Here is a 112,037-nt window from a genome sequence, read left to right as displayed (position 1 = left end):
ACAGGTCAACGGCAGATACCATCTCTCTGGCCCTACATTCCTCCTTAGAACACCTGAAGAATAAAGATGCATGTGTAAGGCTCCTTTTCATTGACTACAGCTCTGCCTTTAATACCATCATTCCAAATAAACTGATTCCTAAGCTCCGGAACCTGGGCCTTAGCACTCAGATCTGCAGCTGGATCTTCAACTTCCTCACAGACAGGACCCAGGCTGTAAAAGTAGGGGACAAGCTCTCCTCTACAATCACTCTGAGCACCGGTGCCCCACAAGGCTGTATACTCAGCCCCCTGCTGTACTCACTGTACACCCATGAATGTGTAGCCAAGTTTCCATCAATCTCAATATACAAGTTTGCTGATGACACAACAATTGTAGGCCGTATCTCGGGTAATGATGAGTTTGAATACAGAGAGGAAATTAAGAACCTGGTGGCATGGTGCGAAGACAATAACCTATCCCTCAACGTCAGCAAGACAAAGGAATTGGTTGTTGACTTCAGAAGGGGTAGCGGACCACACGACCCAACTTACATCGGTGGTGCGCAAGTGGAACAGGTCAAAAGCTTTAAGTTCCTCGGGGTCAATATCACAAATGACCTGACTTGGTCCAATCAAGCAGAGTCCACTGCCAAGAAGGCCCACCAGTGCCTTTACTTCCTGAGAAAACTAAAGAAATTTGGCCTGTCCCCTAAGATCCTCACTAATTTTTATAGATGAACTGTAGAAAGCATTCTTCTAGGGTGCAACACAGCCTGGTATGGAAGTTGTCCTGTCCAAGACCGGAAGAAGCTGCAGAAGATCGTGAACACGGCGCAGCACATCACACAAACCAATCTTCCGCCCGTGGACTCACTTTACACTGCACGCTGTCGGAGCAGTGCTGCCAGGATAATCAAGGACACGGCCCACCCAGCCAACACACCTTTCATCCCTCTTCCCTCTGGGAGAAGACTCAGGAGCTTGAAGACTCGCACGGGCAGATTTGGGAACAGCTGCTTTCCAATTGTGATAAGACTGCTGAATGGATCCTGACCCAGATCTGGGCCGTACCCTCCAAATATCCGGACCTGCATCTCGGTTTTTTTGCAATACCTTACTTTCCATTTTTCTATTTATGATTTATAATTTAAATTTTTAATATTTACTATTGATTTGTAATCCAGGGAGCGGGAAGCGCAGAATCAAATATCGCTGTGATGATTGTACATTCTAGTATCAATTGCTTGGTGACAATAAAGTATAAAGTAAGTAGGGAAAAGGTGGGACCACTCAAGGAAGAAGGGGGGAACATGTGTTTGGTTGTGGAGAAAGTGAGTGAGGTACTTAGTGAGTACTTTGCTTCAGTGTTTACCAAGGAAAAGGATATAGTGGACCAGGAGATTAGTGTTGAGTGTATAGTTATGTTAGGGCATCTAGAGGTCAGGGAGGAGGAAGTGTTGAGCCTCCTAATGAGTATTAGGGTGGATAAATCCCCAGCACCTGATGGGATTTACCTCAGGTTATTGAAGGAGGCGAGAGATGAGATTGGTAGCCCCTTGACCAGTATCTTCATGTCCTCTCTAGTCACAGGCGAGGTCACTGAGGACTGGCAAGTGGCTAATGTTGTACCTCTTTTTAAGAAGGGAACAAGGGAACAAAGGAAAATCCTGGGAACTGTAGATCATCGAGTCTCACCTCAGTTGTGGGGAAACTGCAGGAGAAAATTCTTGGGGATAGGATATATGAACATCTGGAAACCCATGGAATAATTAGGGAGAGCCAGCATGGCTTTGTGCGTGGCAGGTCGTGCCTTACCAACTTGATTGAGCTTTTTGAAAAGGTGAGAGAGATTGATGAGGGTAGGGCAGTGGATCCTGTCTATGTGGATTTTAGTGAGGCATTTGAAAAACCCCTCATGAGAGGCTCATCCAGAAGGTTAAGGTGCACGGGGTCCATGGGGATTCAGAACTGGCTTGCACATAGAAGACAGAGGGTAGTGGTTGAAGTGACTTATTTGAGCTGGAGGCCTGTAATTAATAGTTTTGCACAAGGGTCTGTACTGGAACCACTGATGTTTCCAATGCATGTAAAAGGCCTGGATGAAAATGTAGATGAGAGGGTTACTAAGTTTGCAGATGATACCGAGATTGGTGGAGTTGTGGATAGTGTAGAAGACTGGCAAAGAATACAGCACGATATAGATCAGTTGCAGATATGGGCAGTGAAATGGCAGATGGAGTTTAACCCAGATAAATGCCAGTTGTTGCATCTTGGTGGGGCAAATGCAAAGAGACTGTACACGGTCAAGGACAAGGTCTTTAGCAGTGTTGCTGAGCAGAGAGATCTTGAGATCCAAGTTCATAGCTCCTTGAAAGTGGCTACACGGGTCAATAGGGTGGTTAAGAAGGTTTATGGAATGCTTGCTTTTATTAGTTGAGGCATTGAGTTCAAAAGTCAAGAGGTATCATTGCGACTTTAAAGAACTCTGATTAGGCCACATCTGGAGTATTGCATACAGTTCTGATCTCTCCCCTATAGGAAGGATGTTGAGGCTTTAGAGATGCTGCAGAAGAGATTTACCAGGATGCTGCCTGGTTTAGAGTGCATGTGCTATCATTAGAGGCTGGATAAACTCGGATTGTTTTCTCTGGAGCGCCAGAGGCTGAGGGGAGATCTTTTAGGGGTTTAAGATTAAGAGAGGCATAGACAGGGTGGATAGAGAGTGTCTGTTTCCCAGAGCTGAAATTTGTAATACCAGGGGACATGCATTGAAGGTGAGAGGGGGCAGGTTCAAGAGGAATGTAAGGGGTAAGTCTTTTACTCAGAGAGTGGTGGGTGCCTGGAATGGGCTGCCTGGTGTGGTGGTAGAGGCAAGTACATTAGAGGCCTTTAAGAGACATTTGGATAGGGACATGAAGGAGGGATGTGGAAATGGTGTAGGAGGAGGAATTAGGTTTGGCTGTTTTTGATTTGTTGTTTAGCTGGTTTACCACAACATTGTGGGCTGAATGTCCTATTCCTGTACTGTTCTATGTTCTATATAATAAGTTAAGTGAAGTTATCCCCACTGGTTCAAGAGCCTGATGGTTGAGTGATATTAACAGTCCCTGAATCTGGTGGTGGGAGTCTTGAGGCTCCTGTACCTTCCTCCTGATCGTCACACCATGGAAAGAGCATGTCCTGGCTGGTGTGGGTCCCTGATGATAGATGCTGCTTTCCTGTGACAGTGCTCCTTTATTTTTTATAGGAATTTTTACTATCGTATTTCTTCATTTCCCTGTCAATGCCTGCAAGGAAATGAATGTAGGGGCTCTGATAAAAAAATGTATTTTTACTTTGACAGATCTGAGACCCAGGTGAGGTGGGAGATCTAGACTCCAGCATTCTAATTTTCTTCTGCTGGGAGCTGATATCTCAACCATCGGAGTCCTTGCAAACCCCATCATGTCCTTGAATATTAAAATTTGAACTACACCTTGTGCTATCTTGTGCATGTTGATTGTTCTAACTGTTTGGGGTGGCAAGGTAGCATAGTGGTCAGCCTAACACTTCACAGTGCCAGTGACCTGGGTTCAACTCCCGTCGCTGTCTGGAAGAAGTTTGTACGTTCTCTCTGTGACTGCGTGGGTTTCCTCCGGGTGCTCCACTTTCCTCCCACATTCCAAATTCGTAAGGGGTCAGCAGGTTAATTGGTCACATGGGTGTAATTGGGCAGCGAGGGCTCGTTGGGTTGGAGGGGTCTGTTGTCGAGCTGTATCTCCGAATAAATAAAGTCGAGCTTAAGGTAATGCAAAACTTGCTGCTCTAAATCTCCGAGCTAACAGCGGGGGAATTAAGTTTGAAATAAAAACCAAAAATGCCACAAAGTCTCAGCAGGTCAGGCAGCCTCCACGGAGAGTAAAATCAATGACTGGTTCAACTCTGTGACTTTGGATTGTATACTTGGTCGATTGTGAACTGTGCTTCACAAGCTGGTCCCAGATCAAGACTGCTGGGCATTTAATGGTTCGGATTGCAGCCTTCCCCAATAGGGGTTCGGATTCCTGTGCTCCCATACTGTGAGATACATTCTACAGACAAGCGATGGCACAGAACATCGGACAGTACAGCATAGAATCAGCCCTTCAGCCTAAAACGTTTTGCTAACCTGCATAAACCTAGACCACAATCTATCTTCCCTCCCACACAGTCCATGACCCTCCACGTGCCTAATGAAGAGTGTTCCTTTTTCTATCAGCTTTACCACCCCCAGCCTGGCATTCAGAGCATCCACCTGAAATGGATGTCCTGTGTTATTGGCAATTGCTGCCCTGGTGAAACTGTTCTGGCTGACCACTCTCTCATAATATTATACCCCTCTATAAAATTGCCTCTCATCCTCCTTTGTCCCTAAGAAAGAAAGCCCTAGCTCACGCAAACTTTCCTCAGATGACACGCTCTCTAATCAGGCAGCATTCGGGTAAACCTCCCCGGCACCCTCTAAAGCTTCCACATTCTTCCTATAATGAGGTGACCAGAACTGAACACAATACTCCAAATATGGCCTAACCAGAGTTTTGTAGAGCTTCAACATTAATAACAGTCATTAGCGGCAAGCCCTAAGAGTAACAGTCTTGAGTTATACTCAGATCTGGGTGAATTCTGCAGAACCTAATAGCCAGAAGAGAACACCAGTAGTTCCCACTCACTCTTGGGACAGATCAACCCACATTTTTAACTCCCTCCTCACCATACAATGGCCGGTCCGGGGCCGCATTGACTTAATACGGGTCTGCTTCAGCCCACCCGATCGCAACACAATTGTCTAATACTTGGTTTTCTTTGTTTGAGACAGCTGTTAGTAAAACACGATGACATTGCCAGTTCAATTCCGCTGTTGTCTGTAAGAAGTTTGCACGTTCTTCCCGTTACCGTATGATTTCCTCCCATTCTCCAAAGACACACGGGTTAGTAGTTTAATCAGTCTCCTGAGTGTAAATGGGTGGTGCTGACTCATTGGGCGGAAAGAGCCTGTCACTGTGCAGTATCTCTATACAAAAGTAAATGTAAAAACCCATGAACTGTTCACTAAAAATAATCATCACTTCTGGTCACCATACATGTAGGATACTCACGAGTGGTGGAGAGGAGGCTGCTGCTTACATTACACAAGGGTGAGACCTCTCATCGTCTCGTCTATGGTCTCACCAACCCGCTGAACCATCCGAGTTCATAGCATGCTGCGTTCCTCATACGACATGACCCTAGGGAGGTGTGCGTAGTCCAGGGGAGGGGAAATGAACACAGGGCAGGGGGACAGAAACAAGGGTAAGGAGTGAATGGCTCCCAGGGAAGGGGAGAGTGACCATTACAGGGGAGAGGGACAAGGACTTCTCGTGGTCCCTCCTGGATTTCCTAATTCCCTTATGGAGTTCTTTTCTGGCTTCTCCCTATTCCTCAGGGGCTCTGTTTGATCCTAACGTCCTAAGCTTTACATACTTTTCCTTTTTCTTCTTGACTAAATTTATCACCTCTGTCGACATCCAAGGTTCTCTAACCTTGCCATCTTGTCCTTCTTTCTGACCGGAACATACCTGGACTGTACTCTGTGCAGTTGGTCTTTAAACTCCCTCCACATGTCAGATGTGGACTCGCCCAAAAACTGCTGTTCTCAATTAACGCTCCATAGTTCCTGTATAATGCTCTTGTAATTTTTCCTGCTCCAGATTAAGGGTCTGTCATACTTGTCCTTATATACATCTATTTTAAAACTTAAGGAGAGGTGGTCACTGTTCCCTAACTGCTCACCCACTGAAAGGTTGGTCACCTGGCCAGGCTCTTTACCCAACATCAGATCCATATAGCCCTTCCCCTTGTTGGACTACCTACATATTGATTTAAGGAACCTTCCTGGATGCACCAAACAAATTCTTTCCCACCTAAGCCTCTTACACACAGAAGGTCCCAGTTTATATTAGGGAAGTTGAAGTCCCCCATGACAACAACTCTATTGTTTTTACCCTTTTCCTTAGTCTGTTCCCCAATGTCCAACTGGCTATTGGGGGGGGGGGGGGGAGTGAATCCGTCATCAGAATGATTGTACTCTTCTACCTCCCTGTCTATCTCTTCTAAAACATCGAAATCCTGGGACATTAAGCACCCATTCCTGTCCCTCTCTCAGCCAAGTCTCTGTAATGGCCATAACATCATAGTTTCATGTTCTAAGTTCATTACCTTTACTCTTAGCATTAAAATACGCACACTTCAGACTATCCATCCCATCTATTACTTTGCTCCTGCCTGTTCTTACTGACCCAGACATCTACCTTCCTCTCCATCCCTCCACTTTCTGACTTGGTGCTCTGGTTCCCATCTCCCTGGCAAACAACTTTACACCCTTCTGAGTAGCACTAGCAAACCACCCAACCAGGAAATTGGTTCATCTCCAGTTTAGATGTACCCCGTCCCTCTTGTACAGGTCACCCCTGCCCCAGAATAGGCTCAAATTATCCAAGAACCTGAACCCCTGCCCCCTGTACCAGTCCCCCTGCCACTCATTCATCGGTACCATCACCCTATTCCCACCCCGACTAGCACACGGCACTGGGAGTAATCCAGAGGTAACTCCATTGAGGGTCCTGCTCTTCAGCCTCTTCCCTAACTCCCCTACTGAGGATACAGGACCCTATTTTCCATTTCTACCAATGTCATTCGTGCCAGTGTGTACCACAACCTCCGGCTGCTCACCCTCCCTCTTGGGACCGCTCTGACACATCCTGTATCCTAGTGCCTGGGAATTAACACACATTACCCTGGCAGCTCTCTCACAGCCACTGAACCTCTGTCCTGCCCCCCTAATTATGGTGTCTCCTATCATTATTGCTCTGCCTGACTTTACTCGCCCTCTCAGAGCCTCAGAGCCAGCCACAGTGTCACTGGCCTGGCTGCTGCCGTGCCCTGGTAGGTCATCCCCACAACAGTATTCAAAGGAGTGTACTTGTTGCTGAGGAGAACCCTGCACTGGCTTTTTACTCCCTTTACTTCTCCTGGTGTGAGGCACGTGGCCAAGTGGTTAAGGTATTGGACTGGCGATCTGAAGGTTGTGAGTTCGAGCCCCAGCCAAGGCTATGTGTTGTGTCCTTGAGCAAGGCACTTAACCACACACTGCTCTAGTCCACCCAGCTGAAAATGGATACTGGCAAAATGCTGGGGGTTAACCTCGCGATAGACTGGCGTCCTATCTGGGGGGAGCAGGGGCGGAATCTTGTACTCTCAGTCACTTCATGCCACGGAAATCAGCATAAGCACTGGCCTGATGAGTCTATAAGGCTTGGGACAGACTTTAACTTTAACTTCTCCTGGTAGTCACCCAGCTACTATCCAAAGGCTGTACTCTAGTGTGACCACCTCTGTAGAAGTTTTACCTGTGAGGTTTTCAGCCTCCTGGATAATCCTGAGTACATCCAACTCCAGTCCCATGACCTGGTCAGTCAGGAGCTGAAGTTGGATGCAGGTCCTGCAGATGCAGCATCAGGTACTCCGAAGTCCCACATCTCACAGATGGAACATTCCACTGCCTTAACTATCCTGCCTACGCTGAACTGAGGACCAAAGATTCAGAGATAATAAAAAAGCATACCTGTTTGTACCTGTGCCTTCCCTCGAGTTTTTCACTTATCTAGATCACTCACTCAGCCACGCCCATTATTCCTTTGGTTTCCTCTCCTCAAACTCAAGTTCCACCATCAAAAACAAGTGATAACAAACAACACACAGCAGGCCAGGCAGTATCCATAGGAAGAAGCACAGTCGACGTTTCAGGCTGAGACCCTTCGTCAGGGCAAACAACTCAGCTTGTTCTTGCTGAAGCCTATTGAGTGAAAGCCTAACCACTCCAATCTGGCCCACTCACAGAATGGCCACTCCATTTGCAAACGGCTTCTTTTTATTGGCTCAAACAAAACTCACTCCTGATGAGACTTGTTCCTTTCAAATGGCTCCCACCCTGCAACAACCCTGCTGTCTCACTCGGTACTGCAAAGTTACCATATATAACTTTGAGATTCATTTCCTTGCAGGCACTTACAGGAAAATAAAGAAATACAATAGAATTTTGTGAAAATCTATACTGACAAAAACCAGTGTGCTAAAGAAGACAAGTTGTGACATTAAAATAAATAATACTAAGCACATAAGTTGTAGAATCCTTGAAAGTGTGTCTGTAGATTGTGGGATCAGTTGAGCGCTGTGAATGAAGTTATCCACCCCGGTTCAGAAGCCTGATGGTTGAAGGGTAATAACTGTTCCTGAACCTGGTGACATAGGACCTAAAGTTCCTGTACCTTCTGACTGATGGTAGTAGACTGAATTTGGTTAGGACGTTGATGAGGCCAAATTTGGAGTGTTGTACAATTCTGGTCACCTACCTGTTGGGAAAAAATCAATAAGCTCAAAAGAGTGCAGAGAAAATTTACAGGGCTGTTGTCGGTACTTGAGGGGCTGAATCATAGGGAAAGGTTGAATAGGTTGGAACTTTATTTCCTGGCGTGTAGGAGAATGAGGGGAGATTTGAAAGAGGAATATAAAATAATGAGGGGTATAGACTGAGTAAATGCAGCAGGCTTTTCCCACTGAGGTTGGGAGAGACTAGAACTAGAGGTCATGGATTAAGGGTTAAATGTGAAATATTTAAGGGTGACCTGAGGGGGAACTTCTTCACTTGGTGGGGCTGAGTGTGTGGAATGAGCTGCTAGCGGAAGTGGTAGATGTGGAGTCGATTGCAACATTTAATTTAGATAAGTACATGGATGGGAGGGGTATGGAGGACTATGGTCCAGACACAAGTAGATGGGACTAGGCAGAAGATTGGGTCAGCATGGACTAGATGGTTTAAAGGGCCTGTTTCTCTGCTGTAGTGAACCATGACTCTATAACCCAAGTGTGGCTCACTATCGCCACCTGGTGTGGTACAGTGGGATGGCAGACCTTCCAGACCTCGAATCGCTGCTCCATATCCCTCTTGCGTATAATTTATGTTTTCCTCGTGAATGCTGCTTATCCGATGCTCTGTGCCTGAGATGCTGCTGCAAGTACGTTTTTTATTGCACCTGGGAACACGTACACTTAGTGGCCACTTTATTTGCTACCATCAAGAAATTCCTCAAGGAGGAAGTAGAGGAGCTTGAAGTTCATTTCAGAAACAGCTTCTTCCCCTCCACCATCAGTTTTTGCACAATTTTTAAATATCTGCTTCTTATTGCAATTTATATTTTTTTATTACTGTGTATTGCAACGTACTGCTGCTGCATATGCCGGTGATATTAAACCTGATTCTGATTAAAATACTTTGCTTCCATAACCAGCTAATAAAGCAGTTAGTCCTGACGAAGGGTCTCGGCCCGAAACGTCAACAGTACCTCTTCCTGTTGATGCTGCCTGGCCTGCTGCGTTCACCAGCAACTTTTATGTGTGTTGCTTAATAAAGAAAAGTCTTTGTTTTGGGAATAACTGGAGTTTCAGCACCAATTCCTGCATCATCATGGGACACAGCCTCCTAGCCAAAAATCAACTTATTTATTTTGGCTATTTTTCCTTCAGAAATTAGTCGTCTATCCACCCAGTATCTTACATCATGCACGTGTACTCAGTGGCCACTTTATAAGGTACATCTGTAAAGCTGCTTGTTAGTGAAAGTATCGAATCAGCCAATCATGTGTCAGCAACTCAATGCATAAAAACATGCAGACATGGTCAAGAGGTTCAGTTGTTGTTCAGACCAAACATCAGAATGAGGAGGAAATGTGATCTAAGTGACTGTGACCATGGAATGATTGTTGGTGCCCCACAAAGTGGTTTGAGTATCTCAGAAACTGCTGATCTCCTGGGATTTTCACTCACAGCAGTCTATACAGTTTACAGGGATTGGTGTGAGAAACAGAAATAAAATGCAGTGAGTTGCAGTTCTGTGGGTGAAATGTCTTATTAATAAGAGAGGGCAGAGAGGAATGGCCAGATTGTTCAGAAGACCATAAGACATAGCAGCAGAATTAGGCTATTTGGCCTATTGAGTCTGCTCCACCATTAAATCATGGCTGATCCATTTTTTTCTCCTCCTCAACCCCATTTCCCGGCTCCCCGCAACCTTTGATACCATGTCCAATCAATAGCCTATCAATCTCTGCCTTAAATACACCCAACGACCTAGCCTCCACAGTTGCATGTGGCAACAAATTCCACAAATTTATCACCCTCTGGCTAAAGAAATTTCTCCACATCTCTGTTTTAAATGGACACCCTTCTATCCTGAGGCTGTGCCCTCTTGTCCTAGACTCTCCCACCATGGGAAACATCCTTTCCACATCTACTCTCTCTAGGCCTTTTCAACATTCGAAAGGTTTCAATGAGATCCCCCCTCATTCTTTTAAATTCTTTTCAAGCTGACAGAAAGACAACGGTGATTCGAATGGCCATGTGGTGTGCAGAAGAGCATCTCTGAACACACAGCACGTCAAAGCTTGGAGTGGCTGTGCTGCGGCAGCAGGCGGCCACTGACGTACACACAGTACAAGAGGTACATCAGAAAGTGGTCACCGAGTGCAGGACGATAAACTTGACTTTGAATCCCCATTCTCCAACGTTGAGGTGATCGCACAGGATCCACGATCAACTTCAAGTTCGAGTTTATTACCAGCGGACCACATACATGTACACAGTACCGCCAAACAAAACAGCTTCCTCCACAGCATGGTGCACAGCTCAGTAGGTACAACTCACACATGACACACCAAGTAATAGTACCACAGATAAATTAACAAATAATAAGATGCAACACAAGTTAAAAAGTAAGCAGGCATTTCATATGTAGTGATACCTGGGTTGTGGCGGGGAGTTCAGTAGTCTCACAGCTTGGGGCAGCATTTACCATCCTAACAGCTCTTGTCATGATGTTATGGCACTGGCTGCCTGATGGTAGGGTTCAAAGAGACTGTTAGACAGATGGGAAGGGTCATTAACAATGCTAAGGGCCCTGCATACGCTGGGACCCTGGAAATTATCTCGGAGGGGTGGAAGATGACACCAATAATCTTCTCAGCTGTCCTCACAATCCTTCGTAGTGTCTTGCAGTCAGATGCCTTGCAATTCCCGCACGAGATGGTGATGCCGCCGGTAAAAGCACTCTGAAAGGAGCTCCTGTAGAAACTGGTTAGAACGTGCGTAGAGGGAGGCTGGGAGAGACTCAGACAGCTGCATCTCCTCAGGAAGTGGAGACGCCGCTGTGCTTTATTGACAAAAGAGGCGGTGTTGAGGGATCAATTGAGATTGTCCATTATGTGCACTCCCAGTAGCTTTCTGCTCCTAATTTTCCCCAGCGGGAGCCGTTTATGTAGAATGAGGAGTGGTCAGCTCGCACCTTCCAGTGCACAGAAACATAAGGGAAGTGCTGCTCCACCTCCATGCCAAAGTCTCTTTGCTCTTGGCTAGTTTACTTGCATCTTCCTGATAGCAGTGTGAACAAAGCAGTACATAATACTCCAATCACAGCCTCACCAATGTCTTATATACAGTGACATCACATCCTGACTCCTGTACTCAAAAATTGCTGTTTCTTCATTTTTCACATTCTTAGCAAAATGCCGCACCTCAGCCACACCAAATTCCTGTTGGGTGTGGAGCTGAGGTACAGGGTAAATGAGGAATTGTTCATCCAGTGTCTATAACCCCACTGAACACTGGATCCGTGTCCCACCACTGCTCAGCGTGGCGAAGTAACGTTGAGGCTGGGGTCAGTGATCAGGAGATCACCGAGACCCTATGTGAGTGGTGGAAGAAGTGCATCACCTCACAGACTACCAGTCCCACCCCCTCACACCCCTCCTGCCCCATACGTCTGCACCCACAAAACCAGAGCAAGTGAGGGACGGCCCTCAAAGGCAGGGGACTGCCTGGGATCGAGGTTGAGAGTTCAATAAACAAGCCATACAGGTCCCGCTGCTCTCTGCATCGCATCATGTTTCTCTGCATTCCTTAGGTTTGAGGTAAGGAACACGTACATACACACGTTAACAACTTTGTCCCCGGGTCAAAGAGGAAACCTCCTCTCTAAGTAGGACCAGGGATTTTTTGTGTCGGTCTCCAAGGGCAGATAGTGTTTGGCTTAACGTCTTATAGATTGCTTGATTCCAACAACAGCACATTTCATAACCACCTTACGCTCATTGAAAATATGCGGATTTAATCCTGAATGCTGTTTTTGTTTGAATGTTTCATTGTGGCTCACCTGCCCTTCCTTTCAACCATCCCACAACATGAGGTGGTTTGCACACCTGGAATCTGTGCACATGAGATTCTGCAGGTGCTGGAAATCTTGAGCAACTCACACACAAAATACTGGAGGAACTCAGCAGGTCAGGCAGCATCGAAATTTTGGGCCAAGACCCTTCATCACCACTGAGTCAGTGCACCAGAGGCAAAGAGGAACTGCTAAAGTCTGTCGCTTTCAGCTGGCTAACCTGAGAGGGAGAGTGTTATGTTCTGCAGCTTCAAAACATTAAATTAATTCAAATCAAAAACACAGGAGTTAAGGAATGCAGGTTTGGCTTTGTGTTTACTTTAAGCGAGGTGTGCACGTGTCACATGTTAGCATGATAATATATGCAATTAATATATTTGTATATATAATCTGTAATGAATTACTAAATGAACAAGAATACTTAATCAAACAATGTTTATACAAGCTTACTGAAATATTACTGAAATATTAAATACACAACATTCCTCCGTACTCAGTTATAAACTCCAACTCTATACAGAGTGCATCTGAACTATATACACAGTATATTATATCGTACAACTACTATATACAGGCATCCACAGCACAGTAAATTTTGAATTGTTCCATTCAGGCCTAAAGGGTTAATTGCAGTGGAGGATTTCTAACTGTTGTGGGATAACACCTTTCCTGATGAGGCTGATCACTGCTTGGCAGGTGAGACTTGTGGCTGTGAAAACAATCTCAGGCTCTGGGGCTCCTCCATGGTGGTGTATGGGGTGTCAGGGAGGAGTAGCACCTCTGGTGGGGGAACATGTCGTATCCTTTTCAAGGCAGCTAGTCCACCTTTGGTCCCCACCTGGCACTCAGCTCTCACCTGTGGCTCCCTGTAGCTGTTTGCATGCGACAGCGGCCACACCCCGGGCAACGGCTTCGACAAGCCAGCTAAACCGGGTGAGGGCAGCCGACAGGTCTCAAACCCTCGGTGAGATAGGGAGTTGTCTATCCCAGCACATGAAGACAGACTCCGGCGGATTGAGCGCACGAGACCAATGGAAGGTCCAACGGTCAAGAAGGCGGTCTCTGCATGCGTCGTGGAACGTGTGAGTAGGACAAGACACAGAAGACGTCCCGGTCATCCACTGCGCCTAGTCCCATCTCCAGCCGTCTAGACTCTGTCTTGCCACTGGATCCAGATGAGAATTGGGAAGAGAGAGTGAGGTTGACGCCACACAACTCTCCCTCACTTAAATCCAAATCACGCGCTAGTCTCAACACCATCATCATCAGAATGGTGTCGAGGTCTTCATCGACGACAACGATGGACAAACAACAAGGAGCTGACTCTGGGACTGCAGGAAGTAGTTCTGACAGTGAAGGCCTCCTTTCTTCTTCCTTTTCTCTCTCTCCCAATCTAGTTTGATCCCTTTCTTTTTCTTTCTCATGTTCCTTCTCTCTTTTACACCTTTCTCTTTCTCATTAACATTCTTTCTCTCCATCTCTTCCCTCCTTTTTTTCTAGTTTGTGCATCTTGATCCTGCGATGATCCATTTAGTTCACTGGAGTATTCTCTTATTAATCCTTCCGTTGCTTCCTTTACAATCTCCTCTCAGTTTCATCTGAAAAATCCTCTGTTTTCATATCTCCAATGACCCCTTTGTTATTGGCCTTACATTCACCCAGCTGGGATTTGGTCTTTGCATCTACTTTTCCAAGCAGCTTTTTGACTCCCACTTGAAATTCATGCAATAACCTTAATGCACGCAGAGTAGATTCTGGTTCTTTATACTCACAAAAGCTGAATGCTTTCAACTTCCCTCAAGCTCCTTGAACTCTCTTTCCAGCTTAAAACAAAACCGTATTTTTCGAGTAACTGCTTTCTCAGATATGTTTCCTACAAGAACTGTTGTAGTTGGACCACTTTCACACTTTCTCTGAGCAGCATGGTCTTTCCTTGGTCCAATATGCTTTCCAGCCAGAAGCACAGAGGTTGGAACCAACACCTGTTTGTCCTCTGTTGGGCAACTGTTCATGGTTTTTGGCATGGAGACAGTTGCAGCATCATCCAGAACCTTTCTGAATTCACTTTCAGCTGGCTTCATTTGCAGGGGATGTGGCATGCCAACGATGGATGGTACTCTAATCAAGTTGTAGCTGCCTCATCCAGTCATATCTCCACAATGTTGATCTTTCAAGCTCAATATGGTTTTATGGTTGTTATATTTCACTGCTAAGGATGTCATTCCCACAGGAGTTTATACAAAATTACCCTAATATTATTGAAATATTAAATACACAACAGAGAGGTCTCCACATCTCCCCCACTCAGCCCAACTCTGATGCATTCAGAAACAACTTGGGAGTGAGGTGTAGTCAAGGGAATGAAGAGGAACTGACACTGCTTGGGTATCAAGGGGTTAAACTGGAATGCATTCAGGAGCAAATTCACAAGGGTTGGAAAGAGCAAAGTCAGGTAGTGTAAGGGTGCACGACAGCGTAATGGTTAGTGCATTGATTTACAGTGCCAGCGCTCTGGGTTCAATTCCTGCCACTGACGGTAAGGAGTTTGTACATTCTCCCCGAGACTGCACGGGGTTCCTCTGGGTGCTCCAGTTCCCTCCCTCATTCCAGAGATGTACGGGTTAGAGTCAGTGAATGCTATTTTGGCACCAGAAGCATGGAGACATTTTAGGCTGCTCCTGGCACATGTTAGTTGCTTTTTTACATGCAAAAGTTTACTGCAAAACAGTACAAAATGCTGTATAATTTAAGTTTCTCCATTATTACACTTTAAGATAAAATACAAATTTGATTGTCAATTATAGACTCAATTCCCTGAAGGGCCCGCTGTTCCCAAAGCATCCCCATTGTACCCACGTGCTCCCTCTCCAAGGACACCCAGGCACGGACATAACCCCAAAGGACCGGTTTGCATTTGGGTTGGGCAGAGCCCTCGTCTGCCCACCACCTAGACCCGAAAATGGCCAGCCTGACCTGGCCCAGGAGCAGACCGACCGGGAGATTTCCTGACGCAAACATCGCACTTCATTGTAGGTTTTGATGTTTAAACCAACGTGTGACACATAAAGCTAATTTGTAAGGTCAAAAATCCAGTATAAACACTGAGGTTTCTGGCAGATAATATCTGCAGTACGCTCACTTCACTGCAGTCTGCTGAGGCATTGGCCCCGTGTCAGAATTGCATCGATTGTGAAGCTGCAGGCAGCTGATGAAGGTGCAGGGGACTCTGTCAGAGAGAGAGAACATTACGGCTCAGGCCGGTGAGGACTCTGACCGCCAGGGAGGTGAAGACTGGAGGAAGAGACTTGGCTGGGTAAACACTGGGATTGGTTCAAAGTTCAAAGTAAATTTATTATCAAAGTATGTATATGTTACTTGAGATTAATCTTCTTGTAGTCATATTGTAGTAAAAATAAAGGATTACAAAGAATTTATGAGAAACCATACACAAAGACTGACAAACAACCAATGTGCAAAAAAAGACAAATTATTCAAATCAAAAAACGTTGTGCGCATGAGTTGTAGAATCCTTGAAAAGCAAGTCTGTAGGTCATAGCAAAGCACACAAAATGTAGCAGGAGCTCAGTATCTATGGAAAAGAGTAAACAGTCAACGTGTCAGGCCGTAGGTTGTAGAATCAGTTCAGTGTCATGGTGCATGAAGTTGCCACACCTGTTCACGAGCCTGATGGTTGAAGGGTAATAACTGTTCCTAGACCTGGTGGTGTGGGACCTAGGGGTCCTGTACCTCCTTCCTGATGGTGATAGGAAGAAGAGAGTATGCCCTGGATGGTGGTGGGTGTGGGGGGTACTTCCTACAAAGGGAAACCCAACAGCATGAATGGCAGCGATGCTCCACTACCAGATAATCTCAACACCTTCTATAGCCGCTTTGAAAGGGAGAATGTAACTACAACTGTGAAGATCCCTGCTGCATCTGGTGACCCTGAGATCTCTGTCTCAGAGGCCGATGTTAGGCTGTCTTCAGAGAGGGTGAACCCTTGCAAAGCGGAAGGACACGATGAAGTACCTGGTAAGGCCCTGAAAACCCGTGCCAGCCAACTGGCGGGAGTATTTAAGGACATTTTCAACCTCTCACTGCTATGGGCAGGAATTCCCACTTGCTTCAAAAAAGCAACAATTATACCAGTGCCTAAGTAGAATAACGTGAGCTGCCTTAATGACTATCGCCCGGGAGCACTCACATCCACAGTGATGAAATGCTTTGAGAGGTTGGTCATGACTAGACTGAACTCCTGCCTCAGCAAGGACCTGGACCCATTGCAATTTGCCTATCGTGACGATGTAATCTCAATGGCTCTTCACATGGCTTTAGACCACCTGGACAATACAAGCACCTATGTCAGGATGCTGTTCATCGACTGTAGCTCAGCATTTAATACCATCATTCTCACAATCCTGAATGAGAAGTTAGAGAACCTGGGCATCTGTTCCTCCCTCTGCAATTGGTTCCTCAACTTCCTAACCGGAAGACCACAATCTGTGCGGATTGGTGATAACATACCCTCCTCGCTGCCGGTCAACACTGGTGCACCTCAGGGGTGTGTGTTTAGCCTACTGCTCTACTCTGTCTATACTCATGACTGTGTGGCTAGGCATAGCTCAAATACCATCTATAAACTTGCTGATGATACAACCATTGTTGGTAGAATCTCAGGTGGTGACGGGAGGGTGTACAGGAGTGAGATATGCCAACTAGTGGAGTGGTGCCGCAGCAACAACCTGGCACTCAACATCAGTGAGATGAAAGAGCTGATTGTGGACTTCAGGAAGGGTAAGATGAAGGAACACATACCAATCCTCATAGAGGGATCAGAAGTGGAGAGAGTGAGCAGCTTCAAGTTCCTGGGTGTCAACATATCGTTGCAGTTATAAAGAAGGCAAGACAGCAACTATACTTCTTTAGGAGTTTGAAGCGATTTGGCATGTCAACTAATACACTCAAAAACTTCTATAGTTGTACGGTGGACAGCATTCTGACAGGCTGCATCACTGTCTGGTATGGAGGGGCTACTGCACAGGACCGAAAGAGTCTGCAGTGGGTTGTAAATCTAGTCAGCTCCATTTTGGGTACTAATCTACAAAGTACGCAGGACATCTTCAAGGAGCGGTGTCTCAGAAAGGCAGCGTCCATTATTAAGGACCTCCAGCACCCAGGGGATGCCCTTTTCTCACTGTTACCATCAGGTAGGAGATACAGAAGCCTGAAGGCACACACTCAGCGATTCAGGAACAGCTTCTTCCCCTCTGCTATCTGATTCCTGGATGGACATTGAACCCTTGAACACTACCTCACTTATTTTATATATATTATTCCTGTTTTTTGCACGATTTTTAATCTATTCAATATACATATACTGTAATTGATTTACTTATTTATTTATGTTTACTCTTTTTTTCTTCTATATTATGCATTGCATCGAACTGCTGCTGCTAAGTTAGCAAGTTTCACGACACATGCTGGTGATAATAAACCTGATTCCGATTCTGATCCTGATTCTGATGAGGGAGGCTGCTTTCTCGTGTCAGCGCTCTATGTAAATGTGCTCAATGGTGCGGAGGGCTTTGTCCGTGATGGACTGGGCTGTATCCATCACTTCCTGTAGATTTTCCGATCCTGGGCATTGATCCTTTCACACCAGGTCATGACGTAAACAGATTGGATACTCTCCACGATGTAAATTTGTCAAAGTTTTTGGTGACGTGCTGAAACGACAAATGCAGTGCCACTGCTGCAATTCTATGATACAACACTTACGTGCTGGTCCCAGGACAGAACGTCAGATATAATGCCAGGAATTTTAAGTTACTGAACCTCTGCACCTCTGACCCCTGGACTGGCTCATGGACCTCAGATTTCTTCCTCTTGAAGTCAATGAACAACCCGTTGTTTTGCTGATGTTGAGTGAGAGGTTGTTGGAGTGACACCATTCGATCAGATTTTCAATCTCCCTCAGAACAACGATAATAAACAATATCTGGACAGTAATAAATCTCACAGGGATTTCCGGAGAAATGTCTTTATCTGTTGAGCGGAGACGTTGGAACATGATCCCTCGGGGAGTGATGGAAGGGAAGATGGAGAAACACCAGGCCATTCAGCCCTTTGAACCTGTCCTATCATTCACTATGATCACGTCTGATATTCTGTCTCGATATAATATACCTGGTTTCTCCCTCAGCCCTTTCATATGCAGAGTTGTGGACACAGTGCAGCACATCACAGAAACCAGTCTCCCCTCCATAGATTCTGTCTACACTCCTCACTGCCTCAATAATGCAGCCAACATAATCTACCCACGCTGGACAATTTCTCTTCTCCCCTCTCTCCTCAGATAGGATACAAAAGCCTGAAAGCACATATCACCAGGTTCCAGAACAGCTTCTACCCTGCAGTTATCAGACTATTGACCAGTTGCATAGAACATTACAGCACAGCACAGGCCATTCGGCCCACAATGTTGTGCCACCTTTTAACCTACCATAAGATCAATCTAACCTTTCCCACTCACTTAGCCCTTCATTTTTCTCTCATCCACATGCCTGACGGTTTCTTAAATGTTGCTAATGCCCCTTGGGTTCCTTTATATGTTAGGATGGACCCTTGACCTCAAAATCAACCCTCTTATGACCTTGCACCTTATGATCTATCTACACCACACTTTCTCTGTAGCTGTTACACTTTATTCTGCATTCTGTTATCGTTTCACCTTGTTCTACCTCAATGCACTGAGTGATGATCTGATCTGTATGGACAGTTTGCAAGACAAGATTGGCACTGCATCTTGGTAGATGTGACGATATTAAAGCAACACCAATTCCAGTTTATTCCTGGTTTGATTCCTGTCTGTGAAGCTGAGTCCATTTGAGGCTGGAGGCCAAAGATGGCCTGTACTGGGGTTGGAGGGCTGTGTATGTTCATGGGTGGGTGGGAGGGAGGGAGGAACGGGCTTTGTTTTGCTGTTGTTGCTTTGTTGCTTGTCATGTCTGTTCGGCTGTGCTCTGCGTTGTTCTGCCCAGCACTGTGGGCATGCTGTTTTGGTGCCAGAATGGGTGGGGTCATGTGAGTCCGGGGCCAGGGACTGGAGGTTGGAGGTCGGCAGATGGCCTGTCCTGAGGTTGGAGGCCTGTTTGTGCGTGTGACAGGGGGGTGGTTGTGAAAGGGGCTTGTCCACCTGCCAATGACCCAGTAAGAGTCTGGAACATTTCACCCAGCTGATCCTAGCGGAGGACGCAGCCGAGAAAAACTTCCTGTCACTGCGCATCCTCCGCAGGTCACTGGGATCTGTCACCATCTGGAGCATGTCGTCGGCGTAGGCCAAGAGGACAACCTCCATTTCTGGTTCATGCAAAACCAGATCCATCAGCCTCCGCCGAAGAAAGCACAAAAGTAGGTCTACACAGATGGTATGAACTGGCTGGACATGGGGCACCCCTGATGTACTGTAATGTTGAATGAGGTTTGTGAGTCTGGCAAGTGAGACAGGGAATGCTCTGACTTCAAAAATGTTTATTAATCATTTATTTACAAACAGTAAAAAATTGACCAAATATCCATGTTCCCAGAGTTACAGACACTACAATGCTGAATACTCAACAAACATACCTAGTTAGGAGTTTATGCAGAGCATACCTTCCCAATGATCATGTGCATCCTTGCCTTAAACAAAGCAAGAAGAGAGTAGGCCCCTTCCACATGCTATTTTATATACCCAGGACATTTGAAACTGTACATCAGGCATCTATCCAATGAGAAAAGCAGCTGCAGCTTCTAAACTAACCAATCACAATGGAAGTAGCTTTCGACAATCAGAATAAGGCACACCCCCACAGGAAATGTCCTCCACTTCTGAAGGGAATGGATACTGTCAATGACCCGTTGACCTTAACAAGGCACTCTGTGGTAGAGTACAGGAGCTGAACCCGAGCTACAAAGTGTGGTATGAGCCCAAATGCCAGCAGAATGCCCACTGTGGTCTCCCCAGTCAGCTGCCTGCTCCTGATAAAGAGAGAGAAATGCTGCCAGGTTCCCATTTTCCCAGAACAGGTGGATCAGGTCCCAGACTGGATGGACATTATCCTGAATGGACTGGGCAGGGATTGTGTAAGATTGGTCAGGATGGATCACTTGTCCCAACACCAAGCCAGGCCAGTTGGTCAGTGCCCGGGTGAAGATCTTATTGTATGTGCATGAGGGAGAGAGACCGATCGCCAGTTCTCTAGCAGGCAGAGGTCTCCCTTCTTGGGCAGCAGGACCACGAAGCTCTCCACCCTGAAAGGGGCATTTCCCCGGTGGCTAGGTTATCCCCCAGGACATCCCAGAAAGCCTGAAAGAACTCCACACTCAGGCCATCCAAGCCAGGGGACCTACCCCTCCAGAGTTGCTGAAGGGCTGTAGACAGCTCCACTGGAGTCAGGGGAGCATCCAGTCGCCCTATGTCCTCTGGGCTGACCATAGGCAGATCTTTCCAGACCTTACGGCACATGTTTGCATTTGACAGTGTTACGTACCCCGTCACTGGGTTGCCAAACCAGCAGAAATGGACCACTTAGTTGGAGTCTGGATTACTGGAACTAAGAAAGTTTTTTTAAAGACATAAGTAACACAGTACTCTAATTGTAAGGATATAAATGCAACAGGTTAGCAATGAATAAACACACATGTACACAGAACTAGGATAATAGGATCAATCAAGCTCTATCGCAGTCTAGGGGTAAAATGATCAGTCTCAAGTGACGCAGAGTTCAGTTCAGCTGAGTACAGTTCACAGCAATCGCTGTTGTGCCGTTGGAGAGAGAGAGAGAGAGCAAATGCAAATTTCGATTCACAGACCTTTGATGTTCCCCCCAGTTAGCTTTCGGGCAAGCCCTTTTAATGTCTTCGGAGGTCACCGACTGTGACCCCTCCATTCCGGATACGATGGTTCTTTCGCAGTGAACCCGGCACCCAGGCAAGGATGGACACACACACCAGGTTCCCGCCGATCGTACCTTTTCACCCTATGCATCTATGGTCGGTCCTGCGACCAGACCTCCAAACTCCCACCAACTTGTGGGGGCACACCGCACTTCCAGGGTCTCATTATCTCATGATCTTGTGGTGTCTGTCTTGCCTTAGCGAACCTGTTCCTTTTATCCCCCTGCTGGGGTATCGCCTGTCCATCAAACTTCAAACAGTTCAGGTTCAAAGCAACCGGTCTGACAATACTCGGAACTGTGTCTCTTTTCGTTAATCTCTCTCGCCTCTCATTAACATTTTGAATGCTTCTCCCTTTTGTCTCTCTTATCTCTCTCATCAGCATCAATCTTCTGATAACTTGGTTTTTCGTCACAACAGGCCTGATAAGAATAAGGACGTAGAGAAGGAGCAGACTTCTATGTTGATTTCATCAGACTGGCAGTGTAGTGGCATCAACACTGGACTTCAAGGCAGATGGTGCTGAGTTCAAACCCAGCCGGGTCCCAACCTGGGCAGCAGCAGTACCTGTGAGGAAGAAAGGCCTGGCAATCTACATCCATACCTTGCCATGGAAACCTTATGGGTCCTATGGTCCATGAGGTCACAAAGAGTCAGATTCGATTAAACAACCGAACAACAAATGCCTCCAGGTGTGAGGTATTGAGACACACCTATTCCATCAGCTGTCCACTCTGCTGAGCTCCATTGACCCTGGCAACTGTGGCATCCTCGGGGGAGACTTCAACCGTGTCCTCAAGGTGGATGACTGCTCTGGTCTCGAGCACAACCCGGCATCAGCAAAGAAGTTAAGGGAGCTAATTAGCTCCTTTGACTTGGTGGAGTCTTCACCCTGACTCTTGAGCCTTATCGAGAAGGTTTAGAGGGGCAGGGTCCACATAGATTGCCTCTACATCTCTCGGGCATACATTTCCCATGTGTCAGCGTCCTCCATGCATTGGGTGTCGTGCTCAGACCATCACTTTGTGTGGATGAGTTTGCGCCTCTGCACTGTCAGGTAGGATCCGGATCCAGGCACTGACTTTAACAACCAGCTGCTGGAAGACAGTCGATTCCGGGATTCGTTCCGAACATTCAAGGTCATCTGGAGGGAGAGATGGGAGGATTTCTGCTCCCTATGGCTTTGGTTTCTATGTCGGGACTATGTTTGGTTCCTATGGGGTCAACAAAGAGGCAGAGCTCTGAGACTGAGTGGCTTGAGAGAGAGTTGATTGACTTAAGAGTCCTACTTTTGTCCAACTACAGGGGACCAACAGATGTTGCCCCTGATCTGGCTACTGAGACAGGCCCTGGAGCCCACCATCCAGGACTTATTAGTTAATGCCTCCCCAGAGGCAAGAGCACTAGATAATGTTGGCAAAGTAGCGTCCAGTCGCTCTCACTCTCAGAATCAGGCTCCCGGTGGACCCCTAGAACTGGAGTTATTGGAGTACTGCGCATGCTGATCCCATCAACACTTGGTTCACGGGGAGATCAAGGGGGGGATCCCTCCGTTGCTGTTCCTGGGGGTAGGGCTGATGCAAAGGTGGAGTCAGCAGGTATGAACAAGAGTCCTGCTGTGCAGTGTGGGTAAGAAATGCTCCCAACTGCTAGTACACACAGGGAGGAAGATGGGGGCTTTATGTGTAGTGAGGGGGTGAAAGCAGACACATTTGATAGTGAGACGATGGACATCTTCACCCCTTGAGCACATAGAGAAAAGAGCGTTCTTGCTTTTTCTCCTGGAACGTATAGTTGAGGGCTCCTCCACTCTCACTGGGAAGGGGGCTGGTGCAGAATCCTAGTGTACTTCTGGTGAGAAGCTCACCATAGCTAGTCCAAACATGAATGGTAGCAGGGGTTCTCTCCTCAGATTTAACAATCTCTCAGTCCTCAGGGATGGGAGATATGTGGCAAATTTCCTTCAGGAAATCCCTACCATCCCAGAAGATGATTCCACTTTCTCCTGGAGTGGCAAGGAGAAGTCTACATGGGTCACCTCAGTTCCAACTCTGGTGATCCTGTTCGCTCCACCTTCCAACCGGAAATCATAAAAGTACAAGATATCGTTGCCGGGTGTGCGCCTAGGTGGTGTACCACTGCACTTTATTGGCATGAACACCTCTGCTGAGAGCAATTCATCATTCCCCAGATAAAACAGTGCCTTCCCAAACTCCTTCTCAGAGGCCAAAATACCACCTTCCCCAACCAAGTCCTCCACTGTTCTAGAGTTATTCCAGGGCACAAAATACGTTGCACCTCGCGTTCATCCTCTTCTGACCAAAACAGCGCATTAAGAAGATAAGAAATTGGAGCAGGAGTCGGCCATTTGGCCTGTTGAGCCTACTCCACCATTCAATAAGATCATGGCTGACCTGGCCATGGACTCACCTCCAACTACTTGCCTTTTCCCCTTAAATCTTAATTCCCCTACTATGCAAAAATCTATCCAACCTTGTCTTAAATGTATTTACTGAGGTAGCCTCCACTGCTTCATTGGGTCAAGAATTCCACAGATTCACCACTCTCTGGGAAAAGCAGTACCTCTTCATCTCCGTCCTAAATCTGCTCCGCTGAATCTTGAGGTTATGTCCCCTACTTCTCGCCTCACCTACCAGCGGAAACAACTTTCCTTCCTTTATCTTATCTATCCCTTTCATAATTTTATATGTTTCTATAAGATTTCCTCTCACTCTTCTGAATTCCAGTGAGTACAGTCCCAGGTGACTCAATCTCTCCTCTTAGACTAATCTCTGTGGTGATATCATGTGTAAGAGCATGATTGGAGAGAGTTCTGAGCATGCGCAGAAATCATAGAAAGATCTGGAAGCATGGCGCTGTAAGACACATGTGGTTGTTGCTGTTAAGTAAAAGTTCAATTCTTCCAGAATATTGTTCTTTATTAGAAACCCACAGTACGTATTAATATAAAGAACACAACATGGTATCAGAAGTCGGTCTGGAAGAATAATACGTTGCCTAACATGGGAGAATTGAAGTAAAAGAGTTTGAACTGTTTTGGTGTGCTAACAGTTTTGCAAATGGAAGGCCTGCAAATTCCACCGACACTTTAATTGTCCGGGAACGTAGCTGAGAACTGGAGAAAATTCAAGTAACATTTTGAATTATATTTATCGGCGATCAGAGCGGATAGAAAATCAGAAAAAATGAAAGCTGCGCTTCTACTCCACGTAATAGGTGACGACGCAATTGAGGTATATAACCATTTTACTTTTGAAAATGGAGATAATTTAAATCTAAAATCAATAATGGAGAAATTTGAAGCATTTTGTATACCGAAGTGTAACGTGACGTAAGAGCAATACAAATTTTTTACATGCAGGCAGAGAGCTGGTGATACTATTGATCAATATGTTACTGAGTTGAGACACCGTAGTAAAGCATGCGAGTTTGGAGAACTGACAGACTCTCTCATTAAAGACAGAATTGTTTGTGGCATTCTGGATAATGGTCTGAGAGAAAGACTGTTAAGAGAACAAGATTTAGACTTGGAAAAAGCTTTGACGCTCTGCAAAGCTTTGGAAACCATGATGTTGCAGGCTAAAGAACTTTTCATTGAGAGCTGCAACGTAGACACTGTAAAAAAGTGCGACCATATTAGAAAAAATAATAAAACGACAACAAAACCGACAGAGAGCAAGACTTCATCTGAGAGAAAAAAGCTATGTGGTCGCTGTGGGTGGCGGCATTGGCCAAAACAGTGTCCAGCATATGGGAAAATCTGCAACGACTGTGGTAAGAGCAAACATTTTTCACACTGTTGCAGAAGTAGGAAGAAGATAAAACAAGCAAATACAGTGGTTGAAAATAAACTTAAGGAGTTTCATATAGATGTGCTTTGTCAAAACAAACAAAGTAAGAATGACTGGACTATGCCATTGCAAGTGAACCAAAACAATATTCTGTTTAAACTTGATACTGGAGCACAAGTAAATATTCTTGCAGAATCTGAGTTTAATGCATTAAAGCCAAGACCAAAGTTACATAAGACAAATATAAAAGTGACTGGGTATTCAGGGGCAGACATTCCAGTTAAAGGAACATGTGTGGCAAAAGTATTACAAAAAAGTATTGTGCACACGCTTTCAGTTGTGGTAGTGCTAAGGAATGTACAGTCAATACTGGGTTTATCTGCCTGTGAGAGACTGAATTTGGTGAGAAGACTATAAATCCTGGACAGTGACACAGAGTCAGAATACAGTGACTTGATGAAAGAGTATGAGGACTTGTTCAAAGGGCTTGGTTGTTGTCCAGGATAGCACACAATTAAGATTGGCAACACAGTGCCACCCATAGTACATCCATGTAGAAAAGTGCCTCTTGCATTATGTCATCAACTGAAAACAGAGCTTGACAGAATGGAATGGTTAGAAGTCATAAAGAAAGCTCCTAGACCCATCCCTTTGTTACCAGAATCTGACAAAGCATTGGCACCAAAACCAGGAGTTGCAATTTTGCCCTCTGGAAGTAATGCACATGCATTCCATCACAATCTCACCTCTGCAGGAGGACAGAGGTCAAACTTGCCGGTACAGTACAATACTGATCTGAAGCCAAAGAGTGACAAGAGTCAGGATCCAATTGAAGAAATGAAAGCACAAGTGAAGGAATTGAGAAGTTTAATTGAAATGATGAAGTCTCAGCATAAAAAAGAGATTACACAGTTAATGAATGAATTAGATGAAGAAAAGAAGATTCGTGTTTCATTACAAATGGAAGTGGAAGGAAGTAAGAAAGCTAAAGCACTCGAATTAGTACAACCCAGATCACACATGGTCCAAACAGAAGAAGAAGCAATGTTAAGAGGAAATTGCAAAGATCTTAAGAAAGAGTCAAATTCAGAGTTTCAGTTGTAGATGCAGACCAGATATAACATGGAAGTAACAACGAAACACAAGAACTGTGTGATCTACTTAGAAGGTCTACTCATGTTCGTAAACCCCCAGAGAGACTGATAGAGACATGTTAAGTTATGCATTTGCTTTGGTCAATGTTGTGAATTGTTTTTCTTTTTAGCGCAGATCAACACGTGGCTGAAGACATGGTGCAGGAGGGAAGGCTTCAGATTTATAGATAATTGGGCAGTTTTCCTGGGAAGGTGGGACCTGTTCCGGCAGGACGGTCTACATCTGAACTGGAGGGGGACAAATATTCTTGCAGGTAGGTTTTCTAGAGAGGCTCCGGTGGATTTAAACTAGATATGAAGGGGGAGGGAACCGAAGTGTAGGAACAGATGTAGGGAAGAAGGAAGAAAAAGGAAATAGTAAAGTTGTTTGCACCGTTAGTGATAAACAGAGAGAAAGAGGTGGAAATTTTCTTAAATGCATTTATTTTAATGCTAGGAGCATTATAAGAAAGGTGGATGAGCTTAAAGCATGGATTGATACCTGTAAATATGAAGTGGTAGCTATTAGTGAAACATGGTTACAGGAGGGGTGTGATTGGCAACTAAATATTCCTGGATTTAATTGCTTCAGGTGCGATAGAATTGGAGGGACGAGAGGGGGAGGTGTTGCATTGCTTGTCGGAGAAAATATTACAGCAGTGCTCTGCCAGGATAGATTTGAGGGCTCATCTAGGGAGGCTATTTGGGTGGAATTGAGGAATGGGAAAGGTGTAGTAACTCTTATGGGGGCGTATTATAGACCACCAAATGGGGAGCAAGAATTTTGCAAATTTGTAAGGAGATAGCAGATATTTGTAGTAAACATAAGGTTATGATTGTGGGAGATTTTAATTTTCCACACATAGACTGGGAAAGGGCTGGACGGTTTGGAGTTTGTAAAATGTGTGCAGGATAGTTTTTGCAGCAATACATAGAGGTACAAACTGGAGAAGGGGCAGTGTTGGATTTCCTGTTAGGGAATGAGATAGGGCAGGTGACAGAGGTTTGTGTTGGGGAGAACTTCGGGTCCAGTGATCACAATGCTATTGGTTTCAAAATAATTATGGAGAAGGATAGGTCTGGACCAGGGTTGAGATTTTTGATTGGAGAATGGCTAACTTTGAGGAGATGCAAAAGGATTTAGGAGGAGTGGATTGGGATAATTTGTTTTATGGGAAGAATGTAATAGAGAAATGGAGGTCATTTAAAGGTGAAATTTTGAGAGTACAGAATCTTTATGTTCCTGTTAGGTTGAAAGGAAAGGTTAAAAGTTTGAGAGAGCCATGGTTTTCAAGGGATATTGTAAAATTGGTTCAGAAAAAAGAGAGATATCTACAATAAATATAGGCAGCTTGGAGTAAATGAGATGCTTGAGGAATATAAAGAATGTAAAAAGAATCTTAAGAAAGAAATTAGAAAAGGTAAAAGAAGATATGAGGTTGCTTTGGCAAGTAAGGTGAAAATAAATCCCAAGGGTTTCTACAGTTATATTAATAGCAAAAGGATTGTAAGGGATAAAATTGGTCCCTTAGAGAATCAGAGTGAACAGCCATGTGTGGAGCCAAAAGAGATGGGGGAAATTCTGAACAATTTCTTTTCTTCGGTATTCACTAAGGAGAAGGATATTGAATTGTGTAAGATAAGGGAAACAGGTAGGGAAGTTATGGAAACTATGATGATTAAAGAAGAGGAAGTACTGGCGCTTTTAAGGAATATAAAAGTGGATAAGTCTCCAGGTCCAGACAACATATTCCCTAGGACCTTGAGGAAAGTTAGTGTGGAAATAGTAGGGGCTCTGGCAGAGATATTTCAAATGTCATTAGAAACGGGGATGGTGCCGGAGGATTGGCGTATTGCTCATGTTGTTCCATTGTTTAAAAAGGGTTCTAAGAGTAAACCTAGTAATTATTGGCCCGTGAGTTTGATGTCAGTGGTGGGTAAATTGATGGAAAGTATTCTAAGAGATAGTGTATATAATTATCTGGGTCTGATTAGGAACAGTCACCATGGATTTGTGCGTGGAGGGTCATGTTTGACAAATCTTATTGAAGTTTTTGAAGAGGTTACTAGGAAAGTTGCAAGGGTAAGGTGGTGGATGTTGTCTATATGGACTTCAGTAAGGCCTTTGACAAGGTCCCACATGGAAGGTTGGTTAGCAAGGTTCAATCGTTAGGTATTAATATTGAAGTAGCAAAATGGATTCAACAGTGGCTGGATGGGAGATGCCAGATAGTGGTGGTGGATAATTGTTTATCAGATTGGAGGCCGGTGACTAGTGGTGTGCCTCAGGGATCTGTACTGGGTCCAATGTTGTTTGTCATATACATTAATGATCTGGATGATGGGGTGGTAAATTGGATGAGTAAGTATGCAGATGATACTAAGATAGGTGGTGTTGTGGATAATGAAGTAGGTTTTCAAAGCTTGCAGAGAGATTTAGGGCAGTTTAGAAGAGTGGGCTGAAAGATGGCAGATGGAGTTTAATGCTGATAAATGTGAGTTGCTACATTTTGGTAGGACTAATCAAAATAGGACATACATGGTAAATGGTAGGCCATTGAAGAATGCAGTAGAACAAAGGGATCTAGGAATAATGGTGCATAGTTCCCTGAAGGTGGAAACTCATGTGGATAGGGTGGTGAAGAAAGCTTTTGGTATGCTGGCCTTTATAAATCAGAGCATTGAGTATAGGAGTTGGGATATAATGTTGAAATTGTATAAGGCATTGGTGAGGCCAAATTTGGAGTATTGTGTACAGTTTTGGTCACCGAGTTATAGGAAAGATGTCAACAAGATAGAGAGAGTACAGAGAAGATTTACTAGAATGTTACCTGGGTTTCATCACCTAAGTTACAGAGAAAGGTTGAACAAGTTGGGCCTTTATTCTTTGGAGTATAGAAGGTTGAGGGGGGACTTGATAGAGGTATTTAAAATTATGAGGGGGATTGATAGAGTTGACGTGGATAGGCTTTTTCCATTGAGAGTGGGGGAGATTCAAACAAGAGGACATGAATTGAGAGTTAAAGGGCAAAAATTTAGGGGTAACATGAGGGGGAACTTCTTTACTCAGAGAGTGGTTGCTGTGTGGAACGAGCTTCCAGCAGAAGAGTGGTTGAGGTAGGTTCAATGTTGTCGTTTAAAGTTAAATTGAACAGCTATATGGACAAGAAAGGAATGGAGGGTTATGAGCTAAGTGCAGGTCAGTGGGACTAGGTGAGAATAAGAGTTCGGCACGGACTAGAAGGGCCGAGATGGCCTGTTTCCGTGCTGTAATTGTTATATGGCTATATGGTTATAAGGAAAGGAAGATGTGGTGATATCACATGTAAGAACGTGATTGGAGAGAGTTCTGAGCATGCGCAGAAGTGATAGAAAGATCTGGAAGCATGTGTTGTAAGAATCCTGGTGTGGTTGTTGCTGTAAATAGAAGTTCTATGTCTTCCAGAAGGTGTTTCTTATTAGTAACTCATGGTACATATAAATATAAAGAACACAACAATCTCCTCATCTCTGGAATCAACCTGGTGAACTTCCTCTGCACCACCTCCAAAGCCAGTATATCCTTCCTCAAGTAAGGAGGCCAAAACTGCACATAATACTGAAGGTGAAGCCTCACCAGTACCCTGTACAGTTGCAGCATAACCTCCCTGCTCTCAATCCCTCTAGCAATGAAGGTCAAAGTTCCATTTGTCTTCTTGATCGCCTGTTGCACCTGCAAGCGAACCTTTTGTGATTCCTGCACAAGCACTCCCAACACCTTCTGCACAGCAGCATGCTGAAATTTTTTACCATTTAAATAATAATCTGCTCTTTCAGTTTTCCTTCCAAAGTGGATGACCTTGCATTTACCAACATTGTACTCCATCTGCCAGACCCTGCCCACTCACTTAATGCATCTATATCTCTTTCTCTACAGACTCTCTGTATCTTCTTCACAATTTGCTTTTCCATTCAATTTAGTATCATCAGCAAACTTAGATACACTACGCTCGATCTCCTCTTCCAGATCGTTAATGTATATTATGAATAGCTGTGGGCCCAGCACCAACTCCAACGGCACACCGCTCACCACTGATTGCCAACCAGAGAAACATCCGTGTATCGCAACTCTCTGCTTTCTATTGGGATACCAATCCTCTATCCATGCTAATACATCAGCCCTAACTCTATGCATCCTTATCTTATGGATAAGTCTTTTATGCAGCGCCTTATCAAACACCTTCTGGAAATCCAAGTAAATAATGTCCATCTGCTTCCCTTTATCCACTGCGCTCATTGTCCAAGAGTGGAGAAGCAGCTGCCTTTGCATAACTCCCTGGAGACTGATACGGCATAGTGGCACTATGTCCAGAGCAAGAAATATATGCAGTGGTGTCGGCAATAAAGTTCTGGAGCGAGTAGATGGAAACATTTGGAACTTCCCGCAGTTCACTTGCTCCTATAACATCAGCAAATCCCGTCAATCTGGCCGGCCTGACATTCTGGGTCCCAAGAAGGTGGATCATGTTACAGACAGTTCAAACTCTGATTAAACAAATGGAACGGAGAGCAATCTTCTGTTGCTGGGGCAATAGGAAGATACCCAGCACTCTCAAGTACCTTTCTGGCATGGCGCCTGAAATCTCAACACCAGGAAAGGCTCCATCAGTCACAAAGAACTCCCAGGCCATGAAAGGTCGCGATGTCTAAAATGCTCCGGCACCCACACCGAGCCAGAAACACGACAGCACAGGTGGAAGAGTTAATGCCCCTACTTTAGTGGGGGAAACAATGGTGTTTCTCTCTCTGCTTTCGAAGTGAAACTGTTTCCTTGTGAGACGTCAGAGGCCGCACAGGATACTACATAGTTAGCAGCCACCAACAAATGCAGTTCCAATTGGCAGAAAATCTCTGAAAGGAGCCTACGCACTAAAGCAACCACTCACTCAGATGTCCAAGTGACCCTCACCATTTCCTCCAAAGTATCTCACGAACTTTATGCAGCAGCATTTGATGGGACAGTGTAGAGGGAGCTTCACACTGTGTCTGACCCTGGGAGTGAGTGATGGGATGGTGTAGAGGGAGCTTCACTCTGTGTCTGACCCTGGGAGTGTGTGATGGGACGGTGTAGAGGGAGCTTCCCTCTGTGTCTGACCCTGGGAGTGTGTGATGGGACGGTGTAGAGGGAGCTACCCTCTGTGTCTGACCCTGGGAGTGTGTGATGGGACGGTGTAGAGGGAGCTTCCCTCTGTGTCTGACCCTGGGAGTGTGTGATGGGACGGTGTAGAGGGAGCTTCACTCTGTGTCTGACCCTGGGAGTGTGTGATGGGACGGTGTAGAGGGAGCTTCATTCTGTGTCTGACCCTGGGAGTGTGTGATGGGACGGTGTAGAGGGAGCTTCACTCTGTGTCTGACCCTGGGAGTGTGTGATGGGACGGTGTAGAGGGAGCTTCATTCTGTGTCTGACTCCGGGAGTGTGTGATGGGATGGTGTAGAGGGAGCTTCACTCTGTGTCTGACCCTGGGAGTGTGTGATGGGACAGTACAGAGGGAGCTTCACTCTGTGTCTGACCCTGGGAGTGTGTGATGGGATGGTGTAGAGGGAGCTTCACTCTGTGTCTGACCCTGGGAGTGTGTGATGGGACAGTGTAGAGGGAGCTTCACTCTGTGTCTGACCCTGGGAGTGTGTGATGGGACGGTGTAGAGGGAGCTTCGCTCTGTGTCTGACCCTGGGAGTGTGATGGGACAGTGTATAGGGAGCTTCACTCTGTGTCTGACCCTGGGAGTGTGTGATGGGATGGTGTAGAGGGAGCTTCACTCTGTGTCTGACCCTGGGAGTGTGTGATGGGACAGTGTAGAGAGAGCTTCACTCTGTGTCTGACCCTGGGAGTGTGTGATGGGATGGTGTAGAGGGAGCTTCACTCTGTGTCTGACCCTGGGAGTATGTGATGGGACGGTGTAGAGGGAGCTTCACTCTGTGTCTGACCCTGGGAGTGTGTGATGGGACAGTGTAGAGGGAGCTTCACTCTGTGTCTGATCCTGGGAGTGTGTGATGGGACAGTGTAGAGGGAGCTTCACTCTGTGTCTGACCCTGGGAGTGTGTGATGGGACGGTGTAGAGGGAGCTTCGCTCTGTGTCTGACTCCGGGAGTGTGTGATGGGACGGTGTAGAGGGAGCTTCACTCTGTGTCTGACCCTGGGAGTGTGTGATGGGTTTGTGTAGAGCAGGGGTGTCAAACTACTGGCCCGCGAAGGGGTCCACTCCCTGGCATGCAGGATGATTTTGGGAAACAAAAGTATATTCACGACCATTTATTATGTATCTATACGGCAGCCGCTCTCTCTCCCACCACTGTCTGTGCCGGCAGCTTGTTGTGTGTTAGAAAACAACAGGCGGCAGTTAACCACCCACTGTGCATAAGCACCTACCACCCTGCACTGAAGACCACTGGGGCCCCACTTCCGTCATCAGACACAGTATAAACACACAGAGTACTCAGGTAAGTAACACCTGTAACAAGGCTGAGACTGTTTGCTGCTGTGGTTCAAAATGCTTTCCAAGAAAAGAAAAGTTGACACCGAAGGTCAGATATTCAACAATAATTGGAAAGATCGCTTTTTCTTCTGTGAGGTCAACGGCAAACCTGTGTGTCTGATATGCTCGCAACAAGTGGCTGTGGTAAAAGAGTACAATATCAAACGACACTATGAGACGTCACACAGAGAAAAATATAGAAAAAGATATTTTTTAAAATATTTTTAAAAATTACACCACAACAGACAGGATCTCCCTGTTGCCACTCACTTCAACTCTGCTTCCCACTCCCATTCAGGTATGTCCATACATGGCCTCCTCTACTGCCATGTTGAGGCTAAGCTCAGGTTGGAGGAGCAACACCTCATATACCGTCTAGGTAGTCTCCAGCCCCTTGGTATGAACATAGAATTCTCCAACTTCTGGTAATTCCCTCCACCTCCCTTCCTCTATCCCTATCTCACTCTACTCCCTCCCCCAGCTCCCTCATGGTTCCGCCTCCTTCTTCTACTACCCATTGTTTTCCTGCCTATGATGTCGTTGCTTCCCCTCCCCCACCCCTTTGTCTCTCAAATTACTGGTCTCTCAACCGAACCTACAAGCATTCTTCAAATTCTCCCCCCTCCTTCATTCTTCAGTCCTGACGAAGGGTTCCGGCCCGAAACGTTGACTCATCGTTTCCACTGATGCTGCCCGACCTGCTGAGTTCCTCCAGTGTACTGTAAGTGTTGCTTTGATCCCAGCATCTGCAGATTATTTTGTGTTTACAGAGAAAAACATGACAAGTACGCAGGACGACTGAGAACGCAAAAGGTAAACGAGCTTGAAGCAGCTCTGAAGAAACAGCAATCAGTGTTCACCAAAAGTCGAGAGACTTATGATGGAGCGGTCAAGGCCAACAAAATAGCAGTTGCGTCGAAACCATACTCAGAGGGGGATTTCATCAAAGCACGCATGCTGACGGCAGCTGAGCTGGTGTGCCCTGAGAAGAGGCAGGCTTTTGGTAATATCAGCTTGTCAAGAAATACTGTGGCAGACAGAATTGGGGACCTTGCAGGAGATTTGAACAGTCAACTAAAAGACAAGGTGAAGTCACTTATTGCCTTCTCTGTTGCAGTTGATGAGAGCACTGTGACTGATGTAGCTCAATTGGGAATATTTATTCGTGGTCTTGATGCATCTTTGACCGTCACTGAGGAGTTTGTGGAGATGGTGCCCATGACAAACACCACAACGGCGAACGACGTTTTCTCCAGCCTTGTCGAGGCCTTGGACAGACTGGGGGTTGACTGGAGTCACGCTGTCAGCGTGGCAACTGATGGCGCACCGTCCGTGGTCGGGGAAAAGGCAGGTGTTGTTGTGAAACTCAGGGAGACAGTTCAGACAGAGAATCCAGAGCAGGAATTCCGGAATTTTCATTGTATTACACACCAAGCGGCGTTAAGTAGCAGGAGCCTGAAAATGGGCAATGTCATGGATGTAGTAATCAAACGGTTAATTTTATTAGAGCCAAGGGACTCAACCATCGGCAATTTGACACTCTTTTGTCGGAAAGTAATACTGAACACGGCCTACCCTACCACACTGAAGTCCGCTGGTTGAGCAGAGGGGTTGTGCTCAAACGTTTTTATCAATTACGTGAGGAAATTGGACTACTCATGTTCGAGAAAGGGAAGCCAGTGGCAGAATGGGATGACCCAGACTGGCTTCATGATCTTGCATTTTTGGTGGATATAACAGAGCACTTAATTGTGCTTAATGTTAACATGCAAGGCTGCAACAAACTTGTTTACAGAATACTACGACAGGATTCGTGCCTTTCAAATTAAATTAGGCCTGTGGGAGAGGCAACTATCCCGGAGCAACCCAGCTCATTTCCCCTCTTTGCAGTCTGTGCGTGCTGCTCATGGGAATAATGACAACATGGACAGGTACAAGGACAAAATATCACGGCTGAAAAGTGAGTTTCAGAATCGTTTCCAAGTCTTCACTCAGCCCGAGAAGGAATTCTCACTATTTTGCTCGCCGTTTGCCATCAACGCAGCATCAGATGTGCCAAAGGAACTCCAAATGAAACTAATTGAAACTCAGTGTAACTTGGCTTTGAAATATAAATTTGAGACTGTGGGTCTGGACTCGTTTTATCAATACCTGGGACCGATGTACCCCAAGATGACAGACTTTGTCTCAAAGATCCTTTGCATGTTCGGGACAACATATCTCTGTGAGCAGACGTTCTCAATAATGAACATTAACAAATCCAAACTGCGCTCGCAGCTGACAACACAGACATCTAAATGACATTATGAAAATCACAACTGCCCAGAAACTGGTTCCTCATGTTGACAGACTGGTTAAAGCCAAGAGATGTCAGGTGTCTGGAAGCAGCAAGAGAAAAATGAGTGACATTGTTTTGATGCACTGCAAAATGCGTTATGAAATATTGAGTGTCATAATATTGTGATTCATTCATTTTCTGACTATTCTATTATTGTAAATGTGGTCACTTCAATAAAAATTAGAGGCTAACTGTGTTCATTGTCTGAATTCAATTGCTGGAAGCAGGCTAATAAAAATTAGGTGCAGTTTTGTAGCCGACATTTACAACTTGTTTCGTTAGGTCTACATTTGTGCTCTGCTAATGTTCGATTTCAGATGGTTTATTAATGGAAAGAGTGTGGCTCCCAAAACAATCTTAGCCAAAATAGCATCGTTTCTTCTCTCTCTCACCACAACTTTCTTGTAGCCTATGACTGTAAGTTAATACCAATCATAAAAAAAATGCTTGCTAGGCAATTTTCTTCATAAGAAATGAAATTCATAAAGTGAAACACTGTTGTTATAGCAGAGACTGAGACACATGAGAGCAGGTTGAAAAATACGAAGGCAACGAAAGCTGTGGGAGCACGCGTGTGTGCGTTCATGCGTGCACAACAGATCCGGTCTGCATGAAGTCGCATTTTGCCCAATCCGGCCCGTGACATAAAATGAGTTTGACACCCCTGGTGGAGAGGGAACTTCACTCTGTGTCTGACCCTGAAAGTGTTTGATGTGAGGGAGGTTCACTCTATGTTTGACCTCGGGAATGTTTGATGGGATGGTGTAGAGGGAGGTTCACTCTGGGTCAGACCCTGGAAATGTTTGATGTGAGGGAGGTTCACTCTATGTTTGACCTCAGGAATGTTTGATGGGATGGTATAGAGTGAGGTTCATTCGGTGTCTGACCTCAGGAGTGTTTGATGGGATGGTGTAGAGGGAGGTTCACTCTGTGAACCTAGTGGTGTTTGATGGGGTGATGTAGAGGGAGGTTCACTGTGTGTTTGACCCTGGAAGTGTTTGATGGGACAATATAAAGGAAGTCCACTCTGTCTTTGACCTTGGGAATGTCTGATGGGATGGTGTAAAGGGAGGTTCACTCTGTGTTTGACCTTGGGAGTGTCTGATGGGATGGTGTAGAGGGAGGTTCACTCTGTGTTTGACCTTGGGAGTGTCTGATGGGATGGTGTAGAGGGAGGTTCACTCTGTGTTTGACCTTGGGAGTGTCTGATGGGATGGTGTAGAGGGAGCTTCACTGTTCATTCGTCTCTGCAGTATTTTATTGTTTACAAACTGGGAGTATTACAGACATTTGCATCTTGCTGAAAACTGCTCTGCAGAGAGGAATGGCTGTGGGCTGGAAAGAGTTAAGAAACCAATGATTCACTGTAGACACACTCTCCCAGCTCAAAGTTGTAAAGTGGATCACTTCCTCTGCCTGCAAGGGAACTTCTGCAAAAACGGCAAACGCCATGAGAAGCAGCCAGTGGGAATGGCATTGCCAGGAGTCTGACGGTGAACCATAGCCCCCTCCTGATTCAGGCAGGGTCGGGATCCCGAGGAAGGAGACGAAACAGGTGAGCAGGAGGTCAGGCGAGGATCGGTCACCTCTCCCCCACCAAACAGAATGTCGTTCTATCTGCTGTGCAGGTGGATTCTGTGTAGACCGATTCTATCCCTCAGGCAGATAGATGCAGCACAGTTACTCCAACCCACGCAGGCACAGACGGAGTCCGGGGGAGACTGGGATTGAGTCACAGACACAAGTCACATGCAGAGTTAGGCAGCTACCAGACAGACGAGGACTGAGTTCACAAGGGAACCAAAGGCAGCAAAACTGGTGTGGGGTATACTGTGCATTTGTAGCATAGTCAGAGATGGGGCAGACATGATGTTGTGGGGTTCACTAAATCCTGGTGGAAAGAAGATCATTGTTGGGAGCTCAGCAAGGATACACGTTGTATCAAAGTGAGAGACAGGTAGGCAGGGGGGTGGGTGGGGTGGCTCTGTAAATATAAAATTAAACTAATTCCTTAGAAGGAGATGGCATAGGATCGGAAGATTAGAATCCGAATGGGAGTTAAATACAGGCCTCAGAACTGTAAACAGGATGTGGGATATAAATTGAAACAGCAGATAGAAAAGGTATGTAGGAAGGGCAATGCTAAATAGTCATGGAAGATTTCAATATAGATTGGGAAAATCAGGTTGGTGCTGGATCCTAAGAGAGGGAATTTGTAGAATGCCTACAAGATGGCTTTTTGGGTCATCCTGTGGTTGAGCCTACTTGGGGAAAGGCAATTCTGGACTGGATGAGATTTGATTTGGGAGCTGAAGGTAAATGAACCCTTGGGAAGCAGTAATCATAATATGATAGAACTCACACTGCAGTTTGAGGAATATGATAAATTCAGATGTATCAGTATTAAAGGATGATAGAATTGATAGCTTTGTTGCAAAGTCTGCAGACGATATGAAGATAGGTGGAGGGTCAGGTAGTTTTGAGGGAGTAGAGAGGCTACAGATGGACAGACAGATTGACAGAATGGGTAAAGTAGTGGCAGATAGTCAGGGAATGCAGTGTCAGGGAATGTATGGTCATGCACTTTGGTAGAAGAAATGAAGGGGTTGACTATTTTCTAAGTGGAAAGAAATACAAAAAACACAGGTGCAAAGAGTCTTGGGAATCCTTGTGCAGGATTCCCTAAACGTTAATCTACAGGTTGAGTCAGTAGTGAAGAAGGCCAGTGCAATGTTGCGTTCATTTCAAGAGGACTAGAATATAAAAGCAAGGGTGTAATGTTGAGATTTTATAAAGCACTAATGAGGTCTCGCTTGGAGTATTGTGAGCAGCTTTGGGCCCCTTATCTTAGTAAGGGTGTGTTGTAACTGGAGAGGGTTCAAAGAAGGTTCACAGAAAATGATGCCAGGATTGAATGACTTCTCATATGAAGAGCGTTTGATGGCTCTGGGACTGTATTCACTAGAATTCAGAAGAATGAGGGGTGACCTCCTTGAAACCTATAGAACGGGGAAAGGCCTTGATAGATCACATGTGGAGAGGGTGTTTCCTATGGTGGGAGGGTCTAAAACCAGAGAACACAGCCTCAGAATAGAGGGGTGTCCTTTTAGAATAGAGACAAGGAGGGATATCTTTAGCCAGATAGTGGTGAATATGTGGAATTCTTTGCCACAGGTAGCTGTGGAGGCCAAGTTTTTGTGTATATTTAAGGCAGAGGTTGACAGATCCTTGAATGGTCAGGATATGAAAGGATATGGGGAGAAGGCGGGATACTGGGGCTGAGAGGAAAATTGGATCAGCCATGATGAAATGGCCTAATTCTGCTCCTGTATTTTATGGCCTTATGATCTTAGAGTGGAGTAAAGGAAATTTCACAGGATCTGACCGAAGTTGATTAGAAGGGGACACCAGCAGGGATGATGGCAGAACAGCAATGGCTGGTGTTTATATGGAATATTGGGGATGGTACAAGACAGATGCATCCTGAAGATAAAGCATTCTAAAGGGAGGATGAGGCAATCATGGCTGACAAGAGAAATCAAAGACAGCATAAAAGTAAAAGAGAGGGCATATAATACAGCAAAAAATATTGGAAAGGTGAAGAATTGGGAAGCTTTTAAAAATCAACAGAAGGCAACTGAAAAAAACCATAAAGAGAGAAAAGATGAAATATGAAGGCAAAGCTAGCCAATAATATAAAAGAGGATAGCCGGATTTTTCAGATATATAAAGAGTAAAAGAGAGATGGGAATGGATATTGTATTGCTGTAAAATGACACTGGAGAGGTAGTAATGAGGTATAAAGAAATGTTAACTTAATAAGCTTTTTGCATCGGTCTTCACTGTATAAGACACTAGCAGAATGTCAGAAATGAATGTCAGAGGACAGAAGTGAGTATACTTGCTATTATTAAGGAGAAGATGCTTGGGAAATTGAAAGGTCTGAAGGTAGGTAAGTCACTTGGACCAGACGGACTCCACCCCAGTGTTCTGAAAGAGGTGGCTGAAGAGATTGTGGGTGTATTAGTAATGATCTTTCAGGAATCACTAAATTCGTGAATGGTTCCAGAGGAATGGAAAACTGCAAATGTCACTCCACTCTTTAAGAAGGCAGGGAGGCAGAGACGAAATTATTGGCCAGTTATTCTGACTTGAACGTTTGGGAAGATGTCTGAATCTGTGATTAAGGATGAGGTTTTAGAGTACTTGCAAACACATGATAGAGTAGGCCAAAATTAGCATGGTTTTCTAAAGGATAAATCCTGCCTGACAAATCTATTGGAATTTCTTGAGGAAATAACGGGCAGAATGGACAAAGGACAGTCAGTACATGTTGTTTATTTAGGTTTTCATAAGGCCTTTGGCAAGGTGACACACATGGGGCTGCTTAACAAGCTAAGAGCCTATGGTACTACAGGACAGATACTAGCATAGATAGTGTATTGGCTGACTAGCAGGAGGCAGAGTAGATATGAACAGGGCCTATCCTGGTTTGCAATTAATGACTAGTGGTGTTCTGCAGAAGTCAATACTGGAACTGCTTCTTTTCACATTACAAGTCAACGATCTGTTTGACGGAATTGATGGCTCTGTTGCCAAATTTGCAAAATGATACAAAGATAGGTGGAGGGACAGGTACTGTTGAGGAAGCAGGGAGTCTGCAGATGGACTTAGTCAGATCAGGAGAATGAACAAAGAAGTGACAGATGGAATAGAGTGTGGGGAAGTGTATGGCCATGCACTTTGGTAGAAGGAATAAAGGCATGTTGACTAAATGGGGAGAAAATTCAAAAAGTAAAGGTGCAAAAGGACTCGTGTCCTGACAAAGGGTCTCGGCCCGAAATGTTGACTGTACCTCTTCTTATGGATGCTGCCTGGTCTGCTGCGTTCACCAGCATTCTTTGTGTGTGTTGTGGGAATGCTAGTGCAGGCTTTCCTGAAGAGTATCTTGCAGATTGAGTCAGTTCTAAAGAAGGCAAATGCAATGTTAGCATTCATTTTGAGAGAACTTGAAAATGAGAGCAAGGATGTAATGCTGAGGCTTTATAAGACTCACGTGGAGAATTGTGAGCAGTCTTGGGCCCCTTATTGAAGAAAGGAAGTGCTGACATTGGAGAGGGTCCAGATGACCGTCACAAGAATGGTGCCAGTAATGAAAGGGTTAACTATGAAGAACATTTTGATGGCTCTGGGCCTGTACTCACTGGAGTCTAGAAGAATGAGGTGGGGGGAGGGGGGAATCTCATTGAAATCTACTGAAGATTTAAAGTCCAGAGAGAGTGAATATGAAGAGGATGTTTCCTGTGGTGGACATGTCTAGGAACAGATGGCATAGCCTCAGCACATAAGGACGTCGATTTGGAACAGAGATGAGGAGAAATTTCTTTAGTGATGAATCTATGGAATTCATTCTTCACTCTCTCTGGGTCAGAGTACACATACAGTCGACAATGTGGAAGCCAAATACCTGGCAGTAGGTCTATTGTACAGTTGTAGAGTTGGTGCAGTGGAATAGTCAAGGCCTTTCCCTTGCTGAAGACCACTTCCAAAACCTTGTAGACGGAGTGGATTTCTATCAGCTTGGGTGTTGCAACTACCCCCGAACATCCCTCCAAGGATGAGTCCTGAGGCTCCTTATCCAACTCCAGAGACTTGACCAAGTCAGAGCCAAAATCTTCATCCGTATCCTCAAATGATGGCACTATGAATAGTCTTTGTCCTCTTGGGATTAGGCTTGGAGGATCTATCCACACTAAGGAGCCTTTCCCTTAGACAGGACCTGGCAACTGGTTCCCCTAGGCTTGGTTACTAGGGCCCCAGAGTTCTTGGGCACTTCCTTGGTGGGTTTCTTGGCTTGCCCTTGAACTAAAGACCCTTTCTCTCCCATTCCAGGGCACTCCCACTAGACAAAAACCTACAGGAAGTGATAGATGCAGCCCAGTCCATCACGGACAAAGCCCTCCTCACGACTGAGCACATTTACATGGAGCGTTGACACGAGAAAGCACCATCCCTCATCAACTATAACCCCCCGCCATCCACCGCCACCATCTAGGCTACACTCTCTCCACCAGAAGGAGCTACAGGAGCCTCTGCTCTGGTCCCACACCACCAGGTTTAGGAACAGTTATTACCCTTCAACCATCAAGCTCCTGAACTGGGGTGGACAATTTCATTCATCACAACAGTGACCTGATTCCACAACCTACAGGCACACTTTTCAAGGACACTACAGCTCATGTTCTCAATACTATTTTCTTTTTATTTATACATTGCTTGTTTGTCAGTCTTTATTTATGTATAGTTGCTCAGAAATTCAATTGTAATTCTTTACTTTTCCTGTAAATGTCTGCAAGAAAATCAATCTCAGAATAGTATGTACTTTTATATATGTACTTTGAAAATAAATTTTTACTTTGAACCAATCCCAGTGTTTACCCAGCCAAGTCTCTTCCTCCAGTCGTCACCTCCCTGGCAGTCAGAGTCCTCACCGGCCTGAGCCCTAATGTTCTCTCTCTCTGACAGCGTCCCCTGCACCTTCATCAGCCGTCTCCAGCTTCACAATCGTTGCAATTCTGACAAGGGGGCAATGCCTCAGCAGACTGCAGTGAAGTGAGCGTACTGCAGATATTATCTGCCGGAAACCTCAGTGTTCATACTGGATCTTTGACCTTACAGATTAGCTTTATGTGTCACACGTAGATTGAAACATCAAAACCTACAATGAAGTGCGATGTTTGTGTCAGGAGATCTCCCGGTCGGTCTGCTCCTGGGCCAGGTCAGGCTGGCCATTTGCAGGTCCGGGTGGTGGGCAGACGTGGGCTCTGCCCAACCCAAATGCAAACCGGTCCTTTGAGGTTACGTCCGTGCCTGGGTGTCCTTGGCGAGGGAGCATGTGGTAGTCATAGGTACAATGGGGGTGCTTTGGGAACAGTGGGCCCTTCAGGGAATTGAGCATATAATTGATAATCAGATTTGTATTTTAATTTCAACTGTAATAATGCAGAAACTTAAATTATACAGCATATAGTACTGTTTTGGAGTAAACTTTTATATCTAAAAAAATGACCAACATGTGCTGGGGGCAGCCCAAAACGTCACCGCACTTCTGGGTCAACAAAGACTAACTCTGTCCTGTCTTGGAATGAGGGAGGGAACTGGAACACCCAGAGGAACCCCATGCAGTCACGGGGAGAATGTACATTTGTACAAACTCCTTACCATCAGTGGCAGGAATTGAACCCGGGACACTGGCACCGTAAATCAATGCGCTAATCGTTACGCTGTCGTGCACACTTACACTATCTGATCGTCCCATTCCAGTTTAACCCCTTGATGCCCAAGCAGTTTCTGTTCCTCTTCATTCCCTCAACTAAACCTCATGCCAGATTTGTTTCTGAATACATCAGCGTTTGTGCTGTGAGAGAGATGAGGAGACTACTACCTCTTAGATTAACTGAAAATGACAGACTTTAGCAGAGTTTCTGTCTGCCCCTGGCACATTGACTCAGTGGTGATGAAGAGTCTTGGCCCAAAATTTCGATGCTGCCTGACCGGCTGAATTCCTCCAGCATTTTGTGTGTGTGTTGCTCAAGATTTCCAGCATCTGCAGGGTCTCACGTGCACAGATTCCAGGTGTGCGAACCACCTCACGTTGTGGGAGGATTGAAAGGGAGGGTGGGAGAGGCAGAATAAAGCATGCATACAAAAACAAGGTTCAGGATGAAATCTGCAGATTCTCAGTGAGCGCAAGGTCGTGCTACCTTAGGCCACGAACTTATCAATCACTTCCTGGAGGTCCAAGATCTGTATACTCCACGACCGCTGGACTAAGTGTGTAAATGTAGGAGGGGACTATGTTAAAAAATAAATGTGCTAGGTTTTCTAAAATTGACTCCTTCTATCTTAGGCCACAAACATATCAATCACCCCTCGTATCAGTCCTTGGAGATTGGCACAAAAGATCCCTTGTCCTATTTAGAGAGGAGTTTTCCACTTTGACCCGGGGACAAAGTTGCTATCGTGTCTGTGTATATGTGTTCTTTACCTCACACCTGAGGAATGCAGAGAAATATGATGCGACGCAGAACTTGTGTAGCTTGTTTATTTAAACCTTAATCCTATTCCCAGGCATTCCTGTAGCATCAAGGGTTCAAATTTCAAAGTTCGAAGTAGATTTATGTATTATCAAAGTATGTACAGTGCCTATAAAAAGCATTCACTCCCCTTAGAAGTTTTCATTTTTTATTGTTTTACAGCATTGGAACTACAGTGTATTTAATTTGGTTTTTTTGACATTGATCAAAGGAAGGGACTCCTTCGCGTCAAAGTAAAAACAGATCGCTATAAAGTGAGCTAAATTACTTACAAATATAAAACACAAAATAATTGATTGCATAATTACTCACCTCTTTAAAGCCAGTATTTAGTAGATGCACCTTTGGCAGCAATTACAGTCTTGAGTCTGTGTGGAAGGTCTCTATCAGCTTTATACATCTGGGCACGGCAATTTTTCCCCATTATTCTTTACAAAACTACTCAAGCTCTGTCAGATTGTATAGGGATCACGAGTGAACAGCCCTTTTCAAGTCCAGACACAAATTCTCAATTGGCTTGAGGTCTGGACTCTGATGTGGCCACTGCAGGTCATTAACTTTGCTATTTTTAAGCCATTCCTGTGTAGCTTTGGCTTTATGTTTGGGGTCATAGTGGAAACCAAGCCTTCTCCCCAGTTGCAGTTCTCTTGCAGACTGTATCAGGTTTTCCTCCAGGATTTCCCTGTATTTTGCTGCATTCATTTTACCCTCTACCTTCACAAGCTTTCCAGGGCCTGCTGTAATGAAGCATCCCCACAGCATGATGCAGCCACCACCATGTTTTGATGATGTGCAGTGTTTGGCTTATGCCAAACATAGTGTTTAGTCTCATGATCAAAAAGCTCAATTTTGGTTTTATTAGACCATAGAACCTTCTTCCAACTGGCTCCAAAGCTTCCCATGTGCCTTATGGCAAACTCTAGCTGAGATTTCATGTGAGTTTTTCCAACAGTGGCTTTCTCTTTGTCACTCCCCCATAAAGCTATGACTGGTGAAGCACCCGGGCAACAGTTGTACGTGCAGTCTCTCCCACCTCAGCCACTGAATCTTGTAACTCCTCCAGAGTGGTTATAAGTCTCTTGGTGGCCTCCCTCACTAGTCCCCTTCTTGCACGGTCACTCAGTTTTTGAGGATGGCCTGCTGGAGGCAGATTTACAGCCGTGCCATATTCTTTCCTTTTCTTGATGATTGACTTAACTGTACTCCAAAGGATATTCAGTGACTTGGAAATTTTCTTGTATCCATCTCCTGACTTGTGCTTTTCAATAACTCAGTGGAGTTGCTCAGAATGTTCTTTTGTCTTCATGGCGTAATTTTTGCCAGGAAACTGACTCACCAGCAGTTGGACCTTTTTCTTCTTTTTCTTTTTTGTTTTTTGGCGGTTGGCAACCAGTTTTCAGTGCATTACCGCCACCTGCTAGACTTCTTGAGTTCCAACCAAATATGTCCTGGAGTTCTCTACTTTAGACAATCTAGTTCAGCCTGCAGTTCTCTATTAGCATCACTCTGTAGTTGCAGTTCCTCGTGAATGCTTAATACGCTCATTAGATAATGCCGCAAACTGCTATTCTTCCCTAATTTTGTCACGTTTTCGTGTAGTTGCATTACCTCAATTACATTGATTTCATCTACATCACTTGTAAGACTAAAGTCGTCTTCTTAAAGAATAGTAATTATCGCATGATGTACTTTTAAAATTGCTGTTTTTCCAAGTCTATCTGCTTTTTCAGGTTTTCCTTTTCTTGGATCGTAGCCTGCAGTTGTTTATTGAAACCTCGGAGTTCTTCTTCATTTGCTTCCATGCTTTCATTTTATAATCTGAATGTAGATAATTCACTTTGCAACAAATTCCTTTTCCTTTTGTAAACTTGTCATAATTTCTTCCATTTTCCAATCTCTTTCCAACTCACTGTTGTTCTTGTCCGATACTTCCATTTCTCGTTGGAGTTCTGCACATTTACCCTGGGCTTCAACCATAAAATCTGAGGATTTTCCTTAAGTTCTGAAACATTTCTTAAATACTTGACATTTTGCGATAAATATACTGCCATTAAGATTCCATCTCCCCTGCCTGTGAACTGTTGGATCCTCCATTCAGCATTTCTTTGACTTTTTCCCTTTAATACCAAGATACTTTTCCGCAGACTTGACGATAATTTTAGTTTTCTCAGTTCTTTTGCTTGTTGGCGCTGAACAGTTAATTGCATCCACCATAAAAAGCACGAAATCCTTTCTACTCATTAATAGTGTATCCTTGTTTTTCATATTACAGCTCTCACAATTCACCAGTTCATTATTCCCTGTATTTGTTTGTTTGACAGCCTTTTTTTCATCAAATTCTTTCACTGCCTCTGCATAACTGATTCCTTGAGTTATTTTTACGTATTGTATCTCAGCTGCCTTCCTGCTATAAATGCACCCTCGATAACCTGCGCTGTGTTCCTCGCCACAATTGCAGCATTTCAGCCTAGCTCCCGCTTCACATTTCCCATATTCATGTTCTCCAGTGCATCTCCCACATCTTTGTTTTCCTCTGCAGACCTCCGCAATGTGCCCAAATTTCTGACATTTATAGCATCTTAAAGGCGGTGGTATATATATTCTATCCGCATAACACATATACCCTAAGTAAACGTTAGTCGGCAATCTCTCTTCATCAAGGTTAATCACTTCTTCCTGTTTCTTGTAACTTTCAAAGTTTGGCCTCAATAATTTTTGCTCCTTTTATGTTCTGTTTAATCTCATCCATAGTAACTTTTGTTGGTATTCCCGAAATAACTTCTCTAGTCCACTTTCTATTGTTGGGTATTGAGCATTGTACTTCTTTGCCGTCTATTTTACATAATCTTATCACTTTGCCTTGCTGAGCACTATCCCGACAAAGCACTAATAGCAATCCATTTCGTAAAATCTTTGCTCCTTTAATCTCCCCTATAATTTTGTTGAGCATCTTCATCAAACAAATCGTGTTCCAATCACCAAAAGACAACGCGTTTTCACTTAGCTTTATAATTGCTTTAATCTCATCTTCTTTCCATTGTTTTGCTGTCCTGTTTTGATCATCCACTGACTCCTCAGAGTTTGATATCCCGTACCTTTGCTTTCTTCCTCTTTCCATTCCGTTCCTCTTTCCCGCCGACCTCCATCTCTAGTTCACTTCCACTCTCGCCAAAAACTTCCTTCAACAGCTTGGCTCTTTCCTTGATGTTCTCTCTCTCCGCCATCTTCCAGTCACAACTATGCGCCTCAGTTGGACCTTCCAGATCCAGGTATATTTTTACTACAATCAATTGAAACACCTTGACTGCACACAGTGATCTCCATTTATGTGACTTCTAAAACCAATTGGCTGCACCAGTGCTGATTTGGTGGGTCATATTAAAGGGGGTAAATACTTATGCAATCAATTATTTTGTGTTTTATATTTGTAATTAGTTTAGATCACTTTGTTTTCTGTTTTCACTTTGATACGAGTCTTTTTCTGTTGATCAGTGTCTAAAAAGCCAAATCAAATCCATTGTGGTTCGATGTTGTAAAACAATAAAACATGAAAACTTCCGGAGGCGGGTGAGTTATTTTTATAGGCACTGTATTTGTTACCATTTACTACCCTGAGATTCATTTTCCTGCAGGCATTCCCAGTAGAACAAAGAGCTTCCATAGAATTAATGAAGTACTGCACACTAAAAAAAACTTGACAAACACCCAATGTGCAAAAGGCAAATAAAAATAACCATGCAGACAGATAGATAAAATAAATAAATAAACAAACAAACAAACAGACAAATAATACTGAGGACATGAGTTTCAAAGTTTTTCAAAGTGAGTCTATAGATTGTAGAATCAGTTCAATGCTGAGGTCAGTGAAGTTATCCACACTGGTTCAGGAGCCTGGTGGTTGGAGGGTAATAACTGTTCCTGAACCTGGTGGGGTGGGACCTAAGGTTCATTGAGTTGAGTAAAGTGATCCACACTGGTTCAGGAGCCTGATGGTTGTAGGGTGATCTTGGTCCCACTCTGGTTCCATAGGTGCAGTAATGACAAATGCAGACTCTTTCACAACAGGGAAGGGATGGTGTGAAGGGGTGAAGGTGGTATCCCACTTCCACCACCTCTGTTTTCTCCCAACCCATAGACACCAGGTTCTCCATCCAACCCCCAATGTTCCAACCCAAAATGAGTGGTGGTGGGACACGGATCCCAAGGGTCAGTGGGGTTTTTGTCATTGGATCAGGTGCCATAGGCTGAACAGTTTCTATTTTGTCCAGTGGATCAACTTTACACCCAGCAGACATTCAGTGAAGATGAGGCAAGGCATTTTGGAGAGAATGTGAAACTGAGAAAAGAGTATTGCGTTCAGAAGATAGGATGTCATGTCACAGTTATGTAAGACATTAATGAGCCTACATTTGGAGTATTATGTACACTCATGGCCACCATGTTATAGGAAAGATGATATTAAACTAGAGATAGTGCAGAAAAGATTTCAAAAGGTTTCAGCCTGAAATGTCAATTGTACTTTTTTCTATAGATGCTGCCTGGCCTGCTGAGTTCCTCCAGCATTTTGTGTATGTTGCTCAGATTTCCAGCACCTTGTTTGCAGAGAAAATTTACCAGGACGTTGTCAAGATTTGGGGACCTGAATTCGAAGCAGAGGTTGTGTAAACTAAGACTTTATTCCCTGGAATGGAGGTGATTTGATGAAGGTAGGGGTATAAAGGATCATGAGGGGCATAAACAGGGTGAAGGCAGATAACCTACACAGTATTTTCTCCCAGGGAGGGGCGGCTAAAAACCAGAGAGCATCACTTTAAGTTCAGAGGCGAGAGATTTAAAAGGGACATCAGTAGCAGCTTCTTCACACAAAGGTTGGCAAAAACACAAGAGATTCTGCAGACGCTGGAAACCTTGATGAAAGATCTCAGTCCAAAACATTGACTGTTTACTCCCCCCCACCGCCACAGATGCCGCCTGAGTTGCAGAGTTCCTCCAGCATTCTGTGTGTTAAACGTGGTGAAAAATGCACTGAGCTGTGTTCACATCACCCTGAAGTTTCTTACAGTCATGGGCGGAGCGGTTGCCGTACCAAGCCATAATGCATCCCAATCGGATGCTTGCTGCGGTGCATCGATAAGATCGTGGAAGAGGCAGACAGGGTGAATGCTCATAGACTTTTTTCGCAGGGAGGGGGTGTTAAAAACAAGAGGGCACATGTTTAAAATCAGAGGGAAGAGATTTAAAAGGGAAATCAGAGGCATCTTCTTCACACAAAGGTATTTGAAATGATCTGTCACATTAGCAAAGGCATCATAAGTATGTTGATGGAGAAATTTAGAAGGCTAAGGGCCAAACATGGGCAGATGGACTAACTCACTGGCCAGTACAATTGGCATAAATGAGTTGGGTTGAAGGGCCAATTTCCATGCTCTTTGACTTTAAGGCTTTAAGTGTTGGGCTGATGATGCTCAACAACGGTGTGCATATATTGGTTAACATCAAATGAAGACTTGCAGCATTAACTGATTCTCTTTCCCCAGATGCTGACTGACCTGTTGAGTATTTGTATAATTTTCTGTTTTTATTCAGATTTTCATCATTTTTTAAATGTTTTTCCATCATAGGACAATGCCTCTACCGCCCATCTGCAGATGTCTGGGTTCAATCCCAACCTCCACCACTGTCTGTATGGAGTTTGCATGCTCCCCCAGGGAATCTGGTCTCTCCCACCTCCCAACGACTTGCAGAGCCAGTGCTTAATTAGTGGCTGTGAGTTGCCCCTTGTGTGTGAGTGAGGGGTAGAAACTGTGGGAGGGGAAGAGTTGGGGAGGAGGCGAGAGGGGACAGAATAGAAACCTACAGCACTAAAACTGACTCTTTGGCTCATCTAGCCTATGCCAAATTGTTACTCTCCCCAGTGCCATTGACCTGCACCTGGTCCATAGCACCTCCACACCCCTCCCGTCCATGTAAATATCTACATTTCTCTTAAATGTTAAAACTGAAACCGAACTCACCACTTCCTCTGGCAGTTTGTTCCACACTCTCACCACCCTCTGAGTGTAGAAATTCTCCCTCATGCTCACCTTTCACCCTCAACCTATGGCCTCTAGTTCTTGTCTCACCAAAACCCAGTGGAAAGAGGCTGCCCTTGCATATACCCATCATAATTTCATATACCTCACTCAAATCTTCCCTCATCCTCCACACTCCAGAGTACAAAGCCCCAACACAAGAGATTCTGCAGATGCTGGAAATCCAAAATAATACACTCTAAATGCTGGAGGAACTCAGTAGGCCAGGCAGCATCTATGGAGAGGAATAAAGTGTTGACATATCAGCCGAGACTCTTCACCGGGACTGGAAAGGAAGGAGGAAGAGGCCAGAATAATAAGGTAGGGGAGGGGAAGGAGTACAAGCTGGCAGGTGACAGGTGAAGCCAGGTGATAACTCAGGTCCTCAATTCACGGCACTATCCTTGTAAATTTTCTCTGAGCTCTTTCAATCTTATTGTTACCTTACTTGTAGGAAGTATATGTTGCAGGGGTAGTGGATAGTGAGATAGATCTACTGGAAGCTGCTATGGATACGATGGGCTGAATGGCCTCCCTTCTGTGGATGGCCTGGCCCTGATTGTACTCCCGGCAGCCTGGTCACTAACAGACACATCTGCTTGCAGGTGAGGCCAGATCCTGCAACAATGGCTGCCCAGCATGATGCCCAGCTGCTACCGGTGATCAGGGACCTGTATGGTGAGTCAACCAAAATCAGATTCATTCATCACACGTACATCGAAATACACAGTGAAACAGCCAACACCACCTAAGGATGCGATGGGCGCAGCCCACAAGCATCGCCACACATCCCGGCACCAACACAGCGTGTCCGCAGTGTTCAACAGAGCAACACAAGCAACAACAAACCACTTTCACACCAACCCACCCCCTCAGACACTGAGACAGACTCCAAATCAGCTTTATTATCACTGACCTATGTGATGAAATCCGTTGTTTTATGGCAGCTGAAGTACGAGACATTAAATATACTACAACTCACAATAAGAAATATATATATATACACACAATTAAATTAAATTAGCACAAAAAGATCAAACATAGTGAAGTAGTGTTTATGGATTCAAGGACTGTTCAGAAATCTGAGGGCAGACTGTTAAGTCAGGCTCCTGTAACGAGATGTCCTGGATGGTGGGGATCCTTAATGATGGATACCACCTTCTTGAGGCACTGCCTCCTGAAAACACTGGTGGTGAGGTTAAACCTCAGGAGCAGCTGCTTCCAGGCCTCCAACATCTAGTCCTTGGCCTCCAACTTCCAGACCCCTCGACCATCAGGCCTTGATTTCTGGTGGCACCAACTTCGGTCTTCTTTGACCTTTGGTATCAACCCCAGGCCTCACAGATCACGGTTTTATCAAACTCTGTAAGTTGCCTCCTGTGCGTGAATGGGCCGGGGGTGGGGGGGGAATGTGGAAGTATGGATGCTGTGGTAGTGTAGCAGTTTAGTGCATCAGAGTTCGGAGTTCAATTCCTGGCACCATCTGTAAGGGGTTATACATTCTCCCCGTGACAATGTGGGTTTCCTCCAGGTACTTTGGTTTTCTCTTACAATCCAAAGATGTATCGGTTTGTAGGTTAATTGGTCATTGTAAATTGCCCTGTGATTAGGCTAAGGGTTAAATAATTGGGTTTCTGGGCAATGTGGCTCATTGGGGCAAAAGGGCCTATTCCACACTGCTTCGCTAACTAAGTAAAACAAATAAAATCATTAAGATGTGATTGCATTAAAGAACAATACTTCTGAAGTAACCTCCCCACAGTGTGCCTTGCCTCCCATCCCACACCCTCCACGCCATCGCCACACACAGTCACTGACCACCTTCTGTTACCCAGCATCCATCCAGGAACTCTGTGAGCACCAGGGCAGAGATGGACGTCCCATCACCGACGGCGTTCCTGCTCTCCACAAGCTGTGCACGAAACTGGAGTACCTGTTGCAGGTAGGAATCCTCGAGCTTGGTCTGTTCCACACTTACCCCTGCGTGTAGGCACTCCCATTGGTAAATGATGCAAGAGGGATAACCCTTGCCCTCTGCCTCGACCCCTGCCTTCACCTTTACCGCCAGTCCTCCTGTTCCTCCGTCTCTATCATTGCCCAGTCAGAGATACAGAGCCTTCAGATTCAAAGTTCAAAGTACATTTATTATCAAAGTGTGTATGCTATATACAACCTTGAGATTCAGCTCCTTACAGGCAGTCACAAAGCAAAGAAACACGATAATAAGGGTTTTCAGAAGCCCTTTCATCTTGAATCTGTGCCCTCTAGTTTTTGATATCTTCACCCTGGAAAAAAGATTCTGATTGCAAAGAACATTACAGCACAGTATAGGCTCTTTGGCCCACAATGTGGTGCCAGCCTTTTAATCTATTCCAAGATCAATTTAATCACCCCTCCTACATAATTCTCCATTTTTTTACATCCTTTTGCCTATCTAGGAGTCTCTTAAATGTCCCTAATGTATCTGCCTGTACAACCACCCCTAGCAGCACATTCCACGCATCCACCAGTCTCTGTGTAAAAATCCTACCTCTGACAACCCCCTATATTTTCCTCCAATCACCTTCAAATTATGTCTCTTCATATTAGAATTTCTGCCCTGGGAAAACATCTCTGGCAGTCTGTTTTATGTATGCTCCTTATCGTCTTGCACACCTCTATCAAGTCATCTCTCATCTTCCTTCACTCCAAAGAGAAAACCACTAACTCACTCAAACTATCCTCATAAAACATGCTTTCTATTTATTATCTACCTTATCTATGTCTCATATATTTTTATCTACCTCTATGAGGTCTCCCCTCAGCCTTCTTCACTGTAGGGTAAGCAAGTCCAGCCTATACAATCTCTGTCTGTAACTGAGGTCCTCTAATCCAGGCAATATCCTGTTGAATCTACTCTGCACCCTCTCCAACACAACAACATCCTTTCTATAATCCTATAATTCCAACTAGGATCTAACTAGTGTCTTGTAAATTTGTAATGTAGTGTCACAACTTTTAAGTTCTATACCCAGACCTGTGAAGACAAGGGTATCACATGCCTTCTTCACCATCCTGTCTCTGTTATGCTGTTCCTTTCAAGAAACTACAGACATGGACCTCAGGAAGTTAAGCTAAGGCTTTATATGGTGGAACAGACTTGATGGGCCAAATAGCCTGATTTGCTCCTATGTCTTATGGTCATATGGTCACATGTACACATCTATGCCCTCCCCTCCCTCATTCACTGAGGCTGTCACCCCGTCCTTCTTTTCAAGATGAATTTATCCTGACCTCCCTCTCCCCAGTATGATCAGAAGGAGAAGAAATCCATACTCGGCACTCGGAAGGGTTATTGGGATTATTTCTGTGTTTGCTTCGGCGATCACAAGTATGGAATGAAAGTCCTGAAGTTTGTGAACGACATGCTAAGGGTGAGTCTGATGGAGTCCATTCTACTGAAACTTTCTTTCTTTGAACGCTACACCATGGAAGCAATTCCTTTGGTCCATCTAGTCTATGCTGAACCAATATTCTGCTGGTTTCATCGAAGTTGGATGAAGTTATCTGTGTGGGAACTCTACATATATGCTCCATACAGGACAGTGTAAAGTATAGGTCATTATAACTTGCATTATGAAAGGGAAGGAGGCCATTTGGCCCATTGTGTCCATGCCAGCTAACAGGCGAGCAATTCCACCATCCAATGCACCCTTGTCATTTCCCCCCCAAATTTTTCTCTATCATATTCCCGTCTCCTCACCCCCATACACTAGCAGACAACTCCCAATGGACAAGTATCCTACTAATCTACAGATCTTTGGGATGTAGGAGAAAACGAGAGCTCCCTTGTGGTGGGGGGTGGGGGGAATCCCACACAGTCAAAGGGGGAACATGCAAACTCCACACAGACAGCACCGGAGGATGGGATTGAACCAGGGGTTTAATCCTGGTGATTTTCCAAAGAGGCATAAAACTTGCTCCGTATGGTCATTTTATTAAGTGTTACGGAAGCAGTAGTGAATACAGGCCAGTCCATCATGGGTAAAACCCTCCCCACCACTGAGCGCATCGACGTGGAGTGCTGTTGCAGGAAAGCAGCATCCATCATCAAGAATGATTATAAGTTTTGATGCCTCAATGAGCATATGACAAATAAAGCTAATATTTCATCTCACACTATCCTGGTCTGAGCCCATTAACACTCCTAGAAGAAGGTCGAGACTGCAAGTCTGGGCTGATGGTCATGAGGCCCAATGCCTGCAAGGATTAGAGTCCGGGGTCAAGGGCTGGAGGCTCAGAGGTAGTTTATCCTGGGGTTGGTGCCCTCTGTGTGTGATGGGCTGGGTGGGAAGGTGGGAAATGGACCTGTTTTGCTGTTGTTGTCTTGTTTTGTGCTGTTGTTGTTGCTGCTGTTGTGTTATGCTATGTTGTTGAACATGGTGGGCTTGATACGTTGATGCCAGAATATGTGGCGACACTTGTGGGCTGCCCCCAGCGCATTCTTGGCTGTGATGATGTTAAAGCAAGCGACACTTTTCACTGTATGTTTTGAGGTACCTGTGACAAATAAATCTGGTAGGAATCAGAAGAGGGCATTCATTTAAGGTGAGTAGAGGAAAGTTTTGGGAAAATGCCAGAGGTAAGTTATTAACACAGAGAGCTGTAGGTGCCTAGAACACACTGCTGGGGCTGATGATGGAGGCTCTTACATGAGAGACATTTGACGGGCTGTAAGATCGGCACATGGATGAAAGAAAGATGGAGGGCTCTGGGCTGTGTAGGAGGCAAGGGTTAGATTGACCAAGGAAATGGTTTCTATAAATTGGCATAACATTGTGGGCTGAATAAGTCTGAGATTAAAGATTAGTTTTAATCTTGAACAAATACATCGAAACATCAAAACATACAGTCAAATGTGTCACCAACAGTCAAGACGGCCTGAGGATGTGCTGGGGGGCAGCTCACACATGTTGCCAGGCTTCTAGTGCCAACATAGCATGCCCACAACTCACTAACTCTAAACCATGCGTCTCTGGAATGTGGGAGGAAACTGGAGCACCCAACAAAAACCAAAAGGTCACTGGGAGAATGTACAAACCCTTCACAGACAGTGATGGGAATTGAACTCAGGTCGGTAATTGTGACGTGCTAACGGCTACACTACCATGCAAAAGGTCACTGGGAGAATGTACAACTCTTTACAGACAGCAATGGGAATTGAACCCCGGTCGCTGGCACTGTAAAGCATTACCATAACCGTTACACTACCACAGCGCCTGTTCTGTGTGGACAACCTGGGACAGGGATGGTCTTTGTTCTATGATGGTCCTATCCATATTCCCTGCCCCACCTGGTGACCTTTCACCTTTCACCAACAGCTGAGCACCTCACTGGGAAAAGGGCGCGCATTCATCCGGTTCTGCCTGGTACAGCAACAACTTGCCGACTCCATCCAGTTCTGCTTCCACAACAAGAATATGGTCAGGTAAGGAGAAAGGTGTGCTGGCACTGGAGAGGGTGCGGAGGGGGTTCACAAGAATGATCGTGGGAATGAAAGGGTTAACATATGAGGAGTGTTTATTAGCTCTGGGTCTGCACTCTCTGGAGTTTAGAAGAATGGGAGGGGCTTCAACGACACCTGTCTAATATTGAAAGACCTAGATAGGATTGACGTGGAGAAGATATTTTCTATAGAGGAGGAGTCTAGAACCAGAGGGCACAGCCTCAGAATAGAGGAATGTCCCTTTACAACAGGGATAAGGAAGAATTTCTTTAACCAGATGGTGGCCAGTCTGTGGAATTTATTGCCACAGATGGCTGTGGAGGCCAAGTCATTGGGTGCATTTAAAGCAGATGCTGTTAGGTTCTTGATTAGTCAGGGTATCAATGGTTACAGGGAGAAGGCAGGAGAATGGGGGTGAGAGGGGTAATAAATTAGCCATGATTAAATGGCAGAGCAGACTCAATGGGCCAAATGACTTAATTCTGTTCCGAGAATCTTATAGTCTTATGGGTTACCACAGGGTACCCTGCCTGGTGTGGGGCTGTTGACAAGCGAGAGACCCTGGGACACTAGCTCACTCACAGTTTACTGCCAGCGAATTCTCATTAGACAATCCCTCAGCCTCTACACATCCATCCCTCCTTCCCTCTTCACTTGGACTCCTGAGTGTAGGGTGCTGGCATTTTTAACTTAATTACTTACAGATACAGCATAGAACAGGCCCCTCGAGCCCAAAGAGCCTCACCACCCAGCTACCCACTGATTTAACCCAGCATAATCACAGGGCAGTTTACAACGATCAATTAACCTACTTTGGAATGTGGGAGGAGACCAGAGCACATGGTGAAACCATGTGGTCACGGGAAGAACGTACTAAGTTCTTACAGACAGCGACACAATTGAACTCCAGACTCCAATGGTCTGAACTGTAACCATGATGCTACTGTGGGACCACCACCATCCAGGCCTGGCTCTCTTCTCACTACTACCCCATCCGGCAGGAAGCACAGGAGCCTTAGTTCCCACTCCTCCATATTCAGGAACAGTTATTACCCTATGACCAACAAGGTCCTGGACCAGTGCGGATAACTTCACTCACAACCCTAAACTGATTCCACAACCTACAGCAACACACGTAAAAGTTGCTGGTGAACACAGCAGGCCAGGCAGCATCTCCAGGAGGAGGTACAGTCGACGTTTCAGACCGAGACCCTTCGTCAGGACTCATCGAGGTCAGGTCTCGGCCCAAACCGTCGACTGTACCTCTTCCTAGAGATGCTACCTGGCCTGCTGCGTTCACCAGCAACTTTTATGTGTGTTGCTTGAAATTCCAGCATCTGCAGATTTCCTTGTGTTTGCATTTTTAAATCCACAACCTACAGACTCACTTTCAAGGACTCTTTACAACTCATGTTCTCAGTACTATTTATTCTTTTAATTTTTCAATATTTGTCTTTTTTTGCACATTAGTTGCTTGGCAGTTTTTGTTATTTATAGATTCATAATTTTTCATAAATTCTATAATATTCCTCCATTGTCCTGTGAATGCCTGCAAGAAAATGAATCTCAGGGTAGTATATAGTAACATATGTCTGTCTGGGTACCATATCCGATGCGGACGTTGGTGACATTGGTTTTCCATACAGATCTATCCCTCGTTCTTTGGATGATTTCCACTTCCTCGATGTGTAGCCACCTGGCTAGGCTTCTGATGTACATAAGCCGAGGTCCTCCTCTGGGTTTGCTCCCCTCAATCTTTCCAGAGAGTATGAATTTTTCTAGTTCATCTTTCCACATGATATGTCCCAGGAATCTGAGTGGTCTTTCTCTTATTGTTGGTATGAGTGATCGAACTGCTGGGGCTCTTCTGAGAACTTTTTCATTTGATGTGTGTGTGGTCCATGGTATTACTCTGATAATAAATTCACTTTGACTTTGACTCCTGCACATTCAGACCTAAGGCTCAGTCTAGAGCAAAAGATCAGCCATTGGTGCTGTCTGAGGAGGGGAATGTCTCATTCATAGAGTGAGTGTCTCTCTCTGCTTCTGGTTCTTATAGAACATAGAACGCTTCACCCCATGATGCTGTTCCGACCTTTTAACCTACCCCTACATGTTTCCAGGCAAGAAACCCTCATCGGGACTGGAAAGAAAGGGGGCAGAAGGCACAACTGGAAATTGGGGAGGAGGAAGAAGGACAAGCTGGCAAGTGATAGGTGAGGGAAGAGGTGGGTGGGTGAGTGAGGGGGATGAAGTGAGAAACTGGCAGGTGGAACAGGTAAAGGGGTGAGGAAGGAGAAATCTGATAGGAGAGGAGCTGGGCCATGGAAGAAAGGTAAGGGGGAGGGAAACCACAGGGAGGTGACGGGTAGGAGAGGAGAAGGGAAGGGGTTAAATAGGAGCCAGAATGGGGAATGGAAACAGAGAGGAGGAGAAGGGGGAAGAAATTACCGGAAGTTAGAGAAATTGCTATTCGCCCTGATATGCTGCAGTACCCAGTCAGAATAGGAAGTGAGTGAGATGTAAGAGGAGGACCAAGTAAATTCCCAAGGCTGACTGGGAGGTTCAGGTGTGTGAGTTACACACCACACTTGTACAGATGACCCCAACAAATAGTGTGTTGTCAAGGAGCCAGGAGTTCTCCATTTTTCCCACACCCTGTGCATTGTCCTCACTCTTTCAGTAATTGGTATTATGCCAGGAGCCCCTTCCTATCGGACACCCACAGGTTGGACATCATCGAACACCTGTACGCACTGAACGAGGTCACCTTCGAACTGCCTTTGATCGGCGTTGATCTGGACATGTCGTGGCCCATCGCCAGATGGTGAGACACCAAACAACATAAAGGAAAATAGCTTATCGTCCTATAAAATATCACTGCACTTTAATTACACATATGCTGACCCTCACCGAGAGGTGGCGCCACACACACACTGACCCTCACTGGGAGACAGTCCCACACACACACTGACCCTCACTGGGGGATGGTCCCACACACACACTGACCCTCACTGAGGGACGGTCTCACACACACACTGACCCTCACTGGGGGACGGTCCCACACACACACACTGACCCTCACTGGGAGACAGTCCCACACACACACTGACCCTCACTGGGAGACAGTCCCACACACACACACTGACCCTCACTGGGGGACGGTCCCACACACACACTGACCCTCACTGGGAGACAGTCCCACACACACACACTGACCCTCACTGGGGAACAGTCCCACACACACACTGACCCTCACTGGAGGACGATCTCACACACACACACTGACCTTCACTGGGGGACAGTCCCACACACACACACTGACCCTCACTGGGGGACGGTCACACACACACACTGACCCTCACTGGTGGACGGTCCCACACACACACTGACCCTCACTGGGGGACAGTCTCACACACACACTGACCCTCACTGGGGGACAGTCCCACACACACACTGACTCTCACTGGTGGACGGTCTCACACACACACTGACCCTCACTGGGGGACAGTCCCAGACACACACTGACCCTCACTGGGGTACAGTCCCACACACACACTGACCCTCACTGGGGGACATTCCCAGACACACACTGACCCTCACTGGGGGACAGTCTCACACACACACTGACCCTCACTGGGGGACAGTCCCACTCACACACTGACCCTCACTGGGGGACAGTCCCACAGAGACACACTGACTTTCCGTGGGGGACGGTCCCACACACACACTGACCCTCACTGGGGGACAGTCCCACACACACACACTGACCCTCTGTGGGGGACGGTCCCACACACACACTGACCCTCACTGGGGGATGGTCCCACACACACACACTGACCCTCACAGGGGGATGGTCCCACTCACACACTGACCCTCACTGGGGGGACAGTCCCACACTCACACTGACCCTCACTGGGGGACAGACCCACACACACACTGACCCTCACTGGGGGACAGTCCCACACACACACACTGACCCTCTGTGGGGGACGGTCCCACACACACACTGACCCTCACTGGGGGACGGTCCCAAACACACACACTCACCCTCACTGGGGGGACAGTCCCACACTCACACTGACCCTCACTGGGGGACAGTCCCACTCACACACTGACCCTCACTGGGGGACAGTCCCACAGAGACACACTGACTCTCCGTGGGGGACGGTCCCACACACACACTGACCCTCACTGGGGGACAGTCCCACACACACACACTGACCCTCTGTGGGGGACGGTCCCACACACACACTGACCCTCACTGGGGGATGGTCCCACACACACACACTGACCCTCACTGGGGGATGGTCCCACTCACACACTGACCCTCACTGGGGGGACAGTCCCACACTCACACTGACCCTCACTGGGGGACAGACCCACACACACACTGACCCTCACTGGGGGACAGTCCCACACACACACACTGACCCTCTGTGGGGGACGGTCCCACACACACACTGACCCTCACTGGGGGACGGTCCCAAACACACACACTCACCCTCACTGGGGGGACAGTCCCACACTCACACTGACCCTCACTGGGGGACAGACCCACACACACACTGACCCTCACTGGGGGACATTCCCAGACACACACTGACCCTCACTGGGGGACAGTCTCACACACACACTGACCCTCACTGGGGGACAGTCCCACAGAGACACACTGACTCTCCGTGGGGGACGGTCCCACACACACACTGACCCTCACTGGGGGACAGTCCCACACACACACACTGACCCTCTGTGGGGGACGGTCCCACACACACACTGACCCTCACTGGGGGATGGTCCCACACACACACACTGACCCTCACTGGGGGATGGTCCCACTCACACACTGACCCTCACTGGGGGGACAGTCCCACACTCACACTGACCCTCACTGGGGGACAGACCCACACACACACTGACCCTCACTGGGGGACAGTCCCACACACACACACTGACCCTCTGTGGGGGACGGTCCCACACACACACTGACCCTCACTGGGGGACGGTCCCACACACACACACTGACCCTCACTGGGGGGACAGTCCCACACTCACACTGACCCTCACTGGGGGACAGACCCACACACACACTGACCCTCACTGGGGGACAGTCCCACACACACACACTGACCCTCTGTGGGGGACGGTCCCACACACACACTGACCCTCACTGGGGGACGGTCCCACACACACACACTGACCCTCACTGGGGGGACAGTCCCACACTCACACTGACCCTCACTGGGGGACAGACCCACACACACACTGACCCTCACTGGGGGACAGTCCCACACACACACACTGACCCTCTGTGGGGGACGGTTCCACACACACACTGACCCTCACTGGGGGACGGTCCCACACACACACACTGACCCTCACTGGGGGACGGTCCCACTCACACACTGACCCTCACTGGGGGACGGTCCCACACACACACTGACCCTCCTTGGGGTCAGTCTCACACACACACACTGACCCTCACTGGGGGACGGTCCCACACACACACTGACCCTCACTGGGGGACAGTCCCACACACACACACTGACCCTCCATGGGGGACGGTCCCACACACACACTGACCTTCCTTGGGGTCGGTCTCACATACACACTGACCCTCACTGGGGGACTATCCCACACACACTGACCATCACTGGGGAACAGTCCCACACACGCACTGACCCTCACTGGGGGACATCCCACACACACACTGACCCTCACTGGGGGACAGTCCCACACACACACTGACCCTCACTGGGGGATGGTCCCACACACACATTGACCCTCACTGGGAGACGGTCCCACACACACACTGACCTTCACTGGGGGACGGTCCCACACACACACTGATCCTCACTGGGGGACAGTCCCACACACACACACTGACCCTCCGTGGGGGACGGTCCCACACACACACTGACCCTCCGTGGGGGACGGTCCCACACACACACTGACCCTCCTTGGGGTCGGTCTCACATACACACTGACCCTCACTGGGGGACTATCCCACACACACTGACCATCACTGGGGAACAGTCCCAGACACACACTGACCCTCACTGGGGGACGGTCCCACACACACACTGACCCTCACTGGGGAACAGTCCCACACACACACGGACCCTCACTGGGGGACGGACCCACACACACACTGACCCTCACTGGGGAACAGTCCCACACACACACGGACCCTCACTGGGAGACAGTCCCACACACACACACTGACCCTCCGTGGAGGACAGTCCCACACATACACTGACCCTCACTGGGGGACAGTCCCACACACACACACTGACTCTCCGTGGGGGACAGTCCCACACACACACACACACACACACACACACTGACCCTCACTGGGAGACAGTCCCACACACACACTGACCCTCACTGGGGGATGGTCCCACACACACACACATTGACCCTCACTGGGAGACAGTCCCACACACACACACTGACCCTCCGTGGGGGACAGTCCCACACATACACTGACCCTCACTGGGGGACAGTCCCACACACACACACAGACTCTCCGTGGGGGACAGTCCCACACACACACTGACCCTCCTTGGGGTCGGTCTCACACACACACTGACCCTCACTGGGGGACTATCCCACACACACTGACCATCACTGGGGAACAGTCCCACACACGCACTGACCCTCACTGGGGGACATCCCACACACACACTGACCCTCACTGGGGGACAGTCCCACACACACACTGACCCTCACTGGGGGATGGTCCCACACACACATTGACCCTCACTGGGAGACGGTCCCACACACACACTGACCTTCACTGGGGGACGGTCCCACACACACACTGATCCTCACTGGGGGACAGTCCCACACACACACACTGACCCTCCGTGGGGGACGGTCCCACACACACACTGACCCTCCGTGGGGGACGGTCCCACACACACACTGACCCTCCTTGGGGTCGGTCTCACATACACACTGACCCTCACTGGGGGACTATCCCACACACACTGACCATCACTGGGGAACAGTCCCAGACACACACTGACCCTCACTGGGGGACGGTCCCACACACACACTGACCCTCACTGGGGAACAGTCCCACACACACACGGACCCTCACTGGGGGACGGACCCACACACACACTGACCCTCACTGGGGAACAGTCCCACACACACACGGACCCTCACTGGGAGACAGTCCCACACACACTCACTGACCCTCCGTGGAGGACAGTCCCACACATACACTGACCCTCACTGGGGGACAGTCCCACACACACACACTGACTCTCCGTGGGGGACAGTCCCACACACACACACACACACACACACACACTGACCCTCACTGGGAGACAGTCCCACACACACACTGACCCTCACTGGGGGATGGTCCCACACACACACACATTGACCCTCACTGGGAGACAGTCCCACACACACACACTGACCCTCCGTGGGGGACAGTCCCACACATACACTGACCCTCACTGGGGGACAGTCCCACACACACACACACAGACTCTCCGTGGGGGACAGTCCCACACACACACTGACCCTCCTTGGGGTCGGTCTCACACACACACTGACCCTCACTGGAGGACTATACCACACACACTGACCCTCACTGGCATCAGTCCCACACACACACTGACCCTCACTGGGGGACAGTCCCACACACACACTGACCCTCACTGCGGGACAGTCCCACACGCACATACTGACCCTCACTGGGGAACAGTCCCACACACACACTGACCTTCACTGGGGGATGGTCCCACACACACACACACTGACCCTCACTGGGAGACAGTCCCACAAACACACTGACCCTCACTGGGGGACGGTCCCACACACACACACATTGACCCTCACTGGGAGACAGTCCCACACACACACACTGACCCTCCGTGGGGGACAGTCCCACACATACACTGACCCTCACTGGGGGACAGTCCCACACACACACACTGACTCTCCATGGGGGACAGTCCCACACACACACTGACCCTCCTTGGGGTCGGTCTCACACACACACTGACCCTCACTGGAGGACTATACCACACACACTGACCCTCACTGGGGGACGGTCCCACTCACACACTGACCCTCACTGGGGGACAGTCCCACACACACACACTGACCCTCCATGGGGGACGGTCCCACACACACACTGACCTTCCTTGGGGTCGGTCTCACATACACACTGACCCTCACTGGGGGACTATCCCACACACACTGACCATCACTGGGGAACAGTCCCACACACGCACTGACCCTCACTGGGGGACATCCCACACACACACTGACCCTCACTGGGGGACAGTCCCACACACACACTGACCCTCACTGGGGGATGGTCCCACACACACATTGACCCTCACTGGGAGACGGTCCCACACACACACTGACCTTCACTGGGGGACGGTCCCAAACACACACACTGACCCTTACTGGGGGACGGTCCCACACACACACACACACTGACCCTCACTGGGGGACGGTCCCACACACACACTGATCCTCACTGGGGGACAGTCCCACACACACACACTGACCCTCCGTGGGGGACGGTCCCACACACACACTGATCCTCCGTGGGGGACGGTCCCACACACACACTGACCCTCCTTGGGGTCGGTCTCACATACACACTGACCCTCACTGGGGGACTATCCCACACACACTGACCATCACTGGGGAACAGTCCCAGACACACACTGACCCTCACTGGGGGACGGTCCCACACACACACTGACCCTCACTGGGGAACAGTCCCACACACACACGGACCCTCACTGGGGGACGGTCCCACACACACATTGACCCTCACTGGGAGACGGTCCCACACACACACTGACCTTCACTGGGGGACGGTCCCAAACACACACACTGACCCTCACTGGGGAACAGTCCCACACACACACTGACCCTCACTGGGGGACGGTCCCACACACACACACACACACTGACCCTCACTGGGAGACAGTCCCACACACACACTGACCCTCACTGGGGGACGGTCCCACACACACACACTGACCCTCACTGGGAGACAGTCCCACACACACACACTGACCCTCCGTGGGGGACGGTCCCACACACACACTGACCCTCCTTGGGGGACGGTCCCACTCACACACTGACCCTCACTGGGGGATGGTCCCACACACACACACTGACCCTCCTTGGGGTCAGTCTCACACACACACTGACCCTCACTGGGGGACGGTCCCACACACACACTGACCCTCACTGGGGGACGGTTCCACACACACACACACACACACACACACACACTGACCCTCACTGGGAGACAGTCCCACACACACACTGACCCTCACTGGGGGATGGTCCCACACACACACACATTGACCCTCACTGGGAGACAGTCCCACACACACACACTGACCCTCCGTGGGGGACAGTCCCACACATACACTGACCCTCACTGGGGGACAGTCCGACACACACACACTGACTCTCCGTGGGGGACAGTCCCACACACACACACACACACACACACACACACACACACACACACACACACTGACCCTCACTGGGAGACAGTCCCACACACACACTGACCCTCACTGGGGGATGGTCCCACACACACACACATTGACCCTCACTGGGAGACAGTCCCACACACACACACTGACCCTCCGTGGGGGACAGTCCCACACATACACTGACCCTCACTGGGGGACAGTCCCACACACACACACTGACTCTCCGTGGGGGACAGTCCCACACACACACTGACCCTCCTTGGGGTCGGTCTCACACACACACTGACCCTCACTGGAGGACTATACCACACACACTGACCCTCACTGGGGGACGGTCCCACACACACACTGACCCTCACTGGGGAACAGTCCCACACACACACGGACCCTCACTGGGGGACGGTCCCACACACACATTGACTCTCACTGGGAGACGGTCCCACACACACACTGACCTTCACTGGGGGACGGTCCCAAACACACACACTGACCCTCACTGGGGAACAGTCCCACACACACACTGACCCTCACTGGGGGACGGTCCCACACACACACACACACACTGACCCTCACTGGGAGACAGTCCCACACACACACTGACCCTCACTGGGGGACGGTCCCACACACACACACTGACCCTCACTGGGAGACAGTCCCACACACACACACTGACCCTCCGTGGGGGACGGTCCCACACACACACTGACCCTCCTTGGGGTCGGTCTCACACACACACTGACCCTCACTGGGGGACGGTCCCACTCACACACTGACCCTCACTGGGGGATGGTCCCACACACACACACTGACCCTCCTTGGGGTCAGTCTCACACACACACACTGACCCTCCGTGGGGGACGGTCCCACACACACACTGACCCTCCTTGGGGTCGGTCTCACACACACACTGACCCTCACTGGGGGACGGTCCCACACACACACTGACCCTCACTGGGGGACGGTCCCACACACACACACACACACACACACACACACACTGACCCTCACTGGGAGACAGTCCCACACACACACTGACCCTCACTGGGGGATGGTCCCACACACACACACATTGACCCTCACTGGGAGACAGTCCCACACACACACACTGACCCTCCGTGGGGGACAGTCCCACACATACACTGACCCTCACTGGGGGACAGTCCCACACACACACTGACTCTCCGTGGGGGACAGTCCCACACACACACTGACCCTCCTTGGGGTCGGTCTCACACACACACTGACCCTCACTGGAGGACTATACCACACACACTGACCCTCACTGGCATCAGTCCCACACACACACTGACCCTCACTGGGGGACAGTCCCACACACACACTGACCCTCACTGGGGGACGGTCCCACACACACACTGACCCTCACTGGGGGACAGTCCCACACACACACACTGACCCTCACTGCGGGACAGTCCCACACGCACATACTGACCCTCACTGGGGAACAGTCCCACACACACACTGACCTTCACTGGGGGATGGTCCCACACACACACACACTGACCCTCACTGGGAGACAGTCCCACAAACACACTGACCCTCACTGGGGGACGGTCCCACACACACACACATTGACCCTCACTGGGAGACAGTCCCACACACACACACTGACCCTCCGTGGTGGACAGTCCCACACATACACTGACCCTCCTTGGGGTCGGTCTCACACACACACTGACCCTCACTGGAGGACTATACCACACACACTGACCCTCACTGGGGGACGGTCCCACACACACACTGACCCTCACTGGGGGACAGTCCCACATGCACATACTGACCCTCACTGGGGAACAATCCCACACACACACTGACCCTCACTGGGGGCGGTCCCACACACACACACTGACCCTCACTGGGGGGACAGTCCCACACTCACACTGACCCTCACTGGGGGACAGACCCACACACACACTGACCCTCACTGGGGGACAGTCCCACACACACACACTGACCCTCTGTGGGGGACGGTTCCACACACACACTGACCCTCACTGGGGGACGGTCCCACACACACACACTGACCCTCACTGGGGGACGGTCCCACTCACACACTGACCCTCACTGGGGGACGGTCCCACACACACACTGACCCTCACTGGGGGACAGTCCCACACACACACACTGACCCTCCATGGGGGACGGTCCCACACACACACTGACCTTCCTTGGGGTCGGTCTCACATACACACTGACCCTCACTGGGGGACTATCCCACACACACTGACCATCACTGGGGAACAGTCCCACACACGCACTGACCCTCACTGGGGGACATCCCACACACACACTGACCCTCACTGGGGGACAGTCCCACACACACACTGACCCTCACTGGGGGATGGTCCCACACACACATTGACCCTCACTGGGAGACGGTCCCACACACACACTGACCTTCACTGGGGGACGGTCCCACACACACACTGATCCTCACTGGGGGACAGTCCCACACACACACACTGACCCTCCGTGGGGGACGGTCCCACACACACACTGACCCTCCGTGGGGGACGGTCCCACACACACACTGACCCTCCTTGGGGTCGGTCTCACATACACACTGACCCTCACTGGGGGACTATCCCACACACACTGACCATCACTGGGGAACAGTCCCAGACACACACTGACCCTCACTGGGGGACGGTCCCACACACACACTGACCCTCACTGGGGAACAGTCCCACACACACACGGACCCTCACTGGGGGACGGACCCACACACACACTGACCCTCACTGGGGAACAGTCCCACACACACACACATTGACCCTCACTGGGAGACAGTCCCACACACACACACTGACCCTCCGTGGTGGACAGTCCCACACATACACTGACCCTCCTTGGGGTCGGTCTCACACACACACTGACCCTCACTGGAGGACTATACCACACACACTGACCCTCACTGGGGGACGGTCCCACACACACACTGACCCTCACTGGGGGACAGTCCCACATGCACATACTGACCCTCACTGGGGAACAGTCCCACACACACACTGACCCTCACTGGGGGCGGTCCCACACACACACACTGACCCTCACTGGGGGGACAGTCCCACACTCACACTGACCCTCACTGGGGGACAGACCCACACACACACTGACCCTCACTGGGGGACAGTCCCACACACACACACTGACCCTCTGTGGGGGACGGTTCCACACACACACTGACCCTCACTGGGGGACGGTCCCACACACACACACTGACCCTCACTGGGGGACGGTCCCACTCACACACTGACCCTCACTGGGGGACGGTCCCACACACACACTGACCCTCCTTGGGGTCAGTCTCACACACACACACTGACCCTCACTGGGGGACGGTCCCACACACACACTGACCCTCACTGGGGGACAGTCCCACACACACACACTGACCCTCCATGGGGGACGGTCCCACACACACACTGACCTTCCTTGGGGTCGGTCTCACATACACACTGACCCTCACTGGGGGACTATCCCACACACACTGACCATCACTGGGGAACAGTCCCACACACGCACTGACCCTCACTGGGGGACGGTCCCACACACACACTGACCCTCACTGGGGAACAGTCCCACACACACACGGACCCTCACTGGGGGACGGTCCCACACACACATTGACCCTCACTGGGAGACGGTCCCACACACACACTGACCTTCACTGGGGGACGGTCCCAAACACACACACTGACCCTCACTGGGGAACAGTCCCACACACACACTGACCCTCACTGTGGGACGGTCCCACACACACACACACACACACACTGACCCTCACTGGGAGACAGTCCCACACACACACACTGACCCTCACTGGGGGACGGTCCCACACACACACACTGACCCTCACTGGGAGACAGTCCCACACACACACACTGACCCTCCGTGGGGGACGGTCCCACACACACACTGACCCTCCTTGGGGTCGGTCTCACACACACACTGACCCTCACTGGGGGACGGTCCCACTCACACACTGACCCTCACTGGGGGATGGTCCCACACACACACACTGACCCTCCTTGGGGTCAGTCTCACACACACACTGACCCTCACTGGGGGACAGTCCCACACACACACTGACCCTCACTGCGGGACAGTCCCACACGCACATACTGACCCTCACTGGGGAACAGTCCCACACACACACTGACCTTCACTGGGGGATGGTCCCACACACACACACACTGACCCTCACTGGGAGACGGTCTCACAAACACACTGACCCTCACTGGGGGACGGTCCCACACACACACACATTGACCCTCACTGGGAGACAGTCCCACACACACACACTGACCCTCACTGGGGGACGGTCCCACACACACACACTGACCCTCACTGGGGCACAGTCCCACACACACACTGACCCTCACTGGGGGACAGTCCCACACACACACTCTGACCCTCACTGGGAGACAGTCCCACACACACACTGACCCTCACTGGGGCACGGTCCCACACACACACACACACACACACTGACCCTCACTGGGAGACAGTCCCATACACTGACCTTTAAAGGGAGGAGGATACTCCTCCACACACTCACACTGACCCCTGCTTTGGTAAAATCCCACGCACAAACACACCACACAATACAACTGCAGATAAATTGACACATGTCTCCTGAGCTTATTGTTTTTAATAAGTGCTCCTTTTATTTGAAAATAGGGAAAGTAAATCCCACAGATCGGTGATCAAGGCATCACTGAACTATTCCGAATGCCAAGTGTCTGAGAGGGATAATGGTGTTCAGGGGATCCACTGCCCGACAGGAGACACAGAGACAGAGTGAGTCAGTACTTAAATCAGACTCTGTACCGGTTGCTTCCCGAATGCCTTGGCTAGGTTATCACAAAAACTTTCCATTTCCTAGTAACCTGATGAAGTCCCAGTCTTCATTAGTCAGGAGGTACTGGATCCAAGAGAACTTAGCTCTTTGTGTTCAGAATTTCCTTGCCCAGAGAAGGTCGAGGGTCATGGTAGATGGAAGTTGGTGACCAGTAGTGCTCTGCAGGGATCTGTTCTGGTAGCCCTTTGTGAATTTATAAATGATTTGGATGGGGAAGTGGTAAGTTTGCAGAAGACACAAAGGTTGGTGGAGTTGTTGATAGTGTAGAAAGTGTCAAAGGTTACTGCGGGACATTGACAGGATGCAGAGCTGGGTTGAGGGTTCAGCCTGGAAAGTGTGAAGTGATTCACTCTGGAAGGTTCGAATTTGAAAGCAGGGTGCAAGGTTAATGGCAGGATTCTTTTCCGTTTGGAGAAACAGAGGCGACCTTGGGGTCCATGTCCATAGTTCCCTCAAAGTTGTCACACAAGTTGATAGGGTGCATAGGAAGGTGTGTTGGCCCTCATTAGCCAGAGAACTGAGATCAAGAGCCATGAAGTGATGTTGCAGCTCTCTAATGCCCTGGTTATGAAACACTCGCACCACCATCTTCTCCTCCCTCCCTCCTAATAATTTATTTTATTTTGTGTATTTTTTCTTCCATATTATGTATTGCATTGAACTGTTGCTGCTAAGTTAATAAATTTCACGTCACATGCCAGTGATAATAAACCTGATTCTGATTCACCTTAAACACCTGGACTCTAGTACTTAGCCATTTTGAATGTGGCTGTCTGTCTGCTCTATCTTTGCCTTACATAATCTTATAAACCTCTGTCAGAGCTTGCCTCAGCCTCCACCCCTCCAGAGAAAACAACCCAAATTTGTCCAACCTCTCATGATAGCACACGCGCTCTATTCCAGACACCATCCTGGTAAACCTCTCGTACCCCCCCTCCACATCCTTCTTATAACGGAGCAACCAGAGTTGAATGCAATGCCTCAGATGCTGTCTCACCAGAGTTTTATAAAGCTGCGACATAAGTTCATGACTCATGATCTCAACTCAGCTCATGAGTTCAATCACTGAAGGCAAGCATGCCATATGCCTTCTGAACCACCCTGTCAACCAGTGTTGTCACTTTCAGTGAGCAATGGACTTGGACCCCAAGATTCCTCTGCTCAATAACAATCATTAATAGTGTATTATCCATTTATATTTGATCTTCCATAATAAAACACAGCAGGGGTCCTGGTACAAATCACTGGTACAGTCTACAGTCACAGATCTACAGCCAAGTAAGACCCAGTAACCACTGCCCTCCGTCTCTGTAGTTGGGCTAAGGTGGTGAGTGTGTCTGCCCCATACAAAGTACGTTCGGGGACGCAGCATCAACACTGGGCAGCAGAGTGGAGGAGGTAAATTAAGGAGATTGCTTTTATTTGACATTGAAACATTGGTACATAGAGTAGAATGTATCATTTGTGTCAAATCAAATCAGTGAGGATTGTGCTGGGAAGCCCACAAGTTTGCCTCGCATCCCGGTGCCAACATGGCATGTCCACAACTTACTAACCGTAAGCCGTAAGTCTTTGGAATGTGGGGCAAACCCAGGCAGTCATGGGGAAAACGTACAGATTCCTTACAGACAGTGGCGGGAATCGCACCCTGATCATCGATTGCTGCCTGGCACTGTAGAGTTTTGTGCTAACCACTATTCTGCCATTCTTCCCTTTTTTTTATTATTTGTTTTATTTTAACAGGTTAGTGTTAGTGAAGAGGCTTGGAAGGGTATTCTAGCTTTAAGTGCCACAAAATATTTTGGATCGAAAGAAGAATTCAATTGCTGTTAAATTAACATTTAACATATGTGTCATTAATATAAAACCCATGTCACATATTCTCCCAATTCTCTTCCTACAGTAAATTTAAAACTTTCGCAAGAATATTGAGGAGAGTTCCGTGGAACAGCTTCTTACAGGTACAGTACAGCCTCAAAGTGACTTCCACCTCGATGTCTTCGATAGCTGAGTGAGGTAGAGTCTAAGTTTAAACTCCTAGTTCATAATGATCACTACAGGTCAGACACAGAGTGAAGCTCCCTCTACACCGTCCCATCACACACTCCCAGGGTCAGACACAGAGTGAAGCTCCCTCTACACCATCCCATCACACACTCCCAGGGTCAGACACAGAGTGAAGCTCCCTCCACACCATCCCATCACACACTCCTGGAGTTAGTCACAGAGGGAAGTTTCCTCTGTACCATCCCATCACACACTCCGAGGATCAGACACAGAGTGAAGCTCCCTCCACATCATCCCATCACACACTGCAAGGGTGAGACACAGAGTTAAATTGTACACAATGCTCCAAGTGCAGCCTCACCAAGCATAAACAAGAGATTCTGCAGATGCTGGAAATCCAGAGCAACACACACGAAATGTTGAAGGAACTCAGCAGGTCAGGGAGCACCCACAGAAATTAATAAACAGTTGACAGATTGGGCCGAGACCCTTCTCCAGGAACTGAGTGTTTGAGTCCTTATGAAAAGTCTCAACCAAAAATGTCAGCTGTAAATTCATTTCTATAGATGCTGCCTGACCTGTTGAGTTCCTCCACCATTTTGCGTGCTTTGCTCAGCCTCGCCAATGTCTTGTACAGTATAACTAATCAACAAGTCCTGCCGAAGGGTCTCGGCCCGAAATGTCAACTGTTCTTTTTTCCATAGATGCTACCTCGCCTGCTGAGTTGCTCCAGCATTGTGTATGTGTTGTTTGGATTTCCAGCACCTGCAGATTTTCTCTGTTTGTGATCGGATTACAGTATAACTACATCTGTGTGTTAGGAGTCCTATCATTTACTCTGTACTGTCACCTTGTGTTTGAACTACTAGAAGTACAACACCTCCCACTTGTCCAGATTGAGGGATCTCATGAACATATGACATAGAACAGTACAGGCCTTTCAGCCCACAATGTTGTACTAACACTTTAACCCACTCCAAGGTCAATCTAACCCTTCACTCCTACGTAGCCCTCCATTTTTCTATCATCCATGCAAACCTCATGGGGACTCTTACCTATCACATTTGCTTCCCCTCAGGAGCTGTCCAAGAAAGCAGGTCATGACCCAGCTGAGGTGACTGAAGGGGCAAAAGAGTCCAGGAAAGCCAATGTCAGAGGGGTAGTGTCTGGAGAAGCTGAAACAGCCAGTACCTCAGACATTGACAATCGTCCACCAGGAGGCCAAATATTAACCCTGAAAACAGCAGAATCTGCCTCAAGTCCAGAGCAACTTCCACAGTGTGACCATGATGCACCAGTGTACCGGTGTGAGGCGAGGGCTGACCATGATGCACCAGTGTACCGGTGTGAGGCGAGGGCTGCAGGGTCCAATTCCCCAGGGCAAGCGTCAGAGGGAAACCATCTTGGTGGTCCAAGAGAGGGCCACGGAGACCTAACTACCTTAGCTGTGGGCAAGGACAGGGAAGGTGAACTCAGCAAGCAAGCAGAACGGCAAGCAATGGAGGAACTCAGGAAGGCACTACAGGAAAAGGAGCACGTCATTGAGGAACTGCAGGAGCTTCTCCAAGAGATGACAAATACTAAGGCGGAAGGGTGCTCCAACCACCAGCAAGAGATTGCGGCCTGGGATGCACAGGAGGAAAGTGCAGAGAGGCTGTGGAGGCTGGAGGACAGTAACAGGTTCTTGAATGAGACCGTCGAGGAAATGGACAGCATGCTTGACGGACTGAGGCAAGCCCTGGCCTCAAAGGAGCAGGAGGTGACCCTCCTGAGGATGGAGAAGCTGGCTGCGGCTGAACAAGTCAACGTGGAGGAGGCAGAAGGGCTGAAGGTGGAGCTTGGGGGGCAGCGAAAGGTGTGCGGTGAGAGTGAGCCGGATCACCACCGTGACTCTGAGGAGTCAGAGCTGAGCTTCGGCTGGAGTGGGAAGGTACCAGAGTCAGCAGAGATGGAGAATCTTCAGAGCAAGCTTCAGTGCCTGGAGTCACTCAACAAGTCACTGGAGGACAAATACCATCAGAGCCAGCAGCAGGTCAGAGAGCTGGAGATGTCTGTTGTTACCCTTCAGTCTGAGGTCAGCAGACTCCAAGCCTCCGAACTTCGGCCCCAGGACAGCACGCCCCCTCCCGATAGGTGTCCATGGGAGGCTGGTGAGAATCTGGAGAGAGCGATGAGGGGGGTCCAAATGGAGAGCGAGGTGCTGGACGAGCAGCAGGTGGAGAGGGAGGACCTGGCACGGGAGGAGGCCCCACTCTCGTACTCCCTCGCTGCAATGAAGCCAGTGAACCAACAAGCCCAGGAGAAGATTTCCGAGCTGGATCAGCAGCTGGTGCGATACAGAGCAGGCGAACTGAGCCACGGGGAGACCACAAACATTACGGCAAAGAACAATCAGCATCTGAACATCCTGAGGGGGAAACTTGAGGAGATAATTCTGAAAATAGAGCATGAAGAGAGGCCCAATATTGATATCAAACTAGCAGAAGCTCTTGCCCAATTGCACCTGTTAACAGCCGAGCAGATAGGCATGGAGAATGGGGCTGCTGAATCAGAATACCAAGGAGAGATTCCTGCAGAGGAGGAGACACCTCAGGACGAGGATACCAAAGTGGAGTACAGTTTACAGGAAGCTGCCCTGGAGGAAGGACCCACCCAGAGGAAACCAGAATGTACATCTGACCACCAGCAGCATGTTGGAATGAGAAAGCCCTTCTCCCAGCTTTCCACCCCGGACAGACCTGCCCAATTTGAGAGACAAATGGAAGAACTGGAGAACAGGCACAGACAAGCGGTTTGGACCATGGAGGAGAGAATTGAGAGCCTCAGAGCCGAGAGGGAGGCCGTGGAGTGCCAGAGGGTGGATCTGGAGAAGCAGGTCCAGACCCTGGAGGAGGACCTCCTGCAGCTGAGGGACACCGTTGGTCGGCTGGAGCTGGAAAACAGGACGTTGCAGGGAGAGCTGCAGGAGGCCCGGGCCGCGGCGGAGTTGTGTGCCCAGACGCTGCAGCAAGCGGATGCCGAGGCAGGGCAGAGGCGAGAGGAGGACATGGCTGGGTGGATGCTGCCGGCTGTGGCACAACTGCCGTGTACCCCGCAGGAGGAGGAGGAGAGTGTGTCCACCCTCCACGTAAGTGCAGCGGGGCAAACAGGGGGACCATTGTCACTCACGATGCCAGCACAGGGGTGGCAGGCTGACACAAGTACTCACAGGAGACCATTGTTACTCACGATGCCAGCGTAGGGGTGGCAGGCTGACCCATGTACTCACAGGAGACCATTGTTACTCACGATGCCAGCGTAGAGATGGCAGGCTGACCCAAGTACTCACAGGAGACCATTGTTACTCACGATGCCAGCGTAGAGATGGCAGGCTGACCCATGTACTCACAGGAGACCATTGTCACTCACGATGCCAGCGTAGGGGTGGCAGGCTGACACAAGTACTCACAGGGGACCATTGTTACTCACGGTCCCAGCACAGGGGTGGCAGGCTGACCCAAGTACTCACAGGAGACCATTGTTATTCACGATGCCAGCGTAGGGGTGGCAGGCTGACCCATGTACTCACAGGAGACCATTGTTACTCACGATGCCAGCGTAGAGATGGCAGGCTGACCCAAGTACTCACAGGAGACCATTGTTACTCACGATGCCAGCGTAGAGATGGCAGGCTGATCCATGTACTCACAGGAGACCATTGTTACTCACGATGCCAGCGTAGAGATGGCAGGCTGACCCAAGTACTCACAAGGGACCATTGTCACTCATGATGCCAGCGTAGAGATGGCAGGCTGACCCATGTACTCACAAGGGACCATTGTCACTCACGATGCCAGCGTAGGGGTGGCAGGCTGACACAAGTACTCACAGGGGACCATTGTTACTCACGGTCCCAGCACAGGGGTGGCAGGCTGACCCAAGTACTCACAGGAGACCATTGTTACTCACGATGCCAGCGTAGAGGTGGCAGGCTGACACAGCTCAGGACAACAAGATCCCAGGTCTGCAAGCAGCTAACAAATCGCTGAAGGAATTTAGCAGGTCAGGCAGCTTCTGTGGTGAGATCCTTCATCAGGGGAGTGAATGATCAGCCATAAAGTGGAGGAACAGTCCCAAATGGGCTGAACGGCCTCAACTCCTGCTCTTATTTTCCATTCCTCCACTTCAAACAACAGTCAGGAAATGGCCATGTTGCGGGTGGGGGAATGGATCATCAGCTTTTCAGTCAAGACCCTTCATCAGGACTGAAAGAGAGAGGGAGGTAGAACAGAGAACACAGAACAGTACAGCATGGTACAGGCCTTTCAGCTCACAGTGTTGTGCCAAACTTCTAACCCTCTCCAAGATCAATCTAACCCTTCCCTTCTACAGAACTAGTTTAAAAATGAGGGAGAAAGGATGGAGCAAGAGCTGGCAGGTGATGGGTGGATCCAGGTGAGAGGGGAGTGTAGCAGGCAGGTGAGAGAGTGGGGACTGGAGGGGAAATGCGAGGAGAATCTGTGTGGGTGGAGAGTGATGGGGGGAGGTAGAGAAGCTGTGATATGATAAAGATTAGCTTCATCTGCCACATGTGCATCGAAACATCAAAATATGAAACGCGTCAACAGCCGACACAGTCCAAGGATGCGCTGGGGGCAGCCTGCAAGTATCGCCATACTTCTGGTGGCAACATAACATACCCACAACTTACTAACCCTGACCCTGCTGCCTGGCCTGCTAAGGTCTTTGGAGCATGAGAGGATACCGGAGCAGTCAGATGAAACCCGCGCGGTCACGGGGAGAACGTATAAACTCCTAACAGGGAGCGGCAGGAACTGAACCCACTGGCACTGAGAAAGCAACTGCGCCAACCATTACGCTGCCACACCACCCTCAGGCATAGCTGCAGTAGAGCTTTCTCCCTCTGTATCCCACCCACATCTCCAGGATGTGCATTCCCAGATCCCCCAGAATGTGTGATCCCAGATCCCCCAGAGAAAATCTGCAGCTGCTGCAAATCTGAGCAACACACACAAAGTGCTGGAGGAACTCAGCAGGCCAGGCAGCATCAAGGAAGAGAGTACAGTTGACGTTTCGGGCCGAAACTTTCTCCCGTAGCCATCTGTCTCTTTCACCAATCCACCTCCCAGCTCGTTACCTCATCTCCCTCCCTCTTCTGGTTTCACCTATCACCTTGTGTTTCTCTCTCCGCTCCCACCACCTTTTAAAGCTACTCCTCAGCTTTTTCTCTCCGGTCCTGCCAAAGGGTCTCGGCCCAAAACATCGACTGTACTCTTTCCTAGATGCTGCCTGGCCTGCTGAATTCCTCCAGCATTTTGTGTTTGTTGTGTGCATTCCCCCAGATCACCGTCCTCTCCAATTTCTGCCTCTTCCCCCGGACAACATTGCACACCCAGACTCAGTGCCCCACCCTCTTCATTCACTGACTGTCATCTGCAGGATTGAGAGGGCATGTGTGAGAGGATATGATGGGTCTGTGAAGTGAGAGGGAAAGAAGAGAGGTGAGAGAATGGGTGGAAAGTGAAGTTAGGAATGAGGGGACGTGAAGGAGTGAAGACACCATGGAACATCACCAGGCCATGTGACTTAAGGAGGGATCGTTGGTGGGGGGGCTACCATTCAAAACAGCTCTTTGTCAAAATAATGGCTGCTCCTAACGTACAAGGAGTGTTTGATAGCTCTGGGACTGTACTCACTGGAGTTTAGAAGAATGAGAGGCATCGCTTTGAAACCTACTGTGTATTGACAGGCCTAGACAGAGCGGACATAAGAATGATTTTGCCTTTAGTGGGGGAGTCTAGGACTAACCCCAGAATACAAGGATATCCATTTAGAACAGAGATGAGGAGAAATTTCTTCAGTTAGTGGGTGGTGAATCTGTGGAATTCAGTGCCATAGACGGCTGTGGAGGCCAGGTCATTGGGTGTACTTAAAGAGAAGGTTGATAGGTTCGTGACTAGTAAGGGCATCGGAGGTTACAGGCAGAAGGAAGGAAAATGGGGTTGAGAGGGATAATTAATCAGCCATGAAGGATTGGTAGAGCAGGCTTAATGGGCTAATTCTGCTCCCATGTCTTATGGTCTTATGCCTCTTTACCTCAGCACCCTTTTCTGCATCATCATGTTGCAAAGTGTAGGTATACTATAAATATTTTCTAAGTATAAATCCACTATTATGTACAAACCTTTGAACGGACCGCACCTGGACCATGGTGTGCAGCTCTGGTCATCACATTACATGAAGGATGTGGAGGCTCTGGCGGGGGTGCAGAAGAGATTCACAGGATGCTGCCTGGACTAGAGGGTATGAGCTATGGGTGGGGATTGGACAAACTTGGGTTGTTTTCTCTGGAGCAGTGGAGACTGAGAGGAGATCTGATAGAGGTTTATAAGATTATGAGAGGCATAGATAGAGTGGACAGAAGGTACCTCTTCCCAAGGTGGAAATGTCAAAATTGGAGGATATATATTTTTTAAAACTAGGGGGAAAGTTTAAAGGAGGTGTATGGGACAAGTTTTGTCCACAGTGAGCAGTGGATGCCTAGAACAGGCTGCCAGGAGTGCTGGTGGAGCCAAATATGGTGGAGGTATTTAAGGGTCTGCTTAAACCTCTGCCTTCTAGTTTTTGATTCACTTTCCTTGGGTAAAAGACTGTTACCACCCACCTCTCTTGACTTATAAGCCTCTATCAGGTCACCCCTCATCCTCCTATGCCCCAAGGAGTAAAGACCTAACCTGTCCTCAGGAAACACCACTGTAAACCCTTCCTGCACTCTTTCCATTTTAACTACGCCTTTGCTACAATTGGTGGCCAGAACTGGAAAAAGTCTCTAAGTGCAGCCTCACTAAAGAGAAAAGCCCTGGCTCACTCAACTTATCCTCATAAGACATGCTCTCTAATTCAGACAACATCCTGCAATCTTCCACATCCTTCCTGTAATGAGGCGACCAGAACTGAACATAATATTTCAAGCATAGTTTAACCAGGAGCTGTAACGTTACCTCGAGGCTCTTAAACTCAATTCACTGTCTAATGAAGGCCAACACTCCATACACACCAAAGTCTGACTTTCTAAAATGCATCACGTCACACCTATGTGTATTGAAATCCATTTTCCACCCCTCAACGTACATCTCTAACTGACCAGAGTCCCCTGTAAACTATGTAACTTTCTTCACTATTAACAACACATCCTAATTTTGTGTCATCCATTATCGCTAAGCTTCTCTGCACTCCTTCCAGTTCAGTAGCACATCCATCAGACGCTTGCTGGCCAGAGCCAGCACGAACAGTGGTCCTCGTTAGGGGATGACCTGTCTGAGTGGGAGTCAGTGTGCTCAGGGACGGGGCTGACCGTGCATCAGGTGAGATGTGTCTCCGACCCACAATGTTCAATTCCAGGTGAATTCCTCCTTTTTGTCTCCTTTGCCAGAATGACTGTAATTCCCGAACGGATGGGACCGGGGTCATGGAGGAGAAGATGAGCTCCCGGGATGCTGAAGTGAACTTATTGGTGGCATCACTGGCACAGTAAGGAAAGTCAGCACCACTCACTGTACCACACGCAGTGTGTACACACACTCACACACACACACTCACACACTCACGCTCACACTCACTCACTCACATTCACACACTCACACACACTCACACACTCAGGCACTCACACTCAGGCACTCACACTCAGGCACTCACACACTCTCACACTCACACTCATACTCACACACTCACACTCACACACATTCACACTCACACACTCACTCACATTCACACACACACACACTCACACTCACACACACATTCACACTCACACACACACACTCACACTCAGGCACTCACACTCACGCACACACACACTCATACTCACACTCACACACACTCACTCTCACACTCTCACTCATACTCACACACACACTCACACACAGACACACACACAGACACACACAGACACACACACAGACACACACAGACACACACACAGACACACACACAGACACACACACACACAGGGACAGACACTGACACACACACACTTACTTACAGCAGACACTCTCACACACACTCACACTTACAGCACACACACACACTCACACAGACACTGACACACACACTTACTTACAGCAGACACTCTCACACACACTCACACTTACAGCACACATACACACACACACTCACACAGACACTGACACACACACTTACTTACAGCAGACACTCTCACACACACTCACACTTACAGCACACACACACACTCACACAGACACTGACACACATACACTTACAGCAGACACTCTCACACACACTCACACTTACAGCACACACACACACTCACACACACACACTTACAGCACACACTCGCACACACATGCAGACACACGCAAACACAAATACACACACACATAGGCACACACACAGACATACACTCATGCAAGCACAGACACACACACATGCAGACACACATACAGAGACATACACTCATGCAAACACAGACACGCAATGCAAACACTCACGTAGACATATGCACACTCACACACACACACACACACACACACACACACACATGGAACCCTTCTCCATGGTGTTTTTCACCGTGGTCAGAGGTGGAGACCTGCGCAAGGAAGATTTTAAAGTGCCACAGGGGGTGCGCCAGCCCCAGTAGCACTATCTTCCCATGATGAGGTAAATCCCGGTGACAAGGGTGATCCCAGGATAACCGGTCCCACATCTTGGCTGCAGGAGGCTGCCGGGTCCTTGGTCTGTTAAGGCCCACCTACTGCGCGCCGCCAGTGCATTGCTTTTCTGTCAGGGTGTGCTCCCTTAGCCTTGTCTCAACAGACTTACCACAAGGCAGTGGGGCTATTTGCCCACAGCTGGGACAGTGGTTGATGGGCGCCAGGGCATGTCCACGCAGTGGTGGGCCTGCACGCCATGACTCTGGAGCCCACTGTTGCTTCAAGATCCCTTGTAGTTTAGCCTAGGACCGTAAGATACCCAGTTTCTGTGTGTAGTCCCGAGGAGGCACTGCAGGGGTCTTGGTGTTGGAGAGGCTCTGTACTGGCAGGAGGAGGCTTACACTGCTCTGCTTTTCACCCTCTATTAAGAGGGCTAACCAGCGGCAATAGCTGCAAGCAGAGAGCAGTATGCGGCATACAGCATGCACTAACTACAAGCACTATACACTACTACACTAGACGCTACACACACACACACACACACACACACACACACGTACATACAGACAGGTAAACAGACAGACACAGTACACACAAACACAGGCACACTCGCACACGCAGTTCATGCAGAGAGACACTCACAGACATACATATACACACGCACACTCACACATACAGAGTGCAGACTACACATAAACATACAGTAAACAGCACACCACAAGCACAGTACACAAAGTACAGCAGCGGTCATTCCAGATTCTAGTCACACATACATCAACTGTACAATGGAGACCGTTTGCTTACAGGAGCCTTTAACAGATCATGACCATGTCCTGACCCGTCACTGATGCTCGCTCTGTCTATGCCTCTTTTCATTTTATATGATAAGAGGCATAGACCAAGTTATTTTTCATCCTCCTTCGGTCTGGAGAGAAAAGCCACAGCTCACTCAACTTTTCCTCATAAGACGTGCTCTCTAAACTAGGGAGCATCCCGATGAATCTCCTCTGCACACTCTCTAAAGCTTCCACATCCTTCCTATAATGAGGTGATCAGAACTGAACACAATACTCCAAGTGTGGTCAAACCAGAGTTTTATAGAGCTGCAACATTACCTCACGGCTCTTGAAATCAAACCCCACAAGGCCAACACAACATATGCCTTCTTAACGACCCTAACAATTTGCGTGGCAAATCTGAGAGAACTATAAGCGTGGACCCCAAGGTTCCCCTGTTCCTCCACACTGCTAAGAATCCTGCCATTAACCCTGTACTCTGTCAGAAAGAGAAGGGTTTGTGTGATCCGTACTGAAGGCATTTACCTTCCCATGTCTATTCACAGAGCCAAGGTGGCTGAGGAGGAACTGAGGGGGCTGCTGAAGAAGGCACAGGAAGATGCAAAGAGCAGAGAGGAGGAAAGCCGGGTCCTCAAGGAGATGGTGGTGTCGCTGAAGGAGAGGACAGTCGAGCTCCTCAGGTGAGATTGGGAACTGGGAGCGGAGGGTGAGAACCTGCTGTAGGGAGTCACCATGCCCAGCTGTCACATTGCTATAACGTGAGGTCTGATACAGACAGACAGCATGGCTTTGTGCATGAGAGATCATGTCTCACATATGTGATGGGGTGTTTTGAAGAGGTGACGAAGAGGAACATTCAGGGCATAGTAGTCGATGTTATCTACCTACACCATAGTTTAACAACACTGAGGCCACTTTGATCATAGGGGTGGCACGGTAGCATGGTGCACAATGCTTCACAGCACCAGCAACTCAGGTTCAATTCCCGCTGCTGTTTGTGAGGAGTCTGCAGGTTCTCACCATGTCCCCGTGGATTTCTTCCACCACATCCCAAAGACCTTGCCAATCATTATCTTTATCTTTAAACTGTGCACGATGTTTACAATAAAGAGCACAATCAGGACAAATAAAGTCCATGTTAATGCAAAGTGGTCAGATTCGATGTGCTTGTCACACGTACATCAAACGTACAGTGAAGTGTGTTGTTTTTGCTTCAGTGCCCAACACAGTCCAAGGGTGAAGTGGGGGCAGCCCACAAGTATCGCCAGGCTTCTGCCACCCACGCAGCATGCCCACAACTCACTGACCCTTTTGGAGGAAACCCACTCGGTCATGGGGAGAACAAACTAACTCCTTGTAGGGAGTGACGGGAACCGAACAGCAATACTGCTGCCACGCTGTAAAGTGCTGTGCTAACTGCAACACTATGTCGTTCTTGTGAATGCTGCTTATCTGATGCGCTCTGCCTGTGATGTAGCTGCAGGTATCTGTGCACTCAAGGACTTGTGCATCTGACAATAAACGACTTTGTCTTTGACTACCTACATGGACTTTAGCAAGGCTTTTGACAAACTCCCACGCGGCAGGTTTGTCGAGAATTTGAGTTCACATTGGGTCCAGGGTGGGCTAGCCGAATGGATACTAAGTTGGATTGGTGGAAGGAGGCAGAGGACGATGGTAGGAAGTCATTTATCATGTTGGAAGTATAGATGAACCATAACACATAGGAGCAGAATGAGGCCATTCAGCCCATTGAGACTGCTCCACCATTCCATTATGGCTGATTTATTACGCCTCCTAAACCCATTCTCCTGCCTTCTCCTCAAACCTTTGATGCCCTTACTAATCAAGAAACTTTCAACCTCTGCTTTAAATATGCCCAATGACTTGGCCTTCACAGCCATCTGTGGCAATAAATTCCACAGATTCACCACCCTCTGGCTGAAGAAATTTCTCCTCATCCCTGTTCTAGAGCAACATCCTTCTATTCTGAGGCTGTGCCCTCTAGTCCTAGTCTCTCCCACAATGGGAAACACTCTCGCCATATCCATTCTATTTAGGCTTTTCAATATTTGATACGTTGCAATGAGATACTCCCTTATCGTTAACCCTTTCATTCCCCAGATCATTCTCGTGAACCTCCTTTGGATGCTCTCCAATGCCAAATATTGTTGGATTGAGTGTAGATTTGTTGTTTTTTCTTGTACTCTAGTTCTCTATGTTTGTGTTTTTTTATATGATCACCAATATATGTGCAATTGTTCAGTGAATTTTCCAATGCTATGACACAGTTCCTTCTGTGTTTTTCTAAAAACTCCTTACTTTTCAGTAGCAGGTGTCACATTACTTGAATCTGGCTGTACTATGGGTTAATTGTCATCACTGGGATTTTTATTATCTCTAGTCTGACTATGAGATGAACACAACTGCTTTTCCCTTTGTCAATTCTTTGTTCTCTCAGCTCTCTCTTGTTCAATGTTTATTCTTGTAACAAAGTCATAGAATATCACGGCACAGAAACAGGCCATTCGGCCCATCCAGACCATGCCAAACCATTTAAACTACCTACTCCCATCGACCTGCACCCAGACTGTAGCCCTCCATACCCCTGCCATCAATGAACCTATCCAAACGTTCCCTTAAATGTTGAAATCAAGCTCGCATGCACCACTTGTGCTGGCAGCTCCTTCCACACTCTCAATGCCTTCTGAGTGAAGAAGTTTCCATTCATATTTCCTTAAACTTTTCACCTTTCAAACTTAACCCATGACCTTTAGCTGTAATCTCAGTGGAAAAAGCCTGCTTGCACTTACCCTATCTATACCCCTCATAATTTTGCACACCTCTATCAAATCTCCCTCAATCTTCTATGTTCTAAGGAATAAATTCCTAACCTATTCAAACTTTCCTTATAACTCAGGTCCTCCAGACCCAGCAACATCCTTGTGAATTTTCTCTGTACTCTTTCAATCTAATTTATATCTTTTCTGTAGGTAGGTGACCGAAATTGCACGCAATACTCCAAATTAGGCCTCACCAACATCTCATACAACTTCAACAAAACATCCCATCTCCTGAACTGAATGCATTGATTTTTGAAGGCCAATGTACCAAAAGCTTTTTTACAATCCTATCCACCTGTAACAACACTTTCAGTGAATTATCAACCTGTATTCCCAGATTGCTGAGTTCTATCGCACTCCTCTGTGCCCCACCGTTCACTGTGTGAGATCTACCCTGGGGTTGGTCCAACCAAAATGCAACACTTATCTGCATTAACTTTCATCTGCCATTTTTAAGCCCACTTTTCCAGCTGGTCCAGATCCTACTGTATGCTCTGATAGTTTGCCTCGTTGTCTACTACACCCCCAATTTTGGTGTCATCTGCAAATTTGCTGATCCAGTTAACCACGTTATCATCCAGATCATTGATATCGATGACAAATGACAATGGACCCAGCACCGATCCCTGTAACACTCCACTAGTCACAGGCTCTAGTCAGAGGGGCAGCTGTCTACAACCATTCTCTGGCTTCTCCCACAAAGCTGATGTCTAATCCAATTTATGCCTCATCTTGTATGCCGAGCAACTGAACCTTCCTGACCAACCTCCCATGCAGGAGCTTGTTAAATGTCTTGCTAAAGTCCATGTAGACAACGTCCACTGCCTTGCCTTCATCAGCCTTCCTCAAAAATCTCTATGATTGGATAGACACAACCTACCACGCACAATGCCATGCTGACTATCTATCTATCCAAATTCTCATATAGCCGGTCCCTTGGAACACCTTCCAATAACTTTCCCAGTACTAATGTAAGGTTCACCAGCCTATAATTTCCTGATTTATTTTTAGAGCTTTTATTAAAGAGTGGAACAACATTGGCTATCCTCCAATCCTCTGGAACCTCACCTGTGCCTAAGGATGATCAAACTATCTCTGCGAGGGCCCCAGCAATTTCTGAACTTGCCTCCCACAGGAACACCTTATCAAGCCCTGAGGATTTATCCACATTAAATTGCATCAAGACAGTAAACTCCTCCACCTCTGTAATCTGTACAGGGTTCATGAACTTACTACTGCTTTGCCTCACTTCTGTAGACTTTGTGTCCATCTCCCGAATAAATACAAATGCAAAAAATCCATTTAAGATCACCCCCGTCTCGTTTGGCTCCATGCATGGATTACCATTCTGATCTTCCAGAGGTCCAATTTTGTCCCTTGCAATCCTTTTGTTCTTAACATATCTGTGGAATCCCTTAGGATTCTCCTTCACCTTGTCCACTAGAGCAACCTCATGCCTTCTTTTAGCCCTCCTATTTTCTTTCTTAAGTGTCCTCTTGTGTTTCTTATACTCCTCAAGCATCTTATTTATTCCATCCTGCCCAAACCTGCTATGCACCTCCATTTTTTTGCTAGAAAACAGCCTGTCCCAATTCACAGTTGCCAGATGTTTTCTGATACCATCAGAATTGGCCTTTATCCAATTTAGAATCTCAACCTGTGGACCAGACCTATCTTTTTCCATGTTTACTTTGAAACTAATGGCATTATGATCACTAGATGCAACGTGTTCTCCTGCACAAACTTCTGTCAGCTGACCTGTCTCATTCCTGAAGAGTAGATCAAGTTTTGCACACTCTCTTACTGGGACTTCTATGTACTGATTAAGGAAACTTACCAGGACGCATACGACAAACTCTATCCCATCTCGTTCTTTTACAGTATGGGAGTTCCAGTCAATATGTGGTGCCCTCTCTCCAAATTTGTTAGTCTAAATCCTTTTGGGCAGTCTATAATATACCCTCATTAACGTGGTCATACCTTTCTTATTCCTCAGTTCCACCCATAAAGCCTCACTAGATGAGTTTTCCAATCTGGTCCTGACTGAGCATTGTAGTGACATTTTCCCTGACTAGTAACACTACCCCTCCCTCTTTAATCCCTCCCACTCTGTCGTGTCTCAAACAGCGGAACCCAGAATATTGAGCTGTCAGTCCTGCCCCTCCTGCAACCAAGTCTCACTAATGGCTACAACATAATGATTCCATGTGTTGATCCATGCCCTGATCTCATTTGCCTTTCCTACGCTAATTCTTGCATTGAGATATATACAGCTCAGGACATTAGTCACACTGTGCTTAACCTCTTGAATTCTGACTTTGTCTGCAGTCTTAACAACTTCTGTCTCCGCAGCCTCCCCACTATCTGTCCTGAAACTCTGGTTCCCAGTCCCTGCAACTCCAGTTTAAATCCAAACCCTCCCCGTGCAGCACTGGGAAACATTCCCACTGGGATATTAGTCCCCCTCCAGTTCGTGTGCAAACCGTCTCTTCCCTGGAAGAGAGCACAATGATCCAAAAATCTGACACTCTCCCTCCTGCACTAATTTGTTAGCCACACGTTAAACTGTATAATCTTCCTATTTCTGACTGCACTGGCATGTGGCATGGGTAGCAATCCTGAGCTCACAACCCTGGAGGTGCTGTGCTTAACTTAGCAGCTAACTCCCTGAACTCCCCATGTAGAGCCTCCTCACTCATCCTACCCATGCCATTAGTACCTACATGGATCATGGTTTCTGGCTGCTCACCCTCCCACTTAAGAACGCCAAAGACTTGATCTGAGATGTACCTGACCCTGGCACCTGAGAGGCAACATACCATCCGGGAATTTCCTGCTCTGCCACAGAGCCTCCTTTCTGTTCCCCTAAATAATAAATCCCCTAATACCACAACTCACCTCTTCTTCCAACTTCCTTTCTGAGTCACAGAGCCAGACTCAGTGCTAGACTGTGACTTTCCACTGTTAGGTCATTCCCTGCCCCCACCAACAGTATCCGAAGTGGTATACCTGTTGTTGAGGGGGATGGCCACAGGGGTACTCTGCACTGGCTGTTTAACCCCTCTTCCCTTCATGACTGTCACACAGTTTCCTGTGTCCTGCACCTTGGGTGTAACTACCTCTCTATTTGCCCTATCTGTCAACCCATCTGGCTCCTGAGTGATCTGGTGTTCATCCAGTTCCAGCTCCAACTCCTTAATGCAGAGTGTTAGAAGCTGCAGCTGGAAGCACTTCTTGCTGGTGTAGTCGTCAGGGACATAAGAACCACCGGGCCGCAAAGCACGTGCTACCGGGCCGTGAGGAAACGATATGAGTCAGCTGCACCTTTCCTCATTCCCTGTCACACACTGTTGAACTTGAACATAGGGTTGCCAACTGTCCCGTATTTGCCAGGACATCCCGTACATTGGGCTAAATTGGTTTGTCCCATATTTCCCCCACTAAGGTAGAATGTTGCTATGAAAGCTGTCGTGCCGAAATGGCGTGAAGCGAAGAAGCAATTACCATTAATTTATATGGGAAAAATTTTTGAGCATTCCCAGACCCAAAAAAATAACCTAACAAATCATACCAAATAACACATAAAACCGAAAATAAATAACACTAACATATAGTAAAAGCAGGAATGATATGATAAATACACAGCCTATTTAAAGTAGAAATAATGTATGTACAGTATAGTCGGGAAGATGAAGCCAAAACCGATTTGTGGGGGAAAAAAATCGCCACGTACGCACATGCGCACATCACATGCGCACGTTACGCATGCACACACAGATGCCCGCGCAAGGCTTCATGGTCATGGTAGTCTTTCCTGGGGCAAAGTGTCCTGGGATTTGACTAACACATATCCACCTATTCTATGACCAATTCCCTTCCATATATCCCTCCATTTTTTTTTATCATCCATGTGCCTAGCTAAGAGTCTTTTAAATGTCTCTGCCTCTATCATCACCACTGGCAGGGCATTCTATGCACCCACCATTCTCTGTACAGAAAAACTTACCTCTGACATCCCCCTGTACTTTTCTCCAATCATTTTGAAGTTATGTCCCCTCATATTAGCCATTTCCACCCTGTGAAAAAGTCTCTGGGTGCCCACTCTATCTATGCCTCTTATCATATTGTACACATCTATCAAGTCACCTCTCATCCTCCTTTACTCCAGAGAGAACATTCCTAGCTCACTCAACCTATCTTCATAAGACTCACTCTCTAATCCAAGCAGCATCTTTGTAAATCTCCTCTGCATCCTCTCTAAAGGACAACGTTATCAACCTTGTCATGCAAACTATTAATATAGAAGACAAGCAACAATGGACCAACACCAATCCACACGATACTGACCTCCAATGTGATGCACAACCTCCAACCTGCTTCCTTCCAACCTAACTTAATATCCAGTTGGTTCACTCAGCCTGCACCCCATGTGATCTCAACTTCAGGACTAACCTACAAAAACCCTTGCTAAAGTCCAAGTAGATAGTTAATGTCAAGTTTATTCTCAATGCACAAGTACAATGAAAAACTGACTGACAGGTGGAGCTTTCTAACATTACACCTTCGGGTTTAATTAATCTGGTTCCATAATGCTAAATGATAAGATCGATTAGCTTCATTTGTCACAACATTGAAATGCATCATTTGCATCAATGACCAACACAGTTTGAGGATGGTGCTGGGGGCAGCCCGTTAGTGTCACCATGCTTCTGGCGCCATCATAGCATGCCTATAATGTACTGACCCTAACCTGTACACCTTTGGAATGTGGGTGAAAACTGGAGCACCCAGAACAAACCCATGTATTCAAGAGAAGAGCATTCAAACACCTCACAGTCAGCGGAGGGAACTGAACCCAGGTCGCTTGTGCAGTGTTGTGTTGCACTAACTGCTATGTTACCAAGTGGTCATAGCATTGCTAACTGTTTTGTTAAACTATAGCGTCGGATCCTGACGCTTTTGCGTACTAAACGTTCTTCGGAAGTCAAGAATGAGGTATGATGGCGCTTTTGCGATCTCCTGGGGATTTGGCGAACTAGACTTGAGAGTGCAGGTACGACCAGCCAGCCATTGCTGGGGGCAGGGGTGTGAGCTGCATTGACATTGAGGCCTGATGGCGGGAGATAAACCTGTGGTCAGCTCTATTACTTTGTGCTAATTAAAGTGCTGAGCAAGATTAAAAGCGTGGAAAATGAACAAATGTTCAGAGCCACCTGCCTGCGTTTGACGTTTCAGGCCGAGACCCTTCATCAGGACTGTACCTCTTCCTAGAGATGCTGCCTGGCCTGCTGCGTTCACCAGCAACTTTGATGTATGTTGCTTGAATTTCCAGCATCTGCAGAATTCCCGTTTTTTCCGGAATTTGACTGCTACTTTTGTCCCTTATGTGGGAGTGAGAAAGTTGGCAACCCTAACTGTAAAAGACATGTTGAGGTGAGTTTAACCCTACTTGAACACCACCCCCCGCCACCCCAGTCGGCCGATCTGCAAGAATATTGTCAATATTAAACCGGTTCATGGTGCAAAAAAGGTTGGGGACCCCTGCATCTCCCTGCCTTCCCACATCCTGCAAGATAAGGATTCAACTATCCTGCCTGGCATCCCTACTGTTCTAAGTCTGCAAATATAAAGGAAAACAAGTAGACCGGGGGAAATAAAAATCTACCTGTAGCTTTTTCACCTTTTCTCACTCAAGCCTCTCCTCAATGAAGCCTTGAAGAGCTAAAGCCTCAAAATCCCCACCCTAGCACTGTCCAGTCCAACAAAGGCCACTCCACTTGCCCCTGCCTTATTTGATTTATTCTTGCCAATCAATCCCAATCACTGATTGGCTGTTGCTCAAAACACCAAACTGCCCTCTGTAGTTGAGAGGGTGAGTAGATTCAAGTTCCTCAGTAGCACATCACCCAGGATCTCACCTGAACTGTACATAACAGCTGGCTATGAGGTGATAAAAGCACAACAGTGCCTCTTTCACCTCAGACAGCTGAAGAAGTTTGGCACGAGTCCCCAAATCCTCAGGACTTTTTACAGAGGCACCACCAACAGCATCCTGACTGGTTGTGTTACCACCTGGTATGGGAACTGTACTACCTTCAATCACAGGGCACTGCAGAGAGTGGTATGGACAGCCCAGCACATCTGAATAGAACTTCCCTCTATTCAGGGCATTTACAGCAGCAGGTGCATAAAAAGGGCCAGAAGATCATCAGGGACTCCAGCCACCCCAACCACAAACTGTTTCAGCTGCTACCATCTGGCAAACAGTACCACAGCATTAAGGCCAGAACCATCAGGCTCCGGAAAACTTCTTTCACCAGGCCATCAGATATATCAATACATATTGATCTGATTGCATATCTGACTGTACTTTGATCTGATTGTTCATCTGTACATATATGATAAGAAAACAATTATGTATACAATCTTAGTGTTTGGGCAATATCCTCCCCACATTTCCTGTACATAGTGACAGAGACACAACATAAAGATTTTTATTCCCTGGTGCTGTGAGATGGATGTAAGAACTAAAATTCTAATTTTAATCCTACTTCTAATCGATGCCTTATGCAGTCGATCAGCGAACGTGAGTGAGCTACGTCTTCTCACAGCTCGGATCGTGGACTGGCTGCCGCTCAAAAACTCTCAGTAAAACAGCCGTGCCAACAAGTTTCAAGTTCAAAGTTCATTTATTATCAAAGTACATACACTGTATACAACCTTGAGATTCGTCTTCTTGCAGGCAGCCACAAAAGAAATAAACGCAATAGAACCCATTTAAAGCTCACACAACAGAGACCGGCAGATACTCAATCTGCAAGAAAATGGAGCAACTCGTGCAAACGATAAGGAAGTAGACAAGTAAGACACAGGACATGAACAGCAGGGTCCCTGAAGTGAGTTCACAGCCTGGGAACTCATCCAGCCCTGAGGCGAGTGCCGATGGCTGCAGGCCGCAGGCATAAAGTCAGTTCAGCCCTGAGGAGAGAAAACCTCACGGGTTTAGAGAGCTGAACACCGGTTCAAATGGTGGAAAAGATTGTAAACAAAAACACATGCAACATGAGCTGCAGAGACCTGAAAGTGAGTCCGTCGCTATGGAGCCTGTTCAGCACCGAGGAAAGTGAAGCTGGTCCAGGAGCCCGATGGCTGCGGGGCACCAACTGCTCCTGAACCTGGTGGCACAGGGCTCAAGCAACCTGTGTCTCTCACCCAACAGTAGTAGCGAGAAGAGAGAGAGAGACCAGTCAAACGCAGGCAGGTGGCTCTGAACATTTGTTCATTTTCCACGCTTTTAATCTTGCTCAGCGCTTTAATTAGCACAAAGTAATAGAGCTGACCACAGGCTTATCTCCCGCCATCAGGCCTCAATGTCAATGCAGCTCACACTCCCCCAACGATGGCCGCCCGGCCGTACCTGCACTCTCAAGTCTAGTTCGCCAAATCCCCAGGAGATCACAAAAGCGCCATCATACTTCATTCTTGACTTCCAAAGAACCTTTAGTATGCAAAAGCATCAGGATCCAACGCTATAGTTTAACAAACCAGTTAGCAATGCTATGACCACTTGGTAACATTGCAGTTAGTGCAACACAACACTGCACAAGCGACCTGGGTTCAGTTCCCTCCGCTGACTGTGAGGTGTTTGAATGCTCTTCTCTTGAATACATGGGTTTGTTCTGGGTGCTCCAGTTTTCACCCACATTCCAAAGGTGTACAGGTTAGGGTCAGTACATTATAGGCATGCTATGATGGCGCCAGAAGCATGGTGACACTAACGGGCTGCCCCCAGCACCATCCTCAAACTGTGTTGGTCATTGATGCAAATGATGCATTTCAATGTTGTGACAAATGAAGCTAATCGATCTTATCATTTAGCATTATGTACCCCAAAGATGTAATGTTAGAAAGCCCCATCTGTCAGTCAGTTTTTCATTGTACTTGTACATTGAGAATAAACTTGACATTAACTATCTACTTGGACTTTAGCAAGGGTTTTTGTAGGTTCGTCCTGAAGTTGAGATCACATGGGGTGCAGGCTGAGTGAACCAACTGGATATTAAGTTAGGTTGGAAGGAAGCAGGTTGGAGGTTGTGCATCACATTGGAGGTCAGTATCGTGTGGATTGGTGTTGGTCCATTGTTGCTTGTCTTCTATATTAATAGTTTGCATGACAAGGTTGATAACATTGTCCTTTAGAGAGGATGCAGAGGAGATTTACAAAGATGCTGCTTGGATTAGAGAGTGAGTCTTATGAAGATAGGTTGAGTGAGCTAGGAATGTTCTCTCTGGAGTAAAGGAGGATGAGAGGTGACTTGATAGATGTGTACAATATGATAAGAGGATAGATAGAGTGGGCACCCAGAGACTTTTTCACAGGGTGGAAATGGCTAATATGAGGGGACATAACTTCAAAATGATTGGAGAAAAGTACAGGGGGATATCAGAGGTAAGTTTTTTTGCACAGAGAATGGTGGGTGCATAGAATGCCCTGCCAGTGGTGATGATAGAGGCAGAGACATTTAAAAGACTCTTAGATAGGCACATGGATGATAGAAAAATAGAGGGATATATGGAAGGGAATTGGTCATAAAATAGGTTAAAACATTGGCACAGCAACATGTGTCAGGGGGTCTGTGCAGTGCTGTACTGTTCTATGTTCTTTGTACTATGCATGTATGTTTCTGGGTGACACCAAAATTGGTACAACAGACAGCGAAGACGATCATCTAAGATTGCAACAGGTAGTCAATGGACTGAGGAGGTCAGCCGAAGAACGTGACTCAGATTAGTGTGGACAATAACAGAATGCAGAATTGTTTACCTGCACTGCACTCTCTGTGTAAACTGTAACACTTTATTCTGCATTCTGTTATTGTTCTCCCTTGTTCTACCTCAATGCTCTGTGTAATGATTTGATCTGTATGAACAGTCTGGAGTGTGGGGTAAGTGGGTGAGAGGGGTATTTGTGTAGGTATGAGAAGTGAGTGTGTGGGTGTGATGGGATCAGTGTGTGCATGTGAGGAGTGTTTATGTGGGTATGAGAGGTGTGTGCAGGTGTGAGAGGTGAGTGTGTGGGTATGAGGGGTGTGTGTGGGCATGATGGGGTGAGTGTGTGTGATGGGTGAGTGTGGGTGTGACAGGTGCGTGTGTGGATGTGAGGGGTGTTTGTGTGGGTATGAGGGGTGTGTGAGTGTGTGAGTGTGATGGGTGAGTATGGGCGTGACAGGTACGAGTGTGTAGAAGTGAGCAGTCAGTCTGTGTAGATTTGAGGGGTAAGGATGTGTGTAGACGTGAGGGGTGTGGCGTGCAGGTCACTGCATTCCCCCTGACACCTCCCATTGTTTTTTTCACAGGGAGAAGGACCTACTGTGGCAGAAGGCAGAGAAAATGCAAATGAACACACAACCGGACAGTCAGAAGGCATCCTTAAGGAGGAATCCATTTGGGAGCAAGAAATGGATTTGAGTGACAAGATGTTGCTGTAAAGATCTGAGATCCTTCTCTACAGATCCTTGCTTTGTCTGAAACTGTCTCCCAATTCTCCTGCTTGTCTGATTCCCTTTCCCGATTCCCCTGCTTGTCTGGGACCCTCTCCCGATTCCTTTGCTTGTCTGAGACCGTCTCCCGATTCCTCTGATTGTCTGAGACCCTCTTCCAATACCTCTGCCAGGATCCTGCTTTATCCAGGACTATCTCCACGGACCCCAGCTTTGTCCGAAATCCTCTCCAACACTCCTGCATTGCCCAAGACCATTCTTTGACCCTTCAGTCGTCCAGTAATTGGAACTGGATTTGGAATTGGTTTATTATTGTCACATGTACTGAGATAGAGTGAAAAGCTTACCTTGTGTACTTTTCATACAGATCAGTTCATTACACAATGAACTGAGGTTGAATACTGTATTACAACCCTCTCCCAGAACCCCAGCTTTAGTGGAACTCTGCTGCTGTTCAGAGCTCTACCAATGCAGAGGTGGATAGTCCAGCAGTCAAAGATCAAAACCTGCTGGTCTAGAGGTAGAGGCACGAAGGTCGTGTCTGCAAGTCCAGGCCAGGAACTGGAGGTTGAAGGCCCAATATCTGAGAACCCAGATGTGGCCTGTTCCAAGGTTTGAGGCCTGTCAGTCTATTGCATCTTTTGCATTCCTTATTTTTCCTGTAAATGCTTGCAAGAAAATGAATCTCAAGGTAGTATGTAGTAATATATATGTACGTTGAGAATAAATTTACTTCAAATTTTGAAATTTTGAACCAAGGGTCTCAAGAGGTATTGGATGAAGGAGATTGAGTTCACACTACTGCATGTTGGCTCAGATGAGGGACAGAATGGCTTCTTCATTCAGCCACTCAGTGATGAAAGCTCTGTCAGATAGGTGTTCAAGGGTTCTGACCCAGTGCCAACCACACCACATTGGTACTGAGCACAGGTCCAGAAAGTTAAGTTGCTTGGAATTCAGGATGAGATAGTAAATTGGATTAGGTGTTGACCTTATGGGAGAAGCCAGGGAAGATAATAATAAGATTGAAAGAGTGCAGAGAAAATTTACAAGGATGTTGCTGGGACTTAAGGACCCGAGCTACAGGGAAAGCTCAAGTAGGTTAGTGTTTTATCCCCTGGAGTGTAGGAGAATGAGGGGATATTTGATTGAGGTATATAAAATCACTGAGGTTGGGTGAGATTACAACTAGAAGTCATAGGTTAAGGGTGAAAGGTGAAATATTTAAGTGGAACCTGAAGGGAAACTTCTTCACTCAGATGGTGGTGCGAGTGTTGTATGAACCGCTGATGGAAGTTTTGTATGTAGGTTTGTTTGCAACATTTAAGAGAAGTTTTGATAAGTACGAGGATGGGAGGGGTATGAAGAACTAGATCCAGGAGCAGGTCGATGGGACTAGGCAGAGTAACAGCTTACCATGAACTAGATGGGGTGAAGAGCATGTTTCTGTGCTGTAGTGCTCTGTGGCTCCATGACCCCAGCCAGCGAGCGACTGACCTCAGCCACACTGAGTTCCTCTGGCGGACAACTTGTTGCTCCTGCCACATTCTGGAGAATATTTCATCCTTCACTTCCCATGCCCCAGGACTGCACTGCCCCCACAACTCCCCCAGAGAGACATCTCTTGAGCAGATACCCCACTCTGTAGCTCCCATCCTCCTGCCCCGTCAACCCCATTCCTGCCTATGGGGGCACTCGACCCGAGAGTGTCGGTCTGATTATGTACTCTGCCCAATATCAGCTGTTCTCTGGAATTAAGCAGGGGAAGTCAGAGATACTCTACAGATCAGACAGCATTCATGGAGGGAGCAATATATTGATAACATTTCACCAGGTTCCTCTTTCTGACTCCCTCTTCCCAAACTGAAAACCGAAACACCAGCTGGCCTCTGAAATTGAGCGGGGAACCTAGAGCATAGAACACAGAACAATACAGATTAATACAGGTCTTCTGGCCCACCATGTTGTGTCTCTAAGATCAATCTAACCCTTCACTCTTACATGGCTCTCCATTATCATTTCATAAATGTGCCCATCGAAAAGTCTTTCAAATGCCTCTAATACCACCTCGCCAGGACTTTCTACTCACTGTTCACTACTGTACTTCTGACATTCCTCCTATAATTTCTTCCCTTAAAGTTATGGCCCCTTGTATTCCCTTGCAGGGAAGGCTGGAGATATTCAACAGGTCCAGCAGCATCTGGGGGAAGAGAATTTGCACTGATGTTAAACACAAGAGATTCTGCCGAAGCTGGAGATCTTAAGCTACACATAGAAAATGCTGGAGGAACTCAACAGGTCAGGGCAGCATCTATGGAGGGTAATAAACAGTCGCTATTCCTCGAAGTAATTTACAGTGATGCATTAACCCACAAAACTGCACGTCTTTGGGACGTGGGAAGAAACTGGAGCATCTGGGAGAAACTCAGATTGTTACAGTGAGAACGCGCAAACTCCACAGAGACAGTGATGGACGTCAGGATTGAACTGTGTTTTATGGAGGTGTCAGGCAGTAGCTCTACCCACTCTGCCACTGGGCCACTTCTGGTCAACTGCAGCAGAAACAGATAATAAACACAAGAGATTCTGCAGATACCAGAACACGTGAGCAATGCGCATAAAATGCTGGAGGATCTCAGCAGATCAGGCAGCATCGATAGAAGGGAATAAACAGCTGCCTTTTGGATGTGAGACTCCTGATGGAGGAATAACAGTTCAGTATCAACTAGATGGGCCGAAAGACATGTTGTTGTGCTGTACCACTCTATGCCTCTGTAACTATGACTCTCGCTTTGCTGCTCTTTGAGGAACCAAGTCCCACACACTCACAAACCCTTTATTTTTAAATACTGACTCATCGTGCTGAGTTCTAGATTCTACCCTAAGAGGAAATACCCTCTCCACCTCCACCCTGCAAAGATGTCAGAATAAAACAGAAGAGGTATAACAGGGTTAGTCAGCACACAATCAGCTGTTTCACTTTCTGTAGTCTCAGTCTCAACTAGACCACAGGAAGAGGCCATTTCCTGTCACTGACCCCATCCTGTACCAGGGCAGGACTCAGTCCAGCACAGGGGAGATGGACTATATACATTTATAGTTACAGATATGTCATTCTATGGGGTGGGGGGGGGGAGAGCCTCCTAACAAGCTGCATCACTGTCTGGTACAGAAACTGCACGGTGGCAGACAGGAAGGCTCTACAACAGGTAGTCAAAACTATCCAACCCATCGCTGGCACCAGGCTACCGCCACAGCTGACATACATATGGAAAGGTGCCAGAAGAGGGCCAGTAACATCATGGAGGATGCCACCCACCCTGCTCATGTTTCACTCCCGTCAGGAAGGAGGCTGCGTAGCATCCACGCCAGGATCACCAGACTCACAAGCAGTTACTCTCCCCAAGCAGTAAGACTGATCAACACCTCCAACAACTTACCCACCCCAACCACTTCTACTCTATCATTTCCTGTCAGAGTCACCTTATGTACAGACACTCCTGTGCCTAATGTCACTTTATGGATGTGGTAAGATAAGATAAAACTTTATCCCAGAGTAAATTATTGTTTCAAGGTTGCTCAGTCAGAAATAGAAACTTTAAAATACAAACTGTAATCATTGAGGTATGAAAAAATACAAAATGTGCATTAAAAAGTAATAGTGCAGAATACAGATGTGTAATGAAACCATATACTTATATACTTGAGGAGGAATTGTAGAGTCTTGTAGCCACAATCAATCTATCTATATATGTACTTATATTTATTGTGTTCTTTATCTTACTGGGGTTTTTTGTACTGCAGCAGATCTGGAGTAGCAGTTATTTTGATTTCCTTTACACTTGTGTACAGGAACTAACATTAAGCAATCTGGAATCTTGAATCTTGAATTTTCATTCTTCCGAACTCCAGCAAGTACAGGCCCAGAGCCATCAAACGCACCTCGTGCATTAACCCTTTCGTTCCCGGGATCACTCTCGTGAACCTCTCCAATGCCAGCACATCCTCTCTTAGATAAGGGCCGCAAAACTGCTCTCAATACTCCAATTGCATTCTGAGTAATGCCTTATAAACCCTTGCCATGTGTATTAGGATTCACATTTCTGTCCACACGTGCGCTGAGATACTGAAACAATGAAAAACGTGCTTGCAGCAGCATCACAGACACACAGAACATTTTACACAAGAATGTGAAGAGAGAGAGATAAAAACTGTTCAAAAACAAGACCTTAGTTCAAAATCAGAGACAAGCCGGTGCCAATGCAAGAGGTGGTCTGTAGTGTTGTGTTGCTGAGGCAGTGATGAGGATTCTACAGGTTGGGTCAAGAACTGGACGAGTGAAGGGAAGTAGCTGTTCCTCAGCCTGGTGACGTGAGACTTCAGGCCTCTGTACCTCATTGCCCAATGGTCGCTGTGAGAAGATGGTATGGCCCGGATGGTGGGGTCTTTGATGATAGATGTTGCCTTCCTGAGACATTGCCTCCTAAGACCATAAAGACCATAAGACATGGGAGCAGAATTGGGCCATTTAACTCACTGAGTTGGCTCTGCATTCCATTATGGCTGATCCATTTCCCTCCCAGTGGTTCAATGGATCAATTTAATGTCAGAGAATATATACAGTATACAACCTGAAATCTTTTCTCATCGCAGGTATCCACGGAACAGAGAGAAAAAAATCCCAACGAATGAATGATAGGAAAATGTTAGAACCCAAAATCCCCCCACCCCCTCCCACACATAAGTAGCAACAAAAGCATCTATCCTCCCCTTCCCATCCTGCTCCAGTAAAAGCATCAACCCCCTCACCCACCGTGCAAGCAATAGTAACCCCCCTCCCCCGAGACCATGAGCTGGAGTCCATCAAAAACCCAACACTTCAACATCTCAGACAGGCTCTCACTCTCACTATCAAGGGGCAGGGTCGAGGGGGAAGGTCAGCAATTTACTCTTTCAATGTTACAATCTCCACAGTTGCTTATTCAAGTTCCCCCAACTTGAGAACCAGCTGACCCCATTCTGCTGCCTTCTCCTGGTAACCTTTCATGACCTCACTAATCAAGAACCTATCAACCTCTGCCTTAAATACACCCAATGACCTGGCAACTGTTAGAGTAATTTTTGGGTTTAGGTCATTTACACTTAACAAGTGGCTTTGTCCACCAGTCTTCTGTTCCTTGACAATGTACTGTGGATTGAGTTTGTAACAATGCATTTCCTAAAAGCAGTGAATACCAGTCCAGACACTGCTGGCGCCGGTGGGATGGATGTAATCAGAAGGTGTGAAGTTTATATGTAGCCTCAAAAGAAAGCATTGTCTATACTTTGTAAATATGGATTGCCCTTTTGTGTTTAGCAAATAAATATTGAGCCCCACACTGGGCCAGCAGACCTTTCCACCGAAAGCATCTCGGTATGATGATGACTGCTGTACCTGGTTTGTTGAATAAAGAAGCTGCTTTGTATCTACCAGTAACTCTCTCTCCAGTGATTTCATTCACACTACGACATTTGGTGGGATACCTTCGTAAGCCATCATGTGGCCAGCGATCCTCACAGTCTAAGTTGGTGAGTATTTTTCTAAAATAGCATTCACATTTGGATCTGTTTGTGTCGGTGGTGCACAGGAACATGAGGTATCGCAAATGCGGAGAGATAAACTGGTAAATATAAAATTGTCGCAAGGTGGGCATTGATTGTGGGCCCAAATGCAAGACACAGACACTGAAGTACTAGGAAGAGGACGAGGTTTATCGTGATTGCAAGGTGAGTGAGGAAGAAACGACGCTGGACGTTGACACAGGCCCTGGATGAGATGAGGATTCAGGGCCTGGGCTAGGACTTGGACTAGAAACACAGGACCTGGACAGGGAACTGGGAATGAGGAATGAGGAGCCTGGATTAGGAACACGGAACTCCGGAACCAGAGCCTTATCAAGGACCCGGAACCTGGGTCTTGACTCGGAACTGGAACCCAGGTCTAGGCTAGGACTCGAGACTAGGATCTTAGCAAGGACAGGACGTGGCTACACGACAGGACGAGGTACCCCAGCACAGGACGAGGAATCTCCAGCAGCGGGCTGGGCGAGGCACCAGAACTAGATGAGGACATGAAGCTCAGAGTTGGACAGAGCTGGAACACGGCGCCCAGACTTGATCTTGGAACACAGGAACACAGAGCCTTGGACGTGGACTGGACGAGGTACTCCAGGGCAGGACGTGGCTCTTGGACTAAGTTTGGCTCGGCTCTTGGACTCAGCTTGGTTAGGCTCTTGGGTACGGAGCCGGGACCCTTTCTAGGACGCAGGGCCGGGACCCTTTCTACGACAGGCTAGGATGACTGCCAAGGACACTTACCGAGGTAAACTGACGAGGGACTCCTGGGCTGCACGAGGGACATGGACAGGACAAGAAAACGAAGCCTTGACTTGGACAGGACTGGAACACAGCACCTGGAACTTGGAACACAGGAACACAGAAACACAGAAAAAAGAGCCGGGACCCCTCCTTGGGAACAGGACCTAGGGCTGGGACTCTTCTTTGACACGAACACTAAACACAGGGACACAAAGAGATAGTTCCAAACTCAATGATAGATAGTTCCTTATCTTGGCATGGCAAGGCTCCGGTCTCACTCTGGCAGTTGAACTTGACAAGGCTTCAGAAGGAAGGGGAAGGGAACAGTCCAGCAGGGAATCCTTGGTTTGAGAGGTATTTATGTGCCAGCCCAACACAAGAATCAGGTGCCTCAATTAAGGCACCCAATGGAACAAAGGGAAAACAGGAAAACCCGGAATAAGGAATCGACGGACCGGACCATGACAAAAAGTGGTGTGTGCGCGTGCGTGTGTGTTTATGTAAGTGAGGAAATTTTGCGTGTTAACTTGGTGAGACAGAGCCACCAGTTGCGAAGGGTGTTTACCAACGGTTCGGGACACCAGAGTGGGGAGCGTGTATACTCATTCAGGGAGCTGCATTTTAGTGCATACGTTTGCAAGTGTGATGCAAAGGAGTACAGCAGGCATCGTGAGTTTAGGTACTCAAAAGTGGCAGATTGTGGAGTACGTACTCTGCAGTTTTAACTACGTGCTGTTTAACTGGTACCCCTCTTTTATATTTTGCGTAGTGTGGAGGTACTTCAGGGTGAGGTTTTACCCAGATATATCAGCCAGGATTGCAGCTATTGAGGTCAGGCAACGTCAGGTTGAGAACCCTGATGATCCGAGCCAGCCCGTGACCTTGATTACGACTATTCATAAGCCCTTCACCCCTGGGGAGAAACAGAGCATTTTGTCTGAGTTTCCCTCACTTAAAGTCACATGTGGGAATTCTGAATTCTGGCGTAAGCTTGAGGAAACGGTTGAGGCACCCTAAAGATATACACGTGTTGGTAAAAGCAAAGTGCCCGAGGAATATGTGGGACAGGATGGCCCAGGAGTTGTGGGATGGTACCTGGGCAACTATCGGGAACGCCAGCAAAGAAGAAAGATATCGCTTTTTTAAAGGGGAAGTGAGACAGTGACTTGGGGGGAGGTGAGAGTAACTGGGGAACGATAATGGCAGTAATTCAAAAAGCTGATGAGACAGCCATAGATTATGCAGAATGTAAATATCGAGCATATGAGGAGTATTCAGGGTTGGATAATCCAGGGAGGGACAACCAAGTATTCATGAAAATGCTGAAGGAAGGCCTGAGCTCAGCCCACCAGGAAGTTTTAGATTTAGGCATAACAGTGGGGTCGACCTACTCTGCGATAGTTTCCTGGGCCAGTGAGGTAGGCCGAAGAAAGTGCAAGAGAAATTGTAAAGTGGCTACAGTGGATGCAGCTGCTGTGATGTCCCAGAGAGTTTGTTTTGCTTGCCGGCAGCCAGGGCACAAAGCAAGGGTAGACATGGGAGGGTAAAGGAGTTGATATGCTGCAGGTGTGGCCTATTGGGACATGGTTGGAGGCAGTGTCCAAAGCAGAGGAAAGAAAAGCAGGTGAACATCACAGCAGACACGCAATCTCTCACCCCATCGGTGCCCAGTCTGCCCAATCTGACTGTCGATCAGATCATAGAGCGAGTAAGGATGGCTTCTAGGTCAGAAAAAGATGTGGCAGTGAGCCCCACTGCCAGCGTTGGTGACCCGCGGATGTACGCAACAGCATTGTTAGGGGGACGGCAATGCAATATGTTAGTGGACACAGGGGCATCGGTATTGATAACAGGCCTACCCTTGCAAACAACCGGACAGGCTACTTATATCCGGGGTGTAGGAGGGGAAACGGTGAAAGCAGAAAGAAGCAAGTCACAAATACTCGAAATCGGGGGAGTGCAGCTTCCAGTGTATTTCTGGGTATGTCCAAATATCGAGGGCACTATCCCTAGAATAGACATCCTAAGGGAAGCAGGAGCTGTTATAAATTCGGGAAAGGGAGAAATAATATGGAGAAGTCAGGGGCAGCAAACGTGCACAACCAACAGAATTCACAACCTGGCTAGCATAGTCGCAGCTACCCCGATCACCAGAGACTGGAGCCAGGACGGTGTCCGTGGGTTACTTTGTTAGCAGTTCCCAGCAGTGTGGGCTACACACAAGCAAGATTGTGGTCGAGTAAAGATAAACCCAGTTAAAATAGAGGAGGCAGTACCCTATAAAAACTGCTGCAATGACAGCTGTCCAGGGTTTAGTGAAGGAACAAAAACACCAGGGGATACTCAGAGAGACTGCGGCCACTACTAACTCGCCTAAATGGCCAGTAAGGCCCAGCGGATCATGTCCATTAACAACTGGCTATACCGCCCTTAAGAACAGGCCGAGACTGCATCCCATAGTGGCGGTCCCTGCAACAATCCTGAATGGCTCGTCTTCAGAACGTAAAGTTTTTCCAGTCCCTCTGAGGGCAGATGTTCCTGCGAATAAGGCAGCAGGGGGACAAGAGGCAACTGAAATTGCAAGTGTGCAGGAGGAAATGACAGAAGCCAGTTCAGTAAAATTATATGAAGAGGTGGAGGCAGCAGAGAAGAGGAGATGGTGGAGAAAGGGAGCAAAGGAGGGACGAGACGGGAGCTGGGCACACGGGAAGGAAAGAGTCGTGGTCGCCCCACCACATATCAGACAGATACTACTAAAGTTATATTATGGGTGAGCATCAGGGAAGGCAGAGCATGATCACAGCCCTCCAGCAGGACTGGTGGTGGCCAGGGATGGGCAGGCATGTTGAGAAATTCTGCCGCCGTTGTATCATTTGTGCCCAGCATAACCCTGGTAAGGGCAGAAAGCTACAGCTGGCAAATCAGCCTCGGCCGAGGGGACCCTGGGAAAACATCCAGATAGACTTCACAGAGCCCCTGCCAAAAAGCAGGGGGAAAAGCTACTGTCTAGTAATTATGGATCACTTTTTTTTCCCTATGTTTCTACTTCACCCAGTGGGTAGAGGCTTTCCCAACAATGGACTGCACCGCCCGCACCGCTGCATGGATCCTAGTTCAGGAAATCCTCCCAAGGTGGGGAACCCCAGCTCATGTGGATTCAGGTCAGGGAGCACATTTCACGGGGAAAGTGATGAAGGAAATGTGCTGACTGCTAGGGATTCGACAACGGTTCCACGTACCCTACCACCCCCAGAGTTCAGGGATGAAAGGATGAACCAAACAATCAAGAATGCATTAGCCAAAGCTATAGCTGAGACAAGAAAGACATGGGTTGATGTATTACCAGGAATCCTGATGAGATTACGAGCAACCCCAAACCACATGTTGGGTCTCAGCCCCTACGAATTATTGATGGGGCGAGCAATGCGACTCCCCTATGAGGTAATTACAGGGTGCAGGGAGCCTGGGACTTACAGGGATAGAATAAGCCAATATGTGAAAGACCTTTGTAACCAACTTAAAGTGTTGAAGGACCGAGCGAAACAACAGCAGCGAATCGCTGATCAGAGAGAGCCAGAGGGAAAGGGGATAGTCCTTCCACAGCCCGGCGATCAAGTCATGGTGAGGGTGCTGCTGGAAAGGCCAGGGTTTGCCCCCAGGTGGATTGGACCACAGACGGTACTCTTAACCAATGATACATGTGTCTGTGTACAGACTCGGCGAGGCAGCCAGTGGAAACACTGGACTCAGGTTAAAGCACACAACTCACCCTCTTGTTGCTCCCACATACAGACCGGGGGACCAAGTGTACCCAGTAACCATGTAATTACAGAGAACCTAAGAGAAGAACACCAGCCGGCCATGCCAGACCTGACCACAGCTGATGAAAACATTACCCAGAGAAAATGCAAAGGCAGAAAACGCTGAGTGTGGCAGAGGACACTGAGAACGTGTTGGAAAACCATGAATAGTCTGCTAAAGTGTTGATGATGATGGCACACTGTAAGGAAGGCTGGTTGCTGAAGGTAGATGATTAGTTTAATAGCATAGAATAGAAAAGCAGTGGAAAATAGATGGGGAGGGATTTTTAAGTTAAAGTAGAGGCAGCAAGTTCCACAACTTCGATGGTATTTCAGACTGCACACGGTATCTGAAAGCAGTCACCCCCAGTCTGAGGAACTGGGCCCTTTTCAGCAGTTGAGCCAGTGATCGACTGAACAGTTCGGAAGAGGGTGCCAGCAGGGAGAGGTCCTTGCAGACATTTATGTAGAGGTCACACCAACCCCTTCCTGTACATCGATGAGAGGGCCTGTGGGTGCTCCTGGAAAGAGAGTTTCAGTGACCAGAGAATGAAGTGCTGAAGACAAAGGAATGTGATTAAGCTGCAATCAGCCTGCAGGGAAAGAGCCGACAGGCACACAAAAGAAGCCACATTTCTAAAGACTTGGAGCAGCCTCTCTGCTTAACATTTGGTAGGCAGCGATTAGGGAATGCTAGGGTAGATATCAAGGCACACAAAAATCGGCAGGGGGGAAGGAATTTTGAGGCAGGGCTTTTTTGCTGCTCTATTTGAGTAGATCCTCCTAGGTTGGCCTTTCCTGGTACAAATTTATTTTTGTCCAGGAGGGTCAAGAGGAGGGACTGTTAGAGTAATTTTTGGGTTTAGGTTATCTACACTTAGCAAATGGCTTTGGCCACCAGTCTTATGTTCCTTGACAAGGTACTGTGGATTGAGTTTGTAACAATGCATTTCCTGAAAGCTGTGATTACAAGTCTAGACGCTGCTGGTGCCGGTGGGATGGATGTAATCAGAAGGTGTGAAGTTTGTATGTAGCCTCAAAAGAAAGCATTGTCTGTACTTTGTAAATATGGATTGCCATTTTGTGTTTAGCAAATAAATATTGAGCCCCACAATGGGCCAGCAGACCTTTCCACCAAAAGCGTCTCAGTATGATGATGCCTGCTGTACCTGGTTTTCTTGAATAAAGAAGCTGCTTTGTATCTACCAGTAACTCTCACTGGTGATTTCATTCACGCTACAACAGCCTCCATGGCCATCTGTGGCAATGAGTTCCACAGATTCAGCACCCTCTATCTAAAGAAATTCCTCCTCATCCCCATTCTAAATGGATGTCACTCTATTCTGAGGCTGTGCCTTCTGGTCCTAGAGTCTCTGACCAAATAGGAAACATCCTCTCCACATCCACTCTATTCAGCATTCAATAAGTTTCACTGAGACCCACACTCATTCTTCTAAATTCCATTGAATACAGGCCCAGAGCCATCAATAGTCCATCAAAGTTCCTTTCATTCCCAGAATCATTTTTGTCCTTTCAACCCCTTCGAATGAAATCACATCCTTTCCTAAACAAGCAGCCCAAAACTGCTCACAATACTCCAAGTGAAGCCTCACCAGTGCTTTATAAATCCCCAGCATTACATCCTTGCTTTCATATTCTACTCCTCACAAAAGTTCCCTTCCTTACCACCATCTCAACCTACAAATTAATCTTTAAGGAATCCTGCATGACTACCAAGACCCTTTGCACCTTGGATTTTGAATTTTTCCATCAATCAGATATTGTCACAATGGGTGCTGGGAACGGACCCAAATGCAAGACACAGACACTGAAGTACAAGGAACAGGACTTGACTAGAGTAAGAACGTGACAGGATTCAGGCAAGGAGCAGGGACAAGAATGTAGGGTTGGGCTAGGGAAAGCGGGATCAGGACTAGGAACCATGGACTAGGAGACAAGGCTTGGACTCCGAGCCCGAGACTGGACAAGGACCCAGAACCTGGGTCTTGCCTCAGGCTCGGACCCCGGAACCGGGCAAGGACATGACATGGCTTCAGGACAGGACGTGGCTGGGATCTAGAAGCCTGAGCTTGGAGATAAGACAAGGCTCGGACTCCGATCTCGAGACTGGACAAGGACCCAGAACCTGGGTCTTACCTCGGCTCGGACCCCAGAACCGGCAAGGACATGACTTGGCTTGAGGCTGGGGTCTTTGGTCTTGAGCTTGGCTTGGGATCCTCGAGGCTTGGGGTCTTGGGTCTTGAGCTTGGCTTGGGATCCTCGAGGCTTGGGTTCTTGGTGCTTGGCTTGGGATTTTTGAGGCTTGGGTTCTTGGAGCTCGGCTTGGGATTCCTGAGGCTTGGGATCCTCAAGGCTTGGGATCTATGTCTTGAAATGCAGAGGCTGATAACTTGGAGACTGGAGCTGAGAGACAAGCTGGGAACTGAACATCAACATAGAGCCGGGACTTATCCTTCGACAAGCCAGGACTCATCTTTAACACAACACAAACATGAGACAGGACAGAACATAGGCATAGAGCCGGGACTTATCCTACAACAAGCCAGGACTCAACTTCATCTCCACACCAAGGTGGGACAGGTCTGTCCATCAGGTAACGACAGAACAGCCGGACTTACCCAACAGAGGCAAGGACAAGACAAGACAGGTCCCCCCGCAGGGCAACAGCAAAACGGCCTGGCTTACCCCACAGAGATGAGGACAAGCCAAGACAGACCCCCCCACAGGGCAACAGCAAAACGGCCTGGCTTACCCCAGAGAGGCAAGCACAAGAAGAGACAAACACCAAAGAACAACAGACAGTTCCATCTCTGCTCCAGGGAAGCTCCAAGTCTCAGTTCGGCCAGCAACCTCAGCTGGCTAAGGAAACAGCCAGATCCCTACCTAGCTTGGAGTGGCTGGCAGCCACTCAGCTGGCCCGGGAAACAGCCGAATCCATACCGCAAAGACAGCTCCAACTAGTGGCAACAAGGCTCCACGAAGCAGTGGTCCTCCAACCAGGCCTAGAGATCACGAATGGTTTCACTAGCCTTCCATCAGCAGGTTGCTCCAAGGGGGACTGACAAGACAAACCAGCAGCCCACACTCAACCCCAAGGCTACTTATATTGCAAGCCCAAAGATGGGCATCAGATGCCTATGATTAACTCAAACAAGGGTCAGCTGGAAGACCCAGAGTCCTGAGTCCACGGACCGGACCGTGAACCGGAATGAGGACTTCATGGACCGACCATGACAGGTATTAGTCTATGTTTTTATTCCTTCTTTTGAAGTGCATAATCGTATACTTATCTACTGTGTATTCCATCTGCCACTTCTTTTCCCATTCTCCTAATCTGTCCAAGTCCTTCTGCAGTCTCCCTGCTTCCTCAAAACTACCTGCCCCTCCACCTATCTTCGTATCATCTGGAAACGTGTCCACAAATCCCTCAATTTTGTCATCCAAATCATTAGCATACAATGTGAAAAGAAGTAGTCGGAACACTGATCCCTGTAGAACACCACTAGTCACTGGCAGCCTACCGGAAAAGGCTCCTTTTATTCCCACTCTTTGCCTCCTGCCAATCAGCCACTGCTTTATCCATGCTAGAATCTTTCCTGTAATACTATATGCTCTTATTTTGTTAAGCAGCCTTGATAAAATTCAAGTACACAACATGCACTGGTTCCCCTTTATCTATTCTGCTTGTTATTTCTTCAGAGAACTCCAAAAGATATGTCAGGTGAGATTTTCCCTTAAGGAAACCATGTTGACTTTGACCCATTTTTGTTATGTTCCTCCAAGTACCCTGAAACCACATCCTTAATAATTGACACCAACATCTTCCCAGCCACTAAGTTTAGACTAACTAGCCAATAACTTCCTTTCTTCTGTCTCTCTGCCTTCTTGAAAAGTGGTGTGCCATTTTTAATTTTTCAGTCTTCTGGAACCATTCCAGAATTTAGTGATTCTCGAAAGATTATTACTAATGCTTCCACAATTTCTTCAGCTACCTCCTTCAAAACCTTCAGGTATAGTCCACCTGGACCACATTAATGTGATTAATGTGTCTTAATTACATTAAAACCTTTCAGTTTCCCAAGCACCTTCTCCCTAATAATAGTGACTGCACTCACTTCTGGCCCTGACACTCAAACTTCCAGTACACTACTAGTGTCTTCCATATTGTAGACTAATGCAAAATACTTATTCAGTTTATCCACCATTTCCTTGTCCTCCATTACGACCTCTCTAGTGTCATTTACCAGTGGTCCAATATCTATTCACACCTCTCCTTTACTCTGTATAGATCTGAAAAAAGTTTGATATCCTTTTTGATATTGTTGGCTAACTTGCCTTCAAATTTCATCTTCCCACCGCCCCCCCCATGGCATTTTAGTTGCCTTCTGTTGTTTTCTAAAAGTTTCCCAATTCTCTAACTTCCCATTCATTTTTGCTCTATTATATGCCTTCTCTTTTGCTTTTATGTTGGCTTTGTCAGCTGCGGTTCATCACTCTGCCTTTAGAATATTTCTTCTTCTTTAGGATGTATCTATTCTGCGTCCTCTGAATCCTCCCAGAAATTCCAGCCATTGTTGCTATGCCATCATCCCTGCTAGTGTACCCTTCCAATCAACTTTGGCCAGCTCCTCTCTCATGCCTCTGTAATTCTCTTTACTCTGCTGTAATACTGATACAAGAGTCCTTGATGAGGATGGCTTGGACCCACATGCTGGAGTATCTGAAGCAAGGATTGAGACATGGTATCAAACTGGATTGAGATCTGTAGGGCTTATGATTGAGCGCCAAACCTCAGTTTAGGTGCCCTTTAAATACTCAATTCTTGGTGACCAAAGCATGATTGCCATTTAGCTGGACCATCCTGAACCTTTAAAGGGACCACACCAGCTAACCGTACTCTAGAGAGTTTGAGTGTCTAAATTCTGGAAGCTGGCACATTTGGGAGCATCTCATAACAGGACCCCCTGCCCAACAGCTGACTACTAATGGCCCTGGCTGCTCAGAGAGACGGTGATTGTAGTCATGGATGAGAACTAGATCCAAGTTGCCTCTTTCAGGCACCCAGCACCTCTCCTCAGGTCTGAATCCTTCCCTGTCCACCCTAGAGAGTATGTGAGTCCAAAGGTCTTCTCACCTTGAAGACCTGTTCCCCATCGATAAACCTGGGTGGCAGTGGAGCTGATGATGGTGGTGTAGACAGGTGTTAATTTGGACCCACAATGAGAATGTTTAAAAACCTGTGTGAAAACCTGGACAAAGACCACACCAATCTCCTGCTACATATAGAAATCTGGTGGCTTAGCAGAGGAAGCGTTATCAATAGTGTGTTTGAGCTAAAAGGTGAATTACAGGAGTACTTTCAAGAAAATAGTAGGGCAGATGTTGCTGAGTCCTTTGAAGATGAAGAATGGCTGCAGAAACTAACCCAGTTAGCAGACATTTTTCATTATATGAACCAGCTGAACAAGTCTCTGCAAGGCCCCGGAGAAATTGTTTTAACTTCAAGTGACAAGGTTCTTGGATTTAAAAGGAAGCTGATTCTTCAAAACAAAATCTTGTTGCAAAAGGAAATCTTGAAATGTTTCCACTGCTGCTTGGGTATAAGAGTGAGGAAGGATGTCAGAAAGTTTCGAGTCTTATTGAAAACCAGCTGAAGGAACTGACTTTGAGAGAAGAGGAAGAACTTTGTGAACTGCAATCTGATCATGCAGTCAAGGTGAGATTTACTGACCTGCCCTGGGACAAGTTCTGGATTTCTGTGAAAGAAGAGTATCCTGCCATTCAAAGGAAAGCAATGAACATCTTGCTGCAGCTTTCAACTTCTTACATGTGTGAACAAGTTTTTTTTCTTGTTTAACAAGCATCAAGAAATAGTGTCATTTCAGTTGAAGGTGAAATTTGTGTGCATTTATCTCAAATTTGACTCAGAATTGAGTATTTGTGCAGCAAAATAACAAGCACAGGTTTCACATGCTAAGCCTATATTTGAGCCTAATCATGTCACTCAGTAAGAAAATATTTTTTCAAAGTCGTATGAAATTGTGTCTTAGGTTATATTTTTATTTATATTGCTTTAACTTATGGTTTTTAGTAACTTTACCATTCATCATTGTCAATAAATTTTAAGGTTATGAATAGCATTAATTAAAATCAATTTACAACCTTTATTTAAATTAAATTTACCGACCTTACCTTTATAAAAATTAAATCCCACTTTGGTATAAGCCAGTTATTTAACAGGAATTTATGATGTTTGCCTTATGATTTTTTAGAATTTATGAAAAGGAAAAAAAGAGATTAATTTCAAGAAATGTACGTTAAGCTTAACTACCTGGTTTTTTTTCAAGAAAGATTGGCTAAAAATTCATTCTCTACTCAACAGAGCGTTCACAATTATTTTTGGATTATTATATCTCCCACTTACTGATGACACTAATGTACCATGAGCTGTAGCTTAAATAATTTTTATGCAGAGGTTCCCTGAGACCTGAAAATTATTTCAGATGTTCCTCCAAGGAAATAAAGATTGAGAAAGGGTGCTCTGGGGAGTTCAAGCATCTAACTCCTGGAAGTTGGAGCAGTGAGGGGCGTCTCATAACGCATTTATCTTACGTTCCCTAATCATAGCTGGTTGATCTGATAAGGGAGCCTACCAAAAATAGGGAGGGACTTGCCCGTAACGGGCTTAGTTGGATCCGCTACTCTCTGCAGTTTCTTACTTCTTGCACATTCAAATTGCCGTAGATCTGCAGAAATTAGTTCACAAGAGTAACTGTGTCTGAAGCATTCAAGAACTGAAAGGTTAGAAGAGAAGCAGACTGTACAATGGTAGCTGCAGAAAGATGTTTCTCCTGTGATAAAATACCACTGAAATTGTTTATGCCTGTGCTAATGTTCCCACTGCCATAATAGAAGAAAGTCAGAGCAAGAACAAAATGCAACACGCACCAATTGCCGGAAGGACGCCTCAGACCAGGCACCATCTGTGGAGAAAAATGAACAGTTGAATTTTTTTGGGCTGAGACCCTTCATCAGAATGGAAAAGGAAGAAGCCAGAATAAGAAAGTGGGGGAGGGGGAGGATTACAGGCTGGCAAGTGATAGGTGAAGCCAGGTGGGTGGGAGAGGAGATTGCACCCAGTGCCGCCTCCTCCACGTCGATGAGACCAACGTAGATTGGGGGATGGCTTGGTGCAGAGCCTTCGTTCTGTCGCCACAAATAGCAGGATTTCTCTGTGTCCACTCATTTCACCTGCAGTAACAGGACCTACTTATCACTCCATAAGGCTATAGGTCTTAGGAGCAGAATCAGGTCACTTGACCATTCGAGTCTGCTCCGCCATTCCATCATGGCTGATTTATTATCCCTCTCAAGCCCATTCTCCTGCCTTCTCCCATAACCTTTGACGGCCTGACAAATCAAGAAACTATCAACCTGTTTTAAATACAGCCATTGACTTTGCCTTCACAGCTACCTGTAGCAATGAATTCCACAGTCTCACCACCTTCTGGCTAATGAAATTCCTCTTCATCTCTGTTCTAATAAAACATCCTTCTATTCTGAGAGTGTGTGACTCTGTTCTGAGACTCCACAAACACTCTATCTAGGCCTTTCAATAATTGATAGGTTTCAATGAGATCCTCCCTCATTCTTCTGAACTCCAGTGAGTACAGCAACCAAACGCTCCTCATCAATGAACCCTTTCATTCCTGGGATCTTTCTCGTGAACTCGCCCTGGATCCTTTCCAATGCCTGAGGAGATGTAGTTCACTCAGATTTGTGAATTGAGTATCAAAGGTAGTTTGGAGCTTTGAGCAGCGGCCAATCAGCATTTGGGATTCACTGGAAAGAACAAATTAAAGTAAGGCAGGGGCAGGCAGAGCAGCTACTGTCGGAGTGGTCAGAGTTAGAGTGGCTCTGGTCTTTGAGGCTTCAGCAAGGAGAGGCTCGAGTGAAAAAAAGGCAAAAGAGCTGTAGGTAGAGATTCCCCCCTCCCCCACACAGTTTATTGTTCTTCCTTCCTTATATTTACTCAGCCAGGACAGTAGAGATGCCAGGCAGGATAGTGGAATACTCCTCTTGTGCATGTGGGAAGACAGGCTGACCTCCAGTTTCCAGCTTCTGATGCTCAGCATTAAGGAGTTGGAGCTGGCACTGGATGAACTCCAGGTCATTCGGGAGGCTGAGGGGGTGATAGACAGGACATACAGAGGTAGTTACACCCAAGGTGCAGGACATGGGGAACTGCGTGACAGGCAGGAAGCGGAAAGAGGTTAAACAGTCAGTGTGGAGTACCCCTCTGGCCATCCCCCTCGACAACTGGTATACAACCTTGGATACTGCTGGGGAGGGCGATGACCTAGCAGAGGAAAGTCACAGCAGTCAGATCTCCGCCACTGAATCTGACTCTGCAACTCAGAAGAGAAGTGAGGAGAGGAGGTGAGCTGTGTTATAGGGGACTCATTGGTTAGGGGAACAGAAAGGAGGTTCTGTGGATGAGAACAAGATTCCTGGATAGTATGTTGCCTCTCAGGTGCCAGGATTCAGGCATCGCAGATCAATCCTCAGCATTCGTAACTAGGAGGGAGAGCAGTCAGAGGCCGAGGTCCATGTAGGTACCAATGACACAGGTAAGGAAGAGTGACGAGGTTCTACAAAGGGAGTTCAGGGAGTTAAGTGCTAGGTTAAGCACAGCACCTCCAGGGTTGCAATCTCAGATTTCTACACACGCCACGTGCTAGTGTGGCCAGAAAACAAAGATTATACATTTTAACACATGATTAAGGAGTTGGTGTAGGAGGGAGGACATAAGATTTTTGAATCACTGGGCTCTCTTCCAGGGAAGGTGGGGCCTGTACAGAGCAGATGGTTCGCACCTGAGCTGGAAGAAGACTAATATCCCAGTGGGAAGGTTTGCAAGAGTTGCATGGTGGGGTTTAAACTAGTGTGACGGGGTCCTGAATTACCCCTATGAACTGTGCTTTTAAAAGAGACAGAGAGAGTTGTGGAACACAGACACCTTGTTAAAAAGAGA

The 112,037-nt window shown here is 47.3% G+C and overlaps 1 protein-coding gene across 4 annotated transcripts; it reads left to right on the top strand.

The window, feature by feature from the left end:
- Positions 1 to 36,393: 36,393 nt before the first annotated feature.
- On the top strand, positions 36,394 to 98,291 carry LOC140199296 (uncharacterized). 4 transcript variants are annotated; one of them, XM_072261109.1, is made up of 13 exons: positions 47,738 to 47,783; positions 49,754 to 49,826; positions 50,984 to 51,090; positions 52,436 to 52,561; positions 54,509 to 54,615; positions 57,317 to 57,460; positions 68,829 to 68,948; positions 70,913 to 70,970; positions 72,095 to 74,143; positions 78,449 to 78,546; positions 81,028 to 81,162; positions 92,682 to 92,809; positions 94,991 to 98,291. In XM_072261109.1, the coding sequence occupies exons 1-12, from the start codon at positions 47,778 to 47,780 to the stop codon at positions 92,791 to 92,793; spliced, it is 3,135 nt and encodes a 1,044-aa protein (XP_072117210.1). In that variant the 5' UTR covers positions 47,738 to 47,777; the 3' UTR covers positions 92,794 to 92,809; positions 94,991 to 98,291. The 4 variants fall into 4 exon arrangements, with proteins under 4 accessions (XP_072117211.1, XP_072117210.1, XP_072117209.1 ...); XM_072261110.1 differs by lacking the exon at positions 47,738 to 47,783 and adding an exon at positions 36,394 to 36,536 and having other exon boundaries at positions 92,682 to 98,291; XM_072261108.1 differs by having other exon boundaries at positions 92,682 to 98,291.
- The last annotated feature ends 13,746 nt before the right edge of the window (positions 98,292 to 112,037 follow it).

Source organism: Mobula birostris, chromosome 6, assembly GCF_030028105.1.
Source record: "Mobula birostris isolate sMobBir1 chromosome 6, sMobBir1.hap1, whole genome shotgun sequence".
NCBI classification, from domain to species: Eukaryota; Metazoa; Chordata; class Chondrichthyes; order Myliobatiformes; family Myliobatidae; genus Mobula; species Mobula birostris.
Note: the sequence above shows the minus strand (reverse complement) of the source record. Positions and strands in the feature narration are given on the sequence as shown.

Bases quoted from the DNA above. Each gene is read 5' to 3' on its own strand.
- LOC140199296 (XM_072261109.1), top strand. The intron at 68,949-70,912 runs GTGAGTCAGTAC...CTCTTCCTACAG, and splicing joins ACAGGAGACACAGAGACAGA to TAAATTTAAAACTTTCGCAA. The intron at 78,547-81,027 runs GTAAGGAAAGTC...GTCTATTCACAG, and splicing joins TTGGTGGCATCACTGGCACA to AGCCAAGGTGGCTGAGGAGG.